This window comes from Carica papaya, chromosome 5 (genome assembly GCF_054855325.1).
Source record: "Carica papaya isolate Zhongbai chromosome 5, ASM5485532v1, whole genome shotgun sequence".
Classification (NCBI taxonomy): domain Eukaryota; kingdom Viridiplantae; phylum Streptophyta; class Magnoliopsida; order Brassicales; family Caricaceae; genus Carica; species Carica papaya.
The window spans coordinates 37,484,073-37,603,080 of record NC_142313.1 but is presented as its reverse complement, the minus strand read 5'-3'; the positions used below and the strand labels follow the sequence as shown (position 1 = coordinate 37,603,080).

The window sequence follows — 119,008 nt, the reverse complement described above, 5'->3', positions numbered from 1 at the left end:
TTTACAAGTTTATCGACCTTTATTTTTCATAACGAAACTAATAGATCGCGTCAATTTACTATAGATTTTATACTAAGGTTGCTTCAATTCTCTTATATTTGGACATCCTCAAATGAACATAGACTTGACATATTCACTTTGTTACTATCAGTCATAGTAATTAGTGCTCGTATTATAATGATTCTATGATAAGATAATTAGAGATTATTGGTGATTAAATACTTTAAAATCAAAAAAAGATATCTCTTCGAATTATTACAAAAATCATTATGCTTATAACTTGCAGTCCCATCTCGAGCCTCCAGGTTGCCATTAGTCAGAGTAACTCCAACCTTTTCGTTAAGTCGTTGATGGATAGATTGACTTCCATCGGCTTTCTTGTAATGGATTTTGTGTAGTTAATTAGAAAATTGATATTGTCTCTTCCTAATTATGTTATTCAACGAGCTCTATGTTCTCATAATTTTGTAACCCCCTTATTAGCTAATCGGGCTTCTATACATAATTTTGGGGATTCCAAGCTGTAACTTCTCTTCTTGCTAATGTAAAATTTATCTTTTTTAAAGAAAAAAACTATAAATATGACAAGTAAAAAAATGTGATGAAAATATAATTTAATAAAATAAATAAATAAATAAATAAAATAAAATCCTAAAGTAGGCGGGATTCTTTGCATTTCGTAGCGGCGCTTCCCTGTTTGAGCGGCGATCCTGTTGTCTCGCTCTCTTCCTTCTTTCACGGGAAAGCGGAGACTAACAGCTTATTCATCCTCGTCATCATCATCATTGTCATCATCAATGCAAACCCTTTCTATTCCTTCTTTTTCACTTCTCTCTCATGTGAATGCTCTTCCTCTTTAATCTTTTTCCTTTTTAACTTTGCATCCATGGAAATGATAACTTCCTATGTAAGCCTCGTTAATAGTACGAAATTCTATTATAATGGTAACAGTAATAATTAATTCTTCTTCTTCTTCTTCTTCTTCTTCTTCTTCTGTGTATATATATATATGTATGTATGTATATTATATTATATTATATTCATTCTTATTTATTTGATTCACATGAATAACATTTTTGTCCTTGTTATTGCAGTTGTGGTGGCTTCAAGTTTTATCGATGTACGCTTTAACATGACAATTCATGGTTGATTTTGCATTGCAGCTGATATTTTTAGTTGAAATTGAGTTCTGCCGATTTCCTCTTACCTGCTTTTGCATGTTCCCCGCCCATTTCCCGGTACGATATCCGATCCTTTTATTCTCTCTCTCTCTCTCTCTCTCTCTCTCTCGTTCGTTTACGGAATATATTATTGAAGAATGGAAGCTCTTTACGGATTTCTATGGTTTTGCTACAACGTTTATGGATTTTGTTGCTACATATTTTGAAATTCCTTTCTGTAGATCTCTCCATTGCTGCATTTGTTTAGGTTTAAGATAATAATCGAGGTCTTTTATGATTCCTCTTTTTCTTATGCGTATCCGCATGTGTGTCTACGTATGCACGTAAATGGTGGAAAAGAAGCCTGGACAGACTTGGAAGCACACGTATAAGGACATGTAATATGTTTATGCATACACGCGCGTGTATTTATATATATATATATATATGCATGCATGTATTAGTATATCTTTATTTGTATGTATCTTCGTGATTTATATGGTTGAAACTACGCGCTCATGTTTTGTTTTTTGTCTTTGGAGTTATGGACTTGCTTAAATGTGAACTTTTTGAATCTCATCTCTCCTTGTCAGAAGTTTTTATGGTTTTTGAACAAAATTTAGGAGGTTATTGTTCTTTTTTTTTTGGTATTGGAAGAATGACAGGATATTCTCATTAAACCAGGTACTTCTTTGTGTATGTAATTAAGATTTTCATATATAAAAATTAAAGTCTTCAGATATTTGCTTCGGATTTCTTGCATGTTAATATCATTCAGTTGAAAATTCTGGTTATTATTATTTTTATTTCTTCCATAGTTGTAAGATTTGGTGCATTGTTTTTGAGCATAAACAAAATTGATGGTTGGTATTTTGTTATTTTTATGATAGTGAATAAATAAAGCTTATCTATGATGGAGAAGAAGAAGTATCCGATTGGACCAGAGCATTACACTCTCTATGAAGAGGTGGGCCAAGGTGTGAGCGCTTCAGTGCATCGTGCCCTGTGTGTACCTCTAAATGAGATTGTGGCGATCAAGATTCTTGATTTTGAGCGAGATAACTGTGATTTGGTAGTTGTCTTGTTTTTTTAATATTGCATTTGTTACTATAAGTACTTCGTACTTCCTCTTCGTAGTTTGTGGTTTAGCTTGTTCTAATCCCTATGGTGCCTTTTATTATCCAGATAAACTGATTCTTATAGTTATTTGTGTTCCGTTTTTATCTGCATAAACTAATTTGCATATGCTATCAACCAGATCACATCCTCAATCTTTGTTTATTTATTTATATTTTTGTTTTAGTTTTTTACTTTCATGAAAAAAAGTAGTTTCTCAATACAAGTTACCTGAAGGATGCAGGCAACAAGAATAAGCTTTAGAAGACTGTCAAAAAGTTTGTTGATTATTCATGGAATTAGAAATCTTGAAGAGAACTGTATTTTGACTGATATTTGATGTACAAAATGAAAGCTGATCCAAACTACCTTTCTATTTTGGAAAAAAGAAGTGGATTCTTACCATATTTGACAGGCAACTAGGCAGAATGAATTAAAAATAAATGTCTGGATTATATACGTTTGTTCTTCTTCTCTTGAGTTTTAGTTTTGCAAATTCTGCAAATCCTGTGAATGGTTTTGAATCTTCTCGAATTAGGAGTAACAGATTTATGTTTGTATATGGTGATAAGACTTTTAATTAATGTGTCCAGTGGTTACCAGTCAAAAGATGTGTCCATTAGCTGTGATTGGCTTTTCCATTAATATTAAATAGGCTTACAAAATTTTATGCAAGAGTTCAAGATATTTAGCTTCATAAAGTCAGCCAATGAAGAAAATTGATTTCGTTTCAAATTTATTGTTGTGTCATCATCAACATGATGTTGTGGCTTGCTATAATTGCTGCTTTCTACTGTTAGGCGTGCCCAATGTTTCTGTTCTGTATAGGAGAAAAGTTAAAAGAAATTCAGTGGTGTTTCTGAACATCCATATTGTGCTTTTAGTCATTATAGGATTTATCATTTGGCATTACTCTATGAATTTTGTAGGTCTATGGAAAACAGATTGAAAAATATGAATATTTCAAAACTCTATAAGTCAAGTCCATTTTATGACAAAAAAACTCATTTGCTCTTGCAGTTTTTTTTTTTCCAGAGTAGTCATTGCTACAATTATTCTGGTTACTGACATACTTCTTTGGTTGCATTTCTTTTTTGCGTGCTTTTGACAGAATAACATTTCGCGTGAAGCACAAACCATGATTTTGGTCGATCATCCTAATGTTCTTAAATCACATTGTTCCTTTGTTAGTGATCACAACCTATGGGTTGTCATGCCATATATGGCTGGTGGTTCTTGTCTTCACATACTAAAGGCTGCATATCCTGATGGTTTTGAGGAGGTAGTTATAGCAACTGTATTGCGTGAGGTATTAAAGGGTTTAGAGTATCTCCACCATCATGGTCACATACATCGAGATGTCAAAGTGAGTTCTTAATCCTCTGTATAATTTTGTTCTTTTTAAAATTTATCCATCACAAAGTTATCATCTTAACACTTGTGCTACGATCTGATATTTAATTGAAAATTTTAATCTTTCATCTTATGCTCCCTCTCTCTCTCTCTCTCTCTCCCCTTTCTCTCTTTCTCAGTCTCTCTCTTTGTATCTGAATTATATTCCAAATAATCTAAACTTTTGAATTAAGAATGGAACTGATATGTAATTCGCTTCTATTCTTGAAGCTTCTGCAGAAAAAGTTGCACAGAAAACTCTAAATGTTCATATGAGTTCTCTCTCTATCTCTCTCTTCCTCTCTCTCTCCTCTGTATCCCTCTCTCTCTGTCTCTCATTGGCACGCCCTCCATTAGAACTCCCGCCCTAACTTGCTTATTATTTGCTTCATGCCCCTCTTTCCCTATCCATGGACTAGTTTCAAAAGGTTAGAAACCTTCTGTTGATTATTTTGTTCTGTAACATGGGCTAGGAGTTTAATAATCACCTAGTGAGGTGGGGGCATGGTCAAGCAATTGATACAGAAAGGTGGCTGTGGTATTCTCTTTTACTATAACCAAGGTCCTCAGTGTGGTGGAAAATGAGAGTTTTTGGAGAAGGGTGAAAGTGGGCCAAGCATCTTGGATGGGATTTCAAACTGAGGTAGGGTGTCCTATGGAGTTGGACTATAGCGTTGGGTCTAGATGGAATGACTTTCTTGCATTATTTAGATCTTATCTTGGTAAATATCTATTTTTGTAAGATCCTTTATGTGAGGACTTACATTTGAGGCACTTCTTTTTAGATCTTTACTCTATTATGAGATTGATGCATCAATACAAGTTAGGGAAGTTCAAAAATTGGTGATGCTTCTGAAATTGATATGACCATGGCTTCGGAAAGTCTCGTTTATGGAGCCTTAAAGCTAATGGAAAATTTGATATAATTTCTTTTCAATGCTTGGCACTATCTTTACATTGAGAAGACTGAGGTGCAAGGAAAGGAAAGCAAGGGAAAACAAGCATTCTTTTCCCGATAATTTTTTTTTAAAGAGAAAGAAAAGAGGGGAATGGTCAACAGATGTCATATTTTCTTAAATACTAGTCTTTTTTTTCAATCCTCCAAATTTGGGGAGAGGAGAAAGAAATGGGGTTTAAAGTTTTCAGTAATAAAATTATCTATTTTATTGTCAACTGTTCATTTGTTAGTTTATTTTATTTATTTATAAATTATTACTAAAAAAGCTAGAAAAAATTACAAAAAAGATAGAGGATAAGGTATACTCGTAAAAGAGGAAACCAAAAAACAATGAAACAAAATAGAAAAGCCTCAACGTAGAATAGTCTCCCAGTTCTGCAATAACTGGATTAGTTTATCTCTTGCTTTCGAGATCAACAGAATGGCCTCTTAATTCCTTTGCAGGCTAGATAATTACATATTTTCAGATTGTGTACTTTGTCTCATAAAGATGCCCCCAAGAAGAAAAACTAATCTCTAAAATGGTATTTCGTTAAAATATGTTGTAATTGGATTTTTGTTTAAAAAAGAAAAACAGGGTCTAAAATATTCATTGTAATGTATCACTTCCTTTCCTTTCTACATTTAAAGTAAAGAAAGAATTACAACCTTTTCCCTCTTTCATTTCATTTCCGAAATTCTAATTATCTTAATAAGCAAAATATAATTCTTTTTCTTTTTTAACCGTCAGTACTTTTCCCTTTCTGTTCTTAACTTTCTTTTTCTTTACTAATATCTATCTGAAGAGGTTGCCTTCTAGTGTCTTCATGAAATGTGATCCTGATTTTACTAGCCATTTGGAAAAGGGCACTTCTCTAGATGCTGCTTTCTTCGCTTGGGTCACTTGGTTGAGGATTTTGACTATACAATAGGAGGAAAATGGAAAGAGCCAATATCTATTTCTTTAGTTGGATGTGACTTGAATAAGTCAATAATGAGATGGCTATCCAGGTGTAATAGCTTATGATCTTTAGTTACTGATAACACTTGAAATAGCTATTTAATTGGATTGCTGTTCCTTGAACATAAAAGATAGCTTTTTGTGACTCCATGAATTTTAAGTCAGAGGTGCCTTAATAGTGTTCATCAGTTTTTGGCCTTAATTCCATAATTGTTTTTGCCAACATTTACGCCCAAAATTGTTTTTCGTTAGTTTTGGACTTAGTTTTTGTAAAGAAATGCCAAATTACCTTATGAAGTGACAGCAACTTCTGCCAACTAGATTCTTTTATGTTTTTCTTTTAATTAAATTTTCAAATTGTTTAAATAAATAATTTTAAAAGAAATTATATAATTGTATATGTGGAATATTATTTTTATAATTTGTTATTGTAGTTCCTAAAAAAAATTTAGAAATTTATTAATTCTAATAAGTTTTATGGTTATAAATAATGAAATATAATTATAACCTCCCAAAATTGTTACCATATTTAATTTAAAACGGAAGAAGTACAACTAATTTATCATTCATGGGTATTTTGGTCCTTTAGAACTTATTCTATTCTTTTTTAAAATAGAAAATTTATTTTTATTCTTCTTCTAACTTAAATCAAATGTGTGTTGTATTTCAAAATACAAACCAAAGTTGTAATATAATCAGAATCATGTAACAGCCTTGTTCAATTCCTAGTTAATGATTACTGTATTTCACTCTTGTTCCACTGAACCAACCAAACCCCTACAAGTCCATGACCTCTTGGGGTGCTCATGGGTTAGGCATTATGGGAATTGACCTTTAGATGTGTGAGTTTATTTTGGTTGGTCGTGCTGGAAGTCCATGAATCACTTTCTTTTGTGGTGCCTGCAGATTAGACATTATTGGGAATTGACCCATTGGATGCAATATGGTTTGTTCCAGTGATTGTTCTTTCAGTTGGAATCAAGATGTATGCTTGGTTACTCAACTGAGTAGAGCCACAAGACTTTAGTTCTCATCCCTTTAGTCTTGTTATTGGTAGTTTGGGAGAAAAATAGATGAGCTTCTTATGGGATTGAAAGTTTTTTTGTTCACTAAACATTCGGGTGAAAGGTGCTTTATGTTTGACCTAGACCCTTTCTAGAGTTCATTAGTTTTTCTTATGGTTGGGTGGCACAGCATTGATGTTTTATGGATACTTTCTTTTAACAAAGTCACAAGGCAAAAGATACATGCCGCATTAGAAACAAATGAAGAAAGAATCAACTTTACAATGAGGGGAGTGGGTTGGGGTATGTAGGTTACCTTTTTAATTGTACTATACCAATAATAATCATTTAGATTTTGACCAAGATTGTCCTATTATCTCTTTTAGGCTGGAAATATTCTTATTGATGCACGAGGTGGAATCAAGTTGGGAGATTTTGGTGTTTCTGCTTGCCTTTTTGATTCAGGCGATAGGCAACGCATGAGGAATACATTTGTGGGCACACCTTGTTGGTATGTGTTTATTCATTATGCATGCATATAGTTGCGACTTCTAGTTTTCTTCAGGGTAATACGGTGATGGCAAATAATATTGGTATATCTAACTTAGTCAATGGTTATGAGAGTGAAACAAATAGTTTTCAAACTTATAGACAATTTCTTACTTGTCTATTGATAGGTAGTTAATATGGAACCAGAAACTACTCTAAATCATACAGTATGGTTATTCAATGATAAAATGTTTTTATTCCTTTTAACTTTTTTGTGTTTTATGATCAAGCTGGTCTAATGGAGGAAGGGTTGGTAGGTACAGTAGTCACATATTTATTGACCATTAATCTGAGCCTTCCTAGTTCTCATAGCTGAGAATGGAATAGCATGGATTGGACATGGTGTTTAATAATCAGTTCCTGAGTCACTCTTTTTGCAGGATGGCACCTGAGGTTATGGAGCAGTTACATGGTTACGATTTCAAGTTAGTTTATTGTTCTTCTATAAGAATATCCGCTCTATACTGATTAAGATGTAGGATTTGATCTTTTGTTTCACTGCCTCTCTGCAGGGCTGATATATGGTCCTTTGGCATAACTGCATTAGAGCTTGCCCATGGCCATGCTCCTTTCTCAAAATATCCTCCAATGAAGGTGCCTAAATTATATGATGTTCATATTGTTGTCAGCATCTTTTGTCGCACTCCAATATTTGCTGAGTAAATATTGGTGTTGGTAGGTACTGCTGATGACTTTGCAAAATGCACCACCTGGCCTTGACTATGAAAGGGATAAAAAGTTCTCTAAGGTATACTTGAGCAATTGGATAGAGTTAATACATTGACTATAACATGTGATCTGATGCATTCCTCACACTCCCCCAATCTTTAGTCTTTTAAGCAGATGATAGCCAGCTGCTTGGTCAAAGATCCTTCAAAAAGGCCTTCCGCACAGAAGTTGTTGAAGCATTCATTTTTCAAGCAGGCTAAATCAAGTGATTATCTAGCGCGGATGCTTTTGGAGGGGTTGCCTGCCCTTGGTGATCGTATGAAAGCATTGAAGGTTAGCATATTGATCCAAGGGGTCCTGAGTCAGGTCCTTGTAATTGTTAACATATATTAACAAGTGATACCATTTCAAAACACAGAGAAAGGAAGAAGATATGCTTGCACAAAAGAAAATGCCAGATGGACAGAAAGAGGAAATATCACAGGTATCAATTCATTGTTTCCTTAGTGAGGAGGATCTAAGTGGAATTTGCTCTTCTAGTCATCAACTTATGCAGTTAGATATATTTCATTTGGCAAAGAGATGAAATTACTCTCTTTTAGGTCATGCTTGGTTCTAACTTGTGATGAGGTTTAGTTTTTAAATAGCTAAACACTTTTTTTTTTCCCATTCTTTGATTGCAATACATGTCTCTACTAGCATGCAGTCAAATGTTAACAACAAAATTGCTCTTATTTGTCATAAAAATTTTATGGATTCCTGCTGAGGCTATTGTATTGTGGTTGGCTGACTTGAAGTTTAACAAAGGAAATGGTGGCATATACGACACTATAATCTTGCTGAGGCTTTTTTCCTAAATTTCTTTTTTCTGCCAAGTGTGGTATAAGATAGGTATCTTTGCCGTGTATATATGTTAAACAATTCAATGTCTTGAATGGCAGTTTTTTGAATCCTATTCTGTACAAAGGACCTTATTGTTTCAAAAGAAAGCTTTTTCTTGCTTCTCAAAATCTTTGATTGGAGAAATATTTGGTTGGTTACTCTGTTGGATAAAGTTGTAAAGCTGATTCTAATTTCATGAAACAATTGCTAGTTCTATGGCAAATTTTTAAGAAATAGTTTAGAAAAGAATGGTAAGAGGGGGGCAGGAGGTTGAGAAAATGTGAAGATATGTAATGCAATTTGTTTAAGTGATCATCTTCAAATTCTAATCTTTTTTGTTTTCTAATTCTATAGCACTAGTTTATTTGGAAGTTTTCTTATTGCTTGATAAGACATCCATGGTTACCTTGCTTGCATATCATTAGGAAATGCATTAACATAGATATGGTAGTTAGAAGAGATAATACAAAAGTATGTAAACTATGAAAATGGGTTAAAGTGAATTGTCCCACACTAGCACTTCCGCATAATAACTCTACTAAGGCGACTTTATTATAGAAATAACTTCTGATATGCTTGTTACAATTTTGACTGACCAATAACCAATTTGATCCCAAGGTACGAAATAAACTTTTACACCAAAGAATATAGTAAATTACGGCTAGAACCATACCAGCAACCAAAGTCAATTCACGAGGTTTTTTAAAACCACCTGTGAGATATACACGAAATACATGCAGGATCATTGTTAAGACCATCATACTTGCCGACTATCGACGAACTGGTCGGATTAACCAACAAAGTTAGCTTCACTTAATATTGTGGGGTGTGCCAGATTTTAAATGCTGCACTGGTTGCTAATGAGATGTCTCTTTCCTTCATTCTCAATGTAATGGGTCGGGTGGGTCTCTGTGACTAATATGATCCTGAATCTGGAATCTTGGAACAAACTTGATTTCTGTTTGTCAGGCTTTCTTTGTTTTGTGCTTAAATTGTCTAGGGCAAGTTAAACACCATCAATTTCTAGAGTTGAGGTACTCCACAGCTTTTTTTTTTTTTTAATTTTCTTTTGAAATAAAAAGTGTGAGATATATATATATTAACAAGCCACAGGGGGTACCACCCATTTACAAAACATTTACATATGCGTTAGAGTATAATTTTCTTTTAAAATGATAAAAATTGAATTCATATGAAATTTCATATAGAATTAGAACAATACATTTTAAATCCCATCAATTTGGAATGTATTGTTTTAAAATGACAGAAATTGAAATAGATCTCCAATTCCACATGGAACTCTATATGAACTCATTTTTTTTGTCGTCTTAATACAATTTATAACTCCTAATTGAACTAAGTATGAATTTGTAAATAAATTTTACCACATTTCCAGATGTAGCTGAAGGGAACTTCTATTCACCTGCACTAGGGATTGTTGTTTGAGAACCCTTTTATATTTTCATTTATCTGCTGAAATGTGGGACTGGCTTTGTTGATCTTATTGATGTCTTTTCTGCTTAATTTTGTTTATATATTGTATATATGTGGCTCCCCCTTGATGCCCTTCCTATGATTTTTTTTAATCTACAGGAAAGTTTTGATGATATTTCACTTTAGCTTCTGTTTTGACTTTTACTATACTAGATATTTTCTGGTTTCTTCGCATCTGTCATACTTATTTTTTGGTTTCTGCAAGTAGGAAGACAAATTTCATTGTCATCTGTCCAAGAATAGACCAATTTCATTGTCTTCATTGATTGACATTTTGTTTACTCGGTCCCTGCCTTCTAATCAGTTCTCACTGTAATTTGCAGAATGAATATAAACGAGGCATAAGTGGTTGGAATTTCAATCTTGAAGATATGAAGGCTCAGGCTTCCCTGGTATAGCATTTTTTTTCTATATCATCTGTAAAATCATGTTTGCAATAATGGTCCTTCAGAATCATATAATTGTTGTTGATGTCAGATCCAAGATGGTGAAGATTCTGTATCTGACAATAATCAAGGAGGGAGCTCAAATTCTTTGGCTGCACTAGATACACTGGAAAAGCAACCAGAATGTCAGGTCTCATCGCAGTGTAGATAGGTCCCTTATGAATATTTTTATTTTCTCGAGGTTTCCTGTGGTTTCTAATAGTCTGGATTTTCACAGGAAGACAATGATCATCTATATACTCAGCCAGTTTTGCCACCAGTAACTGACCAGAAAATAGATATTAAAAAGTATGCCTTCAAATTTATGACATGGCTACTCTACTAATTTTCCTGTGCTCATTGTTTACGTGCTTTTTAAGTCATCAGAATACAGAGGATCTATGCTTGTGCTTGGAAGATTTTTACTGCTTATTAGTTTGAAAGATGTGATATTACGATATTTTACCTAGGTAGTGTTTCATTTAGTTGAGCTTGTAATTAATTAAAATCATTTCTCATTTTGTATCTAGATTGGACAAATCTGATGATGACTCCGGCATTGCAAGTCCCTGTGAGCAGCACATGAATTCTTCATCTAATCATGATGATCATGCTGATAATAATCTGACTGAAAGGACTACTTTTGAGGTCAATGGAGGATCTTCAGATTGCATAGCTGTTCCTTCTCAGTCTAGGACAGGAGTTTCAGTAGGCACTTCTATTTTGCCAGAAAGTAGCATATCTCCAGTCAAAGTAGAGAGGTCTGATGCCTAAACTATATTGTCAATTAAAAATTTTACTCGGGTTTGTCTAAAAAAAAAATATTTAATTGGGTTAAATGGTTGCTCCTTGTGGTTCATTGTTAGAATTGTATTTCATGCCACTTGGGAGCAGCTTAACTTGCTATGTTAGTCTTCCAAAATCTCATAAAAAAACTCTTGCTGCTATCTTGATTCGTAATATGCTGCTTGATTGAGAATCAAGACATGCTGCTTGATTGAGTATTCAATCACCATGTAAATAAATTGAATCTTGACAAAAAATTAGGCATCTATTGCTAACCAAGGATGTTCTTATGGGGAATATACAAGACAATAAAAGTGTTGCTAGATCAAGTCCTAAAAATTTGATCATATGAGTTAGGGTTGGAACTAATCCAAAGGTCAGTATTATGAATAAGGTAGCAATGAAGACTTGGAATCATAATATGGGCAAATAGAGAAATTCTTTAGGTGCTTAGGATTGCAGTTGCTTCAAGTTGTAAGCAAGAATCATTTCCAAACCTCCTAGGTGCTGCAGTAGGAGGAGCTGCTAGGTGTTACTGTAGATATTTTGAATTATTCAAATCCATGCATTTATGTGCACTTGCAAGTAGATGAAATTGAACTAGAAAAGGGAGAAAGATAGTGGAGGAAAGAGAATATGAGCATCTGAGAAAAACTAAACAATTGTGATATTTGGTGTAAGCTAGGTTTGCTTTCCTTCACTTGAAGGTTTCTTTTTTTTTTTTTTTTTTGATCTCTTGGTGGTTTTGGTAAGAAAAAGAAGTGTATGGTTCTGGGAGAGGCTATTTTCGCTTGTTTGCAAGTGTGGTGGTTGGAGAGAAATGCTAGGGTTAGTTCCACCTACACCATTGCTTTGATATAGATGAGTTTTCTTGGTCTCTTTGGGCTACAATACTAGGTCTGTCTAAGGGTAGTTCTTTAGCTATTTGCTAATAGATCGGGCAGCTGTCCTGTATTAAGTTTGTTTTCAGGATTTATTATCATCCATTAATGTAATTGTTTATTCACTTTTCAAATAACACTTCTTTTTTTCGAACCAATAAAAACTAAGCAATTGTGCTTATCACTTTCCCATAATAAATCATAATTATGAAGTTGGTAAACGTTACAGAATATCAGCCAGTTAGAAAAGAAAATAAAACTCCCTCTCTCTCTCGCCCCCTTTCTCTCTCTTTATTTCTCTCCCTCCTTCCCTCCTGTTGGTTGGCATCAAATCTGTGACATGTTACCAGGTGTATGGACTGTTTGTTATTCAGAACAGAAAAATGCCTTTAACTAACTAGCAGCAGATTTTCTGAATCTTTGTCTGGCATATAAAAGATAAGATATATTATTCTTCATCCATTCTTTTGCTTTTCTTAAGTACTAATTTATATGTTTGGAATCCTCAGCGACAAGCGACCAAGTCAACTACAAAATGTTCCAGTCTGCAATGGAGCTGCAGCTCCACCTGCAGGAGATGAAGTACTTCCGGAGCTTCCTTCTAAACAATCTAAATTATCGGGCAAGTCCTTACGAGTTATTCTTCTAACCTTTTCCCAATGTACCTCTACTTGCTAATCCTTGTTTATATAATCAAAATATTGTGGTGACAGTGAATAGTGACGAACTTGATGACAAATCAAAGCCACCAGTTGTTCAGCAAAAGGGGCGTTTTAAAGTTACATCTGAAAATGTTGACTTGGAAAAGGTGACTGAGGTGACTCTGGTTCTGATGTTCCTTCTATTGTTCAGACTGGATGTGTATTCACCTTCTCTTTTCAGGTGGTTCCATCTCCAATACTACAAAAGAGTCACAGCATGCAGGTTGGTAATCTTGAGGTCAGCACATATGTGCCAATAACTTAAACATTTCTACTATTCTGTCATATATTCTTCGAAGCATTGTTCGCATATATTGACTTCCATAATAGAAAGGCTTCTGAGAAAAAAAAAAAAAAAGTTCTATGGTTACAAGGACAAGATTTAAAATCTTTCTCCACTCCCCCCCACCCCTCTCCCCCCAACCCCTTCCTCCCAAACTTTAAAAAAGGGCAACAATCAGGAAAAAGTTGAACTTCTCATATGGTTACGAAGGAATTTCACTGAGTAGCCTTACTCGTTTCAGTTACCTGGAAGTCTTCCCTTTTTCTTTGCTTTAATGTTGACTGTTGCTACTTTGCAACTGCTGCATTTTCAGAGCTGTGTTATTGGAATTTTATCTTGATGTGTTTTCGTGACTTGTGTAGAAAAAAATATTATTAATAGAGAGAAGCGATATAAAATACAATGGGTGGAGGATAAGAGATCCTCACGGACGCCTTTGAGGAAACACGAGGCAAAAATGCACCAAGAAAATATTAATGTAAAATAGCATCAAGTTTCTGCATAGATGACCATGAGCCTTAGTTCATAAAGAGGCCAAGAAGATCGATCTATCCCTGAAAGAAATTGAGGTGGAAATTGGCGATTTTTGAAGATCCTATCATTTTCTCCACCCACAAAACCGAAGCCCATGAAAAAATAGCACAACTTCCTAAAGAATCCTCAGTTTCTTTTTCATTCCTTCCCCTCTTAACAAAGAAACGAAAAAAGAAAACTCTTCATGGAAGGAGAAACCCATGCAAAGCAAAATGTATCAAGGAGAGTTATTGAAAGCTCCCAAGCTGCATGACAACAGTCGTAGGCTTTTCCAAGAGCTATCCCCTGCCTTGAAGCGTGTAGAAGGAATTAAAAGGTCACAAAGCTGAGATATAACTTTCCTAGGGGACTTCTATGAGTCTAAGGATTCCTAGCATAGAATTCTCTCAATTTCTATGCATACTATAGATGCTTTAAATCACCCTATGTTACAAGGAAAGAGGTTCCTGTAGAAAACACTGTAACCATTCAACCAATAAACAAATTTTTTGAGATCAAATTCCCAATGTCCATGCCACCATCTTGCTTAACGCGACAACACTTCCCTTCTTACCAAATTAGATCTCAATTTGTTGCCATCCTGAACCATAAAAAACCTTTTCATAACCTTTTTTATGTTTTCTGCCACACCCTTGCGCATCCTAAATAAAGTAATATAAGGGGATGCTAGAGAGACAAGCTTGGACAAGAGTTACTCTACCTCCTAGGGAGAAAAGATCTTCCAATACTTGAGGTATCTAGAAACCATGGTGACCTTTCAAAGGTATTTGAGGTGTACCTTTCAAAGGGACACCTAGATAAGAAATGAGCCAAAATAACTTAGCACACCTAATAGCCTTAGCAAAGTAATCAATTACATGATTCAACCGCGCTTCTACTTGGAAGGTCATTCTTATTTAGGATAATTAGGAGAGTAGAATTTTCTCAAAAATTGAATGATAGTGGGAACAGTATTGGCTGATCCCTTATCCTCTAAAAGGGAGAGAATGATATCATCTGCGGATTGGAAGCCTCTGTTATACCATTCCTAACATATAGGCTTTTAATCAAACCTCTTCTAATCTCTTCATCAACATCTGGCTGAGGATATCAGCCACCATCATGAAAAGGAACGGAGAAAGTGTATCGCACTCTCTAACACCACTAGAACCACAACCAAGATTGATGTTTAACATTGACAGTAGTTGCAAAAGACACAAAGGATAAACAACTACCCTCAACCTCTAAAAGTCTTTCTCTCCATCATCTTACCTTTGACCAATCGTAGGCTTTTCCAAAATCCAATTCGGAAATCAATCTAGTCCCATTAGATTTCTTAATGGCATTCACCTCTCATTCACGACAAGAGATACATCAAGAATTTGGCAACGCCCCAGCAAAAGTGCTTTGATTAATTGCAAGTACCATCCAAAATCTCATTCAATCTGAACAAAAAAAAAAACCTTCATAATGATCTTATAAACATTGGTCACTAGGTTGATTGGATGGAAATCTATAATTTTTTTAGACATGTCCTTTTCAGGCACCTACTATGAAGTAGAATTCATGCTTTTCCCATCAATACCATTAAGATAAACCTCCTCGAACACCCCCATCAAGTCAAATTTCACACAATCCCGACATGCCTTCAAGAAAGCAATGGACAAGTCGTTTGGACTAAGAGCCTTATCAAGACCAAGGGCACACAAAACTTTCTTCTCTCATCTTCAAGGAAAAGTCTCTCCGATTGACTAGTTCTAATAATGAGACTCCAATTAGTTCTCTCCAAAAAGGATTGATTGTGATCCTCCTCATTATATAGAGCTCTATAAAAGTCAGTAATCTTCCACCTTACAACATTATGATTCCTGATTTTTGAAATAAAAGTGAGTAGTAATATTAAAAAAAGTGCCAAGGGGGCGAACCCATAATACAAAACATTATGATTACTGATGTTAAGAATGATTAAATGTTGATATGCTGCAATGTGAACCTATAACAAGAATCTGTCAAATTCTGTTGGTTTTCTTAGGGCATTTGTTATGGTTTATGTAGGTGCTTACCCAACATCCTGCGAGTTCACTGCCAGCCACAACATTTTCATCTGATGCTACATCATCGACTTTTTCCAACTCATCTCTTTTACCAATGTTGAATGCTATTTTGCAGACAAATATTCTTCAGAGGGTATGTTAACGATAATGTCTTTTTATCTCTTTACAGTGCTTGTCATGATTTCTTCATTACCATTTTGTTGTCAACAGGAAAATATTCTTTATTTAATGAAGCAAATCTCTACGAGTGACTCCATAGGTGTGAGCAACTTAAGCATATTGGATTCTCTTTCTCTTGCCATTTACTTTTTTTAGTTTTTTCCCTGTAAGGTGATGAATCTTCTTTCAATTTTTTAGTCAATCTTTCAGTTGATGTGGGATGCATGCCGCCAAATGCAGTTGGTGCAGAAAAGTCTTTGGTATGTAACTATTTGTCTTTATTGGTGCCCTTCGCATGTATATACAGTTTAAATTTGTTCCACGTAAAAATATTTTGCGTTGAAGTTAACTGTCACTTAATATGTAAGAGTCCAAAATTATTTATTTTACTTATCAAGTATGAGCTGTTGGCTTGACAATGCATACAAATAGTGATGTCTTGGTTATCTCTTTACCTTTACTGGAGCAAGTTTTTAAGTTTTCCAAGATTTATGATTCCGTATTTGCTCTGTAGTTCCTAGGTGTTGTCAGCTAGAAAACTGCAACAGTAAGAACACCAGAAGATGACAGATTTCTTAACAATTTTTTAGCTGACTAGAAAAGCTTTTTAAGAAAACACTTCTTGAATCCTTTATTCTCTGTTTAGTTGTAGAACACTGTTTTCTATTTTATGTAATTCATATGTTTGTAGACAAAATATGTTGTGGTTTAAAAATAAAACAGAATTTAAAAAATGATTGACACGAGTTTGAAAAGAGTAAAAATTTTTCAAATTCATGCCATATTTTGCTATTATTTCAAAACCTTATTTTTCATTTAACAACTTATACATGTTTATTTGCATATAAACACATAAATTTAGAATAAAACACTGAGAGCAATTGAGAAATAGATGAAGGCCTTAGGCTGTTTGTCTCGTAATATTTTAGGATGTAAGACTGAATTGTTCTTCTGACAGTATCAGCTATTTTTTTGTCAGTACTTCTGATTGAGTGCCTCTGCTATTTCTGGTTTAACTACTCCCAATTTTCTATGTTTGCGGCAGATTTGAGGGGTCATTTGGGCCATCTAGTCTACTATAATCATATCCTTTAAATATCTTAGCCAAAATGAGAATCTTCTTCCTGGCCTTGATTGTATAATGATAAATTGGATAGAAGTGTCTATTACATGCTTTTAAATTCAATGTTAGAGGCTTGTGCATTTGAGTTTAGATATATTAGCCATTTTGTGTTTGCTTGAAGTTAGTGAAGAAGTGGTTCTGTTGAATTGCAGCTGGAAGCAGCCCATGATAGGGAGAAGGAATTACTTCATGAAATAACGGAGTTGCAATGGAGGTACTTTGATGTCATGCGGCATGCACCAGCATAATATCTATAAAGATCTACATTATACAATTAGTAACTGTGTATGTATGTCTATAAGTTTATATTTGTATTACTATCTCATTGGAACTAATTTGCTCTCACAGGCTCATATGCGCCCAGGAAGAGCTCCAAAAATATAAAACAGAAAATGCGCAGGTTCACTTTCAATATACTTGGTTCATGGGATTCCAAATTCTTAACTATAGGTCTGAATTCTTGTAGCTCACAACTGCATTTTCAGGTATGATTTCATATTTCTGCCTGATACTTCGATGGAAGTAGATTTTCTGAATGTTGTATTGAATCCCATAAAAGGAGTCGGAATCCCGTAAAAGGAGATGGAGGAGTAGATTGAGTTGCCAGTCAGCGGACATTGTTAAGTGAAACGTCAACGTCCCCGTGGAATCATTTGTATTATAGGGTTTTGATGGATTAGTAGGGCAAAAACAAGTTTAATTTGTCTGATTTCATGGATTATTTTATTGGCACACTAGATTTTCATATGTTAGTTTTGACCATAATTCTTATACAGTAGAGCCGTAAGATTAGGCATCCCCCTCCATAAGTTTGCTTGTCTTGTACATAACTTTGTCCTATATTGAATTTGGTTATAGTAAGGAAAAATAAAAGAATGTGTTTTTTTTTTTGTATTATAGCTGTTGATAAGGATTACATATTAAGTAGGGTATTACTAAATAGGATATTTTATTGTTTAAAGTTATAATAATTCAATAATCTTATATAATTAGAGTCCTATTAGAATAAGAATAATTTTTTATATATATTTTAAATATAACAAAATAAATAATAAGAAATATAAAAGGAGAATATTTTTTTTTTCAAAAATTTTCATGGTATCAAAATTAAAGTAAAAATATTTTAAGTTTCTAATTTTTAGGTTTTTTTAAAATTCTAAAATAATAAAATAAATTAAATTATCGCTCAACTATCAAAAAATTAAACTTATCATCACTTCAGACGAAGTCGTCGCTCATCACTGGTTAGTACACCAGATTGTTTTCCACGTGCGTGAGCCACATGCGTCGTCGGCGTCATTCCATTTTGCCTGAAAATTTTTGGAACATTGCCAAAAATGCCCGATCGAGGCAGATACGGCCTTTTCTGCCCGAGATCCGGCTTGAATCGTGCATCTCCGGCCTTTTTCCACGCAATTGCGCACATTCGGTAGATCTATTGTTCTGCGTCCTCTGCCACTCTGTTCTAGCTGCACTTGGAGACAACTCATGTGCTCTTCCTGCACGCCACGTAGAATCCTATTAGAATAAGAATAATTTTCTACATATATTCTAAGTATAACAAAACAAATAATAAGAAATAAAAAAGGAGAATATTTTTTTTCTCAAAAATTTTCATAATATCAAAGCTAAAGTAAGTATTTTAAGTTTATAATTTCTAGATTTTTTTAAAACTCTAAAATAATAAAATAAATTGAGTTAGTGCTCAACTATCAAAAAATTAAACTTATCATCACTTCAGACGAAGTCATCGCTCATCACTGGCTAGTACACCAGATTGTTTTTCACGTGCATGAGCCACATGCGTCGTCGGCATCATTCCATTTTGCCTGAAAATTTTTGGAATACTGCCAGAAATGCCCGATCGAGGCAGATATGGCCTTTTCTGCGCGAGATCCGGCTTGAATCGTGCATCTCCAGCCTTTTTCCACGCAATTGCGCACATTCGGTAGATATGTCGTTCTGCGTCCTCTGCCACTCTATTCTAGCTGCACTTGGAGACAACTCGTGTACTCTTCCTGCACGCCACGTTGTTCCAGTTATGCACTGAATTGTGCTGCATTGACCAGCCAAATCTCCTCCAGTGTGCCATTCTAGTTTTGCACGTACGGGGCGTCCAATCTAGCCATTCCGCACACTGAACCATTAAGATCTGGTCTGTCCGCACCTGAGCCTAGCTATCCAATCCGAGCTTTTGCAGAGCCAGACAGATTTGATTCTAGTTTTATGTCCTTTTTTTGGCTCTTTTGATACAGAATCGGAGGTCCGATTTTTATTACTCATATTGTTTTTCTTGTCTTTAGTACTTTAAAATGACATAAGTAAAAAATGTGAGTGTTATTAGTTTTGATAATCCCTAATTACAAATTAGTCATATAAATCTTGATGGAATTAATTATTTTACTTGGTCGAGATCTTGTTTATTGTTAAGTAAATCTAGATGATTGTAGGGTCACATTATTGGTGAGGTGAAGAAATCAGATGTTAGTAGTTTAGAATATAATAGACAGGACTCTGAGAGCTCCTCAGTAATGTTATGACTCATTAATTCTATGCAACCTCACATTGTCATAACATATCTGTTACTTAATATTTTCGAAAAAATATAGAATATAACATCTCTTACATGCTCACAAATGGGTAATGAGATCCAAATTTATGAACTTTGGAATAAAGTTCATAGTAAAAAGTAATGAGAGATGATTATTTTTTTAATTTTTATTTTAACTAAATGGATTATGGCATGAGTTAGATTATTATCAAGACTTTCAAGCAGATTGCCCTACATATGTAGTCAAATTTTAAAACTTAATAGAAAATGAGCGAATTTATAATTTCTTAATTGGTCTGAATACCAAATGTGATCAAATACGGGTACAAGTGCTTGATAAAGATCATATTCCCTCGTTAGAACAAACTTATGCTTATGTTCAGTAAGTAGAAAGTAAAAGAAATGTCATACTTTTTATTGCACAAGTTGATAAGGCTACATTAGTTGCTCAGTCTGATCAATCTAGATATATACGAAAGTGTTACTAAAGTGGCAAACCAAAACACACTATGAAAACTTGCTAGAAGTTGCATGAAAAACCAAATAGAGGTCGTGGGAGAATGAGAGGTGGAATCACGAGAGCTCAAGTAAATTTTATTGAAGTTAGGGAAACACTTAGTTCACCATCTGTTGGAGGTTTTTTAATCAAAGAGATTCAAAACCTGAAGTGTCTTCTGACTCAACTTAACTTTTCATCAACTGTTGACACATCAAATATGATTAAATCAAATATTGCTCATCTCCTTTCTATTTCCATTCATAATATATGGATTATAGATTCTGAAACTAACAAATATATGATAGGCACTTCTAAAGAATTTCTAATATATTTTTCTTATACTGAAGGGAAAAATGTCCATATAGCAGATAGGTTATACACTCTCGTATCTGAAACAAATTTCATTAAGTTTACCCATACTATTACATTATCTTCAGTTTTATGTGTCTAGTTTTCAGACAATTTTTATCTATTAATATTATTACTAGAGATCTTAATTGTAAAATTGAATTTTTTTTTTTCTGATTATTGTATCTTTCAGGATCTTTAAACCGTGAAAATGATTGACACTGGTAGACTGTAAAATAACTTATATATATCTTGGATAGAAATCAGAACTTAATTGAGAATCAAGTCACCATTAGGAATAAAGAAGTCAATATAAAAATACTACAATGATACAACGATTAGCACATCCTTCATTTTTTGTTTTAGAAAAATTATATCTAATTTTTTTAAAACTTCTATGGATTATTTGTTTTGTGATACATGCGAACTTGTTAAATATAAAATGAACTCTTATCATTTGAGTTATAATAGAAATACTTACCTTTTTATGACTATTGATTCTAATGTGTGGGGATCTACTTAGAATATGATGATCTGATGATAGATACTTTGTTACTTTTATTAACTGTTATACTAGATTAACATGAATTTATTTGTTAAAAGTAAAAAGTGATGTATTTTCATGCGCTCAATCATTTCATAAAATATTATGCACACAATTTAGTGATAATGTTTAGATTCTGAGAGCTGACAATGGTATAAAATATATGAATAGTAGGTTCTGTACCTACTTGAAGTCAAATAAGATAATTCATCAAACAAGTTGTGTCTACACTAGTGAATAAAATAAGATTGCTGAAATAAAAAACAGACACATACTGGAGGTAATTTGGTCACTAATATTTACTATGAATCTACCTAAAAGTTATTGAAAGAAATGTAGTTCTCTCAGCTACTTATCTTATCAATAGAATGTCTTTGCGAATTTTGAATTTTTAAAGTCCTATGAAGGTTTTGTAAGGAAAAAATTTCTATATTGTTTCCCCAAAGATTTTTGAATGTATGTGTTTTATTCATGCTAGAAATGTGAGTAAGGTAGAATTTAGAGCACTCAAATATATATTTATTAATATTCTCCTATCCAAAAAAACTAAAGTGTTATCATCCACTGTTTAGAAAATATTTTGTGATTATAGATGTTACTTTTAGAAAAAGATCGAGTCTTACTTCAACTCAAATCCAACATCTCTTCAGGGGGAGAGTAAGAAGGAATAGGTGATACCTAATTGGGTAACACTTGACAATTATATTCAAGATGAGAGTTCTATTGCATAAGGTCTTACTTAAGAAGACAATGTTGGATGTCTGCATAAACCAGACATGAAGAGATATTTAAGGAGAGACAAGTTAGAAAAAATCATCATGTAGTCTGTTCTATGTCAAGAATCTTCTTCGGTTTAAGAAAATACTGGTGAGTTATCTTTCCTTTGTGGTTTATCATATGAACTTATTATATTTAAAAAGGGAACGATGACTTGCACTAAATATCTTATATCTAACTTTATTTTTCATGACTCTCTATATCCCGCTTATAAATATTTTGTCTTGTCTATTTTCTCTGTCTATTCCATAGGATTAGAGAGATGTTTTAGGAGATCCCAGGTAGAAGGAAACCATGATTGAAGAAATAAAAATATTAACAAAAGGTGAAACATGAGACCTTGTTTTACCTCTACATAGAAATAAGATGGTTGATTGCAAATAGATGTTCATTGTAAAATACAAAGCAGACAGATTGATTGAAATATACAAAACTATATTGGCGGTTAAAAGGTCTACTCAGGCATATGGAATTGACTACCTGGATACCTTTGCACTTGTCGCGAAGATGAAGACAATTAAAATACTTATGTCTTACGCGACTAACCTTCATTGAGATCCACAATAGTTTAATGTAAAAAATACATTACTTTATGGAGATTTAGAGGAAGAGGTATACACAAAAATTTTACCTGGATTTAAAGATGAAAGGATGTAAGGAAAAATTTGCAATTTAAAAAATGCCTTACATAGATTAAAACAGTATCCAAGAGCATGGTTTGAAAGGTTTAGAAGAGTTATGATCTTTTTTAAATTTTAACAAAGCAATGATAATCATACCCTATTTACCAAACATCATAAGAGTAATGTCACTATTCTCATTATTTATGTAGATGATATTGTGGTGACTTGAGATGATACAAAAAAAACGACTTAACTAAAGTAACTTTTTATTCAAGAGTTTAAAATAAAAAATTTAGGAAAATTGTTATATTTATTGAGAATTGAAGTTGTCAGATATAATAAAACGATCTTCATTTATCAAAGAAAATATATCTTAAACTTACTAAAAGAGATTAGTATGATGTGTTGCAAGTTGATATAATTACCCATTGAAAGTAATTACAAACTATAAATAGATAGTGGTACATCAGTCGACTTGGAGGATATAAAAGATTAGTTGGACGACTCATTTATCTCTCACATACTAGACCTAATAAAACATATGTAGTTAGTCTAGTGAGTCAGTACATGCATGATTCTCACGAGACTCATTTACATGTTGTCTTCCGCATATTACAATACCTAAAATCTGTTACAGAAAAATGTATATTTTTTTTCCAAAAACTTTAATATAGAAGTATTTACAGATGTCGATTATGTTGGGTCTTTGGATGATAGAAGATCAACTACAGGTTACCGCACACTCGTATGAGACAACTTGGTTGCATGAAAAAGTAATGAGGCAAGTGTAGTTGCTTGCTCCAGTAATTTCCTACTCTAGTAGTTGCCTACTCTAGTGCTAAGGTAGAATATAGACCAATAACCCAAGTAGTATGTGAATTACTATGGTTGCAAAAGTTAATGAGAGAATTAAAACTACTTAAAAAGGAGAGACTATCCATGTTTTACGACAATAAAACAACCATTAATATTGCTCATAATCCGATTCAACATGACATGACAAAGCACATTGAAATTGATCGATACTTCATAAAAGAGAAAGTGGTTGATGGGTTCTTATGCTTATATTATGTATTTTCTGGTGATCAGATAATGAATATCTTCACTAAAGGACTATGCAATCTCTCCAGAACATAGTTTGCAAGTTGAGTATGTGTGATATATTTGCACTAACTTGAGGGAAAGTGTTAATAAGGATTTCATGTTAAGTAGAATACTATGTTAAATAAGATATTTTATTATTTAGAGTTCTAATAATTTAGTAATCTCATATAATTAGAACCCTATTAGAATAAGGATAATTCCATATATATATATCATAATTGTAACAACACAAAGAATAAGAAATAAAAAAGAGGAGAATTCTTTTTTAAAAAAAATTTCAATGGCTTTGAACAAATGTTGGTTGAATTTTAAATTATCTTACAAGAATTTCGAAATTGAAGGTTTTATTGTTGAATTTGGAGATCAGTTGGAAATAAATTCAGAAAATTACAACTTTAGATTTAGTAAAGCCTTTTTATTAAGGACAATTGGTGATGTAGGACAAATTGGGGCTAACTTTCCTAGTAAGAAATTGGAAAAAAACACCTAAATATTATTATTAGGGTTCTTAAAGATCACATCTAAGGATTTATTGAATTACACATCAATTATGAAAAATTCTCACAAAAAATATTAATGGATGCTTGAATGAATAATAAGTGAAATTACAAATCTATTTATTAATAATCTTTTTTTAACGAGAATTAAATTATGAAATAGTAATATAATAAAAATAATAATATTAATCACACTATAAATTAGAAGATAATATTAATAAAAAATAAATTCTTAACTCTAATAAGAATCTTAAATAATAAATTGAAAATACTCCAATAATAAATAAAATCTTATTATAGCTATGCGTCATTAATTATTCTCGAGAGAGTGGGACGGAAGCTTGGCTTCATCAACTTGAAATCATAGAATGACTTACATAACATGGTTTAGCCTCTTGAGGTCAACTTCTTTGATCAAAGGGCAGTCAATTTGACAACATTTCCATTTTACTATAAACTTGTAATAAATATCATTCTTTATTGTTACCTATTGATAATCAACAATATATTCAATCTCGTCCTTAGTATTTGAAATCTCTGACAAGTGAATAGGAACTCTATCAAGAGAAAGTGCAAGGTCATCTCGTTGATATAAAGTAAGATCTTCAACATTAAAGACCTTGTACTTGTATCTTTTGGTGAATTGATAACATACGCATTTGAGTTAATCTAAGGGGTACCATAACCATATCTCCCTTATTAAAGTTAACAAGTTTTTTTTTAAAAAAAAAATCAGCAAAAATTTATACCTTTCATTAATTAAGGTGATTAATTCTTGAAACTCTATATGTATGTCATGTATATGTTTAACGAAGTCTTCTATCTCAATGCTCGAACAAGCATCTAGCGGTAAGGGAGCCAAATCAATAAGTTTCCTTGGTTGTATGCTTGTAACCCATTCAAAAAGAGTAATTCTAGTTCTCTAATTTACTGAATTGTTGTAAGAAAATTTAGCAATAGGAAATAAAATCCCTATTGATAACACAATTAGGCACAAGATTAAATAAGGTCTCTCAAGCTCCTATTGATAACTTTGGTTTGTCCATCAATTTATAGATGAAATTGTGTAGAATACTTGAGCTGAGTGTGCAACATCTTCCACAAGGTACACCAAAAATAACTTAAAGTTTTTCTATCACAATTAAATATAATTGATAGGGGTAGCACATGCAAGTGAAATACTTATTTGAGAATAGTTTGGCCACATGAGAAGCATCAAGGGTTGTTGCACATGATATGAAATGAGCCATTTTAGAAAATTGATCTACTACCACAAATATTGAATCATGGCTTCTAGTTATTTTTGGTAAACTAAGTATAAAATCCGTGCTTATATATGATTGTGGCTCATGGGGTACAGGTAGGGATGTGTATAAGTTAGTATTATGTTTATTTCCTTTTGTAGATTTGGCATACATAACACCTAACAACTAGTCGAGTCACATATCTTTTTATGCTTGACCAGTAAAATGGATTTCTACCATAACAATTGTTTTATCTCTTCTAAAATGACCAATTATACTTCTGAATATAATTCCAATATTACTTCTAGTTGGAGAGATGTGTTGGGCAGACAAAGACAAGTTCCTTTAAATACTTTTCCATTATGCAACGAAAAATTAGGATAACATTTACACCATTAAGTCTTGATAAATTATGTCAAAATCCTTGAAGGATGAACAACTTGTCTGAACTAAATTAAATTCAACTTGGACAACCATGGAGGTAAACGTGATTGTCTTTTGGCTTAACGCATCTACTATTTTATTCTATATCTCTTACCTATGTTTGATTACAAAAGTGTACTCTTGTAAGAAATTTGCCTAGTTTACATGGCGAAGACTAAATCTTCAATGAGAATTGATATATTTAAGCGTCATAAGGTTAGAGAGAAGACAAACTCTTTTTGAAGTAGATAATAACGTCAGTGTTGAAGTGTTTGGATGATGACATAAAATTCTTCATTGTATGTAATATATCATTGTTTTACATATTAAACTTTATAGTAAAGTAAGTTATCTGATATTTTTTCAAACTAAGTATGCCATCATTACAACTTAATTTGCATCACAAACCACTTCAATACCTTGGTGAAGTTTGGAAGATGTAATAATGATGCTTCTGTCAATTTCTTCTTGATAATCTCAAAAGATATAGACATTATTCCTGTCTAAATAAAATATTTATTCTTCATTCAATTTGTAATGGTTGTTATTATAGTGTTAAAGTCTTCAATAAACCTCCTGTAAAAAGATACTAACTTGTGGAAGCTTTGCATTTCATGTAAGATCTTGGGAGTAAGTCATTCTTGGATAGCTTTAACTTTTTCTGGATCAATTTTGGAAGAGACGCAAAGGAACACAATGTTGGTTGTGATGAATGCACATTTTTTTAGGTTAATATAGTTTTTTTTGGCGACGTACTCTCATAACTTGTTATAAGTGAAAGATGTATTCTTTCTTAAACTTACAGAAGATAAGAATATCGTCAAAATAGATAATTATTAGAAAACTTGATTCATAAAGCACATGAAAGTACATGGGGCATTAGACACTTCAAATAGCATGACTATTCACGAAATAACTTTAGTTGTTTATATATTTAAATCTTTAAATCGAATCATTAAGTAACACAAGATGATAGTTGGGCTTCTCACACTGTATACTCCATCAGTGCAGACTAGAGATATGTATACTAATTTTTTTAATACTTCTCTTGATTTTTAATTAATGCGAAAATTTATGGGCGAGAGATGAGAATTGTTATACTTTGGATTTACTATGATGTTAAATCAAGGGTTGTTACAATTTGTGTTATATGTAGACATTATTAATCCTACATCACTGATAACTCTATTAAAGATGTGACTTATTGATTTAAATTATGGTACAAGTAGCAAATATGAATGAGGAATAGTTCAGATTCCATTTATTTATTTTTTTATTTCAAGTAACTACTTCTCTAATAAAGGCGTTATTAGTTATAGAGAAGTTGTATTGCAACCTTATCTGCAAAGAAAACTTATGTAACTACCTTCTCTAGTGTCATACATTGAATTGGAATTTAGAGCTCGGGTAGGATTTATATGCCATGAGTCATATATAAATTTTAGCATCTAAATTGACCTGGTCACTCATTAGAAAGACTACAACAAATATACGCATCGAAAAATATAAGAGTTTAAAAAATACATTGAAACATTATATATATATATTTAAGATTAAGTCAATTTAATTTTAATATTTATGATGTTACTAATGTTAGATTTGCAGTGTTTAAAATTTTTGTCGTTTTATATTTATATTAAAAGATTTCGTTGTGCAAGAAGAATGATAAGGTCTGTGTTTAATGTTTATTCATGCAATACATTAGAGTAGAAATAACAACTTTGATAATTTTCTATCAACGAAGTTTTATTAAAATCAGTTCAACTATGTTGTTAGAATTTGTCACAAAAAAATTATCTGAAAATTTAGATTGGTTAGACTTAATTACTATTAGTAATAAACAAGATTAGATTTTCACCGAGATTATCCAAAAAGCTGTTATTAATATGATAAGAGGCGCAATAAGGATAAAATATATAACATCAATCAAAGATACATAGATATATATAAATATGTATACCTTTTAAGACATTAAAGGAAATCGAATTTGGTCTTCTTTGTCAAAAAGCTAACCATGTAAGCATTGATATATCATTCTCCTCATTGTTCTTAAGTATTAACCGTTGCATTTCTGTTAATTAAAGAGGATTAGTATATAATGTAGGACAAAGTTTCTTCTCTGATATTAAATTGAATTTGGTCCCCTGCAAATAATTAGAATTTTACTAACATTGTGTTGCTTGATAAATTAAACAAACAAATCGAAGAAATTTTTTCTTTTTTGCATTCAATATTAAGAGTTTTGAAAATTAAAATATATTTTTCTCTCAAATACTAGCACTTATTCATTTAATTCTCACAAAATGGGAACACACTCACTTCTTTTCCAATATAAAATTAAATACCCTATTTACTAATATTTAAATCACACTAATTATATCAAATAATATATATTGTATTCTTTCATCTTGCATCATAGATCGAGAGTGTTTTCAAAACTTTGATGCAGGAGCAAAACTAAGCAAAAATAAGAATTTTTCATGTATTAAAAATGAGTCATTACTAATTTGTTAACTTTTCTTAAATTCTTTGAGTTATATGGTGGGAGAAAATCGGTATTAGATGAATCAACTACCGATTTTCTACATGGCTTTTGCCAATTTCATAGTGTTGAAAAATGTTTTTAACCACCATTTAGGATGATTCTTGTATAAATTTGATAATCCTTCAAATAATTCCAAACAATACCATGATTATATTCTTATTTATTGTGGATTAAGAGATATTGCGAATTAAAATTAAGGATTTGATTATGCTAATAAAAAAATATTATTGTTTTTGGTATATATCATTTATCCTTTTGGAGTTTGTACTAAATAATGATTTAACAATAGAAGTAAAAAATATATATTAGGATATTCTCTATTATTTTAAAATGTTCAAATTTTACCTTTGTAAATTTTTTGGTTCATGTCGCTCGTGAACTTTGAAATTAGTGTCAAATAAGCCCTTCCTTATTAAAAAAAAACTCTAACATCATTTACGTTATACTAATATGGTGTTTGCATAACACTAACATCGTAACAAATTTAAATATTATTTTTTAATTAGGCATGCATGGATGTCTTATCAGTGCCACATAAATAATTATATTACAGTGTTACTAATTTAAAATAATATTTAAAATAAAAAATAAAAATTAATATATTTTAATTTTTCTTCATATATAATATATTTAATATGTAAATTTATTCTCTTCAGTATTCACAAGTCAGGATCATAAAAGTGTCATGTTGGTAAAACACGAATGACATTAAATTTTATTTAATAAATTTTTTTTTTTTACACTAATTTAAAAGTTCAAGGCAATCTAAATAAAAAAATTTATAAAATAAAATTTAAACATTTTTAAATAGTAAATAATATAGTCCAATATTTTAACTAGCATTTTAGTATTTTTACCTCAATAAATTTACCAAAATCTTTAAAAAAATAAATGAAATTTACCAAAATGAAATTGTCATACTCTCGACTTTTGGGGTACAATTGTTTAAAAAATCGCTAGTGTACACGTGTCGCAATCAAAACGCAGAAACTGATCCTTCACGTAAAAACCTAACTTGATAGTATCAAAACCCGAAAACACTAAAGTCACCCGTCGTGCCCTCAAAGCTCTTCGTTCACGAAGGAGAAGAGAAACTGAAATTTCCCTCTCTAAGTCTCCGTTTACACCCGCTTCTAGGACTTCAGGGTCCTCGGATCATCCTTGCTTGACCCAAACTCCATTTTCAGAAAGAAAAGAAACAGAATTGCAGACGAGAAGAAGAAGAAGGAGAGGAAGATTAACCCGAGAGACGAGAGAGGGAGAGCGAATGCAGACAGGTGACACCGGAAGCCGGGAAATCCAGGTACCTGAATTACAGGCTTCTTCTCTTCTTAATTGAATCTCTATATATAGGTAGATTACTTCTTCTTGTTTATGATATGGTTAATAATGATAGCATTAGAGGCAACGTTAAGAAACTCCATTGAAGCAACTTATGCCACTGATCGAAATGAATTTAGAAGATAAGTGTATAATTAATCTTTGTGTTCCAGTTGTTGGGGAAAAGCCAGAAGAATTGGAACGTATAGCTCTGAGTAAGTTGGAAAATTTAATTGCTATCTTCTAGGTGTTTTCAATTTTTTTAATGCATTTAATTTGAATATCAGATAGTTGATAATCCATCCTCTAACCAGCTTAAACAGCTTTAGACTCTTTCTTTGTTATATTTTTCTGTTGGTGAATAAAATTGTTTGAAGAATTTTGTTTGGAGATTTTGGGTGGGTTCTTCTTTTACATTTTCTAGGCATTGAGTTTTTTACTTTTTCAAGAAGAGAAGCCATGATGGTGCATACTGAATACCCACCCAAGATTTTATGGAATTTCTGAAGTGTCCCCATATTTAGTGAACTGGGTCATTGGCTATAAGAGTGTAAGCTCATGACTAGTGTTCTTAGAGTTAGTAAAAGTCTCAAATATAGTATGAGAATAGGTTCCATATGGTACAGCTACTATTGTGATCCGATATTCGTACCCCAGGTATTTATTTGCCAAAATTGTATTAAAGGTGTTACCGGGTAAGGTGAGTACTTCCTTTTCTGTTAGCTATCAGACATCAAAAAAATTTCCATTAGTAAAAGATGTAAATTCATTGAAAAATAAAAAATACGAATGTTGCAGGGAAATAGGTTGGTACTATTCCTTGCTTATTAATGATGTATTTCTTCATTGCCATTGTGCAACTTTATTTATTAAGTCAAGAATTTAAGTTGAAGAAGAGATTATCCATCTAAGTCAATTACCCATCTAATCTAATATTGATGTACTTATTCTTTTGCCCTTTCTATTTTTTTGTTGTCCTGCATAAAGTAAAAGTCAATTATCCATCTAATCTAATATTGATTAAATAAATGCCCAAGCATTCCGAACACTCATGAGTCTTTATACAAAGTATCTTCTGTCCTTTCCACAACTATTAATTAGATTCCTCATCTGAATATCCAATCAAATTCAAGATTCAAGATTGAGACAGTAGACACTACATTAGTAGTAGAAAGGCGATCATATTAGGATTTACCGATTATTTGTTTATGCGCCAAAAGGAGAAGGAAGCTTGAGGTTTGGAATTTGTACCACTATTATGACACACATTGCTTTGACTCACACGCAGGTTCATTCATATGTAGAACATAATTGTCTTATGTTTTTAGTGAGACTAAGTGGGATTGTATTTAACTTTCCTAATATGTAAACTTATGCTTCTGGATTCAAAGCTTTTATTTTGTTTTCCAGTCAACTATTGATAGAGGTCTTCATTTTCTTGCGTACATAATGCCATATGAGAATACAAAGAAACTTCCAAGTCAATGAGAACGAGAATACTTGAGTAATGAGTTTGTTATTTAGACATAAAGATCTAGTGCTTTACAGATATGCAAATATTGAGGGTTTCAACTATGAGAAAAGTTAAAATTTTGGAATGTGTTATACATTTTTCATCTCTCTTATGTAAGGGTATGGGGGAATTTATTCTCTCTCAGTTTCAACAAAGAATTAAATGATGGTTTAGTACCTCAGGTTATTAGGAATTGGTTATAAGGTGGTGATTTGGATGAGAACTTAAGGATGACAATTTGTTTCAATCGTGTGGTTGACTAAGGGTTTGATTATGTAATTGGTTTGTTAGAGGAATTTATATAAATGGTTTTTCACACAGAGGTTAGCTGACATGTGCTGCTGTCTACTGGGATTTAGTTTAAAATCAAAATTGTCTCACCTTTTGTTATTCTCATCATGTTGATTATAAATGGTTTTTCACACTGAGGTTAGCTGACATGTGCTGCTGTCTACTGGGATTTAGTTTAAAATCAAAATTGTCTCACCTTTTGTTATTCTCATCATGTTGATTATAAATGGTTTTTCACACTGAGGTTAGCTGACATGTGCTGCTGTCTACTGGGATTTAGTTTAAAATGAAAATTGTCTCACCTTTTGTTATTCTCATCATGTTGATTGGCTATAATATAAATATAAGGCTTGATATGTACACAGATAGAAGATGCTGCTCTCAGCAGCGAGCAAGTGCCTTATGGTGAATGCTTACTGCAGATGGAAGAAGCTCCTGTCAGCAGTGAGCAAACTTCTGATGGCGAATGCAACGAAAGCCTGAGAGAAAGGAATGGTGAAATAGCAGTGCTTGAAGGTAAGAATGATTTAGTTGAGGAAAAAAAGGAATTTGTTGCACCAGCTGTGGGCATGGAGTTTGAATCATATGATGATGCGTATAATTATTACAACTGCTATGCCAAGGAAGTGGGATTTCGAGTTAGAGTGAAGAATTCATGGTTCAAGAGGAATAGCAAAGAGAAGTATGGTGCAGTACTTTGTTGCAGCAGTCAGGGTTTCAAAAGAATTAAGGATGTTAATCGCATAAGGAAAGAAACTAGAACTGGTTGTCCTGCAATGATAAGGATGAGGTTAGTTGACTCAAGAAGATGGCGGATTCTTGAAGTTACACTAGAACACAACCACTTACTTGGTAACAAGATTTATAAATCAATTAAGAAGATGAGCACTGGAACCAGAAGAAAGTCAAAGTCAAGTTCCGATTCAGAGGTGCAAAAAATCAAGCTATACCGTGCTCTTGTGATTGATGCTGGGGGTAATGGGAATTTAAACTCTGATAAAAGAGAAGTAAGGAACTTTTCCCACCATCCCAGCCAGCTCAACCTTAAAAGAGGTGATTCACAGGCCATTTATAACTACTTTTGTCGTATGCAGTTGACCAATCCTAATTTCATTTACTTGGTGGATTTCAATGATGAAGGGCATTTGAGGAACATATTCTGGCTTGATGCTCGTTCTAGAGCTTCTTGTGGTTACTTTGGTGATATAATTTATATTGACAACACATATTTGTCTTGCAAATACGAGATTCCTCTTGTCACTTTTGTCGGAATTAATCACCATGGACAGAGTGTGTTACTTGGTTGTGGCTTGCTTGCTGGTGAGACGACTGAGTCATATATTTGGTTGTTCAAAGCCTGGCTTAAATGTGTCTCTGGATCCTTTCCTCAAACGATTATTACAGACCGCTGCAAGACTCTGCAGTCTGCAATAACAGAGGTCTTTCCTAGATCTCTTCATCGTTATAGTTTGTCACACATCATGAAGAAAATTCCAGAAAAATTAGGAGGACTGCGTAACTATGATGCAATTAGAAAGGCATTGATTAAAGCAATTTACGACACACTGAAGGTAATAGAATTTGAAGCGGCCTGGGGATTTATAGTCCAGCATTTTGGAGTAGGTGATCATGAGTGGCTTCAATCTTTATATGAAGATCGAGCTCAATGGGCTCCAGTCTATTTAAAAGACACAGTATTTGCGGGGATATCTGCTCTAAGACTAGGTGAGGTCCTTGGTCCTTTTTTTGATAAATATGTGCACAAACAAACACCTTTAAAAGAATTTCTTGATAAATATGAACTCGCTTTACAAAAGAAGCACAAGGAAGAAACACTTGCTGATATTGAGTCAAGGAACTCTAGCCCCACATTGAAAACAAGGTGTTCATTTGAGTTGCAGCTCTCTAAAGTGTATACGAGGGATTTGTTCAAAAAGTTCCAGTTCGAGGTTGAGGAGATGTATTCATGTTTTAGCACAACACAGTTACATGTTGATGGGCCAATTGTAATATTCTTAGTGAAGGAGCGTGTTTTAGGTGAAGCAAACCGGAGGGAAGTAAGGGATTTTGAAGTTCTTTACAATAGAACAGCAGCTGAGGTTCGATGCATCTGCAGCTGCTTTAACTTCTACGGATATTTATGCCGTCATGCATTGTGTGTGCTGAACTTTAATGGGGTGGAAGAGATCCCGCCAAAATACATTCTACCAAGATGGAAAAAGGATTACAAGCGTGTATACATTCCTGATAAAGGATCCAGTCATGTTGATGCTATTGATTATGTGCAGTGGTTTAACCAATTGTACAGAAGTGCCTTGCAAATAGTGGAAGAAGGGGTCACTTCTTTAGATCATTACAAGGTTGCATTGCAGGCATTTATGGAGTCATTAAATAGGGTTCATGATGTAGAACAAAAGCAAGAATAACTCAATCTATTAAGGTAAAAGCCTTTCCTTTTCTGTAAATAAAATTGATACATCATTTTTTTTTTTCAATTCCAAGTCTTTTTCTTCTTTTTTTGAAGAGTGAAGAAGACTTATTAATTTTTCAACTATTAAAGATGTGATACTTTAGTGCTTTATTGTTCTATACTACATGTTAATTAGGAATAAGTTTGCCTATCGGAGATTATTCTTTTATGATGGGTGTCTCTTATATTTGGTGCAAATGGTGAGGAAGCAAAGATAATGAAGTGGGTATAATAGAAAATGGGGATAAATTTTGTACATGATTTTTTTTATTTGTATTTTTATATTTTTGTTCATATACTTATCTAAGAATTGTATACTTAATCAAATGGTAAATTAAATAATTTTTTTAGAAAACAGAAAAGAATTTTCTAAATTTCTGATTTTATTATTTTAATTAATGTTTTTTATTAATTTAATTTTTATTATTTTTAAATAAAATGCATATAAATTTTAAAAATTAGAAATTAAAAAATATTTTGATGAACCAAAAGAATTTGTAATCTTTAGTAAAAAAATCATTAATATTTATGTGATAATATATGGAACCAGTCACTAAATTTATACTATTGGGAATTAGAGAATATATATATATATACACATACATATTCTAACACGGTTAGAACTCCCGTGGTGTATGCATTGGAAAAGTGAAACTGGTGTTGATTAGTGCTTGGGCTTTTCCATTTCTGGATAATGAGAAGAGTAGTAAATACGTACCTTAAATAAATGATATTGTATTTCCAAAGAGTTAACCCTAAGAGTCTAAACCTGTCTCGACTCGACACAGCATATAAATCCCCACAAGATGAAACGATGGGTATACCCCGAAACTCCATCAAACCAAAAATGGCTACTTATAATATTGTTTCTTGTGGAGTCACCGTGAAAACCACGGTGACAAACAGCGCCACTTTTACCGACGACTACATTACTGAGCTCGTTCTCTCCTGCAACCATGTCACGCCATTGATCGGCCTGGATGTGAGGTCTGCTCGTTCTGGTGTCACCGGCGAAATGAAGGCTGCGACGCTGACGCTATGTTCAGGGTCTAGGTGCATCATAATTCAACTTACCAACATGGATTCAATTCCTGATTCCTTGATTAGTTTTCTTTCTGCTCCACTATTTCACTTTGTTGGAATATGGGAGAGCCTGGCAATACTTGAAAAGGATTATGGGATTGTTTGTAGGAATGTGATTGAGCTTGACCCTTTCTTATTTTCTTTGGTAGTTGCTCTTGAGATTAAGGTCGAATCCAAGCCATCGAGTGTTATGATGGGAAATTGGGGCGCTGGGAATTTGAGTATGGAGCAAATTCAGGCTGTTACTTTTTTGGCTCACAGCTTTTTCGAGTGTGGAAAATTTTTCTTTACCTGATACATAATATTTATATATATATATATATATATATGTATTTGGGCGCGAGTGTGCATGTGGATTAGCTAGTAATTAAACATATATTGTGTCTCTGTATGCATCTATGCATGCATGTATCTATGTGGGTTGAAGTCATTTAGGAACTTGGAGGTGTCTGGTGTGGTAATGAATATATATGTTACGTCTTGCTGATAGGAATGATATAGTAAATTCAGAAGTTTATGCTTTGATCTTTCATTTTTATATTTTTGTTTCAGTAAACGAGCTGTGAGTATAAAAGCTTTTTATACATAATTTTTTAGTGAGATTTTTATATATAATTATTGAAAAGGGTGATAATTTTCGCGTCCATGATAAGGGCCATGCTCTTCTCGTCCATTTTCAATTGGAATACTTGCAAATTATTCTATTTTCTTAGCAAATTTAGTAAATCCATGCCCCAAAAAAAATATATATATATATATTGCTTTCAACTTAAAAAAAGGAATTTTTGTCAAAGCTGGCTGCATAGTCGCTGACTTTAACCCTTACCCACATAACCATCAGGCTAGGCCATCTTATTGTTCTTCATCTTCTTAAAAATGTTAAAGTATATACACACACAAATATACACTATTTATCTATCAACGCGTATATATAAACATACGTAGAGAGAGAGAGAGAGAGAGAGAGAGAGAGAGAGAATGGGAGGCACTTGTAACGTGCACGAAAATATCTTGATTTCACAGTGTATTCACCGAAAGAAACTTATCAAGAGGTTGTCTTCTGACCATGGTACTTCACTGATCAGTATGACATCCTGTGGAAAAAAATTGTTCTCGCCAAGATCCATTCTTACAACTCTTCGAACTGTATTATAAAAGTAATTATCTATTTCTTGCAGTATAATGTAATAATAATTATAATACTGTGAGGTTCGAAGAAAAATAGAGTTTAACAAAATATGACAATACTTTTTAAGTACAGAATATCTAATCCTGACTCAAGCTCTTTTATTTGTCCCTCATTGGTTTGCACTTGCCCTAAATTCATCAGATTTGTAGAACACCAGGATGAGTTTGAACGAGTTTCACTTGCTTGGTAAGTATAAACTAGTGCTTCGGCATGCAAACATAAAAGCAACACACAGTCATGCAATAAATGCATTACATTAGAAAGAATTACCATGAATTACTAAAAATTTCATAACACTATACTATTTTATTGTGAACTGATTTTAATAATATTCTATCATTTTTTTCATATTATTCTCCTTTGTATTTTAACTATTATAGTGTATATATTCTTAAAATATCATATCAATTAATTAAAACTGATTATTTTTAGTCATTTTCTTTTCCTGTATCTTTTTATAATATTTATTATATTTTCTATTTATCTGTACTTATGTATAATGGTGTTCTTTTATTTCTTAAATTACATCTCATAAGGACTTACCTAATATACACATTCACAAGTCATAGACTTAACACATACACGTTTATATATTTCTCATACATTTTTTTACACATAGGGTTCATAACACATTTTATTTACGATGTCGTTCATATTGGTATTAGGGCAAGACACAAAGAATTTCCCTCACTACATGGACAGTGCATTCACTAGGGGACCCACATCACATCACACATATTTATCTACATCTGAATTAGGTTCATATCATCCATCCATGAGTGGGGTACACCACATATCTCGGTCGAATTTCAGCTATACATATACATTCTCCCTCCTTAATATACGATTAAACAAATTGAGTTTTCTCACAATCCACAACTCTCTTTCTCTTATAATTATTCTAAAGTTTCCTCATTTCCTATCTTAATATTTGTTTCTACCTTACCATTTTTGTTATTATATCTTAATTCATTTTTATCTTATTTTTTTACTAAAATTTCTTAATTTATTTTACTTCTTTGTTTCAGATTTATAGATTATCCTTCAATTAACTAAATATTTTATTCTCTTTATATATATTTTTTTATTTCGTTATTATGTATTTTCTATTTGTAACCCTCTTAAATTGTCAAGTTTGTTATTAAAATTCTTAACTTAGGTATCAAATTCCTCAGTTTCATTATTCTCTCTTGTCCTATTAATTTCATTTCTTGACATTTCGCTGGATGCTTCCCGCTTCCCCTCACTTTAGCTTTTTCCTTCACAAATCTATTTTGTTCTAATCATTTTTATTATTAATAATTTAAGCCCCTTTTAAAATCAGAATTTGTTCAAGTGTTGCACACAATTTTGAAGCATTGTATATTTCTGATACCATACACGTCCTCATTCGTCATCAACTTCAATTCAATGGCAGATCTCATATTTCGGTTTAGAAGCCATTGTATCTCACAGGTATGCTCTTCCCCCTCCATTCATTCCAAGTAGACATCGCCTTTTGAAATTACCCTGAGGCACCTTGTCGAGCTCTACATAAATCTTTTTCTTGCACGGATTGAAACAAAACATATTCTTAGACCATATTCTTTCCTCTATTCTTCCCCTCAGTTTCCACAAGTTTTTCATCATATCAATAAGAAATCCCTGCCACAGTTCTATATACATGCTTTATCTCCTTTTTATTTCTCTGTGCAAAAGCAGAGTCAACATACAATTCAATCCTTGTAAGGATCCCAAGAGGGGTTAGTCCTCCTTATGCATGCTTAAATAAAAGTGTTTTGGCTCAACAAAGAGGCCAGATTTAGTAACTTAATACACAAAACAAACATATATATATATATATATATATGCTACTACCTTAAATCTAAATGTACATTACACTTGATGCTCTTGCACAAGATGAAGCTTGCTCATTATGTCATCTAATGCTTGTTGCGTAGCCTTGTATCGATCTTGAGATTTTCTTCCTTCCTCAACAACCTGCACAATGCATTTGTACAAATGATCATACCTGTGCACTGGATTATTAGTATCAATACTAGTGCAGCTTTGATCAAGAACTTGAACACGCTTGATATCTTTTCTCCACCGCGGAAGAATATATTGAGATGGGATTTCCTCGATGCCATTTTGCTTAAGCACATAGAGCGCATGCCTGCATAAATACCCCCTGTAATTGAACAAACCACAAATGCAGGCCACCTCCATCTCGGTCGCGTTATACAAAACCTCAAAATCCCTCGTTTCTCTTCTATTTCCGTCACCCTCAGCCTCTTCCTTTACAACATATGTTACGATTGGGCCATCAACATGTCCTTGTCTTGTGCTAAAACATGAAAACATTCCTTCCACCTCTCTTTCAAACTTCCTAACTATGTTATTCGTGTACAATTTTGAAATCTGCAAATCATAATAACATCTTGATTTCAACATAACACTCGTATTTTTTGAATCCATGTCTTCCAAGACTTCTAGCTGACGATTTGTCTGTAAGCCTTGATCATATTTATTTAAAAACTCTTTCAATGAGGTATGTTTATCAAGATAACCTTCAAAAAATGAAACCACAACCTCATTTTGCTGGGTGGGAAATGCTCCAGCCAGAAATGTATCCTTCAGATAAACTGGAACCCACCGTTTACGATCTTCATATAATGTTTGAACCCATTTGTTATCCTTAATTCCATACAGTTGGATCATATCTTCCCATAAAGTTTCGAATTCCTCTGGCCTCAAAGAATAATAAACTGCTCTATTCAATGCTGTTCTAATTGCTTCATAATCAGAAAAACCTCCCAGCTTCACAGGAACTTTACCAGTGATATGTGATAAACATAGACAATGACAAGCTCTAGGAAAAACATCTGCAACAGTGGTGTCTAGAATTCTACACTGATCAGTAATGATAACCTGCGGGGGGCGTCCTAGCATGCAGGTGAGCCACACCCTAAACAACCATGTATATGATTCTACAGTCTCCCCGGCAACCAAACCACAACCCAAGAGCACAGACTGTCCATGATGATTCACTCCAATAAATGATACAAGTGGGACTTCATATTTGTTTGTCAAACAAGAAGAGTCAATCATAATTACATCGCTGAAATAATGATATGCAACCCTAGACATTGCATCCATCCAGAGCAAATTCCTCAAATAGCCTTTCTCATTGATATCAACCACATAGAAGAAATTAGGATCCATCAATTGTGAGTGCAAAAAGTAATTTTGAATAGCTTGAGCATCTCCTTCCTTGAGCTTCAATTGGTTGTAGTGAACATCATTGCTGAATTCTCTATTATCAACATCTATAGCCCCATTGTTCTCTGCATCAACAACCATCGTTCGGAAGAGCCTAATCTTTTGTGCTTCTTCCGGACCATCTAAGTGCAATGTTCTTTTAGTTCCAATACCTATGTGCTTATGGGATTTGTAAAACTTTCCACTTGCTGGGCTAATCAAGTGATTGTGCTCAAGCTCAGCCTCAATAATTCTCCATCTTCTATTTTCCATCAACCTGAACTTTATCATTGCAGGACAGCCAGTCCTGGTTTCTGGTCTTGGTCGGTTTGCTTCACTCTTTTTCTTGAAGCCTGCACTACTGCAGCTGAGTTTTCCTCTGTATCTCTCTTTACTCTTTCTATACCATGTGTTGCTTACTCTGACACCAAACCCTTGTTCCTTGGCATAGCAGTTGTAGAAGAAATATACATCTTCGTAAGACTCAAATTCCATTCCAACAGCTGGAGGCAGCGGATTCTCTCCTTGAATTACACTAGTTTGACCGACATATTCTACTATTCCACAGTCTCCTTCAATTTCAAATTCATCAACATCATCATCGATTGGCTCAGTGTTAAGAGAAACTTCATCCATCTAAGAGAGAATTGAATTAACAATGTTAGCAAAACCAGGGAGGAAACAGAGAGAGAGAGAGAATAAGAGAAATAAACAAGTAATGACTCCACAACCAAACATTTTATTTAAAGATCATAAATATTGTATCTCTTTTCTCTTGTGATTAATAAAAATAAGGACACCCTACAGAAAATACATTCCTCCAACCTGAGCCTGTTAATAGGTTCTTCAAGAAATATGCAACTTAAGCTGATGTATAGCCCTTTCTTTACCCATGAGAACAAAATTATAAAGAACCTAAGCACTACTGCAACAGTTAATCAAATTCCAGTCACCAGTTACTGCAACTGGATCAATTTCAATTGCCGTAACACTTATTTTGCAGCAAATGCAACCAAAGGAATTAAATAGGCACAACAAGAGACCTGTAATGAAATATTGCAAAAGAAAACTGCATATCTCGATTAGGTCATGAAAGTAATAAAATAACTCTTCCCTATTTAATTTAAGGGAAAAAAAACTCATTTCTGCAGTGACGGTAAAATAACTGCAACAAAGAACAACCTTTAGTAGATACAGCTATAACAAGTTTCAAAAGAAAGAATTTGACTATTTGAGCCACAGCATTGGATCTATTACTTCAGGAAATATTATAATGTTTTCCTGAATGTGATACAATTTCCCTTGTTCAACTGAAACTTATACTTCCGTGAAGTAAAAGCACCACCCCAAAATACCAAGGTACTCAACAACACAGTTCCCAGATTAGGGAATAACAATGTTATATAGGTTGTTTGGAACAAATTTAGAAATTCTATCAAAAACAGCTAGAAATTTAGACCTATTTAACTAGTCCCTAAAAATTTTATTAGAAATACATAAAACTCAAGCTTGTAGAAAATTTCAAGAAGCATTTGAATAATATATTCTAGATTCCATCAATTTATGCAATTTTGAATCCATTACTCTTATTCCACTACGCCAAACATAGCCATATTAGTTTCTAAGCGAGAATATTGTTAGAGGCTAGTAGTGTTTTATCTATTAACTTACAGTCCTTGATTTTTAGTCTAAAAATTAAAAGCTGAATCACAATCTACACCACAAGATGGGTGTTTAACACCTTCCAACCTTCTAAAATTTCAAGCCCAAATCTGGATAAAGACTGGTGCATATTTTTCGCGTCTAATCTTGCCTATAATAAGGTTAGCGCTGACTCTCCCTTTCTTTCTTAAAAATTAAATTAAATTTTCGCAGAGTCCATTTGCCACTGCATTGCATGGGTTCTGACAGGAGGGAAGTGGGGGAAGAAGAAGGGAAGGGAAGGAAAAGGGGAGGACAAGAGCTCAAGGACAAAGATTGGTGAAGGATAGGAAAGGAGGAGAGTTGAAAACGGTCCATGAACATTTGATTTTATTTTCAGAAAGATAGGAAGAGTCACCACAACTGCTATTATATGTAACATTAGAAGCCAAAAATATGCACTGATTTTCATCCAGATTCTGGGTCAAAATTTTACAAGGTGGTAGGGTGTTAGGCACCACCTTTTGGTATACAGTTAGATTTTAATTTTTAGACAAAAATTCAAGATCTGCAAGATAATAGATAACGGAATAGTCCAAGAAGCAAAAGTAAATACACTCAATTTACACACAAAAAAAAAAAAAAAAAAAAAAAACTCAACAAGCACAATGTGACCTCTTGAGGACCCTAAGATGATTCCTCCTCGTTTATAAGAAGGTTGAACATTTAATCATGCCAAAAGCTCAAGAAACGGCATTGGTGGATTACCTAATAATGCCATTTCCGACCCAAGCCAACTTTCTCATTTATGATCAAGTCATTAATATCAAACAAATGTTAGCATTCAAATTCTGGATAGCATATTAACAATGTCTAAGATAAACATTTTTATAATTAAAAAAAGAAGATTCTCCAGTGACTTCTATGTCTAAGGTACCAAACATGAATATAAACCAGAAAATGAACTTTCCAGAGTAAGACCCATCCAATCAGTTCACTTTTCTCATCTGAAACTCGTAAACAGCCATGGATTTAGAGAAAACAGTGACCAAGAGGCAAAAAGAGAGGATATGCACACCTTGGCAGGAAATTGTCAACTGGTTTTAGCTCACTTTTGGACCTCAAAACATGATCAAAAGAAACATACTCCAGTAACAATAAGATCTAGGAAAAATGGAAAGTATTTGCCCCAAACAGAAAAGGAGAGAAAAAGAAAAAGGAACCCAAAGAATAATAATAGTAATAATAATAATAATAGCAGCAATAATAACAACAATAATAATAAACATAATCAAAGAGCAAACAAGGTCTGCAAGACACTCCAGAAAGAAACAGAGAAACAATGCCACTTTTCATAACATAATTTTCATAATGCATTGCTTCCATATACTGATTCTGGCACTAAGATCCTGGCATCAAGATGCATTTTTTTGGGAAGCAGGTTTAGAGATCAGGCTCGCAACAGATTTAAAAACTTCATGCGGGCGGGCAACACACCAAAACTGACCCTTTGAAAAAATCTTTAGGCAGACTCACAGCAGATCAAGACTCAAAGCTATCAAACCAGAAGCCAAAAACTTCTGATCTGGACCAGAACTTTGACCTCAGGATCCAACATTTCAAAATTACATTCTCTAGAGGTTTCTCATTTGCAGCAGGAAGGAGTTTCTGCCATTTTTCAAAACCGATTCAGAAACAAATATGCAATACTTGGTAAGGGGAAAAAACTCCAAATGGGAGCAGAATGACCAATGCAGGAAAAATGCACCAAAACTGTTGTGTGTCAAACAGAAACTTGGCAGCCTATTTCTCATGCATTTGCAACATATGCAACATATGCAACAATTGCTTGAAGATGATTAAATACTAATCCCGAGACCTAAACAGCAAGAAATCTATTTTTCATAAACTGATCTTGTTGTTGGATAAGAAATGAAAAAGTGCACAACAAATGAACCTAGCAAAAATGAAAATCTTAGCAAAAAGACAACTATATTTTTATTTTTAACAAAAGGGGACAGAATTCTAAAGCAGGATACAGTGAACAAGACACACTCTCGATATTAAAATTGGAGCGATGGAATTTGACTCTAGCAGGCTTTATTTGCATGTAGGAGCCAAGTCTATTAAGGCAGGAAAAAAGGAATCTGGAATGCTTTGCATATCAAACTCAAACAAATTGTATTTACCACCCAAGAATTGCATCTAATAGATAATTCTGCTTAAATTAAAGCGTCATCCTGCCTCAAGCACAAAAATGACAGCGGATCACATCCTCTTGTAATTCCATCAAAGAGCTTCATGTTTATCAGTTTGCGGACTATATCAACATACTCTTTCTCTTTCATAAACTTGTAGGAACCAACATGTTCACAGCATTTTTTTGGATTTATGTAGAGTCATAAAATCCGTTTATCACATTAAGTTCTCACCAATTAAGCCATGCCATTGAGCTATCACTAAAACACACAGTGATAAAATCTTTAAGTTCCACAGAAATTTACCTACCATAAATGAGTCAGCCTAATAATGGAATTATGTAACTTCACATTCTGTTTGTTCGCTATTCTGTTCTTCCCTTTCAATTCCGTCGCTTGTTTCACCTCCGTTTTCCTTCTCTCTTTTGCTTTATTCACTCACTCTAGTTGTTCCCTTGAAGGAAACAGGAAGAGGCGCTAGGTTTTCTTTCCTGTAAGCTCTCGGCCACTCTTACTCGAAGAAGCCCTCGGTTATTCCTTTTCTAGAGGACTTGAATGCTCTCTTCTTCTTCTTCAACAGACCTCCAGTAAAATGATGTCCTCGAGCGTCGTTCTCTTCAGTCGATTCCCTCTGTTGAGACTGCCAAGACTCCTTGTTTTCCGGCTTACCAAATCGGATCCATTCCCTTTTCCTCTCATGGAGATTCATTCTTCTGGTTTTTAAGAAGAAGGGAAGAGAAGAGAAGGGAGACAATGGGAAAGAGAGGGGATGAAGAGAGTAGGCCTGACTTGGGCCTGAAATGGGCCGGACCTCCTCCTTTTATAACTTTCTCTCTCTTTTACTTTCGTGTTCTTTTTACTTTTTGTTTTTTTATTTTTTTATTTTTTAAATCTTTTTTTTGGTATGATACTAATAATAATGGCTAAAATAATAACCGTGCTAAATAATAATAATAAATAATTCATTAATAATACTAATAATAATAATAATAATAATAAAATTTTATTCGAAACAAAATTAGAGTACATATGCTTTCTTGATGATCTCGAGAGAGGGTTTCCTCTATGATCTTTTCATCATGATTGTTAGATTCATGCTCTTTTACTCCAATTATTCCATATTAACGAGCAAATTAAATATATTTAAATATATATTTAATTTTTAAAATTTTATTAACATTTAGTAATTTTAATTTTGTTTTGACATTCATATTTATAATTTGATTTTTATAAATAAAATTTTAATATTTTAATGTTAATGTAGGATATTTTATAATTACATATGCAAACAAATAAATAATTCAATTAATATTATTTAAGAAATAAATAATTCTTATATTATTTTTTATTAATTCAATATCCATAATTATTTAAATCAAACAAAACAGTTTCCTACTTTTCAAGTTATAACATTTCATACAATTATTTTTACCCAACACAAAATAATTTTTTCATTCCATGTGATATTCCTTGTTATGCATTTGAAGAATAAAAGATAATTAAATATTATTTTATAAATAAAATTAACTCATTTGTTTGCCCAAAATGTATGAGGCAACCCAAGAGGGAGGTGAATTAGGTTTCTAAAAATTTAACTAATTTTAACTTACAATAATAATTATAATAATAATACAGAGATAATTAGTACAACCCAACAAGTGATGAATATTTCAAGAAAATAACTTGATTGATGTTTTAAGTTCTTAAATTAAGTATTTTTAAATTTATGATAAGATGAATAATTATTAAATATTTTCAATAAATATAATTTATGTTATGATAATGAATTCAAATATATTAAAAGATTAAATTAAATAAATACACAAGATCAAACTTATTACTCAAATAAAAATCAATTTATAACTTGTAAATCAAATTCAATATATAAATTTAAGAGATAAGGGATGAGAATTTGTAAACTCGATTTTTAGCGAGGTTCGTCCTCGTCACTCACGTGCACCTATGTCATCTCTTTAAGTCAACTACTTGAGTATTTTTACTATTTTATCAAATTCTTACAAGTATTTAGTTTTTAAGTGTTGAACTTCACATTTTACAAATGCTAATTTAAAGTGTTTAGTTTCATCATTCAAGTATTTTTCTTAAATACTCAACTTTTTTTTTTTTAACCAAAAGGTCATCACACTACTCCTTGCAAATCCCAAAGTACATACAATAAAAAACTTTAACTCTCTCACATGGATACAAAGTACAAGAAGAAACTCAAAAAGTTATAAGAGGGGATACACTCTTCGAGAGTTTTGCTCACAATAACTCTTGCAAAATAACTATCTTTTCGAACTTTAAATATATGAAAGAATAATTTAAAGTAAGATTTCACAAAATGAAGATTTTTACATTAAAACTCAATAAGAAGATAGTATATGTAACGGCCCTGGAAATTAAAAGAAAATGTATATATTTATTCTAAGTGCGGAAGCAAAATAAAATAGATTATGATTAACATCCCTTACACAATAACCAAAACGAATTAAACGTATGAAAGAATAAACTAACTTAAAAGAAATATTATGAATGAATGCTATAAGGAAAACTAATAAATTCTTTGGCTTCTACTCGTCGTCTTCCTGCAGAACGGGCTCAGGAACCAAGCCCTACTGATCTGAAATGGTTAAGTAAGGAATGACCTACACTAGCCCAGTAAAGACATCGCACTATCTCACTGTCACAGAAGTAAAGGTTGGTAGAAAACAAAAACGACCAATGGAGCATAATTTATAACAAACTCATTTATCAATAATAAAACTCTCTACTGTCCACTTACTTCGGTGAGATTCATGAAAATAATTATATCATAAATATTATAAGATCACGCACACTCTGTAACATAACACATATCATGCTTTTGTATTTCAATCATCAGGCAACAAATTTCATCTTTTATCAGCCTATTAGTATCCATGGGGATCCATAGGGGGTCCCCGTTACACGTGAATCATTCACATTAATAACTTAATTCCAGGGCCATCTCCATACCCTGTCCGGTATGGGCGCTAAAACCATAAACCTCAATACCCCGTTCGATATGAGAGTGAAACGGGTCGTCCCCATACCCCGTTCGGTATGGGCGTCAAAACACATAAAGTCTCAATACCCCGTCCGATATGAGAGACCACGTTCCTGGTAGGGTTCCCTATGGACCCGGTCCGTCCACCATCTCCCAGGATATCTAGTGAGACTGTCGACTTATCCACTTATAAATTTACATACTATCCTTATTTTTCTCAGTCTCAATTACCCAATAAATATAAATACATAACCCAGCACACTAAATAAGGCAACACAACATCGAGTTCACAATAATTAAAATCATAATAGATTAAATAGTTATTCATGCATACGGAACCACAGAATAAACAATCAGATACTATACTGCATTTAGACTGTAAAATACATCAAACAGAAACAGACCGACAAATACATCAAGTTCGGGCCCCATTAGCAATCTTAATTAATTATACATATCTATAAATTCATAAAATACCGTTTAATCATTTATTAAGCTTTAATGCCATGATAGGAAATAGGGTGAGAGATCCTTACTTGTTTCAGAGTATGAAATCGGGTTCTCACTGCGCCCTACGGGCAGTCTCTAGAATCCTTGAATTTTTTTCTGAAAACTGAAACACACTTCCGGTACCTGCACATGTCCCCAAAAAATCCCAAATCAGACCTAGGGCCTTTTCGGCCAATTTTGGAATTCCAGCACGGCGGCTCCGCCGTGCTCCAGCAATGGCGCCACCGCCCATGACGGCGATCCACCTCGTGTTGGCTGTTTTTAGCCGAATTCGGCCAAACTTGCATTGATTCCTGTGACAAAACACCCTTAGGGCCCTCGGTGGGCCAAAAAATTCCAAAAAAGCGAGACTTACCGGTGGCGAAGCTCTCGGGTACAACGGCTCCTCCAGCGCGAGTTGCAATTTCGTGTTTTGCTCCGGTCAACCTGTAGAGAAAAGGACGGTGATCACAGTGGTATAAAAATTACATCGAACGGGAACCGAGAAAGGCCTCATCGGAGGCAAAAACTGAGGAAACCCGCGGCGGCGCTATTGGACTTCGACGGTATTTTCCGATAATCGGCTGGTGGTTTGGCTCCGATTTGGCCACAGGGAGGTTCAGCATCAAAAAATGAGCCAAGGGGAGAAATTTTACCTCGTTTGGCAGCCAGAAAATCCTCCGTTGCGGCGGCCGATTCCTCCGTTGGCTAGGTCATCTTCTCCGGCGAGGGTTCTGGCGGCTAGGGTTTGGGATTGGGTGTGGATGCGATTATTTATAACCCTCCCCTTTCAATTTGAGCCGTCCATCATGATTTAATTTGGGTCGTCCGATCGCGATTAAATTAGAAATAAATCTGAGTTGTCCATCGCGATGCGATCTGGGCCGTCCGTGCATGATCAAATCTGGACCGTCCGCACGCGTGATATCTGGGCCGTCCACGCGCACCTTTGATCTGGACCGTCCATGCGCGTGGGAACGGATCTGGGTCGTCCGATCGCGCTCACGCGGATTGTCTACGTGTCTTCGTCCCGCGTGGTCTTCTGCGTCAGTGTCCCTGCCACACGGCGCCTCTTGGTTGGCCGGGGCTGCTGATCGGCCTGTTGACGCGACTGCTGACGTGGCGCTATTTTTCTAAATTGCGTTTTGACTCCCGATTTTTTATTTTCTTTTCAAAAACACCCTCATAATCCAAAATTTCACCATTTTTTTCTCAAATTCAATTTCAATTAAATCCCAAAAATAATTTTATCTCATTTTATTATTATTATTATTATTTATTTCTATTAAATTAAATTAAATTAAATTAAAACCTTATAAATTAATTATTAAAATAAAATAAAATAAACAAAATTCCAAAATAAAATAAAATAAAATAAAAATAAAAATAAAAGAAAAATCTTTGGGTATTACAGTATATTTTACAAATGATTAAATCAAGTTTTCGTTTTAAAGTCTCCGAAAATTGTTTAAAAGATGAATATATAGACAGTGTCTAAAAGTTTAAAGAAATTTTTAAATACTACTTCAAAAATCTTTCATTTGATAGAAGATAGTAATATAAAATATAAGGAGATTTATAGTTTTGAAGTTAAGAGAATGCAAAGAGTTTTTTCCTCTCAAAATTTAAATGTAGCTATTTAAAATCATAAAAAATAATGTAGATTAAAATCCTTTAGAAATATCAAAGTCAAACTAACTGTTAAACATAATTAAAATAAGTTTTATAACACTAAATGCATAAAAAATGCGTAAAAAATATGTTTACAAAATATAAGTTGCGCATATATAATTCTCATATTGTCACATTTTTTTTACAGTGAGTCTCACATCATTTACATATTTACTCATAGTGACTCTATAACACCCACAATTTTCTTTTTGGGGATTAAAATTAATCATCAAAAAGATTGCGAGTAAATATTAGATATTTTCTACTTTTTTATTTGTTTCCTTATTTCTCGTATTTCTTTTAAAGAATTAATTCCGTAATATTGTTTAGTACTTTTAAGTTATTGTGTAAGTAATGTAAATCTTAACCTTTTACTTCGCTACCGCACTTAAATTATTATATGTTTCTTCTCTACTTTTTGAATAAACCAGGATGTCATCGATGAACACAATAACAAACTGATTCAAGAATTGTCTGAAAATCCTGTTTATCAAGTCCATGAAGATGACTGGAGTGTTGGTTAGTCCAAATGGCATGACCAGAAACTCATAGTGTCCGTACCTGATTCGAAAGGCTGTCTTGGCGATATCTTCTGTCTTGATTTTCACCTGATGATAACCTGAATGCAGGTCTATTTTGGAGAAGACTTAGGCACCTTGCAACTGATCGAAGAGGTCATCAATCATGGGAAGGGGATACTTGTTCTTGATTGTGACTCTATTCAGCCCTTTGTAATCAATACATAACCTCAACGTCCCATCTCCCTTTCTGGTAAAGGTGACTCCGGCACCCCAAGAGGACACACTATGTCGGATAAAACTATTGTCCTATAATTCAATTATCTGTTTCCTCAGTTCTTCCGTCTCAACACGGGTCATGCGGTAAGGAGCAACCGAAATAGGCTGGGTGCCTGTGCTGGAGCTTAGGACTTATTCAGCCATTTTGGCCAAGGCACAACTAGTGGAGAGGAGCTTCCGCACCCTCTCTTAAGCAGCAGGGAACCTCAGACCCTCAGCTCCACCCCGCAGACCAGCACCTACTGTGCTTGTTCAACAGAACAAGAGGCCCAGACCGGTGATTCAAGCTCCCCCTTAGGCTCCAGTGGTAGGACGCGATAAGATCTGTCAGCATTATAGCAGAGATCATGGGGACCGACCCTGCTACCGCCTCAACAACACTTATCGCATATGTGGTAGTGCCCAATATTATGCGAGGGAGTGCCCAAGGAACCAGAATCAGGGCAGACCTCCTATCTAGAGCAAAACTTACAATCTCACCCAGCAGGATGCAGAAGCCAACCCAGACGTGGTATAGGATATGTACACTATTAGTAACTATCTTACTCATGTTTTGATTGATACTGGTGCATCGCATTCATTTGTTTCACCTGTTTTTGCATCAAAATTTAATGTATTACCTGATAAAATTGATTCTCTATTGTTTGTGTCTACTGCTGGGAGTATGACACTATTGGGAGAAGTTGTCTACAAGACTTGTGTCGTAGATATAGCAGATAGAAAATTAAGTGTGGACATGATAGAATTAGACACGAGGAATTTTGATGTAATCTTAGGAATAAATTGGTTAGCGACGTATCACGTCACCGTAGATTATTTTAGCAAGAATGTTGTATTTAATCCTCCTAATGAGGAGTCATTTACAAATTAATAAAATCATTTAGCATTTATTCTTTCATGGCAAATTTTCTTATTTGTCTAGTACTTTAACCCTACTGTTTTATCTAACTAGGCAAACCCAAGAAAGAGAATCGTATTCAAGAGATTCCAGTAGTCCGATACTTTTCAAATATATTTGTGGATGAACTACCCAGATTGCCAGTGGACAGGGAAGTCGAATTCACTATAGATCTCGAGCCAGGCACCCATCCTATTTCGGCTGCTCCTTACCGCATGAGCTGTGTTGAGATGGAAGAACTGAGGAAACATATCATTGAATTGTAGGACAGTAGTTTTATCCGACATAGTGTGTTCCCTTGGGGTGCCGAGTCACATTTGCCAAAAATAGAGATAGGACGTTAAAGTTATGTATTGATTACAAAGGGTTGAACAGAGTCACAATCAAGAACAAGTATCCCCTTCCAAGGATTGATACATCTTCGATCAGTTGCAGGGTGCCTAGGTCTTCTCCAAAATTAACCTGCGTTCAGATTACCATCAGATGAAAACCAGGACAGAAAACATCTCCAAGACAGCCTTTCGAACTAGGTACAGACACTATGAGTTTCTGGTCATGCCATTTAAACTAACCAACGCCCCAGCCATCTTCATGGACTTGATGAACAGGGTTTTCAGACAATTCTTAGATCAGTTCGTTATTGTGTTCACCGAAGATATCTTAGTTTATTCAAAAAGTAGAGAGGAACATGCTCACCATCTAGCTCAGGTTTTGCAGGTCCTCAGATAAAAGAAGCTGTATGCAAAGTTGAGTAAGTGTGAATTTTGGCTTGAGCAGACCACCTTCCTAGGACACATCATATCAAAGGATGAAGTATCAGTGAACCCTTAAAAGGTTGAAATAGTGCTCAGCTGGGAAAAATTAACATCAGTTAAGAAAATCCGTAGCTTTCTGGGGATGGTGGGTTATTATCGCAGGTTTGTGGAAGGGTTTTCTAGTCTAGCTGCTCCCCTAACTCGGCTCACAAAGAAAAATGTCAAGTTTGAGTGGAATGAGGACTGTGAAAGAAGTTTATCAGAGCTAAAGAAGTGGTTGACTACTGCACCTGTGTTGGCATTGCTGAGTGGATTGGGGGGATATACAGTTTACAGTAATGCCTCCTACCTAGGTCTGAGTTATGTTCTAATGCAGCATGAGAATATCATAATCTATGGGTCCAGACAATTGAAGAATCATGAGAAAAATTATCACACCCATGACTTAGAGCTTGCAGCAATCATACACGCCTTGAAGACTTAGCGCCATTATTTATATGGAGAGACTTTTCAGATCTATACCGATCACAAGAGTTTGAAATACATATTCACTCAAAAAGATCTCAACATACGTCAGAGAAGGTGGATAGAACTTTTTAAGAACTATGATTGCGACATCTTGTATCACCCGGGTAAGGACAACGTGGTAGCCGATGCACTCAGCAGAAAAAGTGCAGGTACATTAGCCCATTTGATGGTTTCAAAATATAGGCAGATTTGGGCCACACAACAGGTACGGCTTCAGGACTTGAGGAGAGCCACATATTTGGGTCGTCTGACCGTTCAGCCTGAGTTAATCAAGAGAATAAGGGAAGCTCAGTCCGCCGATTCCACCCTAGTAGCCCTCAAGAGAGATGCAGAACAGGGAGTTAGCTTAGAATTTCGAATCTCCACCGATGGGTTACTCAGATTCTAGGACAGGGTGTGTGTTCCAGGTGACAGTGAGTTAAAGAGGGACATCATGACAGAGGCCCATAGCTCAAAGTTTATCATGCATCCCAGAAGCACTAAAATGTACCAAAGTATGCGACCCCGATTTTGGTAGAATGGGATGACAAAAGATATAGCTGACTTTGTTTCTAAGTGTTTGGTATGTCAGGAGGTCAATACAAAGCATCAACGTCCAGGCGGGCTACTTCAGCCATTACCGATCCTGGAATGGAAGTGGGAACATATCACCATGAACTTCGTAACAAGATTACCTAAGGCACGCTTAGGACATGATGCAATCTAGGTAATTGTTGACCGGCTTACCAAGTCTTCCCACTTCTTAGCCATCAGAATAACCGATCCATTGGACAAATTAGCAAGAATGTATATATAGGAAATAGTTACATGTAGTCCCAGTGATAGTAGTGTCCGACAGGGATCCCAGGTTCACTTCTCAGTTATGGAATAACTTTCAGCAAACCATGGGAACGATGTTGTCCTTAGTACTGTATTCCACCCTCATACCGATGGACAGTCAGAAAGGACAATCCGTACACTTGAGGATATGCTCCGAGCTTATGTTCTTAATTCCGGGGGCCATTGGGATGACCATCTACCCCTGATAGAGTTCACCTACAACAACAGCTACCAAGTGAGTATTGGCATGGCTCTGTATGAGGCGTTATAGGCGCGCCCATGCAGATCACCGATTTATTGGGAAGAAGTAGACAATAGTAAACTATTCGGCCCAAATCTGGTAGAGGAGACTACATCTAAAATAGTTAAGATTAGGAAGAACATTTAGACGGCTCAGAGCATGCAGAAGAGTTATGCAGACACCCGGAGGAGAGATTTGGAATTTGAGAAAGGCAATCGGGTGTTCCTTAAGGTCACTCCTTTCAAGAAAATCAATAGATTTGGTAAGATGTGGAAACTGAACCCTCGATTTATTGGATCATTTGAAGTCTTAGACAGAATTGGTACTGCTGCTTACAGACTAGCACTGCCTTCAGAACTTTTCATGATCCACAATGTGTTTCATGTGTCCATGCTACGCAAGTACAACCCAAACCACTCTCATGTCTTAGCCCACGAGTCTCTTCCACTCCAAGAGGATCTATCCTACGAGTAAGTACCGGTTGGCATTGTGGATCAAAAGAGTATATTACTCTGCAACCGAAAAATTCCCTTTATAAAGATCATATAGCAGAACCACAGACCGAGAGAGGTTACATGGGAGCTAGAATTAGACTTTAGAGTCCAGTACTCCCAGTTGTTCGATTGAGAGTGAGAGACAAATTTGACGGACCAAATTTCTTTTAAGGGGGGGGGGGGAGAGTTGTAATACCCACAATTTTCTTTTTGGGGATTAAAAATTAATAAATATAAATTTTTACTTTTTTTCTTTTTATTTTCTATTATTGTATTTTATTTTATTTAATTTAGAGTAAAAAAATGAAATAAAATGTAAGGAGGATTTAATTGAAAATAATTTTGGGAAAAATGGATGAAAATTTGAGTTTTGAAGGTATTTTTGAAAGAAAAATCGAAAAATAGAGGCCAAAACGTAATTCTTAAAAATTTCGCCACGTCATACGCTGAGTCAGCAGCCCTGACCAACCAGGACGTGCCAAGTGGCAGAGTCGCTGACGCAGAAGGCCAGACAGGCGACTGCGTGCGCGCGATCGAACGGCTGAGGTCCGTTACCGCACGCACGCACGGCTTGGATGCTCTCCCTCCCAAACGCAATCGAATGGTCAGATTCAAAAGTGATCGAACGATCCAGAGTGAGTTGCGATGGACGACCCATATTGGATCGCAATGAACGGTCCAGATTCAATCCCTATTTAATCGTGATCGGACAGTCCAGATCAAACGCGATGGACGGCACAGATCAAAAGCGAATGGATATAAATAACCCCCTTCCGCACCAAACTCTAACCCTAGCCACCAGAATCCCTCGCCAGAGAAGACGACCCAACTGTCGGGGAGCCGACTGCTGCCACCTACCGCCATACTGCAACGCTTTCCAACTGCCAAAAAAGGTAAAAACTTTCTCTTTTGTACGAAATTCAATTTTAAGCTCATCCATGGCTAAATCAGAGTGAAAAGATCGGTCAATTGGCCCAAAAACACCGGCAAAGTCTGGCGTCACCGTCACAGAGAATTTCACAAACCGCCTCCGATGAGGCCCTTCCCAATTCCCGTTTCGTGTAATTTTTTCACTATTGTGATTACCATTTTCTTCTCTACAGGTTTACCAAAGCGAAACACCCAACCGCAACGTGAGCTGGAGGAGCCGTCACATCGGAGAGCCCTGCCGCCGACGAGTTTCAATTTTTCATATTTTTCAGCCAACCAAGGCGCTATAACGTGTTTGCTCGCAGGAATTGATGCAAAAACGAACGACCCGAGGCGAACCGCTGCTGCAGGCGTCAGCACCGTTGCTGGAACACGACAGAGCCGCCGTGCTGGATTTTTAAAATTGGCCGAGTGGGCCCTGAGACTTATTTTAGATTTATTTGAAACATTTGTAGGTATTATAAGCGCATTTCAGTTCCGGAGAAAAAATTCATGGAACCTAAGGACCGCCCGTCGGGGTAGTAAACTATTTAGCTCTTCAGCGTTAAATCGAGTAAAGATCCTTCACCCTATTCCTTATCATAGAATTGAAGTTTAAATAAATAATAATGTGATATTTTGTGCGATTTTAGTAACCATACATAATTAATTACTGATTGCTAATGGAGCCCAAATTATAAATTGTTCTCTGTTAATCTCTGTTGATATATTTTATAGTCTAAAAGCATGATAGTGTCTTATCGATTTATTTTATGGTTTGAATGCATGAATTGCTACTACTGTTTGGTTTGGGATTTGAGACATGATTGCATTAGCTGATGCATATTTATTTGCTTATGTAATTATGTTTGATTTGGAAATGGAGACTAAAAGAAAACGGTAAAGAAATTGTATAATTAAATGATTAAATAAAAAAGAAGTCTTACCAGATATCCTAGGAGATGGTGGACGGACCGGGTATATAGGAAACCCTATCGTGAATGTTGTCTCATACCAGACGGAGTATGGAGACTGAATAATTTGGTGCTCATACCGGACGGAGTATGGGAATGGCCCGCTTCACCCTCATACCGGACGGGGTATTGAGGTTTACTGTTTTGGCGCTCATACCGGACGGGGTATGGAGACGGCCCTGTAATTGATATTGTTAAAGAAAAAGGTTCACGTATAGCGGGGACATCCCTATGAACCCCCATGGATACTAGTAGGCTGCTGAAAAGAGAAATAATTATGGTTTGGTTTATTGTTAATGAATATGGATTTATAATACGTTCTATGTTACTGATTGTTTATGAAATTATTATATGTATGATATTATTATTTTTCATAAGTTGTTTTCATAAATTCTACTATAGTAAGTGAACGAGAAATGATTTTATGATTGATAAATGAATTCACTAAATTTAATGCTCAATTAATAGTTTTTAATTTTATACCAACTTTTACTTATGTGTCGGTGATATAGTGTGATATCTTTACTAGGTTAATGTAGTTCATTCTTTATTCAACCATTTCATATCAAAAGGATCTGGTTCCAGAACTCGATCCGCAAAAAGATTGCAAGTATATGCTAAATATTTTCTATTTTCCATTTGTTTTCCTTATTTCTCGTATTTTTTTTCAAAAAATTAATTCTGTGATGTTATTTACTACTTTTAAATTATTGTGTAATGAATGTAAACCTTAACATTTTATTTCGCTTCCACACTTAAATTATTATATATTTTCTTTTGGATTTTCAGGGTCATTACAGACTCTGCTCCATTCGTTATTTTAAAATAATTTTTCATCTAATTTCTTTTCTAATTTTTTTTTCTAAAAAATGTTTCATAAAATATTTTTTCACATAGAAATTCATAATAAAATTTACTTAAATATACATTTCTTTAAAAAAATTATTTAAAAATTTATCCGACTTCCAAAAAATTTTAAAATCGCTACAAAATAATTTTTCATATATAAAATCTCAAGAATAAAATTAAAAGATTTCAAATTGAAATTTTCAATGCTTTTTGAAAAAATATTGAACCAAAAAATGAAATCACTTATTTGAATTAGAGTAAACTACACCAAGATACTTACATCTTTAATTTTCATATATCTATGTAATCAAAATATCAAGCTCTAATTTCATCACTTTAACTTGTTACAATATTCTTTCAAAATCTTACTTAAAGTAATGTTAATATAACTTAAAATCAATGCCTCTGAGTCTTAGAAATTTAAATCAATGTGTATCTTCTGTATGCAAAGTAAAGAAAGTTATACACACCTTTTTCTACAATGTCAATTTGTATGATCTATTTGGTTTTCATCGCCCTGAGGATTACACACGCATAGATTTAGAGACTATTCTCTTTCGACATAATTTAAGTTTTCTCATGTTAAGCTATATAAACCAACAAGTATGTCTCAAGATAATTACCACCATTAGCTGTGGTACCCCATTTTCATATTTACTTCAAACTTCTTAATCTAATTTGGTTGTACACAAATCAAGAGATCTTTCAGAATGAGAGTCCAATTCCAAATAAAATGCTCCAACTTGTAACCTCACTATGAAGTTTGTACAAGCCTTTGTTCACCACTAACTATTTTAACGTTGTCAAATTCACTAACTTCACTTGCTTGAGAATCAATCAATCTTTTATCATTTCAGTATACAATCATTACTTCTAATTTAAGGATCACTTTTTTAAAAAAATAATTATTTTTAAAATATTTAATTTATCTGTCAGATAACTGAGTAAACAACTAAATAGAAATCAAACTCAGTTAAGAACAATCATTTGATCAACGGTTCAAAAACCATCTCCACCATTAATCACACTCTGATCACAGTCATGATTCATCCACTACACTTAAAATTCTATCTCCTTAGAACTCAAGAATACATAGATACAAAGCCTATAGAATAGATTATGTTCAAGTAAGACCGTCCACATACCAAAATTGCTTGCCATTCTCTTCTAACACCAAGGGTAGGCTCCCTCTGATTAGTCTTCGCACGTACAGGAAGGACAGATGCACAAGGTTCACCTTCTGGCTTTTTAGTTTGCAACAAATCAAATGTCATTTATGGGGCTAGAATAGGAACCTGTCCATTTCTCTTTCAACACCCACAAGCACCATCTTTCAGCTCAATCTTCTCAGGCCATACAAAAACATCTTGTCCATTTAAAGTCCATCCTTTTGCTAACTGGGATTATGTGCATCACTTTGTAGTATTTATCTCCTATACTATATTTCAGGTTGTAAGTTTATTATGTTATTAATGATATCATCCCTTTCCATCAAAAGATAAGAGCCACTCAAAAAAGAAAACGAGAAAAAAGGGAAAGACACACGATTTTCTTCTTTCCTTTCTCCATTTTCCCTTCATCCAAACATTCCCGGGCATAAATACTTGAACTCTACCAAGCATAAATACTTGGAGTTGTATTTCCAAGGAGTTCACAAATAGGACTGACAAAAAGAAGGTTTAATTTACAAACTAAATTGTATTTTTGGGTTGAAAAACCAAAAGAAACTAAATCAAATTAGTCAATTTGATTTTCATTTTATTTTTCAATTTGCATGAAATAATTTACAAGATGAGATCTAAATATAAAATTCAACCAGAAAAAGGCTGAGAGTATTGGCTAAAAAATGAAAATTCACATAAATTTACCCAGAGTTAGCTGACTAGTTAAGTCCTATCTACTACCCTGGAGGTCAAAATTCAATTCCTCCCACATGCAGGATAAAATAATATATCTAGAAAAAATAAAGAGAGAAAATTAATGCTGCAAAGAATATGAATATTCATTCTACATATTAATTATACAGGCTTGTCTGATAGAAGACGGACCTTATTCAAAGACTCCTTAAATGCTTGCCAAGCAACGGTATAATGATCTTGCGATTTCATCCCTTCTTCAACTACCTGCATTGCTCTTCTGTACAAATGATCAAACCACTGAACTGGGTTAGTGATATCAACATTGTTGTATCCAGGGTCTGCAACATACAGTCTCTTAAAATCCTTTCTCCATCTTGGTAAGATATACTGATACGGAACTTCCTCCACACCATTGTAATTAAGAATACATAAAGCATGCCGGCACAGATATCCAGTGAAGTTGTAACCACCGCAAATGCAACGAACTTCTGGCCCAGTTTTATCGTACTGAACCTCAAAGTTCCTGACATCCCTCAGATTCCCTTCTCCTTCACATTCCTTAATTGTGAATGTAATGCTCGCTCCATTAGTATGAACTTGTGCAATGCCAAAACAAGAAGACATCTTTGAAACCTCTTCCTGAAACTTCTGGAATATGTCATTTGTGTATATCTTAGAAAGCTGCAACTCATACAAGCACTTTGTTTTTAACAAGGAGCTTGAATCTCTAGACTCTATGTCTGCAAGTACTTCCTGTTGATACTTCTTCTGTAGAACTAAATCATACATGTCAAAGAATTCTTTCAGTGAAGTATGTTGATGAACATAACCATTAAAAAATGGGGTCATGGAGGACTTGCCTTGTTGGAAAGGGAACAACCCAGCAAAAAATGAATCTCTAAGGTAAACTGGAACCCATCGTTCTCGATCTTCATACAAAGTTCGGAGAAGCTCATAATTTGAAAGTCCAAAACACAATATCATATCTTCCCAAGCCATTTCAAATTCATCCACCTTTAGAGAGCCATAAACTATCTTACTCAGTGCCATTTGAAATGTCTCAGAATCTTGCAACCCTATGACATTCTCAAGAATGCTTTGCATAACATGTGACAAACACAGATGATGATGAGCCCTGGGAAAAACCTCTGCTATTGCACTTTGCATGGCTTCACATTGATACGTGATGATTGTCCGCGGAGGGCGACCTAGCATACATGTAAGCCATGCTCTAAATAACCAAATATAGGTTTCAAATGTCTCATCCGCAAGCAAACCACAGCCCAAGAGAATCGATTGTCCATGGTGATTCACTCCAACAAATGCTACAAGTGGAATCTCATATCTCTTTGACAAGCATGTTGTATCAAATGCCACCACATCACCAAAGTGAGCATATGCAGCCCTTGATCGAGAATCAATCCAGAACACATTTCTCAAACATCCTTCATCACTGAGATCCATCAAGTAGAGATAGTTTGGGTTAGTAAGCTGAACCCGGGAGAAATAATTATATATAATCTCAGCATCTCCTTTCTTAAGTTTCAAGCGCCTTAATTGATCTATATTTTTACTGATCTCTCCCTCATTAGAAATTGAGCTTCCATAACTAATTGGATCAGCAGCAAGTGTTCGGTATAACTTGATGGTTCTTACTTCAACATCGACAGCGGGCTCAGCCTTTCTTTTAGTCCCAGCATCCATCTTCTTCTGTGACTTAGAATTTTGTGCCCTTTCTGGGTCAAATGAGTGATTGTGTTCAAGCTTGACTTCATCCACCCTCCACCTATTAGATTCCACTAACCTCAACCTTATCATTGCAAGGCACCCAGTTCTTGTTTCCTTCCTACGACTGTTTGCTTCTTTAATTGTTTTAAAGCCTTCACAGTTGCAGCAGAGAACTGCACCACGTTTCTCTTTGCTATTTCGCTTTGTCCATGAAGATTTCACCCTGATAGCAAACCCTAGTTCCTTAGCATAGCAATTATAATAATTGTAAGCATCTTCATAGGATTCAAATTCCATTCCTGCAACTGGTGGCAGATAGCCCTGTCCTTCAGTTACACCATTTTCATGATCAACCACAACTATATCATCTCCATTATCTCCATGGTCATCGCCGTCAATATCAAGCAATCCATCACAGTCATTCTCAAGGTCATTGCTTTCAATCTCAAGGCCGTTTCCATCAATATCAAGGTCATTCTCTTCAATCTCAAGGTCATTTTCTACAATATCAAGATCATTACTTTCAATACCAAGTTCATTGTCGTCGTCATCAAGCAGCTGTTCACTGTTATGAGAACCTTCTTCGATCTGAAGGGAGAATGAATCCGCTATGTCAGAAAAAAGAGTAATGCAAGTAATGACTCAAACAACTAACTTAGTAAAATTCTATTAACTAAAGCTTTTATATGAAGTGAATTTTCATTCAAAAACATAGAATAATCACTTGCTGAATTATTTGCTGCATCTTAATCATGATATTAACATTAACAATAACCAAAAAGAGAATTTAATAAAAATATGAATATTTCATTGGACAAGTTTGACTCAGCAAATTACAGAGATAAATAATAGGAACAAGGTTATCAAGTGATTAAACAATCAAGCAGCTGCTTTATACTTCCAGTATAACAGGTAAGAAAAAGAGAGAGAGATTATCGTATGTAAATAGGATAGTATTAATGCTAGAAAATTAAACCTAACAAGACAGCAAATAAAATCCTATAGAAAACCTAACTATACGTAGATTGATAATAGTTTCCTGAAAATAATAAAATTAAAAATAAATATACGTACATTGTAAATGGGTTGTGCCCCCTCAAATCGGACTCCTAGAGGACGAATTCATAGGTAATGTATTTCCCTGTTTAATCTGATCTATATTCCTTTGAATCTCAAAAATTTTATGGGTTTGATGTGGCTTTAGCTTAGGGGCTCTTGCTCTCTTGAAGACATATTTGAATTAGATCTATTTACGCTTTGATAACAATTTGCCTTATTGGAGGAGTGAGATATCTTTTTGGGAAGAAATTTTGTTTTTTGAGGAGATTAAGATATTTGAGAGAGGAAATAAAACATTGTACAATGAAAAAATTAAGCAGTAGCTCAATTATTCTAATATAACAACCAGGAAAATCAAGTGAGCAAATTTATTACTATAATTTTATTGAGTTTGAAAAAAAATTGTGGATTATTATGTTACTCCTCTCCCTTGATATATTGGCTAATACAAGATAGTATTAGAGCTCGAAAAATAGACCAAATCAAAAAGGAAATAGAATTTTCAAGACCTAAATATAACTAGATTCCTAATGAATAACAGTTGCCTAAGAAAAATTAAAAAAAAGATACAATAAACTACTCAACTTAAAACAGAAAAAGACAAACTCGTGAATAAGGAACTCAAAATCATTTAGGAAACTCCCACTTAGTCTTGCATCACGAGTTTACGTTCCTTTCCCTTGATTAGTTTTCGCGAGGTTTTCTATGTTTCTGTTGAATTTTGATTAGTTCTCAAAAGGTTTCCACTGTTTCCAGTGAATTTAGGCTCGCATCATCTCTTTCTATTCAGTCTTAAAAGACAACATCAAGAATGACTACAACAACACAAGCATGTGCATGAAGCATTAAGGATCAACAAATAACCCCTCCCCCCAAGCATGTTTGGGGCTTAACTGGCTTATGCTTGAGCCCTTCAACTTACAAGACATTGGGGCAAAAGATAAAACTAATAATGAAGAGTATGTTTCAGCCCAGGTTTATTTTAGCCAGCCTCACTATAAAGAAGCTGACTTTTTTCTGTCAAAATTTTCAGAAGATGCATGAAAGGAAGTTCATCTATGTTTTGAAACTTTCCTCATAGAAACAAGAGTTCGCACGCAGAGAACAAAGTGATGCAGAAAGCAAACAAGCAGAGAGAATATTTCTGGTTTTAGGAACTTTTTTTTAATATGTTTTTCTACATTTTCTCTTACATTATATAGTCTATTTCAGAGGCATCAGCTAGAGTTAGGAGTTACTTTTGGTTTTGTTTTTCTTAGGATAAGGTGGCACCTTGTGCTACACTTTTGATTGGTATGAAGGTGGTTGCAAGATGTCTGCCTCCCTACCAAGCGACCAAGTTGCCTCACTTTTCATGCCTGCAAAGGTGGTGGCAAAAAGAGGTGGAAAATAAAGTCACCAACTTATGCCACCGAAACTCTGTTGGAGAAGATGATGGCAATTTCAAGGGGTCAATTTCAAGTGGCTTTTTTAACAACCCCACCCTCTTTTGCTGATATAAAGATATTTCATATAATGAAGATCACATTGTAATTCCAGTAGATTTTGAAGCATTTTTTTATCTATACTCTGATTTCTCTTCCTTACTCCAACCCTTCTCTTTTCCTCCATCCCTTGTTCCCCTATTCCTCTCCCCTCACCTTTCTCCTTCTCTTTTCCCCTCCCAGTCTCTTCTTTCTCCTCCATAAAATTTGCTAAAACCGTAATGTCCATTTCCTTATTTTCTATTGATTGTATAATTGTGAAAGTATCCTACATCAGAAGTTTTTTAGATCTAAAAAAATATACCTCATAGAAGACATCTTTTTTCAACATCTAAAGTGGATTAGAACCCACATTATAGAACTCAAACACTAAAAAATGGAGAGACGAGACCAATTGGCCCACGAAAAATGTCTCTAATCATTTCTCCCACCATTTTTTATTGTACACGGCATCTCAACCACGACAAAGCTTCTGGAAAGCTATAGCCTAAGAAGAGAATATGAACTATGGCCTACTTATAGGTGATGATATCTAACTTCCCAATAACTTCATCCCCCGGAAGAAATTGAATGCCACGCACAAAGCAACACCACTATCAAGGACTTTAATCGACTTTCCTGCAATAACTTGACTTAATAAAACCGTAAGCATACAATTTAGCCAAGAAAGTTGTTTTTAGATTTAAACTAGATTAACACCATGAAACTTGGCCTTACAACAAAACTATCTCAACAATGTTTTTAGTTTATTCCTTTCCAGCATCTTTACTCCATTTTCTCTTTTCCATATCTCCATCATAGTTACCTAAGACACGGTTCATTTGACTCAAGGTGCCAGATGTCATATGAAATCCAATAGGTTTAAATTTTGGGTTAGGAGGATGTTACACTAAATGATCAGTATGATATTTATGTTCAAGCTTTTGAATTTATTAGCTGTAAAACGATCTCCAACAACAAATATTAAGGTTTAGAATTTTCAAACTTTAGAATTTGCTTGACAGACAATTTCCAATAATGAATATTGATGTTTAGAATTTAAGCCTATTATCAACTCATTTTTTATAATTTCTAACAACTATCAGACAATCTCCAACAACTGATATTAAGATTTAGAATTCAACTACCTAATAATTAAACCTTTATAAATTAAATAACTAATTAATTCTTTCTTTTTGAAATAAAAAATGAATCATTCTTTCCTATATCTTATCCGCCTATCTATTTCCTTATTTATTTATATTTATTTTATTCTTTAGATTATAGATACTATCTTAAAAAAAAAAGTATAATATAATAGTTTTTCTTACAAGTATAAGTATCATTTATTGTAGTGAAAAACCATAAATAAGTTCCACAATGAACTAGTTAATGATTCTAAATAAACAAAACAACTAGTTTTTATTTTCTTGGGTAACGCCTTTGTTCATCCTATAATTATGAGTCATATCAAGCATTTTTTTGTAGTGTAAATCTTTATTCTATTCCTAATATATGTATAGATATAATTTATTGTAATATGTAATAATAATTGAATTTTTTTATATCTTTATAAAAATCTTGCTTAATAAAAAAAGTAATTATTTAGTTTTTACTATTAACTTAGTCATATCATTTAACTCCTAATATCTTGACTTGAATATTTTTAAAGTATTGGGGAAATATTCAAACAAATTCCAAATAGAAAAAAATTTCCTAGAATATCTTGATTTTTTATTGCCCCTTTTGAAAAAAAAGATAAGAACTAGTGAATCATAAATAATTAATTAAGAATAAAATAAAATAAAAAGTTTTTGTGGAACATATTTATCAATATTCATGATGATACCTTTCATTCCACCTCCAGTTCTAAAAAGTATAATATATATCATTAAATAACAGACACCAAAGGGGTGTCAACTGTTGTACAAAATACTTATATATCTACCAATATGTCAATAATGTCTCCTAAAACATCCATTGAGTAGAGTGATTCAAAATCAAAAGACCAAAAGTCTGGAATCATATATTCCTAACCCTATCAAAATCATTATCATCAATACCCATTCAAAAGCTCTTTTATTCCTCTCCTTTCAAACCACACAAAAATAGTGAGCAGGATAAGGTCCACCTATTTCCTCCGCCCACTAATACCCTTCCACACCTAGATTTATCTCTAACCGAACCACTCATACTCAATTGATTTCTAATGACCCGTAAACCATAGACCATAGCTCGTACCTACCGAACACCATAGGAGTACATGATTACAAGTCTCCAGCAGCGGTTTTACATAGATGGCAACTGTCCACCATAATCTTTCCCCTTCTCATCAATTTGTCAATGGTCAAAAGGGCCTCCCATGGAAAGAAAGCAACTCGAGGAGGGAATAACTAATTAATTCTCAACTACAAATTTAAAGTTACTACAATACTATAGTCTTTTCTTAAAAGTTAATATACTATCGCAAGTTTCCATTTGAAACTTTAAACCAAAACTTTAAATCCTTATTAGATCCAAAATAAAGAAATAAATTGTGGAAGAATAAATGACGTTTTATTGAATGGTTACGTCCTGTGCATATACACCTTTGAGAATAGAAAAGGAAACCTTAAAATTAATTACAGATGAGTCTTTATTATTATTCCGTTATACATTGAGTTACATATATACTTTCCAACATTTTCCCTCAAGCTGGTGAGTAGACATTGACCATCCCGAGCTTGGCAATTGTTTGAATACTAGCTTCTCTTTGATGGAATGTTTTTAATTTCAATATATTTTGTGCGGTCATACTATAACAGATTATGGGAAATGCTAATTGCTGACTTATTGTCAAAATAGAGTTTCATCGGACCATCTCACTTGATCCTTAGGTCTCCCAAGATCATTTTCAACCATAATAACTCACAAACTTCTTGGTCACATTTAACTCTTCCAAAATGTAGTATAATTGGTAAAATACAAAAGCCATAAAAATATAAAATGTTTCATTCTCCAAACTCTGGAGTACACTAAAACAACCCTAAACCTTTATCTTCTCCCTGAAAAAAAAAAACCTGATAAACTCTCGCTCTGCCCTTACTCTCATTAGCACCAACACTTTTCCTATTCACCAAAAATACCAAGCCATAGATATCGGGATCGCTTAAACCCCCTAGCATATATGTACCAACTTTTTCAAACCGGTTTGTGGTATAGATTCGCTGATTTTATTTTTCAAATGAAATCTCTACACCTATGAAGCTAGCTTTGACAAGCATTGAAGTAAGTTGAAAAGTTGAGGTAGAGTAAAATTAGATATAGAGAGCAAAGTTATTGAGGGAAGGGGTGGGGGGGGGGGGGGAGTGAAGAGCTTATGTCTTAACAAATTTTCTTTTAAAATTAAGATTAGTTGAGGATTAAAGAGAAAAGGTAGGTGACTAAGTGAATGAAAAGAATAGAACATTTCTTTCCTTTTTTTTCTTTGAAATACAAGAATATTTCTTCTTGGATTATATAATGTATTATCCTCTTTAAAACTTGACATTAGGTTCTTTTGGCATTTGTAACATACATACCGGTGTTCTTCTTTTAACTATAAAAAGAATCTAAATCCTCGAATCTTTTCACATGCAAAAAGAACAAGACCCAATACACGAATCCATTTAGTTGATGATTATTGCTTATGATCCAAATGATAGCCTCAATAAGTCATTCAACTGAAATTCTTATCAGAATAAAATACCAAGTGGACCCCCTTTGAATATGAAATTTAGCATCCATGTACAGCATCTTGTATCCATTCCCGTATCACAACCCAAACATACTGCATTCAGTTAACTATGCACCAAGTCCTCATATTTTCTTTGCCAAATGCAACATCTCCTCCTCTTTTTTCACCAAGCCAAGCAGAATCCAACATGTTTCAAATACAGAAACAAAAGCAAACTTTGCCGAACCAGGACCAAGTTTAGTGTCTAGCACAGGTGGCAAAGGTCTTCTCTCTATGCTGAAGTCCCAACTTCCAAGTTCATTTTCTTTCCCAAAAATATGGTCTCCTAGTATATAGACCATAGTCAAGCAGTTTGCTGGAACCCCCTTTTTTTTGAAAAAAATAAAACTGGATTGCAATTCAAAATCAATGTAACTACTGAAAATATGAACAAAAGAATATATTCTTGTTTTTCAGTCAGAACATGGTCAATCACCTCCAGAGTAAAGTGGAGTTTAATAAGCAAACATGGAGAGATCAAGTCATGGCCGGCCCTGTACAGTACGGCACTGTTTATGGGAATTGTTTATGCAGCTCCATCTATCAAAAACCAAGCAAAAAACAATCCCAAATCACCTATGTCATCCACATCAACCCCTCTACATCACCACATTAATTTTTGCAATTTTAACACCTAAAAATAGTTCTATAACATCCACACCATTTTCAGCTACTAAGATTCCCAACTTCCCACCGAAAAAAAGAAAAACCTAAGAAGAAATTCAGCTGTCGAACCGGAAACCCAAAAATAGAACGTTATAATTTCAAAGAAAAAAAACAATAGAAGTAGAAAATCCATCTTTTGTCTCGCTAAACACTATGTCCCAAAAAAATTACACTGCTGGGTTAACTTTCAAGGTTATGATCAGGAACAGGAGAGTCAAGTCATTTTCAAAACCTTAAAATGTTCTTTTTTTAATTGTTTTTACAGGTGAGAAAGAGGAACTGATAATCTCACACATCAAAACACATAATCGAAAAGCAACAAGATAGAGTACAAGCGATCGGAGAAGAGACTGACCGTCATACCGAGATCGGCGTTCGGTGACAAGGCCTGATCCGTCGGAGAAAAGGTGCTATCGCCGGTCATGGTTGCAGGGAAAGGGCACTGCCTTACGTCAAAGTATGGGATGTTAGTTTTACTTCACTCGAGTAAAGCGCGGATTTCGTAATTGTTTTTGCTATTTGGTCCTTGTCTTTGCCTTTATTTTCAATAATGCCAACTCGAGTAAAGTGCGGATTTTGTAATTGTTTTTGCTATTTGGTCCTTGTCTTTGTCTTTATTTTCAATAATGCCCACTCGCGGCCCGGCCCAATAGGTTCTTGAGCATGTTTTATAATAAATAGAATTTAGAGTTATCCGTACTCTGCATTTCTCAAATAGTTTATAATTTTATTTGGGACTAAAAACTTGTATCAAATCTAATTAAAAGATCAAATTGGATCGAAGTAAGTTGTAACACCTAGGCACAGAATTTAGATCCGGAATAATTAAATTATAATAATAAAATAAATTAAAAATTTTAATTTTAATATTTTTGTTGAATTTTTGAAGAAAAATTGTGTTTTGGATGCATTTGAAAATATTTTCAAAAATCATGAGCAAAATAGAAATAAGAAACAACCTATTTGAAAAGAAATCTGAAAAACTGGGGTAAAGTGAAAATAATGAAAAGTTGGCCACGTAGACTACCATGTCAACAGCGCGGCCGGTCACCGTGCACCGCGTGGTAGACAAGTGAACGCGCGTCCACACTGACGATCCGCGTGCCAGTAGATCCAACGGCTTAAATCTCCTCTCACACACACGGACGACCCAGATTTGTTCCTTCTTCAGACGTGATCGAACAGTTAGATTTAATCCGATTGTGCAATCCGAAATTATTCCCCAAATAAGAGTGATCCAATATATAAGAGATGATCATGTGTCCCTGCACGGATGAACCAAATTGACTGGGGGGAGGGGGGTATTTAAGTGTCGTATCCCAAGGAACCATAACCCTAGTTGCACTTGCCATCACTGGAGAAGAAGAAGAAGGGCGGCTGGAAAGAAACCAACCATCGTTGCTGCCTCACCAGAGCCACCGCCAACACTGGAGAGATAAATTTTTTCTCCTCTTTCGTTCGAAATTTGATTTCAAGCTTTCCCACACCCATATTGGCGCCAAAAAGCCAAAATGGAAGCCATAAATCGATAGCGGAGCTCAGCCGAGCTACCACGGCCACGACCCAAAAATTGCTCCAGTGAGTTATTTTTCGTTTCTCGTTCCCTTTGATTTTTCTACCATTGTACTCTTAATCTTTTTTTTGTGCAGGTCAACCGAAGAGAACCGTCGACTGCGAGAGAGGAACGACGGAGCCGTCGCACTGGAAGACTCCTCCGCCGGTAATGCCTCGGAGTTTTCCTTTTTTGGCCAACAAAAGCCGTCTAACCCCATTTTTTATAGGTTTTCGTGCAAAATTGGACAAAACTAGCAAAAAACGGCCAAACTGAGAGGAGAATTGTCGTGGGCGACGGAGTCAGCGCTGGAGCAAGGCGGCGCCCCCGTGCTGGAACCCAAAATCGGTCGAAAAAATTAAAAATGCTTATTTTTGATCTTTTTGAGGTATTTTAAAATACGTGACGCGTGTTTTTTATTTCTGCAGAAAAAATTCAGGAAACTTGAGAACTGCTAGGAAGCGCTGAAAGAGGTAGTGTTTCAAACACTGATCTGGAGTAAGAATATTTCATTCTTTTCTCCCGTTACGGTAAAATAAAGTTTAATAATTAATAACAGTGTATTTTTGTAAAAATTAGAAACTCCTGATTAATTAAATACAGATCACCAGTGGGGTCGGTAACTAATCAGTATGTAATTGCTCTAGCTGTGTTGCTTGTTTATTCCTATACTACTTAAATTGCTATTATTTATTAAATTTAATTGCTCTCTCACTTATTAATTGTTTAACTGTTATTTTCATCTATTGATTGATTTGAAGTAAACATTTTAGTCTTATTTTCTTAATTGTTCATATTGTCTGTTTACATGTCTTACTATCGATATGTAAATATGAAATGATTGTGTGTAATTTGTGGCAAGTTAATAACGTGAATATGTGCATAAAAAACTTATCATGTATCATGAGAAAAGGTGTACAGACCCAGTACATAGGGTAAACCCTACCGTGGACATTATCTCAGTTGAACGAGGTTGAGAAATCTCATACCAAAAGGGGTTGGGAGGTATAGTTCACTCTCATACCATACGGGCTATTGAGACGGTGGTACGTTTGGCGCCCATTACCGGACGGGGTATGAGAACGGCTGGTTAATTGATAAATTAAATATTGAGTCCACGCATAAAGGGAATCCATATGCACCATCAGAGGTACTGGTAAGTAGGTAAAATGTAACATTTACTATTATTGTAATACCCAGAATTAATTTTAATATATTTAAAGTTAATGTATAAATATAAGTTTTAAATTTTTGAATTTTTATTTAATGTAAAAATGAAGAAAAATAGGTGGAGCATGAAATTGAAAATAATTTCGGGAAAAAGGGGATAAAAATTTAGTTTTTGGGGGTATTTTTTTTAAAAAAATCGAAAACTAGGAAGTCAAAATACAATTTAAGAAAAATATGTCACGTAGGATGCTCAGTCAACAGCCCCGACGAACTGGAGCGCACCACGTGGCAAGGCACGCTTGTGCAGTGCCACGCGAAAGGCCATACTAGCAATCCGCGTGACCACGATCGGACAATCCGAATTTATTCTCGCGCGTGTGGATGGTCCGGATCCGTTCTCTCTTTAAATGCGATCGTATGGCTCAAATCAAATCGTGATGAACGATCTAGATTCACTTCCTATTTAAACGCGATCAGACGGTTCAAATAAAATCGCAATAAATGGTCTAGATTCACTTTCTATTTAAATGCAATCGGACAATCCAAATCCTACGCGATAGACAGTCAAATTAAAAGGAGACTAATATAAATACCTCACTTTATACTAAACCCTAACCTTAGCCGCCAGACCCCCCACCGAAAAAGAAGAACCTGTTGTCGAGAAGGGAACCGATTGCGGCCCGCTGCCGTGCCGGAGCCACCTCCGACCGCTAAAAAAGATAAAAAATTTCTCATTCGCTCGAAATTCGATTTTGAACACCCTCATGGCCAAATTAGTGCAAAAGGATCGCCAGATGAGCGAAAAATCGCAGGTAAAGCCCGGTGGTACCGTCACGAGAAAAATCAAAAATCGCATCCGATGAGGTCCTTTCCGATTCCCGTTTCGTGTAATTTTTTTCACAATTGTATTTAAAATTTTATTTCCCACATGTTGACCGAAGAAAAATGCCCAACCGCGAAGGTGAGCCGGCAGAGCCGCCGTACCAGAAAACTCCACTGCCGGTAAGCTTCTTTTTTTTATTTTTTTTGGCAAACCGAGACCCCTTAACGTGTTTTCTCGCAGGAATGAGTACAAAACTGGCCGAAATTATCAAAAAATGGCCAACCCGAGGAAAATCACCGTTGTAAGCGGTGGTGCCGTCGTCAGAGCAGGGCAACGCTGCTGTGCCGGAATCCCGAAATTAGCCGAAAAGGGTTCTAATACCAATTTTGAGTTTTTTGAGGTATTTTTAGGTATTTAGAGCATGTTTTAATCTCCAAAGAAAAATTTAAGAAACCCGAGGACCGCCAGTTGGCGCAGCCAAAAGTTTAGTATTCAGAAACCGATTTGGGTAAGAATCCCTCACCCCATTTTCTGTTATGGAATTAAAGTTTAATTATGAAGAATGTGGTATTTTGTACAATTTAAAATTTTTCAATAATTAATCACATGTTACTAATAGAGGCGGAACTGGTTATTATTCACTGTTTATCCTATTTGATTGATTTTACAGTTTTTAATGCATGATAATATGTTGGAGTTGGTAAGATGATTTAGTTGTGTTTTCTTAATGCATGTATTGCTTGTTTTGCATGATTTACAGTTAAATTGTGGAAGTAGAAATTAAATATAAACGAGAAATTATTTGATTAAGTGAGTGAATGAATGGTAGTTCTACTGGATATCCTGGGAGATGGTGGACAGACCGGGTATACAGAGAACCCTACCGTGGATGTTCCCTTGTACCGAACAGGGTATGGAGGATTGGTACTTTGACGTTCATACCGGATGGGGTATGGGGACGGCCGGTTAATTGAAATATTGAATAAGGGTTCACGCGTAGTGAGAACATCCCTATGAACCCCCATGGATACTAGTAAGCTGGTAAAAAGGAAAGGTTGTTGTTCTGGTTAACTATACATGATATTATGCGATTGTTTGTGCCATTGCCTTTATAGGTCAGTTTTTAGAAATTTCGCTACGGTAAGTGTACAATAAATGATTTTACTTATGATAAATGAAATTACTTAAAATAAGAGCTCCATTAGTTGTTTTCATGATTTTTACCAACTTTCATTTTTGTATCAGTGAGTAGTGTGACATTATTGTTGGGCTAGTGTATCTAACTTTTTTATTAACTATTTCAGATCAAGAGTACCAAGATTCAGATCCCAATCTACAAGAGGGTTGCGAATAGGATGTTCAGTTTATTTACTCTTCATTTATTTCTTTAATTATTAGTTGTTCTTTTAGAAAGGTTATTCCCGTAGCCCTATTAGGCATTTTGAATTATTGTGTAAAGAATATAAACCCTAACACTATTATTTCTCTTCCGTACTTAATTTATAATTTACTTTCTTTCAAGTTCTAGGTCGTTACAGTTGGTATCAGAGCCGCATTCCTCGGACCATTCCTTACACAAAAATCCTAGAAAACACCAAAGAATGAATTATGACTCAACCATTTCTTGTGAAATGCAGGTATAGATAGATGATGAGAGGAAGACCCCCACTAAATCGAGCAGCCGAGGAGAGTTCACTTCGAGAGGATGTTGACTGATTATTTGAAATGCTGAAGAGACTCATTACTGCCTAGTAGGCCCGGGAGAAAAAAAATGAGCTACCTGACACTCCCCCGCTACCACAGGTTGAGCCACTCTTGTAGTAAGAGGATCTTGAGTCACGTTGGTATGACCTTACTCCTTCACAATACCATTCGGCACCACCATAGTATAATCTGGTGCCCCAATCGCAGTACCACCCAACACCACCACAGTATACCCCGGTGCCCTAACTGCATCACCCGACACCACCACAGTACAGTTTGGTGCCTCCACCGTATCATCCAGTACCACCACAGGGCCATCCAGTCCATCCCTAACACAATCCAATCCCTCTTCCATGGGACCCAGTTTCTCCCATGATGGACCCAGACTATATTGAGAAGCATAAAAGACTAAACCCATCTATTTTTGCAGGGGGATCCTCCTTTGAAGATGTCGAGTACTAACTAGCTGAGACAGAGAAGGCTTTCACGACTCTTGGGGTGATTTCCGAATAGAGAGTCATATTTGTCACCTATATGCTAGTGGGAGAGGCAGGCTGCTGGTGGTAACTCAAGCAGGCCACCCTCCCCGATTCAGTCACTTGGGAACAATTCTTGATGGCCTTTAATGCAGAGTACCTCTTAGAGCATCTCCGATATCTGAAGGAAATGGAGTTTGCACACCTGGTCCAAGGTGATATGACTGTATCAGAATATGCCCAAAAGTTCCTAGAGTTTGGCCCATATTCCCCTGAGAGCATGATCGATGAAGGCAAAAAGACAAAAAAATTCGAGTGGGGTCTCCATCCTAAGATCAGACAGCAGTTGTATGTGTTCGAGCTCAGTACTTACTCGGCTAATCTGACCAAAGCACAGGTAGTTAAGAGGAACCTTCGCATTTTTTCTCTAGCAGTAGGGAACCTCAGGCCCTCGGTTTCACATCGCAGAACAGCACCTACTACACCTGTTCAGCAGCACAAAAGACTTAGACTAATGACTCAAGCTCCTCCTTAGATTCCAACAAAAGAACGCGGCAGGACTTGCCAACACTGTGGCAAGGATCATAGGGACCAATCCTGCTATCACCTCAACAATACTTAATGCATATGTGGGAGTGCCCAACATTATGTGAAAGAGTGCCCGAGGAATCAGAATCAGGCCAGACCTCCTATCTAGGGCAGGGATTACAACCTCACTCAGCAAGATGCAGAAGCCAACTTAGACGTGATACAGGGTACGTACACTATCTGCAATCATCTTGCACGTATTTTGATTGATACTGGTACCTCACATTCATTTATTTCATATGCTTTTGCATCAAACTTGAATGTATTACCTAAAAAACTTGATTCTGTATTATTTTTGTCTACTCCTTGGAGTAGGACACTACTGGGAGAGGTTATATACAGAGTATGTGTTATAGATATGGTAGATAGAAAATTGAGTGTGGACCTAATAGATATTGACACGAGGGACTTTGATGTAATCCTATTAATGAACTGGATAACGGCGTATCACGCAACTGTAGATTATTTTCATAAGAAACTTATATTCAACCCTCCTAATGAGGAGTCATTTACAAATTAATAAAATTGTTTAACATTTGTTCCCTCATGGTAAATTTTCCTATTAACAAGTGCTTTAATTCTGCTGTTTTCTCTAACTAGGTAAATCCAAAAAAGAAATTTGTATTCAAGAGATTCCGGTAGTCCGAGACTTCCTGGATATGTTCCCAGATGAACTACTCGGGCTGCTAGTAGACAGGGAAGTTGAATTCATCATAGACCTTCAACCAGGCACCCAGCCTATTTCGATTGCCCCATACTGCATGAGTCATGTTGAGATGAAGGAGTTGAGAAAACAGATCAATGAATTGTAGGATAGTGGATTAATCCGACATAGTGTGTCCCATTGGGGTGCCGGAGTCATATTTGCAAGGAAGAGGGATGGGATGTTAAGGTTATATATTAACTAGAAAAGATTGAACAGGGTCACCATAATGAACAAATACCCATTTTTCAAAATCGATGACCTTTTTAATCAGTTATAAGGTGCCAAAGTCTTCTCCAAAACAAATTTTCATTCAGGTTATTATCAGGTAAAGATTAAGATAGAAGACATTCCCAAAAAAAAATTTCGGACCAGGTACGGACACTATGAATACTTGATCATGCCATTTGAACTAACCAATTCGCCAGCCATCTTCATGGATTTGATGAACAAGGTTTTCAGACAATTCCTAGATCAGTTTGCAATTGTATTTATCGATGATATCCTGGTTTATTAAAAAAGCAAAGAGGAGCACGCTCATCATCTGACTCAGGTTTTACAGGTCCTCAGAATAAAGAAGTTGTATAAAAAGCTGAGCAAGTGTGAGTTCTGGCTTGTGCAAACTACCTTCTTAGGGCACATTATATCAAGTGATGGAGTGTCAGTGAACCCTGAAAAGGTTGAGGCAGTGTTCAGTTGGAAAAAATTAACCTCAGTCAAGGAGATTCATAGCTTTCTGGGAATGACAGTTTATTACCGCAAGTTTGCGAAATGATTTTCTAGTCTAACTGTTTTTTGACTCAGCTTATAAAGAAGAACGTTAAGTTTGAGTAGAACGAGAACTGTAAAAGGAGTTTTTCAGAACTAAAGAAGCGATTGACTACCCCACCCGTATTGGCCTTGCTGAGTGGGACAAGTAGATATACAGTTTATAGTGATGCCTCCTATCTGGGATAGGGTTGTGTTTTGATGCAGCATAAAAAGATCATAGCTTATGGGTCCAGGCAATTGAAAAATCATGAGAAAAGCTACCCCACCCATGATTTAGAACTTGTCGCGATTATCCATGCCTTGAAGACTTGGCGCCATTACTTGTATGGGGAGACCTTTCAGATCTATACCGATCATAAGAGATTGAAACACATATTCACCCAAAAAGATCTCAACATGCGTCAAAGAAAATGGATAGAACTTCTCAAGAACTATGATTGCAACATCTTATATCACCCAGGTAAGAGCAACGTAGTAGCCGACGCACTCAGCAAAAAAAGTGCAGGTATATTAGCTCACTTGATGGTTTCAAAATGTATGGTAATAGAGGCCGCACAATAGGTATGACTTCAGGACCTGAAGAGAGTCACATGTTTGACCCATCTGACTATTCAACCTGAGTTGATACAGAGAATAAAGGAAGCCCAATCTGTTAATTCCACCCTAGTAGCCCTCTAGAAAGATGTAGAACAGGGAGGTAATTCAGAATTTTGAGTCTCTACCGATGGGTTGCTTAGATTTCAGGATAGGGTGTGTGTTCTAGGTGATAGTGAGCTGAAAAGAGATATCATGACAAAGGCTCATAACTCAAAGTTTGTCATGCATCCCGGAAGCACTAAGATGTATCAAAGTATTCGACCCCGATTCTGGTGGAACAAGATGAAAAGAGATGTGGCCAACTTTGTTTTCAAGTGTTTGGTATGTCAGCAAGTCAAGACAGAACATTAACACCCAGGCGGACTACTTCAGCTATTACCAATTTCGGAATGGAAGTGAGAATTTATCAAATGGATTTCGTGACAGGATTGCCTAGAGCACGCTCAAAACATGATGCTATTTGGGTAATTATTGACCGACTCACTAAGTCTTCTCACTTCTTGGCCATCAGGATGACCGACCCCTTGGACAAATTAGCAAGAATGTATATCCGAGAGATAATAAGGTTACATGGAGTACCCGTGACAGTAGTGTCCGATAGGAATCTCAGGTTCACTTCTCGGTTCTGGTCTAGTTTTCAGTAAGTTATGGGAACGAAACTATCCCTTAGTACTAAATTCTACCCTCAACTGATGGACAATCAGAAAGGACGATCTGCACACTAGAGGATATGCTCCGATCTTGTGTTCTCGACTTCGAGGACCATTGGGATGATCATTTACCCCTAATAGAGTTCACCTACAATGATAGCTACCAAGCAAGTATTGACATGGCTCCATACAAGCCGTTGTATGGTCGCCCATACAGATCATCGATCTGTTGGGAAGAGGTGAGTTGTAGAAGATTGTTTGGTCTAGATCTTGTGGAGGAGACTACAACCAAAATAGTTAAGATCAGAAAGAACATCTAGACGACTTAGAGTAGACAGAAGAGTTATGCGGATACCCAGAGGAGGGATTTGGAATTTAAAAAAGGTGATCGGGTGTTCCTTAAGGTCACTCCGTTCAAGAGAATCAGTAGGTTTGACAAGATGGAGAAACTAAATCCTTGGTTTATTAGGCCATTTAAAATCTTGGACAGAATTGGCATCACTGTCTACAGACTGACACTGCCTCTAGAACTTTACAGGATCCATAATGTGTTTCATATGTTCATGCTACGGAAGTACAACCTGGATCCCTCTCACGTCTTGGCCCACGAGTCTCTTTCACTTAAAGAGGATCTATTCTACGAGGAGGTACCGGTCGGTATTGTAGACTGAAAGCGCAAAGTACTCTGCAACCGAAAAATTCACTTCGTTAAGATCGTATGGCAGAATCACACACAGAGAGATGCCACATGGTAGCTAGACTCAGACTTCATAGCCAAATATCCCCAACTGTTTGATTGAGTGAGAGAGAGACAAATTTAATAGATCAAATTTCTTTTAAGAGAGGAGAGTTGTAATACCCGAAATTAATTTTAATATATTTAAAATTAATGTATAAATATAATTTTTAAATTTTTAAATTTTATTTAATATAAAAATAAAGAAAAATAAGTAGAGGATGAAATTGAAAATAATTTTGAAAAAAAAGGTCAAAATTTGGGTTATGGGAGCGTTTTTGAAAAAAAAATCAGAAATTGGGGGGTCAAAATATAATTTAAAAAAAATGTATCACATAAGACGCCCAGTCAGTAGCTCCGACGAACCGGAGCGTGCCATGTGACAAGGCATGCTAGCGTTGTGCCATGCGAACGGCCACACTGGCAATCCACGGTGCCACGTGGAAGGCCACACTAACAATCTACGTGACCACGATCAGATGGTCCAGATTTGTTCCCGCTCGTGTGGACGGTCCGAATTTGTTTCATCTTTAAACGCAATCGTACGGTCCAGATCAAATCGTGATGAATGGTCCAGATTTACTTCCTATTTAAATGCGATCGGACGGTCCAAATTAAACGCGATGGACGGTCCAAATTAAACGCGATTGACGGTCCAAATTAAAAGAATATAGATATAAATACCTCACTTCACACCAAACCCTAACCCTACCCGCCATACACCCCCTCCTCTCGCCGGAGAAGAAGAACCGGTCGCAGGGAAGGTAGCCAATTGCCATCCATCGTCGTGAAATAGCCACCTCCGATCGCCACAAGAGGTAAAAAAATTTTCATTCGCTCGAAATTCGATTTTGAATACCCCATGGTTAAATCGGAGCAAAAAGGTCAGCGGATATGGAAAAAACTGCAAATAAAGACCGGCGACGTCGTCACAGAAAAAATCGAAAACTGCCTCCGATGAGACCCTTTTCGATTCCCGTTTCGTGTAATTTTTTCACCATTGTATTCACCATTTTTTTTTCACAGGTTGACCGAAGAAAAATGCTCAACCGCGAAGGTGAACAGGCAGAGCCGCCATACCGAAAAACCCTGCTACTGGTAAGCTTCTATTTTTGGATTTTTTTCCGCCAACTGAGGTTCCTTAACGTATTTTCTCGCAGGAATGAGTACAAAATTAGCCGAAAATGGCCAACCCAAGACAAACTGCCGATGTAAGCGGCGGCGTCGCCGCCGAAATGGAATCTTGAAATTGGTCAGAAAGGGTTCTAACACTGATTTTAGATTTTTTGGGATATTTGTAGGTACTTGGAGCATATTTTAATCTCTGAAGAGAAATTCAAGGAACTCGGAGACCGTCAGTAAGCGCAGGCAAAAGTTTAGCGTTCGAACATTGATTTGGATAAGAATCTCTCACCCTATTCCCTGTTATAGAATTGAAGTTTAATTATAAAGAATGTGGTATTTTGTACAATTTAGAAAATCTCGATAATTAATCACAAGTTACTAATGGAGCCGGAACCGATTATTATTCACTGTTTATCCTGTTTGATTGATTTTACAGTTTTTAATGCTTTATAATACGCTGGAGTTGGTAAGATGATTTAGTTGTATTTCCTTGATGTATGTATTGCTTATTTTGCGTGATTTACAGTTAAATTATGGAACTAGAAATTATTTAATTGAGTGAATGAATGGTAGTCTTACTAGTAATCTTGGGAGATGGTGGATGGACATGATACACAGGGAACCTTACCGTGGACGTTGCCTCATACCGAATGGGGTATAGAGGATTGGTACTTTGGCACTCATATCGGACGGGGTATGGGGATGATCGGTTTCACCCTCATATTGGACAGGGTATTGAAGGATGGTATTTTTGGCACTCATACTAGACGGGGTATGGGAACGGCCAGTTAATTTAAAATGTTGAATAAGGGTTCACACATAGTGATGACATCTCTATGAACCCTTATGGATACTAGTAGGCTGGTAAAAAGGAAATGTTGTTGTTCTGGTTAATTGTACATGAGATTATATGATTGTTTGTGCCATTGCCCCTACAAGTTAGTTTTTAGAAATTTCGCTACGGTAAATGTACAATAAATGATTTTACTTATGATAAATGAAATTACTTAAAATAAGAGCTCCATTAGTTGTTTTCATGATTTTTACCAATATTCATTTCTGTATCAATGAGTAGTGTGACATTCTTACTGGATTAGTATACCTCACTCTTTCATTAACAATTTTAGATCAAGAAGACCAAGATCCAAATCCCGATTCATAAGAGAGTTGCGAATAGGATGTTCAGTTTACTTACTCTTCATTTATTTCTTTAATTATTAGTTGTTCTTTTAGAATGATCATTCTCGTAGCCCTATTAGGCATTTTGAATTATTGTGTAAGGAATATAAACCCTAATGCTATTATTTTACTTCCGCACTTAATTTAAAATTTACTTCCTTTCAAGTTCCAGGTCGTTACAATTACTGTTCCTTTAAATGTGTAATAAACTATTATCTTGATTATTTCCTTCATAGGCCGGTTTTGAAAACTCAAAAAAGTGAGTATAAAACTAATACTTTTTTTTATATTAAATGAATTTATTTAAAAAGAACAATGGCTCCATTGGTTATTTTATGATTTTTACCAATATTTAATTTTTTTATATCAGTGTTAAGTGTTAATATTCTTACGGGGCTAATGTAACTTATCCTTCTTATTTAACAATTTTATATCAGGAAGACCAAGAACCAAATCCTGAACCGCAGGAAGGTTGCAACTAAAAATTGTCTCCCACATCCCATCAGAATTGCCCAGCGGAGGATAACCTTATAGGATTTTAGTTTTTATTATTTTAATTTTTTTTTAAATGGACGTTTCCGTAACTTTATTGGGCATCCTGATTTACTGTGCAATGAATGTAAATCATAAGCTAATAATTAATTTCGCTATTATTTTATTAATTCAATATCTTCATTTCTATTAAGTTTTGAGTCTTTATATAATTAATATTTAGTGTAATTTTTTCTTTAAATTCACGAAAATAAATTGTTTTTGTTATGTTCGGTCTTCTTTGTTTGAATGGAAAATATCAAATTTAATTTCAAAAAATAATAAAATATATGTTATGAATTATGATGAACATGAGTGTACTAAATCATAATTCAATCATTGTAATTGTGTTCATATAATTAATTGTACTTTATACTTGCATAAATTATAACTGGATAAAAAATTAAAATTTGATTGGATGGATTTAAAGTTTGAGATAATTTTAATTTTAAGTATAATTTTAATATTTATGCTTAAATTAAGTAAAATTAATTACGTAATACTTTATTATTTCCTTGAGATAATTTTGATATTTATATTTATATGATTGATTTTATTTTTATTAATAAATAAATTATTGTACATTTGAATTCGTTAAATTTTAAGAATAACAATTTGATCAAATTTAGTTAAATTTTATATGACTTATTAAAACTAGTATAGTCCAATTTTAACAAAAATGAATATGACATAATTCTTCAATTTGAAAAGAAACTAAGCCTTATACCGAAATCTAGTAGAGGCTCATTCAAGAACCATTATTCATACTTCGTTTCTAAAATTTAATTAATTGATATTTATTAGTTAGTTGTAATTTACATATTTAATCTGCAATAAAATCAATTTTACTAACTTTCGTGGATTTAAATCCTCATATGTTAATGAAGAAATCATAAATACATAATTTGGATTGGACATGGAATTAGCTCATAATTAGATGGTATCTTATTCAAATCCTATTATGTCTCTAGTATATTCTCATTCTTATTCCATAAAATTAAATTAAACCTATTAAACTAACTTCTAAGTAACCTTAATGAATTAATCAAGATTTAAATTATGATGTCAATTGAGAACATCGATTTTATCTGCTCCTAACATAACTTTCTTTTGACGGACCATAATTACTGATAGTGTATGTGATGAGAGAATTCTTAAATATAATTACCTTGGTTATTTTACTAATTAACCATCAAACTAAGGATTAGGAGTTAATTATATATACTTTTAGACTTCCTCCATATTAAATCTCAATTAAGTGTATTAAATTCCGTAAATTCTTTATAGTTAGATTTAGTTAGTAGTCTAACTAGACCGCGTAAATATTCTAAAATCTCTTTGCTTATCTTTTTCAATTCATATTATATTTTGTAGTCTACTCGGATAATCCACCACCTATCCAAATGTCATTATTAATCATACAAATTTCATAAATGAAATTAATAGAAGGTCTCAAATACAATAAAACATAATCATCACACGAACATAATACAAATAAACATCTTCATAAATTAAATCAGTACATATTATTTGGGTCCACCATCAATCCCTAGCTAAAGAATCTATTACATGATGATGGTTGAGTACATAATTTGAATAGAAAATAACTGAGTACAAAAAGAGAAAGGAAACTTAGTCTTGGTATAGAGTCTTCGATAAAGATTCCACATGGTTTGCCACCTTGAAGAAATCTTCTTCTTAAAGTGGCTATCAACATGCTAAAACTAAAACTACTATTTATCCTTCTATGCATCCCTCTCGGGTAGATCTCCTTTGTATTTTCTTGATATGACATCTCTACCGAGTCTTTCAAAACACATTAGGACTAGTGCTAGTGCTTCCCATGTAATACCAAATTGTAACATTTAATATATTGTAGTACAATATACCAATTTATACATTTCTTTTTAACTTTTTAGTTATAGAGACTTTTGATGGGTAATTTTTTATTCTTTCCATATTTCCTTAGTCAATTCAAAACTAAAATTTTTATAAAAATATTAATACAAGTGTTCGTGACAAAGACAAAAGTTGTAATTAGTTTTCAAATTTCAAGAATTTAAAATCTATAAATCCAGCTATCCAAGAGCAAATTAATTAAGTTAAAATATATTCGCAACATGTAAACTAAACGCAATACATAAAAAAAAAAAAAAATACAATCAATCCCTCCGGGTGGAAGAATAAGATAACGATCATTTATATCGGAATGTATTATTATTATCTTGATTTTATTAGAAATTGAACAGATAATTTTTTTTTTTAAAAAAATTAAATAATACTTAAAAACGAATAAACTTCTATTTTAAAAAATTATAAAACATTTATCAGAAACAAATGGAACATTTTCAAATCATGAATTGGATTCATAAAAGTTCACAGCTTAATTTTTAATCATGTAATAAATATTTCAAATACTGAACTCAAAATTATAATTATTTATTGAGAAATGCAACTCGTGGTAGGTAATAACTAAATTTTAAAGTGTTGTAAGAGGTATAATAATGATGAGAGTGAAGGGGTGTGGTGCAGGTTGTGTTCACAAAACTCTCCACCCAAACCACAATGCTTCTTCTTTCTCCTCCTCATTCTCTTCTCCTCCCCTTCTCTCGCTCCACCAGCTTCCATGGCCGCAGCACGGAACCACAGCGTCTCAGATTCAGAATCTTCGCTAACAAAAGTGAAAGCCAGAGCAACGACAACAAGGATTCCCCGGCTTTTAACCCCTTTGGCTTCGTTACCGATAATCCTTCCAGTCGAAGCGCCATCCAGCTCCCCGAAGTTCCCGCCGAGGACGGAAATGTTGGCCAAATGCTTTACGTATGTTCTTCCTCTCATTAAATTTCTATGGATATTTTGAGCCTAGGCATTTCTGGAAGTGTAATATGTTTGTGAATTACAGAGGATAGAAGACAAGGGGAAAGAATTTGGGTCTTATGTCAAATCCGGAAAGTTTAGATGGTTTGTAAGGAAAACTGGTAATTCTTCTTTATTCTGCTCTAATTTAATTATGTTTCTGTTGAAGATTCTTGGTGATGACTCGGTTTTTTTCTTTTTCTTTTTTTTTTCTCTTGACCTTGCAGGATCGGCTGAGAGCCGACGTGGAACCATTGTCTTCCTTCATGGCGCTCCAACTCAGTCTTTTAGCTATCGGATTGTTATGTCTCAGGTAGTACAATTATGAAATTGCTTCACCTGTTATCCATGATTGATTGGTGTTTCAAAGTTTTTCTAACTTCTTCGAAGGAGAAGATTGTTAGAATTTCTACATTTATGAATTCATACGTCAGTCAAATATATGGCCACATTTGCCAGTAGTTTATAAGGACAAAGATGAGTTGAGCTTACCATATTTTCCATAATTACATCCTTTCTCCCCTGCTTTCTTAATTCTAAGAGATGATAAGGCACTTATTAAGTGGTGATGCGTGTGCTAAGAACCTGACAGTGATGATCAAAATCTCATGTTAATTTCTTCATTCTATAAATTTCTTATTTCTCTGTTGACTAGATGTCAGATGCTGGATTTCACTGCTTTGCTCCTGATTGGATAGGATTTGGTTTCAGTGACAAGCCACAGCCAGGATATGGTTTTAACTATACAGGTATTTTTTTCTTTCATTATGTTTCTAATTTATGATTTTGAAAGTCACTACTTTTTTCTAATTATATTGCTCATGTTCTTCTCAGTATTTTAAATTTCAACTCTTACAGAGAAGGAGTTCCATGAGGAATTTGATAAATTACTTGGCACGCTTGGGATCAATTCTCCTTTCCTCCTTGTTGTTCAGGTTTGAATATACTTCTTCAAGATATTCAGTAGGTGTGCTTTTTCTTGGTTAGTTTCCGAGCCACCTACTTAGCAATTTGATCTTGATTTTCTTTAAAGCAATTTAACCTTCAATATATACAACACTTACATCTATTAAGACAGGGAAGATTTACACAAAGACCCTTTTGAGTTGAGCATGATTATAACATAGTCTCACATATTAATTTCTATGGGAGGCAGCATAGGAAAAATGCGTTCCTCAAATTAAAACCGTGGATCATAGCAAACAATTTACTTCTTTTTAATTATAATGAAAATGAAAATCTTAATAAAAGCATCACTAGAAAGAAAAACGGTCTCCGGAATTGTCTTTCGTTCTGAGCTATAACTTGCATCCATGAGCTTCATATTTTCCTGGAGTTTGCTCCAAGAAATATAGTCATCCACACCTCCTTACGTCAATCCCACAAGCCTCAAAAGGTTTAGTTAAGATATGCCAGATTCCACCGAAGATACAAATGGAACCTAACAATACATGCTCTCCAGTTATATTTTCCAAATCGTCCACACTAATATAATGCATCCTTCTCCCCCCAAGGGCTATTTAGTAGTACTAATATGCCTTCTATGTCAGCATTATGTTAACTCTATACTAAAACATTTTAACTCTAATAGTCAGCTAAGACTGAAATAATGTAATAGTCATATGATTGTCAACTTTTTGAACAATTAGTACAGATTAGTAACTAAAGGCTTCTCAAAAAAGATTACTAACTAAAGGAGGTATCTTTGTAATCTAAGCTAAAGAGGGTATTTTTGTAAATTACGTTGCAAAAAATATGAATAATTCCTAGAATAGTATGTAATATCTAGATCCAATAAGTACCATCACATCAAACCTACATTTCTAACATTTTCTTCTCCAACTCCTTTCTCCCCAAAGGGATTTCTTGTAGGTTCATATGGATTGACCTGGGCCTTGAAAAACCCAAGCAAGATATCAAAACTTGCAATACTGAATAGTCCAGTAACAGTTTCATCTCCCCTTCCTGGACTATTTCAAAAGCTAAGGTGCAACCCTCTTTTGTCCCTTGCATGGTTATGATTGTCGTATATGCAAATTATTTAAATTACACCTGAGTTAAGCTCTGACTTGCATAAGTAAATTAGTTGTCTTCTTCCAGTTTATCTTCTAGCTAGAGTTGGCATGTTTCTGTCCATCTCTTTAGATATTTATGTATTTCTTCGTTGCTTCTTCATGTCATAAAACGTTTTCATTGTCATGAATGCTTCAATGGAGACATTGTGTTTAATTTCACTATTCCTTTTGGGGTAATTTAAATTTCTTGTTCACTTTAGTTTTTTCTTTGTCCTTACTAGGATCCCTCTCTATGGTGAATTCACCTGCCAGAATGCCATTATGGCTGAGCGGTTTATTGAAGCAGGTAGCCCGTATGTATCCGAAATTGTATCTGATAATTTTGAAGTATTCCATTTTGAGTTTGCCTCCTGTATAGTGTTTACTGAAATTCATCTTTTCCTGTGCATATTCACATTTCAACTACTGCAGTATGACAACTAACATAAAAAAAAATAGACATAAGTTAAAGATAAGGTTTGGTAAAAGCAAATTTCTGCTATTTCCTTTACAATGCTCTAAATAGTAGTGGAATAAGAAACATGCATGTATTAGAGTTTCTGCTTCAATTAAAATTTTATTACATTATTAAAGATATTCTTCCCTGATGTTTAACAGGTTCAAAAATTGATTCATTTTAGTCAAGATCCTTTAATTTCAGGAATTAATTTACGCAAATTACCATCTAGTAGAACTTTCTTACGGATTTGTCTTATGAATTTTTGTCTATCATTTTGGCAGATATGTTTTGAAGACTGAGAAGGCTGATGTATACAGATTACCATATTTGTCAAGCAGCGGACCTGGATTTGGTTTGCGATTCACTTTCATTACTAGGCTTCTACTGCAAAATATTTTTTGTTTTTCAGTTTCCTTCCTTGAAATAAAATTTAATGTTAGGTCAATGAAAAATGCAGTTGCTTGGTCTTATAAGTATTAAAGCTGATATAAATAATCTCTGCATCACCAGGAGATGGATATCAATAGAAGCAAGTAACTTTCATATTCTGTTTGGTGTTTCAGCTTTGCTTGAAGCTGCAAGAAAAATTAATTTCAGAGACATCTCAAGCCAAATATCAGCTGGCTTTGCAACTGGAAGGTAAGCCTTTTTGGTTTTAGGTTATATGACTTCTGAATAGCATCAAATTTTAGGTTGTAAATATTTTTTCTGTAAGTACATCACCTTTTAAACGGCTTGACCAGAATTGATTTTTGCTAGTAACTCCAACCCAAAGCCAAGAACTGCTAGTTCATCTTTTAATGTGAATAAAAACCATTTGATTTCGGGAGTAGAAGTTCTGTTAATAGAGCCATCTAGGCCATGTTTCAACATCTTGCAGCAGGTTTCATATTGACTTACTTTGGATGAAAGGTTCTCATATATCAACTTAATTATGATAGATCTCAACCTTTTGTTTCAAGAGCATATTGCTGTTTGTGTTACTGATATTGACCAATCTTAATTCTACAAATAATTTTATTCTAATTCCTTTCTTTGATTGTTGAATCAATTTGATGTGGACTTCAGTTGGGATAAGCCAGTGCTACTTGCTTGGGGAATATCAGATAAGCACCTACCTCAGTCTGTTGCAGAGGAATTCCAGAAAGGAAACCCCGACGCCATCAAACTCAAATTAATAGAAGGTGCAGGGCACATGCCACAGGAGGACTGGTAAGTAGCGTTGTCAAAGCAACTGTATTTATTCTCTTTTCTTCTTTTACTTATATGACGTTTACTAATTACTGGATTGACAGGCCGGAGAAAGTTGTTGATGCCCTGAAAGTATTTTTCTAAATTAAAGTGTGCGTGCTTAGGCCTCGTCTCATGTAAGCAACATTCTTCTGTTGTAAGGTTATACGTTCCAGGGTTAGATGTAAATTGAATTTCTTAATCATTTTTCGTTTATCTTATCTCATTAGTTATGCACTAGAAGCACACTTTGGTACTAACAAAGACAAAAGAAAAATATAAATGACTTTATTTGTTGTTTTTCACTTTTCAAATTTCCTACAGATCAGACACAGGCAGTTCATGTTGGCATCGTCCCTTCAAAACCGTTTAGGCCTGCTAGTAGTCTATTGAATTCACTAATTGTTAATTGTTTATAAATATGTATATATACCCATTGTTTTAACATGAATGTATATGTAAGTTTGGCATTGGATGATGCCCTGCAGTTTTCCAAGGAATAGAATATTGTTATCCTTGTAATGGATAAGCATTCCTCAGGTGATTGTGGTTTGATATTTCTGTGTACTTCAGGACAATTTTTTTATTGTTGATAAAACTTCCAAAATTTCCCAATTTCTCTTGTATGATTGGTTGAAACTCTGAAATGAAAAACAGAAATGGAGCTGTAAAAAGGTACAGAACTTAGATTAGTCCTTTACATTACAGATCCAAGCGGTATGTTAATTACCTGAAAATAAATTAAACTAGCATTCTCAAAGGTACAGCCAAATCGAAAAGGAAATTCTGCACTTCTGATTCTATGCAGCAATATTTACAGAAGTGGGATCACATGCCCAATATCAAGCAACACTTCAAAACCATGCTACATCCGCCTTTTCATTTTGTTCTTCCGAAACTTACCTTCCAATAACTGCAAACTACTTTTTCCACTGGGAATTCTTGTTATTTGGACCAGTTACTTTTCTCTTGGGTGTCTTTGCTAATTTGTTCTTTCTACTGCTTGTCACCTTTTGAGATTTCTTTTTCTGATCACCATTCTTATCGCTCTCATCATTGTTAGAGTCATCACTTTCGTCACTCTCACTGGATTTTCTTTTCACTGGAGGTTTCTTGCTACGACCTCTTGATTCCGCGACTTGTTTCAATTTGGCTTTATCGTCTGCATCCTCACTTTCTTCCTCCTCATCATCCTTACTTCCTTTTCTTTTTACAGTTTGCTTTTCTGGTTTAACCGCAGCTTTTTTAGCTTGGTTTCCACTCAGCTTTTGCAATTCTGGTACATAAGCTGTTGTCTAAGATAGAAACAGAATACCATTAGATTAATCTCTTTTCAGAGCGGTAAGGTATCAGACTGTTCAATGAACATACCCTGCCACCGGCACTGATAAAATCAATTCTCTTTCCTGACATACATAAAATGAAAGCTCATCAGTCTCATAACAGATTTAGAATTGCCTAATGAACTATTAGAATCCGAAATTTTAACTTTCTCCAAGAAAACGTAACTAATTAACTCCCTAAAGCAGTGGACTAATTTTGTATAAACAACCAAACAATCCCAAAAAAGAAAGCAATAACAAAGAGAGAAATAAAGGGAGTGATGGATGGTAAAAAGGGAGGAGAGAACCAAATAGCATTAGAAAAACAATCAACCAAATGTGATGCTGTTAAGAGACATGGCATAAGGTCAGGATCCAAACCATCAACAAAAGCCTTGCCAGGCTTCTTTTCACGGGAATGAAAGATCCAATTACTAGGAAACTGACTACTGTCTGCCCCAACTTCAAGTGCCTTTTCAATGACCTGAAAAGCAACCTTTCTGTCAAAATTGTAACTTCATCAAGAAGTATCTTACCCTTAACTTTTCCAGGCTTTTTGCCCCACCGAAAATGAAACAACCATTCAGGAGGAAAGTGGCTACTTTCAGCATCAACTTCAACAGCATATTGAATAACCTACATGTATTCCTCCTTTACGTTTAAGAATAAAAAATGCTCTATAAATAGCATTTCCACATCTTGAAGTAAATGCTGAGATGAAGCACTTTCTCCTACCTCCTTGACGCACTTGTGTAAAGCTGCACATTGTTCTTTGGACAGGCTGGCAGCAACCTGGAGAGGATGAATTCTAGCCTGCAAGCAAATGAGATCAAAGTGTGCAAGATAAACGTCTGTTAATGTGGCATAGACATTATCAACCACAAAGAACTCTTGAAACGGCAGCATTAAAAAAGAAGCCTTATCCTAGACATATCAAGGAAACAGAAAACATTTTCATAAGCTCATTATCCTATATGGACTCTCATATAATTCCATTGTTGCTCAAGCATCTGTTTACATTTTTCCATGAATGGTAAAACAGGAAACAAAATTAGATCTGTCTCCTCAAGACTATAAATCCAATCCTACAAACCTACATTTGACACTTTCTTCTTTTAGAGGAAAAACCATATATATATATATATATATATATCTTTTTATTTGAATTTCTGATTCCCAAAGAAGTGAAGGCCAATCAGAGAAATGTTTACAAAGCTATCAAACATAAGGAAATCAATAAATCTAAAATATCAGAACCATCCATTATAAGCTTGCCTTTGAGAAAAATTTTAGAAATCGTCCCTACTCTCTGCAAAGGAGAGGAAATGTTAGCAAATGCTCTCTTGTTTCCCACCTTCCAGATGACCCAGCCAATAGACAAAAGAATGAAGGAAATTATCTTCTCCCTAGATTTAGTTGTCACAAACTAGACAAAAGAATGAAGGGAAATTATCTTCTCCCTAGATTTAGTTGTCACAAACCCGCGCCAACTCAAATTTCTTTCTTGATATAATCGCTCATCACCAATGAGAGGTTCAGAAGATTGAGAGCCGGATCCCATGGTCTTTTTGTCTCACAAGAAGGAGAAGATGATTCAGCGATTCCCACCTATTAAAGAATGAAAGCAACTGTTAACCACAATTCTACCTCTTTTAGCCAGATTATCTAAAGTGAAGATCCTCCCACACAGTTTCCATGCAAGAAAAACAACACGAGGGGAGGCTTTGGTTTTTCACATTTATTTTCCAGGGAAAAACATTCAGGATCTGGTCCAAAAGAATATGAAGGTAGGACTTCACTGAGAACTTACCACTATTGTTAAATTTCCAAGTAGGCAGGTACCTGGAAGAGGCTGCTAAAAACTGCTTATAACAAGGCTAAGGGACAGCATTCCCCTCACAACACTGCCTGATCTTTGCTTCTCTGTGCCTCGCAATCGAAAAAAAAATGATCAGTCCAGAATCTGACCCTACTGCTACTGCCTACAATGAATATTATGCAACTCAATAAATCATCCCTAATCACCATTGATTCATCTCCAAGGGGCTATAACAAAAAAGCACGTTTACTGTTTCGAGAGGTCCACCCATTATCTTCCAATCCGGACTCTGTGATAACCTTCTCCAGAGAGCATTACTGGAAACAAGAAACCCCCATTTCTGTTTAGAAGGCAACGCGTTGTTAAACGTTATGATGGACCTGATGCCTAAACCCTCGTTGCTAAACGGATGTTTAATCTTGTATAACACAACCAAATAATACTTCCTTTTGTATGCACCACCACCAAACACGAACTTGTATCCTAAGGACTCAATTCTTTTGGCTCACTGCACATGATAGGGAAGACAGATAAGAAGTATATGGAGATGTCCTAAGGATTCAATTCTTTCGGCCACACTGCAGATGATAGAGAAGATAGATAAGTATATGGAGATCTTGGAAAGTGTGGATCTAAAAAGTCTTCTTCCCGCATAAAACATGTTTCTTTTCTAATATGAGAGCTTCTTCTCCATCTTGAAAATTACTACATCCCAAATCTTCGCATATTTGATTTTAGCATCCAGAGGAAAGCCAAGGTATTTAACAGGAAAAGATGCCACTTTAAACACCCAAGAACTCTGGCTAGTTCCTTGACCTTGACATTGTTTCCCGTTGGGATCGTTCCCACCTTCCCCCAATTAACTCTGAGGGCCAAGACAACTTAAAGCACAGTAGCACAGTGTTGACATGAATATTTTGTTGTTTAAATAATTGAAATATTTTTCCTATATGACTCTTGCGATTAATTTTTTGTAATTTTTTAGAATTTCTATTATAAGAGAAATTTTCTTTTTTGTACTTAAGAATTCTCATATATATGAGTCATTTGTAACACAAAAAATATAGTGAAAATAAAGTAAATATTTTTTTTCTAAATTTCTATATGGTATCAGAGCTAAAATAAGGGAATCTTTAGGCTTTTATTTTAGGATTTTTTTTCCAAATCCTAGAATCTTCTCACCACCTAATGGAGTTTTCCCTTCACGGCGGCCGATCGCCCTATTTCGGTGACCTACTCCACCCTACCCGATCCCTCTGCTCCGGCCACAACCCGCTGTTCGTGCGGCTTCCTCACGCACAGCCTCTGTTTGTGGCGTTTCTTTTTTCTGGCTGCACCCATTATTCTCAGTTTTTTGTTCGTGCACGGCTGATTTGCACTGTTCCTTCGCGCATGACCATTGGTTCGCGACGTCTTTTGTTCCGCCGGCTAATGCTACAAATCTCGGCATTTCTTCGACCTGATTTCGCACATTAGAAACTCAACACAACCTTCTGATTTCGCGCACCGCATTTTGCGCAGAGGACAGACTGCTCAGGTTCAAGCCGTGCAATCCCTTGCACTAGCAGATCCTCTTCACGCGACCGTGCGCGATCTGTGTCTTTTTTCAGCCGTGTGACCGCGTCTGGTTGAGCACCAGCAGGTTTGCTTGTTTTTTGGCCAAAGTCCGGTCGCTATTTGGTCTCCCGCGGCACGCGCCTGCCTCTATCTTCGGCTCCAGACTTGTTTCTCTCGGATCCGACTCTGGTTCTCCTGCCTCACTGGACAGACTTGTCTCTGGTGATCTCCTTCAGACTCGCAGCATTTTTTGGTCTCCATTGGTGTTGGAGCATTTTTTGGCATCCTTCGGATTTTTTTCTATCTCGTTGAAATTAGTAGCTGGGTATTGTTCTTTCTCTATCGGTATGTCAAAAATGGTAAACTCAAGTACTGCTCCTCTACCTATTATTTCCAATTCTGATACTTGGATTATAGACTCTGAAGTTAACAAACACATAACAGGCTCTTCTAAAGATTTTCTGACCTATTTTCTGTGTACTCAATAAGAAAATATCTGTCGCTAATGGATCATACACTCTTGTATCTGGAACAGGTTCCATTAATTATACTCCGACCATTTCATTGACTACAGTTCTTCATATGCCTACTTTTTTATGATAGTCTTTCATCCATTAGTGTCTTTACTAGAGATTTTGACTGTAAAATTGAGTTTTTTTTTAGACCATTACTGTCTTTACTTCTTGGGAATTGAGATTGTCATATTTAATAAAAAAATCTTCATTTATCAAAGAAAGTATATCCTACACTTATTAGAAAAGACTGTAATAATGGGTTGTAAGCCAGCAAAATCCTCTATTGAAAGTAATAACAAACTATAAGGTGACAGTGGTACATCAGTTGACATAGAAAGATATTAGAGATTGGTTGGAAGACTTATTTATCTCTCACATACCATATCAGATATAACTTATGCAGTTAGTCTGGTGAGTCAGTACATGCATGATTCTCGTGAGACTCATTTACATGTTGTCTTTCAAATATTATGGTCTCTAAAACCTGCATTAGGAAAATGTTTACTCTTATCCAGAAATGACCATCTTAAAATAGAAACATTTACAGATGCCGATTGGATTGTATCTACAGATGATAGAAGGTCAACTATTGGATACTGCACACTCGTTAGTGGCAAATTGGTTATATAGAAAAGCAAGAAACAGAGTGTAGTTGCCTGTTCTAATGCTAAAACAGAATATAGAGTAATGACTCAAGGGGCGGATGAATTATTATGACTGTAGAAGCTAATCAATGAATTAAAACTGTTTAAAAAATGAACTCTATCATTGTTTTGTGACAATAAAGCAGTCATTAGTATTGCCCAAAATTCAGTTCAACATAACCGGACGAAACACATTGAGATTGATCATCATTTCATAAAAGAGAAAGTGATCGATGACTCCTTATATTTATATCATGTATCTTCTAACAATCAGGTGACAGATATTTTAACTAAATAACTTTGCAACAAAACTTTTCAGAACTTAATATGCAAGTTGGACATGTGTGATATTTTCGCACCAACTTGAAGGAAAGTGTTGACATGAATATTTTGTTGTCTAAATAATTGTGATATTTTTCTTATATAACTCTTACTATTAATTTTTTATAATTATTTAAAATCCCTATTATAAATAAAATTTTCTTATTTGCACTTAAAAATTCTTGTATATATATATAAGTCGTTTGTAACACAAAAAATGTAGTGAAAATAAAGTAAATATTTTTTTCCTAAATTTTTATACATAGATTTGAGTTTTCGAGAGCTTCATTGCTTGGTTTTTTAACAATAGAATTGTAACTCTTGCTCACCCTGCCCAACTTTAACGCCACTAATGAAGAAAAAAAAGTGAGAGTAGGCCTTTAGGTCTTCTTGTCATAGTCCTCTAATGGCTGAAAAGAAATCCAAAGATTCCCCATTAACAAGAACAGTAACGGAGGTAGTAGAAATATCAGTACCCACCCGACCCCTCTATTTCACTCCAAACCCCATCCTCTTAGCAGATACAGCAGAAGGAACCAAGAGACATGATCAGAAGCCTTCTCAACATGTAATTTGCAGAGGAACTTAGTGTCCTGATTTCTTATGCTAGTGTCAAATATTTCATTAGCCACCAAAAACGTATCAAGTATCTGTTAACACCCACCCATCACAGAATTTATAATTCTAATCTTTTGAATAAACACTTCAAATCAACTTGTAGACACTGCCATCCAAACCAATAGGTCCAAAGTCTCCCTAATTAACAGCTCCATCTACCTTTGGAATGAAAAGGAAGAAAGAGGAATTGATAATTTTCACAAATGTGCCACTAAAATGAGATTCATTGAAAAATCTCCATCACCTTATTCTTAAACACTCCCCAGTTTCATTGCAAAAAGCCCGTAATAAAGGCCTTAATAACCTAAGCCAAATGAGAGCCACTCGATATTAGGATTCAGGGTCCAAAATCTAAAACGTTCTAATTTTTCTTGCAAATGTCAAGTATGTCCTCGTACATGAAACAACTGCATCTGAATGCAATTTATAAATGTAATCTTCCTCCAATATCAAGGTAAAGAAAAGAAAATTTTCCAAGTAATAAGACAAAAAAACTATCAAAAATATATAAAGGAAAATTCATGGAAAATTTATCCCATTACAGATTTTTCTTTTGCGCATCTGTCAATAATAATAGTGTATTAGTTCTTAATAATATATTCCTTTTTCTATATTTAAGAAAACTACAGAATTGATTGAATTGTAACTTTAAATATTGAAGATAAGTTGTGCAAATATGAAAAGCTAACTGACTTGGTACAGCACTTCATCAGCAATCCAGTTTCCAATGCCTGAAATATAACCCTGCAAAAGAGAAAAGAAAACAGAAAGTAAAAAGTTAGGCTCTATTTGGTATATAAAGCTTTTTCGAGTTTTCATCTTTACATTCATATGTATAAATATATGTCATTCAAAATGAAACTAGAAGATGGCTTTCGGTGTTAAACAGAACTCTTTTATTTTTTTTTTGTTTAGAGAATAATATTAAAAAGATTTTAGGAGTCCATATAACTAATTCAATACTGAATATGGGTTTGCAGTTCCACAAGATTTGAGCTACGAAGCAAAGGTCATTAATCTGACATTAATGTGTATCTGAAGCAAATGAGTTATTTTGCGAAAAAAATTTGTTTCAAAATGTGTACTTGATTTAACAACGAGAAAATAAAACTCCTAAAAAAAACGAAAAAATAAAAATTTAATGCCAACTAAATTTCAAGCGGAACTAAAACAACACAGTTCAATATTTACCAGAAATGAATGAAACTTTCAAATATATATTATCTCAATTCATTTGGAGAATTTTGTCCTCATATATCTGAATTAATAATATCCACTCAGTAAAACACCCCAAAAATTTCATTTAGCTCAAACATAGCTTCAAAATATTTCCAACCAATCTGTTGTGTTGAAGGAGAAACGGAATCAGGAGATCAAATAATTTCTGGTTGCATATGGCAGTTAAAAATAAAGTAAAACCGGATAGTACTCTATGTTCCCCCCTTCCCAGAAAAATAAGTTACTTTGCTTTTCGAATACCAAAACCGTGTAAAAAGTCATATGGTCAATTGGCTTATATACTCATAATGGATCTTTTTGTGTTTCAAATGGGGATAAAGAAGTCTTAGTAATGCAAAACAGGGACAAGCTAAGATGAAAAATTTTTAGTATTAGAAAGTGTTCTCAAAATTTTATGTACTTTTTGTATTTTAATATCTTCTTGTATTAGCTATTTACGACATATTAGCTCAATTTAGGAATTACTTTGATAGTATCTTTTTCGTTCATTTTTCTTGGAAAGAGGTGGAAACTTATGCTACACCTTTTTGATTGGTCCACAGGTGGTCTCAAGTTGTCAACTTGACCATTGTTCATGGATGCAAAGGTGGTGGCCAAAGGAGATGGTAACCACGAGTTCCAACTTGTAAAATTGCCAACTTAGCACCACCTCTTATTGGACTAAATATGACGGCAATCCCAAGTAGCCAACTTGACTAGTTGCCAAGATGCTATTTTACTCCCTTTTGTTCAAGTCCTTGCAAGACATATTGTTCATAAATTTGAGAAAATAGCCCCTCACTGCAGTGGTTTCACTTCGTTTCGTATCCCACCACCCTTTATGTGTACAAATAAGAGAATCTCAACTGTAGCAGTGAACCAATTGAGTCTAACAAGCTAAACGTCTGAAAGGCTAAACATTCTTGTCTAAATCTTCCATTCTATCTCACGATTAATGAATAACAGGAAATGAGACTCTTCTCTTGAGCACATGACACAAACTGTAAGAAAGAATAGAGAGAGTGTTTAGTACGTTCTCTTGTGCCTTTACAAAGTGCAATAAGTATATCATTTCAGACTGTATAAGTTTTCGAGACTTATCTCAGTTTTAGGATTAAAGTTAGATTATTGGACTGATTTTGACTCAGTACTCGACAAGCTCCAAGATCCAGGATCAAGGTCACATTCTAGTGGTGCGATTTGGTTACAATCGAGTCTGGTCGCGACAAGACGTTTTGCGTTTTGGCAGTGGGATGGTCTGGTCGCCACCACATCTAGTGCTGCGGTCGAAGAGTTTTGGCACCAATGATGAAGGCCAAATTCACTACTTCGAGTGGCCGGCTGCGATTGCTGGTGGTTGGTCTACAATGGCCTACTATGAAGGCTGACCTAACCTTTCGAGGATTCTTTTCATTTTCTATTTTAGCAATAAAGGTCAAAGAAGGTTTATAACTAAGACTAACTCTTTTTAATTGAGTGCTTTAAACCATGTTAAAAATAGTTTGATGTATCTTCTATTGAATATTATACTCTTATATATACAGGTTTCTAAGCATAAAAGAAAATAAATAATTAATTATAATTAATTATAAAGAGTGTAATTTATCCCTATACCATATAACTTAAACTACACTTTCTTTAACATCTCCAACAATTGTAACATCATCAACATGTACAATGAGCAAAAATCATTTTACCTTCCTTAGAGCGCTTCAAAAACAATATGTGATTAGCTCAACATTAAATGAATCTGTCTCTTTATAACTCTAGTCATTCAATCAAAGCATACTGATGCGGAGCCCCAGATCAATAACAGAATCCAAAACCCCCCATAAACATTAGTAATCAGAAACTCAAAATCCTAAATAAACCCTCCCTATTTGACTCGAACTCAACAGGGGAGTGAAAATTAAGATAATAGAAATAAATGAATTAATTAGAACGCCACAAAAATTTTTTTTTTTTTTTTGAAATAGCCATAAGGAAAACCTTAATAAGTTAAAATTAATTTTAAAAAGAGATTGATGAAAACACCAAAAATTACCTTGATAAGTAAATACTAATTCCTCACTTAAAAAAAAAGTTGAAGAAAACCTCACTATTTGAAACTAAAACTTTGTAATTTTATTACTCTCAAAACTTGATTGAATATAACTATGAATTGATGGCCCATTGATAGTGTAGGTTATATGAATAATAATGAGAATAATCTTCTAAATTAATTGTAAAATTACATAAGAAAATAAATTTAAAATAGAATAAGAAACTTCCAATAATTAATATAATTGTTTTCTAAAATACGATAGATATGATCTCCCTAAATAGAGATCTTAATTAATTATGGAGATGATTGAGGGAAGAATTAAACAAGATTATGACCAGTTCTGGAAAGGATTAATTGCTCCCATAATCTTCCCAAAATTCATGAGATTCAATCTCTTATTAAGGCATGAGATCTGTTTTCCTCTTTCTCTTGATTTCCTACGCGGTTTAGGAAGGAAATTCACCCCTTGGCTGATTCTCCCCTTAAGAAGAAATTCTTTTTCCTTTCTTTGCTCACATCACATACTATAGGCGATTGTTTGAGACCATACAAAGTTTTAGTTTGTACGAGGTGGATTTCTGAGTTTTCTGGAGTTTCTACGATGTGGAATTTTCATCTAGATTTCTTCTAGTTCTCCATTGAGAAATGCATTTTTGATATCAAGTTTGTGTAGATTCCATTCCAAATTTAATGCCATTGGCAATGATACTTTGATGGTATTGAACTTCACTAGTGCGAACGTCAGTTCATAATCAATGTTATATGATTGGGTAGTACCTTTTGACCACTAGTCAAGTCTTGTACTTGTTTATATTCCACCTAGATTGTGCTTGATAGTACATATCCACTTGTATCCAACTAGATTCTTACTCTCTAGTAAGTAGTTCAGAGATTCTCATGTCTCGTTCTTCTCCAAGACTTGAATTTATTCATGAAAAAGAGTCTTCCATCTTGGTTGTTGGATGTTAGATCGGATAAAATTATTTTCAACGGAGGTGAAAAATGCTTGGAAATTCTAAAAGCTTTCCATAAGATACTTGATTACTGAGTGGATATTATTTGTTGAATCTTACACTTTTCCTTAAAGCAATTGATTGATCGAGATCATCAAGGTCATTACTGAATTTCAAATTGTCAACATATGTTACCTAATTGTAAACGCAAGTTACTTGGATCTTGATCCAATTCTTAGTTTTGCAGATAAAGTGTCATTCTCTTGCTCCTTTTAACAAGGCTTTTTAGACTTTTTCTTTCAATTTCTCTTAGAATAAAACAATTACCTCTTTACTATCTGATACAGTTGACTTAGGCATGACAAAGGTTGGTTTAGGAATGAGGAAGGAACATCTAAGAAATTATTTTCAATGATAGAAAGAGTAGTGATTGTGACTGTTTGTGGAGGCAAAGATGAAGTTGAGGTAGTGGTGATTCAGTTTTCCAAAATTGGAATTCATATGTTGACAAATTCTCTCAATGAATTGCAGTTTTGGAGTAGAAGATAATTTTCGAAGAATGCTACAGCCAACGAAAGTACAGCATTTTATAGTTGTAGGAGAGTAGCATTTTTATGAATTTTGGTTCAATGACTACCTTAGAAAGATGCATTTAATCATAGTTAGATTAAATTTAATACACTAGGACTTGTAAATATGACCGTATGCCATACAACAAATATTTTGATTGGAATAACTAACACTATAGGAGTGGATAGATATATTATCATGAAGATTTGACATGTGGTTTTAAATTTGAGAACTCTGGAAGGCATTTGGTTGATTAGGAAGGTTGCATTAAAAAAAACTTCACCTCAAGATTGTTTGATACATTTAAGGCAATCATAATTGATCGTGGAACTCTTATCAAGTTTTTGTTTTTGTATTCCATAGCTCCAATTTGCTGTGGAGTATCAATGCTTGAGCTTTGGTGTATGATATTATGCTCCTGTAGATATGAGCAGAGAATATTGTGATGGTATTCTCGTAATTTTTTGTTCGAATGACTTGAATCTTTGCGTGAGATCATGCTTGAACCATATTTTTGAAGTCTTCAAATATTCACCTAACTTCTAATTTTTCTTTTATGACAAATACCCAAATAACTTTTTTTTGAAATAAGACAAATACCCAAATAAATCGAGTGTGATCATTAACAAAGGTCACAAACTATAAAAAATAGGTAATATTTTTTACTCTAGAGGCTCCCTAAATATCACTATAGATAAAAAAAATGACTGATATGGTTGAGTGGCATAGGAATTGTATGTTTGGATAATTGGGTGGCCTAATTGATAATACTATAACATAGCAGCATTATTTTTATTAATACTAGGGTTGGACACTACACAAGCAGTCTTTACTGGTGACTTTTGAATTTTCAGTTCTTAGGAGGTTAAATCTAGTAGACACTTCATCATTGCCAATCCTTTTCCCAGCATCCAAGGCCCAAAATTTACCATATGCAGAAATAATTTAATAACACAATTAAGATCCTCAACTATTTTGCTTATGCACAACAACTGCAACCCAGTCTTGGAACATAAAGCACAAAATGAAAGTAATATTCTTGGATACAATGATTAGACCTGTATTGACTACCCTAAAAAGTGTTTCCTTGGAAATTTAAATGGAGGAATTCTCATGGCACAAAGTATATTCAGGTGAAACCATAAGATTCTCAATCATTTGATCCAGAGCTCCCAAGTCCACTATCTGTGTAGTGTGCTTTTCATGTCTAAAATTTAATGCATGTGGAAAAATACCCTTCTAAGCTACGGATGTGGTATCAATAGTTGTTATAGCAAATTGAAGAGTCTCTTGGAACATCTTCTGTAATGCCTCAAGTTGCTTCTCGCTAAACGGATTGCGATCTGTACTTAAGGTGGTACCTAGTATGCTTTCTTTGGTTGCAGCAGTGTAAGCTTTCCCTTCTCAGTTTTGCTATGGTCGTGAAGATTTCTAGTCAGTAGGTTTGCCGTACAGATATCAACATGTTTCCTTTATTGTCCTGGTTTTCCTCATTGCAAATATCAGAACAAACTTCCCTATTGTTGGATAATGGCCTAATACTTAGAACTCTTCCATGTACCTAATCCAAATTCTTCTTGAGACCAAGCAAGAATTTCTAGATACACTCCTGTCCAACGACCTTCTTATATAGAAGATTATATTCCGGACACTTTTATACCAATTCTTCATAAATATTGAGTTGTTTACAGTACCATGTAAGGGTACTAAAGTACTTAGAAACAGTTGAATCTCTTTGTCGAAGATCATGGAGAATACCCCTAATTCCAAATCGCAGAGGTATTATTGATGTTGGAGTTGGTTTCTCTAGCTGCATCCCATATCTTCTTAGTTGTGCCATAATACATTAAATTTTCTCCTATGTCATGGTCATAGAATTGATTAGCCAAGATATCACCACACTACTTTCTAATTTCCAGGTTCAATATCCTGGATCATCTTCTTTGGTTGAACAACAACTCCCATGAGGTATTCTTCCTTACCTTTCCTGTACATGTAGATCCGAACAAATTGGGTGCATTGAGTATAATTCTGCCCATTGAGTTTATGACATGTTATAGGAAGAAGAATGCCTTGCGTGGTATTGGTGTTGCCGTTGTGAATTGCTTCAGATTTGGACGTCACCTCCGAGTTTGATCCTTCCTCTCTGCTCACCATGGAAATGTTTTTGTTTTCTTTATTTGTGGTTTAGATTGTGCTGTGATACAATAAAAAAAATAGTGTTTCTTTCTTTTATTATAGATACAAACAAGTCTATAAACAATTTTATTTTTCAAAATAATACACACATGATCTGTACCTCAATCTCTCTAGGCACTAGAACAAGAAACAGTAACTAATTAGGAGAGACTTCTAATCAGAAAATACAAAACTATCTTAATAGAATCCCTCTAATCTAGTACTTAATTACAAATCAGAATCCCATATTTTTACATCATGATATCGTCAAAGAATGCTAAAACAAATTTATATAGGTATAGTTTGAATATTGTGTTCATTATTGCCTAGAAGGTTCAAGGTACATCAATTAGTCTAAACGGTACAATAAAAAATTCATAATTGTCATGTTGTATGCAGAAGGCCATTTTCTCAATGCCATTTGGATATATTCAAATTTGATGATAGCCAGAATGAAAGTCCAATTTGGAGAACAACTTGGCCCATGCAATTTCTAGAGTAATTCATCAAATCACCAAGGAATACATTTTTTTTTTTTTTAAGGAACGACGAATACAAAATTTATCATTAATTTTCTTTTGGTTCATAGCTCGATAAGCGAGGCAGAACCTCCATATTCCATCTGCCTTCTTTACTAACAATACAGGGGAAGAAAATAACGATTGATTAATCTTGAGACTTCCTTGTCCAAGCATCTTTTCTACTTGTTGCTTGGTCTCGTTTGCTTTTCGATGTCAATAATGTTAAGGTTTAATCACTACTGAATCCAAAATGCCTTCCAATACAATTTTATGGACATCAGAGCATCATGGAGGTAACCCACTAGGTGTGGTAAAAATGGCCCCAAACTCTGTCAGTAATTTTTCTAGATCACCTTGTTGGGATTGAGCAGATGAGAGTGCTACGACCCTCATGCCCTGTTGGTGTCCTTAAGACTAGATTCTTCACAGGTGTATAAGATCTCTTTGATGTTTAAAGAACATCCTCACTGTGGCAAAGTGCCACAGAATTGGCCCAAGGGTTCGAGGCAAGTTTACTCCCATAATTACTCTAAGAACACTCAAGGGCAAAATAAATAAATCCATATAGAAGGTGTCCCCCCTAGTGTAATTGTTACTTTTCTGCATAATCCAAGGTTTTGCACTCGCTCCCTATTAGATACCATTACTTGGAGATGTCCATGTGGCTCCATCTATAGAGAGAATTGGCATACTACTGTTTGTTGATGAAACAATAGGTGCTGCTGGAATCAACTAGATGAGCATGGGAAGCCCATCTACACTAGCTTTACTTTTTATTGTCTAGGCAGTGGCCGTTCTAGTGATCTCATGGATGTAGATATCGTCCTCGCTCTCATTCCTTGATTCCTTCTTATTTCTTGCATCATTGCTGTCAAAATTCAACCAGAATAGCTTCTTACACATGCCCTGGAACAAACAATTTATTGCAGTTGAAACAAAGGCTCTTCTTAGTCCTGTCTAGTACCTCCTCTTTGCTCTATTTCTTGATGAATGGTAACCAGCTTGATGTCTGTCAGTTGCTGCTGCTGTCCAGTTTCCTTTAGTTGCCCTGTCTCATAAACGCTTGCCAAACTCAAAGTAGTGGTGATGTTGGGCAGTTCCTGCAGCTTGACTTTAACAATATTTTCCTGGAGGCTGCTGATGAAGATCTGAACTTCTTACTCGAGGATGAGCATGCGAGAGAGCTGCTCAAAGGGACTGGTACTCGACAACCATTTCCTCTAGCTTCAATTTAATCAGTTCTCCCGATTTGTTTCTGTGTGTCAACAAAATGTATCTAAAGTTGCAGTGAGATTTAAATTCTTCACAACAGAGCTTCAGTTGGTTTTCCTCCAACTTTAGGAACTATAGTTGGGGATAGTCTTCGAGCTGAAAAGAGACTAAACCCACCTTGTCTTCTTCAATAGCCATTTGGTATCAGAAGTGCTCAAATTGGTTAATCTGCCTCAACAAATCAGCTGAGCCATTATATCGAGGAATGTAAGCTTTGTGAATCGCAGCACTGCACTTCCTCTTATGTTGTTGCTAGATTCAACCAATTTATTTGTCTTCTCTTTTGTCATGCTAGTGATGTCAGCATTCTCCCTTCTTGCGACCAAAAGTCCCTAGGAAATGCTTTGAAGCTGAGCGGCAAGCTTGCATTACCTCTCTTCCAAGCAGGCACAATTCTCCTAGCATTGCTTCATGAATGTCTTAAATTGTTTGAAGGCCTTGTGAGCAAAGTTTCACGGTCTCAGAGACTTAGGATCTAGTCATAGAGCCTCTTAATATAAAGGCTTTAAATAGCTGCTTGCTTCCAAAATTTTTGACCTTCTGGCCAATGGTGAGGCTCGTCTAAGAAAATCCCTGACCTTCTAGAGAAGAACTATTTAGATGAATAATTGATGATTTTATTCATATGATAGTATGTATATTTGTAGGGAAACTAATTGATTTTAGATCCCTATTAGAATTCTAGGAATCATAGTCTCAGTTCTATTCCAATCCTCTAATCTAAATATAAGTACAACTCTGGAGATCATAGTCCTAGTTATGTTCTAATTCCCTAATCTAAATAAAGGTTCCTAAAAATTTCTAACTCTTAGTTGTTGCTTAAAGAAACTGACTTCCTACTCAACTACAGACTCAAAGCTCATTTCCTTTGTCACAACTTCTATGGGCCACAAACTTCTCTATCTTTCCAGTAAATTTATCCTGACGAACCAGGATTGAATCTCCTTTTTGGTGCAATGTGAGAGTGTAATTGTGAAACCGTGTCCTGCATAACTTACCATTTAAGTTTTTACACAAGTCACCAGAAATGATTAATACATGAAACTTTTAGAAATTATATAGAATTAAAAATTCTAACCTGATCAAGTAATAGAGCTTTAATGGAAAGTTTTTTCTTGCTTAGAGATTCGGAAAATTGATTAATTGCCATAGGCTCCAATAAAGCATCAGGGCCAAGATCAGAGATCGGAGGTACTAAAGTAGGCTGTAGCAACCAAATCAATAAGAAATAAAATTAGACATCTAGTATAGCAGAGAAGTTCAGGAAACATTAAGTAGAGACTAGAGAGCAGCTGTTACTAGTACATCTTTGAGCAAGCGAACTTTAGCAAATCTCCTCTTGTCAGTGAAACATAGCTCCAGACCATCATCTAGCTGCAGAAGAAATATTTAATATGGTCATTTAACTTTCCAAGGGTAAAACATCGGTATAGTACATTCCTGAGCCAATCATAGAATAACTATGACATCATCTAAGTTATTCGGGAAGAATATTCTCATGTAAATAAGAATGTTTTCCCAGAGTGTCACTAGCATAAAACTTATTAGTATAGGATTATTATATTTTATTATTTCACTCTTTTTTAGCTAAAGTCATATTTTATTATAATTTTCTTAAAGAATTTCAATTGAATTATGATAGCAGACACCCTACTAATACATTTAATTAATTATTATTGAACAAACAGCTTATAAATAAAAAACTACTAATTATGATGTAGGACAAATTAGGTTAATTTGTCTAGTCAGGCATTGAGAAATAAAAATGTAAACATTACACATAGTGTTTTAGCTATATCATCCGTAAGAAGTCTTAATGATCATCCTCAACATTTTGATTCCATCACATAACGATAAAATTACGAACTCTCAAGTATTTTGTTGAATAACATAAGCATGTCTAAAAACTGAAATTACAAAAATATTTATAATGTTCCCTAATAGTTTTCCTAAATAGAATTAAATTAAGAAATTAGGATTAAACTAAGATATACTTTTTTGTGAAATACTAATACTAATAGAATTTGAAGATAATACCACGGATACAAGTAGGAGACTAAGTATTAAAAAGAATAGTGGCAAATTACAAAATTAGTCCCCAAAGTTTAACACTCGTTATAATTTGATTCTTAATGTTTTTTTTTTTGTTACAATTTAGTCTGCAACGTTTTCTATTTATTACAAATGCACAATTTTCTTCCATTTCATAATCACAAAAGGTAAAATGATTAGTTTATATTTGTATGTTTTAAAAAATTAACTCATAAAGTTGACTTTAACCAATTAAATTAATAAATTAGTAACAATTTATTAATTTAATTGTAATAAAAAATTTTCAAAAAAATAGATCTAATTATTTTTTCTAAATTAACAAAAATAAAAAATAGGTCTAAATATTTCAAAAAAAATTAAAAAATAGGTCTAATATTATAATTACTAATTAATTAATTAGATATAGTCATTTTTCAAGCTGTTTTTTAAAGTATTCAAACATGTTTTAACTATTTTACCTTTTTCAATCAGAAAAATGGCAGAAACTAAGCGTTTAAAATAAATAGAAAATATTATAGACCGAATTGTAACAAAAAATTATTACTGGCCAAATTATATTAAGTATCAAACGTTAGGGATTAATTTAGTAATTTGTCTAAAAAATAAAGTTCTAAAGTTACTAAACTATAATACCAAATTCCTAAATAGTACAATAGTTTTATATTCAATAAACTTATAATCTCTAACATATTCTAGGTAATTTAAACTTAAGTCCTTCTGCATCAATTAAATCTCATTAACTTAAGTGCCTTACATCTTTGTATTATGGTTGTGACATCATCTACAATTGTGGATGTTGCCAATTTCTATGGTTATTTGTATTTATCAGTGTTCTTTTTTTTTCAATCTTTTAAAACCATATTTCATTGTGTTATATAGATTTGCATTAGAGCTAAAATTTTTTACTTTGAAAGCAAATTATCAAATCCCAAGAAAAAAGACGAAAATCAATCAAGAAAAGAAAGAGAACTTGGCCCTATCATCAACTTCAAAAGGGTCTGGCACTACATCTAGTTTTCCATGTCCATCATCGTTAAGAGCTGCTATGGGAAGATCAAGCTTTTTGATCTTTTTGAGTCCATTATCAGCAAAAAAGGTGAGGAGACTATCATGAAGGATCCAAAAATCAGCCAACAAGAGAAAGAGTGGGGTGGATAGGGAGAGAGATCTAAGGAGACTTAAGTCGTCCATTAAACACAACAAGTCATGCAAGAGGGATAAGGGTAGGAGAAGGAAGGTTCATCATCAGTATCAATATGTTAAACAGAATTATTTCATAGAATGTGAAAGGATTGAATGATTTGAATAAGAGAATGATAATAAAGGAGTGCATGACACGATCGGACCTAATGTTATATGTTTCAAAGAAACCAAACTAGAGAATTTCAATGATCAGGCGGCAGACTATCCATGGAAACCTAGGGAGTAGGGTTGGAAGGATCTACCTGCTCTTGGGGTAGCAAGTGGAGTAGTAATTTGATGCAATAAGAATATTTTGGAAATTGTAGATGACTTCATAGGGGAGTACACAGCACCATGTATCTTTAAATGAATAGCTACCAGGCGGAGATGGATTTTCACTAGGGTGTATCGTCCGGGGGAGGGGAGAGAGAGAGATAGGCTATGAGGTGATTTGGAGGAATGTAAAAGGAGGGGAATTACTATGGATAATAGATGGGGACTTTACTATGGTTTTGAGCAACTACGAGAGATCGAGAGAAAGCTTTATGAGGATGTGCATTAACGAGTTTCACGACATTCTAGACAGATTGAACCTTATGGACTTACCTCTCATCGGTGACAAGTGGACTTTATCAAATGCAAGGGAGAGGCCCTTGTTTTTTAGAATTGACAGTTCTTTATCTCCATTTTTTTTTAAGCTCAATGGTTGGCTTTGTTGCTAAAAACTATGCAATTTACAATATTATATCACTTTTTCTCAGTTAGAGATTAATGGACTAATAACTTGGGGTCCACGTTTATTTTGATTTGACAACGAATGGCTTAAAGTGTCTAGATTCCATGACATGCTACGAAAGTGGTGCGATGAGATGGAGGGTTTTACAAGTTATAGTTGCTAAGAAGCTAGCTAAGATCAATGTTATGTTCAAGCAATGGAGTAAGGAGGAACTAGGACCTGAAAATGAAAGAAGAGATGAGCTATCTTTAAAGCTTCAGAGGCTGGATCAGTTAGAGGGTGAAGGAGGTCTTTCTGCAGAAGATGTTGATCACATACAAAGAATCAGGCTTGAGATTGCAAATCTAACCCTCTGAGAGGAGGTTGCCTAGACACAAAGATTGAGAACTAGATGGATAAAAGACAAAAATACTAGATTCTAACGTAGCTCGATGAGTCACCATACAAATGCAATTATGTGTAGAGAAGTTGAAGATTAAGGGCGAGTTGGTTAAAGCAAACAAGAAACTAACACAGAGGGTTAAAAATTTCTGAGTTGTATACTGCAAAAGCTTCGCAGGGACACACTCTTAATGGCCTTGATTTCAGTGAATTGAGCAAGCAGGATAGTAGGTATCTTATAACAAGCTTTCTCTGAGGAGGAAATTCATGAAGGGCTTAAGAACTGCAAGGGTGATAAAACTCCAGGGCCATACGGTTTTCATACGAAATTTTTCCAACAAAATTGGGAGACGTTAAAGGGGGACATTATTGCTTTATTTGAAGAGGCAATTGCTTAACCACGCAATTTCACACAGACTCATTTTGAGTGCAAAGAAAGTGCTATTCCGTTGTTCCTGTATTTGCATTGTTATCACCCGCTTACTGCTGCTAGCCCTATTAACCGAACAGGATTTCCTTTCCACCATGAAATCCTCCCATGTATCCCCCTGACTCCTCATATCAGTACGTAAATAGCACTGGAACTAACTAATTCAAATAATTAGACTGAATATAGGAGAATTTAATGATACTTCCTATGAATCCTCAATGATATTCCCCATGGCTACAGCCGCTCAACAATAACATAATTGTTATCTCACACATTTGCACCCACCTACATGCGTCAGAGGATTGCCTAAATTTACCAGCCAATGGACACAAAGTGGTTACTCCAAACATCAACTTTTAAACTCAAGAATTACGTATTTGTTGGTGCTTGTATGATAATTGAATAGGCATTAAGCTTCTATATAAGAGTATCCCAAAGAAGTATCTAACAAATATAGATCTAGTTTTAGACATATCATCAGCAATATTCAATTGTCTTCACTTCCAAAGAGTTTGTACTTGTTAGAATATTACAAAATATATTATAAAATATTTTTATATAATTATTAATATGGTGATTTATATTTTCATATATGGATCTCTCGTCTAAACATATATACCCCTAAGCCTATAGAATGAAATATAAGAAATATGTAGTATTTTTATTCCTTAACTTTTTACATAGTATCACAGTTAGAGTTAAGATTAAGATTTTAGGGATCACAATACATCAGATCAAATAAGGGTTGAACACCCATTCCCAGCGTTGGAGGAAGTCAACCACCTATCTCCGGCCAATTCATAGTGTGACCAGCACGGTGGTGTACGCAGAAGAAGAGGACGAGGCCGTTTGCTCGGCTGTTTGGAGTCACAGAGTCGGGTTTTACGGTTGTTTGTGCTACGATTTGAAGTCACAACGTCGTGTCTGTCCCATGCGAAGTCAGAAGGTGGAGGGAAGCTTAGCCAGCCGGTTCTGAGAAGGAAACCAAAAGGCCGAAGCGGAGGAAACCCAAGGCTAAGCAGATCGTGTGACAACAAGCTGTTTCTGATTCTCCAGTGCAATTTGGGCAATTTTGGGAGCTATATTCCGGATTCAGGTGTGTATTCAGCTTCTGTGGTGATTTTCAACAAAAGGAATGTTGGTTGGCGTTTTCCAACGGCGGTAGGTGATTTCCCGGCTGCGGCGTGTGACTCTCTGACGCAGCGTGTACGGCGGCGATCAGTCTCCGATAGTAGCAGTGTGGTTCTTTTGGTTTCAGTGTGATAAGAGGTACTCTGTTTTTTAATAATTTCTCCTTTATTTGTAGTGTTTTCCATATATCTCTAACTGCTATGTTTTGGGTACTTTTGGTGGCATTTTTTGTAATTCCTGAATTAAAATGGGTAATAATATTATCTGTTATTACTTTCGTGAATGAAAGCATATAAAACGGCACTGTAAGAAATTACAAAATCGCAGTCGGATGACACAGACCACTAATATTATTACTGCTACTGCTAATTAATCTTCTGAGAGAACTGTTATGATTTCAGCTGACGAATATACTAAATTCATTCAGTATCATAAATCTTTAAATAAATTTTCTATTCTTATTGAATAAAAAAAAATATATTTTATCTCCTTCTCGAACAAATGGATAATTGATTCTAATGTTACAGATTACACGACAGGTAATCCAAATATTTTTTTCTAACTTTCAACCGCACAAATCACATTTTCTTGTAACTATTATTGATGAGTCGACTTATAACATTGTGGATTCTGGGACCACAAAATCAAGTTCATCTATTACTCTGTCATCTATATTAATTCTAACTAAACTTGCCTTCAATCTAATTTTTGTGAGTAAACTGACTAAATATTTAAATTGTTGTATTATATTCTTTTCTTATCACTATATTCTTCAAAATCTTACGACGAAACAAATTATTGGTAAAAGAAATATATCAGATTGTCTCTACAATTTTGATATTTGGATGCCTCGATCGGTTGTTTGCTCTACTGTTATCTGTTCATTTTAAGCACATTATCAATTAGGGCATCCTTCTCTACCTATGTTAAATAAACTATGTTCTCAATTTTATGATGTGCTTTCATTGGATTGCGAGTCATGTCGATTTGCAAAATATCATCGAAGTCCGTCAAGTCCAAAGGTCAATAGATAAGCTGAGTCTGCTTTTGAGTTAGTTCATTCTAATGTTTAGGGTCCATGTCTTATTTCGTTTAAAACAGATTTTAAGTATTTCGTTACTTTTGTGGATGATTTCTCTCAAATGACTTAGATATATTTAATGAGTCATTTTGAAATATTTTTTCACTTTTGTGCTTTTTATGCTGAAGTCAAGACACAATTAAATGTTTCTGTACATATATTAAGAAGCGATAATGCCAAGAAATATATGTCATATTCATTTCAGAACTATATGACTCAACACGGAATTATTCACCAATCCTCGTGTGTAGATTCACCATCTCAAAATAGAGTTGATGAGTGAAAGAACAAACATTTACTTGAGACAGCTCGAGCCCTCTTGTTCCAAACGTAAGTCTCTAAGCAATTTTGTGTTAATGTTGTTTTCACGGCTTGTTTATTGATTAATCATATGTCATCTACAGTACTTGACGGAGATGTTCTTTACAGTCTTCTATTTTCAAACAAATTTTTGTTTCTGGTGCAATCTAAGATGTTTGGTAACACTTGTTATGTTCGATATGTGCAATGTAGTGTCATAAAATTCAACCCAAATGTCTTAAAATGTGTATTTTTGAGATATTCTCGCCTTCATAAAGGATACCGGTGCTATTATTCAGATCTCAATAAATACTTGGTATCAACTGATGTGATCGTTTTAAAAAATACACCATATTTATTCTCATTATCCAAGTCTACAAGTCAAGAGGCGGACAATAAGTGGTCCATCTATAGTTTCACACTAGGTGCCTCCACTGAATAAACAGATAATAGTAATTCTCCACATGGTGTACCTCCAACGCTGCTTAAGCAAGTTGATAATAGTGTTAGTGTGCCTCTAACCCAATTACCACCACCAATTATTCATGTTTATTCCAGAAGACATCAGACTGCACCAGATCCGTCGTCATCTGATTCTGCCTCACATGACCTCGATCTTCCCATTGTCTTCGTAAAGGTAAACGTCAGTGCACCATTCCTAAGTCAATTTATCCCATTACTAATTTTGTTTCGTATGATCATCTGTCTCTTTCGTTTATCTCTTTCACTACTTCTATAGATCGATTTCTATACCCAAAATAGTTAAGAAAGTTTTGAATCATCCTGCCTGTCATAATGCGATGTTTGAGAAGATAAATACTCTCAATGAAAATCATACTTGGGATTTGGTGGATTTACACAAAGAAAAAAAAGTCTTGGGGTGCAAATGGGTTTTTGCAGTTAAAGTAAACCCAGATGGCTCAGTAGCAAGACTTTAAACCAAACTTGTAGCAAAAAACTATGCTCAGACTTATGGGGTTGATTATTCTGATATCTTTTCTCCGGTGGCCAAATTTATATTTGTCCATTTATTCATCTCTATTGCATCATCTCGAAATTGGCCCTTACACCAATTGGATATCAAGAATGCATTCTTTCATGATGATCTCCTAGAATAAGTATATATGAAGCAACCATGTGGGTTTATTGCTCAGGGGGAGTACAGGAAAATCTGTCATTTGAATAAATTTTTATATGGCTTGAAGCAGAATTCCTGTGCATGATTTGACAAAAGTGAAGTAGCTCTAGAATTTAGACTGAAGAAAAGCAAGTGTGATCATTCGATCTTTTATAAATAGTCAACGTCTTACAGGAGATGAGTGTGCAGAAATATCCTCCCTCAAATCATTCTTATATACTAAGTTTCAACAAAGACTTGAATCAGTTAAAATACTTCTTGAGAGTATAAGTAACAAGAATCAAGAAAGAGATTTCTTTTCTCATAGCAAGTATGTACTTGGTCTACTTGCAGAAATTAAAAAGTTAGGAGCTAAACTGTGTAACACACTAATGGCACCAAATGTACACCTTACTAAAGATGATCATGACCCCCTTGATGATTCGGAAAGGTACAGACGATTAGTTGGGAAATTAAATTATCTTATGGTGACTCGTTCAGATATTGCATATCTTGTGAGTGTTGTTAGTCAATTTATGTCTGCACCGACAGTCAAACATTGGTAAGTTTTGGAACAGATCTTATGCTACAGAACTTCATATATTGTTTAGCAATTATGGGCACACTCACATTGAATGTTTTGCAGATACTAATTAGGCTGAATCTAAAATTGATAGAAGATCCACTACAGGTTATTGTGTTTTCATTAGTGGGAACCTAGTATCATGGAATAAGAAGCAGACTATTGTGTCCCACTCCAATGCAGAGTCCGAATACAGAGCTATAACCCAGTCTGCATGTGAAGTCTTATAAATACAATACCTCATAACGAAAGTGGGTTTAAATTTCATACTACTTGCAAAACTCTGATGTGATAATCAAGTTGTCTTTCATATTTTCTCAAATCCGGTGTACCATGAAAGGGCCAAACATATTGAAATTGATTGTCACCTCATTCGTGAGAAGATTCAGAAGAACTTGATTTTTAACGATTATGTGAAAACAGAGGAACAAGTAACTGATATATTCACAAAGGTTTTGAATGGAATCCGAATGGAATATCTTTATAACAAGTTGGGGATGATTAATATCTATACTTCAGCTTAAGGAGGAGTGTTAAAATATTACAAAATATTCTTATGTAATTATTAGTTGATTTTCTAGTATTAACAGGGTGATTTATGTTTTCATATATAAATCTCTCTTTTATGCATATATACCCCTAAATCTATGGATGAAATATAAGAAATATCTAGTATTGTTCTTCCCTAACTCTTTACAATACCGAATGATCCATTTCATTGGCCACATGAAGCACAAGCATCTTGTGACCATTCAATGTGAGCATAAAGTTTATTTCAAGAAAAAAATGTGAGCATAAAATTTATTTCAAGAAAAAAATGTAAGCATAAAGTATTTCCATCTAAGAAGATAGTAAGGGTTCTTACTTCAATAAAAAATTTTGAGTACTTGGAAGGCCATTCATCAGAATCTTTGACAGTAGACCTGCAAGTAACATTAAGTTTTATTAAAATATGCATGCAAATGTTGTTCTATAGAAGAGGAAAAAACTGCAAATGATGAAATCTAAAGCCATCAACACAATTTGTTACAATAACCAAAAATGGAATTGGAAGCAATCAACTCAATAAGAAACTAAAAGAATGTCCATATAGACTCAATCACAAAGGCACTGGATTGAACTATGCTCACCTTTTATACTTAGTAACTGCAACCCCCTTAATATATATAGCTCCTGCCATCCCTGAAATATATTAAGCACGATAAGGATCACAAAAATTATCAAGGTTAATCAATTTTCTTATTTAGCCTTTTCTTCTGGAACCAATTAGAAACCTAAATCACATTACGCTTATAAACAAAAAGGTTAGAGACAAAAAAATTCAGAATATAGAGTCTAAAACAAATCAACTAATCAGCACTATGAAGTTACAAAATATGTAAATGAAAATGGCAAAAGTACATTATTTCACCCTCAACTTATTGAAAATGTTCATATTGCACCTTAAAATTTTTCCTTTTTTATTTAAATCATTTCTCAACTTTTGAAAATGTTCAAATTGCATCCTTAACTGTTACGTATTAAAGCTATCAACAGTAACCACATGTATGTGCTACTATGTATAAATAGACATCACACGGATGTCATGTCATCACACGTGACATTCATGTGTACCAACTAAAAATACATCGTTAAGGGTGAAATCAACAGCACCCATCTATTTCCATCGTCTTCCATCATGAAGCCGCAAAGGAAAATGATGAAAGTAGTTGGCATCTACCAGAATCCCCACAAACTTTGCCACTAGCAACTCAACTTCGACCACTAGAGTCCAATATGCTATTCGAACCCTCTCCACCATCCCTCCTTCTCTCTCCTCCACAACCTCCTCCACACAAGAACTCTCCTCCCTCCTCCACCACCCCTATGTCTCTTTCCAAATCTCCTCCCTCCTCCAACTCCCCAACTTCGGTGCCAATGACAATAACCTTTGTCACTGTCTTTATGACACCTTCCAATCCATCGATCTAGATCTCCAACTCATCGATCTCTTATTCATCCCCATCATTGTTGGTCTCTACCTCTCTCACTTTGCAAACCCAAGCCGGTTTCAAAGTTGTCCTCCTCGTGCTCTATGTGTATGAGACAAATGCACACGTTGGGCCACTCCCTCATTGTCAACATCCTGGACTTATCTCATCCCATAAATCCAAAAACCCATTCAACAACAGCTCCATATATCTCAACATCCCGATCATATCTTCTCCATGCAAAGGTTCGGGATTTTGGCGAGTTCCACTATCATGATGATCGTCTATTAGATCATCCACTATCAAGAGAAGTCTCCAGAGTGGGACGCTCAATGATACAAACAAAGGGTTGACATATTTTTGCTAAGGTAGAGGTTGTGAAGGAGAAGATGAAGGATGAGAAGAGAGAAAGAAAGAAAGAGAGAGAGAGAGAGAGAGAGAGAGAGAGAGAGGAGAAAAGAAAAGGAAGAGAGGGAGGAGAAGGAGATGGAGAAGGGATGTTTGTTTTTTAGTGGGTTCACATGGACGCCATGTGTTATCTACATGACGTCTATGTGGATTAAAACAAACAACGTCATTGTCCACATGTGTTGATATTTGGTGATGTTAATTTTTCCTAACAGCAAGTGGATGATTATTTTCCAGAAATTGAGGATAAAATCATGTATTTTAACCAAATGAAAAGTAAAGAAACACATTGCATGCACTCATCTGTTTATACTAAAACTAAAATAGTTGTTTTCGATGACTAATTATTTCAAAAGCTTAAGTAGATAACTTCTTCAGGCCTCAAGAGGCCTTAGGCACGGTGACCCTGTCTCTCCCTTACTATTTATAATAGTTATGCAAGCTCTCAACAGACTGATTGAAAAAGCTAGACTCACGGGTTTAATCAAGGGTATTAGTGTCAGGAATACTGGTCAACAGACAGAAATCTCTCATCTTTTTTTTTACGGATGATACATTATTTTTCTGCCAGCTGGAAGTTGCTACCCTCCTTAATCTGAAGTCCATTTTACTATATTTTCAAGCTATTCCAAGGTTAAAAATTAACACGGAAAAATCCGAGCTTGCGGAAATTGCTGCCAACAGACCTGAATTCTCTTTTGCTGATGTCCTCAATTACAAAAAATCGCAATTGCCTATCAGTTATCTAGGTAATGCCTTGGCACTAAGCATCAAGACGGCTCTTGTTGGGAACCGATAGTGGATCTATTTCAAAGCAGATTATCCAATTGGAAAAGAAAATTCTTGTCTGGAGGAGGGAGATTAACCCCCATTAAGAGCACGTTCTCCAATCTGCCCATCTATTATCTATCCGTCCTCACAATTCCTGTCAAAATTGCAAAAAAAAAAAAAACTTGAATTTATTCAATGCCAGTTCCTCGGGTGATGATGATAACAACAGAAAATTTCATCTTGTAAAGTGGAATGAGGTGAAGAAACATGGTCTTATCACCCTCAATAAGACCATGCACTGGAAATGGATTTGAAGATTTTGAGAACGACAATCAGAACCTGCAGAAAAAGATCATTCTCAGTAAATGGTATGGGAAAGGCCCTCATTACCAAGCTTTAATCGAGACGGATAAATACGGCATGAGCTTGTGGCAAAGCATAGTGAACTTTAGTAAGACTGTACTAAACTGCTGTAAATGGGTTGTGGGCAGAGGCAGTAAAGTAAGGTTTTGGCAGGATGTTTGGTATGAAGATGAAAGATTTCAAACCCGTTTCCCTCTCACTTTTGCGATTGCGAGAGACAAGGAGCTAAGTGTTGAGAAGGCCTCTGGGGATGCCAGCTCCTCTGCCTGGGAAATTGACGAATATGAGCAGTTGCTTCAAGTTCTGGCCAATATTTAACTCAGCAGCGAGGAGGACAAATTAAGTTGGAAACTGGGTAAAAAATGTATGTTTACTGTTAAATCCTTTTACAGTCATCTCGATGACTCTGTTCTGGTTAATTTCTCATTCAAACTGATTTGGAAATCCCAAGCCCCTCCTAAAATATCCTTTTTTCTTGGAAGCTGCAAAAGAACAAATCTTGACTGCCGACAACCTCATGGGAAGAGGCATGGTTCTTGTTAATAGATGTGCTCTGTGCAAACTCAACTAGAAAACCTGCAATCACTTGTTACTCTGGTGCCCTGTAACTCACAAACTATGGTCTATGGTTTTCATTCTCCTGGGCATCCAATGGGTCACCTCTGGCACTGCTAAAGGTGAACTAGCTGTTTGGAATGGGCTAGGGACAAGAAACAAATCTCACAAACTGAAAGGAAAAAAACAATTTTCTGAGTGATTTGAAAGGAAAAAAACAACAGACTTTTTGAAGGCATTGAAACTGATTTTGACATTATCAAGAATAGGTGGTTACATTATTTTGGACCTATTATTTTAGGGCACAATCCTGATAGTTTTGACGACATTGGATCTAGATCTGTAAATTCTGATCTTGTATATGGGTGATGTCCCCTTGACATCTCCTTAATACACATTTTTCTATCTTTTATCTCAAAAAAAAAAAGCTTAAGTGGATAATAAATTGCTTAATTTAATACCTTTATGCTATATATATGTTATGGTCCTGCTAATTGATCTAGTTATGGGTCTTGCAATTATTAGGATCTCTATTGTCCTTTTGAGTTTTTCTACCTTTTCCTATTTTTAGTCTAGTTTTAAGGGCTAGTTAGGATAAAACTCTACGAGTAAGAAAGTACCCAAATCTTGAACGTACTTCTTCAATGACAATGCTGCCAAAAGACAGCACAGTCTTATTACAGAGAAGGGAGAGTTATGCTGGAAGTTTTATTTCCAAATTTCACATAACTGCCCATAGTCTTATCCTAGACTTATTCTTTCTTTCTATCTATTAGAGACAAATAGGACATATATTACACATATGACAGCAAATACACAAATACAATATTCCAGTCCTTACACGCAAATTATGAATTACATAATTTTCTTTTTGTTCCTTTCTTTATCGAAAGGAATTAGTTTCCCACTTGTGGAGTTCCGAACAATATATTTACCATACTCTATCATGTCAAAGTGGAACTTTGAGCTTACCTGATTGACTCAACCAAAAAAGAAACAGATCCCCAATAAAGAGCAACGGTTACCAATCAACTAGTTTGCATGGCTTCACAATCTAAAACTTTTAAGGGGGACAAAAGAAATTGTGAGTAAATAATAAAAGGAAGAAGATATTCTCAACATCTGATAGAGGTGGATAATTTTTTAAAAAAAAAATAAGAAGTGTAAAATGTATAACTATAGGCACCAAAAAGGGGTGCAACCCATCTACAAGCAAATTACAACACAATCATCAAGAGACAAACATTGCAAAAAAAGGTCTCCATGACCACTCTTGGGTGACCCATCAACCAAAACTCAAGAGTCTTAAACCATCTATTCGTTAGGATATTAAATCCATTAACACTATCAACTCCATCAAAAGCCCTTCTATTTCTTTCCTTCCAAACAGTCCACCAAATGGTGAGGGGGATAACATCCACAAATAAACATCTGTCTCTTAAAAAACCCCAAGCCCATAATTCATCTCTGACCGTCCTCGCCATAACCCGCCCAATTCCCAAAGCTCTATACACCAAAGTTCACATCTCAAAGGCAACAGGACATGATAACAATAGATGGTTGCAACTCTCTTCTGCCTTCAAACACAAAAAACAGCCATTAACTAGCACCTGCCTTCTCCTTCTTAGTTTATCAATGGTGAGTATACTCTGGTCACTTCCCATATGAAAAAAGAGACCCTTGGAGGGAGTTTTACTTTCCAAATCTGCATGCGAGGGAACAACACAGCCTCATTAGATGTCTTAACCAGTCACCTGTACCAAGATTTGACTCTAAAAACCCATTTTTTGTAAGTGTCCATCTCGGTCTGTCATCTTCGTCCTTTAGTGAAATCTGAGAAAGTATACCTAGCAGTTTCCCGCACACACTGACTTTCCAGTCAGATAAGTTTCTAGTCACCACCACCTGCCACTCACCCTCCTCCCCTATCACCCCATCAAGACAATCACAAATGCTGATCTCTTTATTCTGGGCGATTAAGTAAATCTGTGGAAATTGACTCATTAGGCTACCCCCTTCTAACCAGTTGTCTGTCCAGAAATTCAATCTATTACCTCTCCCAACCTTCCAGCTAATACACTTCATTAGTTTTTCTTTTCCTTCACCAATTTTCTTCCATAAGATTCGCCCATGACATCTCATCAATCCAGTCGAAAACCAGCCCCTGTCCTCCACTCCAAATTTTGCCATTATTATTCGCCTCCAAAGAGCCCCATCCTCAACTTATACCTCCAGAGCCATTTCCCCCCAGAAGGCTTGGTTTATTTCAACCAGTGATCTCACACCTAATCCACCATACTTGACAGGTTTCTTAACATCATTCCAGACAACCAAATGAAATCTTCTATGCTCGTCTGAGTCACCCCAAAGAAACTTACATTGTATACTTTCTAGCTTTATAGCTATACTAACCGGTATAGTTATGAGAGAGAGATAATACATGGAAGATTACATAAAGCACTCTTTATAAGGGTTAATCTCCCCTCTTTTGACAGTAAGTTCTTCCATCCCGTAAGTATTTGCTCAAATCTATTCACACCGTTTACACTTGTAGTTTGCACCCAACGGCAACCCCAAATATTTAATAGGCAGCTCAACTGACCCACATCCCATGATTTTAGCCAAATTGTCTCTGTCTACCCTATCTCCCAGCCACACAAATTTTGATTTTGCAAAATACTTAAACCCGAGACCGCCTGAAATCCCATCAACACACATAGAGGTGGATAATTGACTATACTGTAAGCCTAATTTATTATTTACATTATATGTTGTTAATACTAAACAACATACGTTATTCAGTCATTGAAGAAAATAACACCTTCTCTGTTAAATCTTTCTACGGTTACTTAAATGGTCATAGAGGATCGGAGAGAACGGATTTCCCTACCAAAATGGTATGGAAGGCTAATGCTCCTTTTAGAATTTCTCTTTTCACTTGGGAAGTAGTGAAGAACATATACTAACTATTGACAATCTCATGAATATAGGAAAAATTATGACTAAAAGATGTTTTCTTTGCAAAAGTAACGCAGAATCCTGCAATCTTATTTTGGTGTGATGCCCTGTCACTTACAATCTTTGGATACTGGTCTACAGGCTTTTGGGTATCTGCTGGTCTATGGCCGGATCTGGTAAGAGCGAGTTATTGGCTTGGGAGGGGTTGTGTAAGAAGAACAGGTGTTTTAGCCTTATCCCATTTACCATCTTCTGGGTCACTTGGAAAAAAAGAAACAATAGGTCTTTTGAAGGAAAGGAAGATAATTTTATCAAGATCAAGGATAGATTATTTTACTATTTTGATTCTATTGTATTAGACATAAATTTGATAACTTAAAAGATTTTGCTTCCATTGTAAATATGCTTATTGACTTGTAAATTTTTTGTAAATAGGTGGTATCCCTCGGTGCTCACACATCAATAGACATCTTATACTTTTATTTTTAAAAAAATATATTGTTAATACTAAACATTCCAGGAAGATTCAAAAGCTTCAAATTAACACTTCTCGCTCAAATAGAAAAAAACATAAGATGCCAACCGGTGCGGAAATGTTTGGCAAGCAAAACTCAGTCACTTCCTAATCATTTAAACAATCAGAGAACTTACATTTCCTTTTTTATTTTAGAAAGGAAAAAGATGGAACAGACGAGGGAAACGCAGAGACTCACTAAGCGCCATTAATCCCAACAAACGGAAGAAAATAAATCATTAATAGGATATCAATGCTCTAGTAGTGAGGAGCTAAGAACCGTACCAAACTGAAAGGACGGAAAAGGAGGGGAATCAAGGTGGAGCCAGAGGTTCTTGCCCTTGCGGTTGGCAGAGACGATTGTCTTTCCCAAAATCGAGGACTCGAAATCAGATGCTGACACGCCATCAATCACTTTGGAGTCGTTCGCTATTATCGCTCTCGTTATCTTCTTCCCCAAGCAATTCTCCTCTATCGCTCTCCTGGCCGCCTCCACCTCCGGTAGCTCCGGCATTTTCGCTGCTTTTCTTTTAGGGTTCTTTTATTTGCTTCTTTACTGTATCAGATTTTCGCGCGCTTTTTGGCGGTCGAAGCAAGAAGCAGAAATTAGACCCCATTTCGCTTCAGGTGAGAAGAAAAAGAAAAAAAAATCTCACAATTTGAAAATTAAATTTAATTAAAAAATTAAATTTTTTTAGAGGTATTATTTTATTTTTAGCAATCTGAAAGCACTTGCTAATATATATTTATATATGTCCTAAAACTGTAACTGCGCCATGCAAATAATATAACTTGTTATATAAAAAATAGTATAAATATTATTTTATATTGACAAAAATTATATAAAAATAAACAAAGAATCTAATAAAAATGTATAAAAACTTTCGTACTTTAAAATTTATAAGATCTACATGTTGAATTCGATAGAAATAAAAAGAATATTTAATTAAGAATTTATATAATGTATATTTTCAAAATTTGTAATTAATTAAAAAATTAATTACATATGAATAATATCACACTATTTTTTTCAGATTTAAAAGTTATTTAATACATAATTCATAGTCAGTTTAAGATTAAAATTAAAATTAATAACTATTAATATATTAACACATTCTATTTTTATGTTCAAAATGTTTAAATACATAATTATTATATATTATCACATTAAATAAATAAATAATTATTATATATTATCATATTAATTATAAAATAATTTTAAAAATTAAAAAATTAGCATGTGTACATTTTTAGTTTTACTTTTATCTATATAGTATAAATATAAATCTAGATGATAATAGCACCATATTAAGCCATGAATTGTCACAAAATTTATGTTCGACCATATTGAATTAAGGCTTATGATGATGCTGATCTACCTCAATGTCAATTTTAGCCGATTCTAGCTACTAAGCGCAAAATATATAATCTAATAACATTAAATAAAAAGCAATAGCATTTAGAAGATTACTGAAAAAGTCGCAACCTTTATTTATTCTTAAAATAAAGCCTTAGTTTTTCCTAGACAACTCTCAAACTGGATCATGGA

The 119,008-nt window shown here is 34.7% G+C and overlaps 7 protein-coding genes across 24 annotated transcripts; 4 read left to right on the top strand and 3 right to left on the bottom strand.

Annotated features, from left to right (window-relative positions):
• The first annotated feature begins 676 nt into the window (after nucleotides 1-676).
• LOC110807580 (Protein kinase superfamily protein) lies at nucleotides 677-17,983 on the top strand. 10 transcript variants are annotated; one of them, XM_088220704.1, is made up of 23 exons: nucleotides 677-839; nucleotides 1,164-1,238; nucleotides 2,051-2,232; nucleotides 3,388-3,642; nucleotides 6,957-7,081; nucleotides 7,500-7,544; nucleotides 7,632-7,713; nucleotides 7,799-7,867; nucleotides 7,951-8,121; nucleotides 8,207-8,272; nucleotides 10,488-10,556; nucleotides 10,642-10,740; nucleotides 10,828-10,898; nucleotides 11,120-11,350; nucleotides 12,766-12,878; nucleotides 12,970-13,064; nucleotides 13,139-13,195; nucleotides 15,809-15,940; nucleotides 16,018-16,066; nucleotides 16,165-16,226; nucleotides 17,242-17,303; nucleotides 17,438-17,489; nucleotides 17,649-17,983. In XM_088220704.1, the coding sequence occupies exons 3-23, from the start codon at nucleotides 2,071-2,073 to the stop codon at nucleotides 17,715-17,717; spliced, it is 2,136 nt and encodes a 711-aa protein (XP_088076830.1). In that variant the 5' UTR covers nucleotides 677-839; nucleotides 1,164-1,238; nucleotides 2,051-2,070; the 3' UTR covers nucleotides 17,718-17,983. The 10 variants fall into 10 exon arrangements, with proteins under 10 accessions (XP_088076830.1, XP_088076827.1, XP_088076826.1 ...); XM_088220701.1 differs by having other exon boundaries at nucleotides 1,095-1,238; XM_088220700.1 differs by having other exon boundaries at nucleotides 677-907; nucleotides 1,095-1,238.
• An 11,295-nt stretch (nucleotides 17,984-29,278) lies between these two features.
• FRS6 (FAR1-related sequence 6) lies at nucleotides 29,279-34,007 on the top strand. 3 transcript variants are annotated; one of them, XM_088220695.1, is made up of 3 exons: nucleotides 29,279-29,547; nucleotides 29,738-29,779; nucleotides 31,734-34,007. In XM_088220695.1, the coding sequence occupies exon 3, from the start codon at nucleotides 31,791-31,793 to the stop codon at nucleotides 33,792-33,794; it is 2,004 nt and encodes a 667-aa protein (XP_088076821.1). In that variant the 5' UTR covers nucleotides 29,279-29,547; nucleotides 29,738-29,779; nucleotides 31,734-31,790; the 3' UTR covers nucleotides 33,795-34,007. The 3 variants fall into 3 exon arrangements, with proteins under 3 accessions (XP_088076821.1, XP_021888432.2, XP_088076822.1); XM_022032740.2 differs by lacking the exon at nucleotides 29,738-29,779; XM_088220696.1 differs by lacking the exon at nucleotides 29,738-29,779 and having other exon boundaries at nucleotides 31,717-34,007.
• Nucleotides 34,008-34,685: 678 nt separating this feature from the next.
• On the top strand, nucleotides 34,686-35,216 carry LOC110807579 (uncharacterized). The gene has a single exon (XM_022032749.2). The coding sequence runs from the start codon at nucleotides 34,686-34,688 to the stop codon at nucleotides 35,214-35,216; it is 531 nt and encodes a 176-aa protein (XP_021888441.2).
• A 2,547-nt stretch (nucleotides 35,217-37,763) lies between these two features.
• Nucleotides 37,764-43,938, bottom strand: LOC110807577 (protein FAR1-RELATED SEQUENCE 6-like). Of its 2 annotated transcripts, none has more exons than XM_022032744.2 (2): nucleotides 43,496-43,938; nucleotides 37,764-39,986 (listed from the first exon to the last, which is right to left on the bottom strand). In XM_022032744.2, the coding sequence occupies exon 2, from the start codon at nucleotides 39,984-39,986 to the stop codon at nucleotides 37,986-37,988; it is 2,001 nt and encodes a 666-aa protein (XP_021888436.2). In that variant the 5' UTR covers nucleotides 43,496-43,938; the 3' UTR covers nucleotides 37,764-37,985. The 2 variants fall into 2 exon arrangements, with proteins under 2 accessions (XP_021888436.2, XP_021888435.2); XM_022032743.2 differs by having other exon boundaries at nucleotides 43,500-43,937.
• Nucleotides 43,939-56,610: 12,672 nt separating this feature from the next.
• On the bottom strand, nucleotides 56,611-66,686 carry FRS8 (FAR1-related sequence 8). 4 transcript variants are annotated; one of them, XM_088220693.1, is made up of 3 exons: nucleotides 66,526-66,686; nucleotides 57,690-59,816; nucleotides 56,611-57,079 (listed from the first exon to the last, which is right to left on the bottom strand). In XM_088220693.1, exons 1-3 carry the CDS (start codon nucleotides 66,592-66,594, stop codon nucleotides 57,068-57,070), a joined length of 2,208 nt encoding a protein of 735 aa, XP_088076819.1. In that variant the 5' UTR covers nucleotides 66,595-66,686; the 3' UTR covers nucleotides 56,611-57,067. The 4 variants fall into 4 exon arrangements, with proteins under 4 accessions (XP_088076819.1, XP_088076818.1, XP_088076820.1 ...); XM_088220692.1 differs by having other exon boundaries at nucleotides 56,611-57,074; XM_088220694.1 differs by lacking the exon at nucleotides 56,611-57,079 and having other exon boundaries at nucleotides 57,366-58,276; nucleotides 58,361-59,816.
• Nucleotides 66,687-81,293: 14,607 nt separating this feature from the next.
• On the top strand, nucleotides 81,294-85,932 carry LOC110807570 (alpha/beta-Hydrolases superfamily protein). 2 transcript variants are annotated; one of them, XM_088220690.1, is made up of 12 exons: nucleotides 81,294-81,595; nucleotides 81,678-81,753; nucleotides 81,859-81,944; nucleotides 82,287-82,380; nucleotides 82,490-82,566; nucleotides 83,491-83,618; nucleotides 83,928-83,999; nucleotides 84,427-84,497; nucleotides 84,709-84,784; nucleotides 85,214-85,357; nucleotides 85,441-85,512; nucleotides 85,705-85,932. In XM_088220690.1, the coding sequence occupies exons 1-11, from the start codon at nucleotides 81,341-81,343 to the stop codon at nucleotides 85,478-85,480; spliced, it is 1,119 nt and encodes a 372-aa protein (XP_088076816.1). In that variant the 5' UTR covers nucleotides 81,294-81,340; the 3' UTR covers nucleotides 85,481-85,512; nucleotides 85,705-85,932. The 2 variants fall into 2 exon arrangements, with proteins under 2 accessions (XP_088076816.1, XP_088076815.1); XM_088220689.1 differs by having other exon boundaries at nucleotides 85,700-85,932.
• A 109-nt stretch (nucleotides 85,933-86,041) lies between these two features.
• MMH-1 (MUTM homolog-1) lies at nucleotides 86,042-118,082 on the bottom strand. Of its 2 annotated transcripts, none has more exons than XM_022032734.2 (10): nucleotides 117,745-118,082; nucleotides 111,051-111,102; nucleotides 110,786-110,843; nucleotides 102,233-102,301; nucleotides 102,006-102,131; nucleotides 92,865-92,915; nucleotides 87,433-87,510; nucleotides 87,234-87,333; nucleotides 86,747-86,781; nucleotides 86,042-86,670 (listed from the first exon to the last, which is right to left on the bottom strand). In XM_022032734.2, the coding sequence occupies exons 1-10, from the start codon at nucleotides 117,971-117,973 to the stop codon at nucleotides 86,296-86,298; spliced, it is 1,173 nt and encodes a 390-aa protein (XP_021888426.1). In that variant the 5' UTR covers nucleotides 117,974-118,082; the 3' UTR covers nucleotides 86,042-86,295. The 2 variants fall into 2 exon arrangements, with proteins under 2 accessions (XP_021888426.1, XP_021888425.1); XM_022032733.2 differs by lacking the exon at nucleotides 87,234-87,333 and adding an exon at nucleotides 87,079-87,181.
• Between the last annotated feature and the right edge of the window lie 926 nt (nucleotides 118,083-119,008).

Coding starts and splice junctions, on each gene's coding strand:
- FRS6 (XM_022032740.2), top strand. CDS start 29,512: ATGCAGACAGGTGACACCGGAAGCCGGGAAATCCAG. Junction 29,548..31,733: donor CCGGAAGCCGGGAAATCCAG/GTACCTGAATTA, acceptor ATATGTACACAG/ATAGAAGATGCTGCTCTCAG.
- LOC110807580 (XM_088220704.1), top strand. CDS start 2,071: ATGATGGAGAAGAAGAAGTATCCGATTGGACCAGAGCATTACACTCTC. Junction 7,868..7,950: donor GGGATAAAAAGTTCTCTAAG/GTATACTTGAGC, acceptor CCCAATCTTTAG/TCTTTTAAGCAGATGATAGC. Junction 8,273..10,487: donor AGAAAGAGGAAATATCACAG/GTATCAATTCAT, acceptor TGTAATTTGCAG/AATGAATATAAACGAGGCAT.
- MMH-1 (XM_022032733.2), bottom strand. CDS start 117,973: ATGCCGGAGCTACCGGAGGTGGAGGCGGCCAGGAGAGCGATAGAGGAG. Junction 111,103..117,744: donor TTTTCCGTCCTTTCAGTTTG/GTACGGTTCTTA, acceptor AATATATTTCAG/GGATGGCAGGAGCTATATAT. Junction 102,132..102,232: donor AAGTTCGCTTGCTCAAAGAT/GTACTAGTAACA, acceptor TGGTTGCTACAG/CCTACTTTAGTACCTCCGAT.
- LOC110807579 (XM_022032749.2), top strand. CDS start 34,686: ATGGCTACTTATAATATTGTTTCTTGTGGAGTCACCGTGAAAACCACG.
- FRS8 (XM_088220691.1), bottom strand. CDS start 66,594: ATGACCGGCGATAGCACCTTTTCTCCGACGGATCAGGCCTTGTCACCG. Junction 59,817..66,525: donor ACGCCGATCTCGGTATGACG/GTCAGTCTCTTC, acceptor TTCTCCCTTCAG/ATCGAAGAAGGTTCTCATAA.
- LOC110807570 (XM_088220690.1), top strand. CDS start 81,341: ATGCTTCTTCTTTCTCCTCCTCATTCTCTTCTCCTCCCCTTCTCTCGC. Junction 83,619..83,927: donor GGACTATTTCAAAAGCTAAG/GTGCAACCCTCT, acceptor TGTCCTTACTAG/GATCCCTCTCTATGGTGAAT. Junction 84,498..84,708: donor AAGCAGCGGACCTGGATTTG/GTTTGCGATTCA, acceptor TTGGTGTTTCAG/CTTTGCTTGAAGCTGCAAGA.